Source organism: Panthera leo, chromosome A3 (assembly GCF_018350215.1).
Source record: "Panthera leo isolate Ple1 chromosome A3, P.leo_Ple1_pat1.1, whole genome shotgun sequence".
Taxonomy (NCBI): Eukaryota; Metazoa; Chordata; class Mammalia; order Carnivora; family Felidae; genus Panthera; species Panthera leo.
Genome location: NC_056681.1, coordinates 12,166,703 through 12,303,879, shown reverse-complemented (window position 1 = coordinate 12,303,879; position 137,177 = coordinate 12,166,703). Strand labels below are relative to the sequence as shown.

The window sequence follows — 137,177 nt, the reverse complement described above, 5'->3', positions numbered from 1 at the left end:
AGTTAAGCGTCTGACTTTGGCTCAGGTCATGGTCTCGGGGCTCGTGGGTTCAAGCCCTGTGTCAGGCTCTGTGCTGACAGCTCAGAGCTTGGAGCCTGCTTGAGATTCTGTGTCTCTGTCTCTCTCTGCCCCTCCCCTGCTCGCACTCAGTCTGTCTGTCTCTCTCTCAAAAATAAATAAACATTAAATATTTTATTAAAATAGACTTCCATTTGTTAGAGAAGGTTTATATTCACAGTACAATTGAACAAAAAGCACAGAGTTCCCATGTAGCTCCTGCTCCCCACCCAGATTCCACCACTGTCAACATCCCCCACCAAAGTGGTACATTTGTTACAATCATGAACCTACATGGACACATCATTATCACCCAAGTCCATAGTTTACATTATGGTTCAGTCTTGGTATTAGCAGTAGATTCTATGGGTTTTGACAGTGAATAATGACTTGTATCCACTGTTATAGTATCATACAGAACAGAATAGTTTTACTGTCTAAAGATCTTTCATTGCTCCTTTTCCCCAACCCTGGAAACCATTGATATTTTTACTGTCTCCATGGTTTTGACTTTTCTAAATGTCATATAATTGAAATCATGCAGTATGTAGCCTTTTCAGATTGGCTTCTTTTACTCAGTAACATGCCTTTAAATTTCCTCTATGTCTTTTCATGGCTTGATAGCTCATTTCTTTTTAGTGCTGAATAATATTCCATTGTCTGGATGTACCACAGTTTATTTATCCATTCACCCACTGAAGGATATATTGGTTGCTTCCAAGTTCCAACAATTATGAATGAAGCTGCTATAAACATCCATGTGAAGATTTTTTTTTTTTTTTAATTTTTTTTTCAACGTTTTTTATTTATTTTTGGGACAGAGAGAGACAGAGCATGAACGGGGGAGGGGCAGAGAGAGAGGGAGACACAGAATCGGAAACAGGCTCCAGGCTCCGAGCCATCAGCCCAGAGCCTGACGCGGGGCTCGAACTCACGGACCGCAAGATCGTGACCTGGCTGAAGTCGGACGCTTAACCGACTGCGCCACCCAGGCGCCCCTTTGTGAAGATTTTTGAATGACATAAGCTTTCAACTCATTTGGGTAAATAACTCATTTGGGTCAATACCAAGGAGTGCAATTTACTGGATCGTATGCTAAGACTATATTTAATTTTCTAAGAAACCACTAAACTGTCTTCCAAAGTGGCTGTGCCATTTTGCATTCCTACCCGTGGTAATGAGAGTTCCTGTGGCTCCACATCCTCGTCAGCATTTGGTGTGGTCAGTGTTTTGAATTTTAGCCACCCTAATAGGTATATAGTGGTATCTCATTGTTGTTTTAATTTGCAATTTCCTAATGACACATGATGTTGAGTATCTTTTCATATACTTACTTGCAATCCATATATCTTCTGTGGGGTGTCTGTTTAGATCTTTTGCCCATTTTTATTTTTATTTTTTTATTTAATTTTTTTAAATGTTTATTTATTTCGAGAGAGAGTGAGCGAGTGAACAGGGGAGGGGCAGAGAGAGAGGGAGACACAGAATCTGAAACAGCCTCCAGGCTCTGAGCTGTCAGCACAGAGACAGACAGGACCCGAGATCTCGACCTGAGCCGAAGTGGGACGCTTACCAGACTGAGCCACCCAGGCGCCCCTACCTTTTCTTTAAAAAAAAGAAATGATAAACATTTTAAATGTTTGCACCCTTTTTTACATTTTATTTTTTAGTTTAATTAAAAAAATTTTTTGAGAGACAGTGTGAGCATAGGAGGGGCAGAGGGAGAGGCAGAGGGAGAGAATCTTAAGCAGGCTCCATGGCCAAGGTGGAGCCCAATACAGGGCTGGATCTCATGCCTATGAGACCATGACCTGAGCGGAAATCAAGAGTCCAAGGCTTAACTGACTGAGCTATCCAGGCACCCCCAGATAATTCTTCTTTATCAGATGTGTCTTTTGCAAATTTTTTTCTTCCAGTCTACAGCTTGTCTTCTCATCCTCTTGAGTGATATGGTTTTGTTAAAAAAACAAAACAAAACAAAACAACAACTATTTTAAGTTTTAAAAGTGAGTCTATTCAAAGAAAAATATTGGTAGGGATATAGCAAAAAATAAAGGTACATCCAAGGGACCCAGGTTTGGACAATCCTGACGACACTCCTAAAGTACGGTAACCAGCTTGGCTCCCAGGCTGCTTTCCTGGCAATTACTATGCCTACTACTATTTTTAATACTATTGACAGCTATTGTTGGCGTTATTGGTAATATAATTATGATTAGTGGCTATCATCTATTATAACACACTGCTTTGACGAGCCTCTACGTCCTCTATCTCCCTGGAAACTGGGGGCCGTGGGGCCCCCTTGCCAAGTTGTTGAGGTTATTACCTTTATCTTGGCTCCACTAGCTGTGCAAAGTTTGGATCGGACCAATGGGCGACGGGCATCAGCTCCTTGACAGGTAGGAGGTGGGTCTGGGGACGGGTCGGGTCCGGGGCGGGCCAGGTGGGGTCGGTCCCCGCCGGCGTCCGTTTTCGGTCCCCAGCCTGAGCCCGGCCACGGCCTTGCGCAGCGCGACGCGGGTCCTGCCCCTGGCGCTCGCCCTGACGGTGGTGGCCCGGGTGTCCTGGGCCCGGGGGCCGTCGGGCGCGCTCTGGCCCGGGCAGGGCCGCGCCGCGCTGGGCCGCTGCTGTCCCGGCCGCGATCCGACCTGCGTCGCCCGCGGGCCCCCGCGCTGCTTCTGCGACCAGGCGTGCGGTGCGGTGCGGGACTGCCGCGCGGACTGCGCGCGGGTCCGCCCAGGTGCGCCAGGAGGAGCCCGCGGGGCCATGGGCGCGGAGGGGAGCGGGATTAAGGGGGTGCGGCGGCGGCAGGAAGGAAGCCGCCCACGGAGGGGCCCTGGGCGCAGAGAAGCGCGCGAGCAAGGCGCGAGGGGGGCTCCGGCGCGCAGGACACAGCAGGGAAGAGCGGGCTGTGCGGCTGCGGGCGGACCGAGATGCGTGCGGCGTGGACAGGGTTGCGCGAGTCTCGGGGGCCGAATGGAGAAGGACGCGTGGAGAGTTAAGGGCTGTTTGGGAGGTGGGGGCGCAAGGACCGCGCGCGGGTCCAGGGGGGCGGCACGAGGGTGGGGTGCCTCGCGGAAGAGGGGCGCTCGCCAGGCACGGGTGGGGGCGTAGAGCACCGAACGGAAATGGGCGGGTCGGGGCACACAGGGCTTCGAGAGAGGAGGGGGCGCGTGAGGTCAGAGGGGCTCGGGAAGCATCGAGGGGTGCGAGGGAGGAAAGGGCGCTTGGATTGGGGTAGGGTGGCCAGATCTGGAAAATTCAAATACAGGATGCCCATTTAGACTCAAATTTTAGATAAAAAATCGTTTTCAGTCTAAGTGTATCCTAAATATTGCATGGGCCATATTGATGTTAAAAAGAGATTGTTTTTCTGAAATTCGAATCTAACTGGGCGTCCCGGATTTTATCTGGCAACGCTGGATGGGGCAAGGATAGAGGGTCACGGATGGCGTGCGGCCGGGGAGCAGGCAGGGAGTTCACAAGGCACAGGGAGAAGGTGATGAGAACCGAGGGGGGCGCTGAAACCTGGAGGGAGCTTGGAGTGGAGGGACCCGGGGCTGGGTGGTCTGGGAAGGGCGGAGGAACTGCGGGTGTGGGGTGTGGCGGGGAGCAGGTTAAGATTTGGGTAGGCCAGCGGAGGCAGAGGGACCTGATCCATAAGTAGGTAACACAGGCCTGTGGCCGCCAGACCAAGATCCCAACACGCCCTCTAATAAAGACCCTGCCAGAGTGGTATATCCACTAGGCTTGGAAATTAGGGGCTGCCTTTTTATTTTATTTTGTTTTTTAAAGTAGGCTCTAAGCCCAAAGTGGGACTTGAACTCATGACCTGGAGATCAAGAATCCCATGCTTCACTGACTGAACCAGCCACGTGCCCCAGGGTCTGCTTCTGAGATAGTAATGGGAGGACTCTGCCTTTTTCATATTCTGGAAGGAAATTTTTCACAGCCACTGGAGACAAAAATCTAAATTGTGGCACCCTGTAAAGTGATGCGATCCAACTTTCCTTTGTCAGGGAGAAAAGCTGGTGGACTCTTCCACCCTGAGACATCAGTGGGGCTTCTTTCAGGAAATTTACATTTAAAAGAGGGGACGATTTTTAAAAATTCAAAATTGAAGGGACCTGACTTTTATCATCACCTACGTACTCTGTGCCCATGGGCTGCCCTGGGTGTCTCATCAAATCTGATTACTTTCTGCCAGCACTCTGGGGTTCTGGCCTACAATAATGTGCCTGTTCAGTGGGGGGGGGGGGGGGGGGGGGGGGAAGCTTAGCTTGGGGGAGAGGGTTTTGGCCAGCCAAGGCCATCCGGCGGGATTTGGGTCTGGATCCAATCCTATGTCTTCTAGCTCTTAGTGCTAGCTTCCCACAAGTTTGAGTGGCTAATGGTGGACATTCGGGCAACAGTGAGAGGGAAAAGTAATTTGGGGAATGGTAAATTCCTAAATCATAGCAAATGAGCCTCCCCCCCAGATTAAATTTGCTGAAGGACTGTGTTGGGACAACTTTTGTACTCCTTTGCTTTCCGTGCAGAGAGAGCAGGCAGCCATGGGGTCATTTAGAGTGTGGGGCTGACGTCTCTCCTTTCCCTGTAGCCACAGGGGCTCCCCTGCCACAGCCCAGGAATGGGGGCCTCAGGAAGAGGACCAGGCAGAGGGATCAGTGGCACTTTCCCACGGTCTGACCCACACCTACAGAATCACAGGATTTTATCAGCTCTCTAGTGTATTCCTTTGCATAAAGAGCTAGGGCTCATGGGCCCAGGAGCCTCAAAGCTTTGCCGTCCTCTTTGTTTTGTTCTTTTGGGAAGGCAGCAAAAAAGCAGCAGGCCTAGGATCTGCCCCTGTGTCTGGGCTGGGCGGAGCCGAGGGCTTGAATGGAACAGGGATAGGTTCACTTCCCCCCCCCCCCCCCCCCCCCCCCCCCCGGGGGAGCAGGGCAGGAGGGGATGCGGGGGCCAGTAGGGAGGCAAGAGATGGGGAGGAGAGAAGAGTGTGTTTTTTCATGAGATATATAGGAGTTCGAATTTACTGACTTCAGTAATCGATGGTAGTGGGCAGTGATGTTGAGGATGATTAAACCCCCCCTAACGTTTACTGAGTACATACCGAGTGCCAGGGAGGTACTGTTTTAAGTGCTTTAAATAAATTGTCTCCTTTAAGCCTCATAACGGCCTTACAGAATAGATGGGGTTGTTGTGTCCGTTTTACAGATGAAGCACCGAGAGGTGGTGCCCTGCTCCAAGTTGCACAGGCATTAAGCAGCAGACACGGGATTTGGACCCCAGCAGGCTGGCTGCAGACCACAGCATTATATGGTTGCTCGAGGGAGGGGGCGTCGGAGGCATGTCGGCGAGGGAGGCTTGACCCTCCAGGTGAAAGAGCAGCCCTTGACATTTCCCGCTTCTTGTGCGGTACAGTAGGTGGTCATCTGCTGTGTGCCCAGGCCAGCGAGAAACAGTCGGGCCTAGGAAGATGAGGCTGTGCTTCGCCTCAGGCTTACAGTCCATATTTGGGTAGCTACGAAAGAAATAAACACTTTCAGTCAGAGCAAGATGCAGCTTAGCAATGGTTGGCGAGGGTGGAGTGGAGAGGGTGGGGCTGGAGCCATTAGTTAGAAACCAGTTTCACATTTTTCAAGTTCTTTACCGAACGTTTTCACGTATTTTATACTCTTTTTTTCCAATGTTTATTTATTTATTTTTTTTGAGGGACAGAGACAGAGCATGAGTGGGGGAGGGGCAGAGAGAGAGGGAGACACAGAATCCGAAGAGGCTCCAGGCTCTGAGCTGTCAGCACAGAGCACGTCGCGGGGCTCGAACCCATGAACCGTGAGATCATGACCTGAGCGGAAGTCGGACGCTTAACCGACTGAGCCACCCGGGCGCCCTATATTCTCTTTAATTCCCACTTCAAGGGGCGCCCGGGTGGCTCAGTGGGTTGAGCGTCCGACTTCCGCTCAGGTCATGATCTCACAGTCTGTAAGTTCGAGCCCCCTGTCGGGCTCTGTGCCGACAGCTCAGAGCCTGAAGTCTGTTTTGGATTCTGTGTCTCCCTCTGTCTCCACGCCTCCCCTGCTCATGCTCTGTCTCTGTCTCAAAAATAAAAAACATTAAATAAATAAAAACATTAAAAAAAATAATAATTCCCACTTCAACCCTGTGAGGATCAATGTCCTCACTTATGCACTTGAGCCCTCATTGTACTAACCAATGCTCTTAGGGTTGTGGCATAATTCCTGTTATGCAAATGAACAAGGGAATTTATTGGCCCAGGTAACTGAAAACCAATCCACGGATTTTGGCTCCAGGCATGGCTGGATCCCAGGACTCCGCGGATGTCGTCACGATTCTTTCCACCACTCAGCTCTGCTTGTGTTAGCTCATTTTCAGGCATACTGTCACCAGGTGGTGGCAGAGGTAGTACCCAACAGCTCCAGACTGTGTCCCTCGTGAAATGAGAGCATCCTTTTCCCAGCTGTTCCAATCAAAATCCTAGGGATGGTTCTGTTAGGCCCCACTGGGTCACAGGCTCATTCCAGATCCAGTCAATTGCTGAGCTTAGGGAGAAGAAATATGCAGTTGGCCCTGTCTGGGTCACATACTCCATCCTAGGAATGAGAGCGTGAGGTCAACTCTGTTCAAACCGTGTGGGTGGAGAGTGGGGAGGGTTGGTTCCCCAAAAGAAAACTTGAGGTGGTGTTACCGGAAGATGAGGGTAAGGAGGCTGGGAGGGCAGAAATGACAGCTGCCCAAAGTTGAGCTGTGGGAGACCATGCATTTCAGGAAACTCAAAGTGAAAACCGTGCTGAGATATTAAATGGGAGGAGTGAGTGAGTGACTGCGGTGTGTTGTAGGAACACTTATGAGTTTTAGTCACTAGGCTTGGGGGTCTCTATGATCCACCATCAAAAAAGAGCTTCGGCGAACACTGCAATGAATAGGAGACAGGAAACACAAAGGATTTCAGGTAACAGTCTAGAGCTAGAACTACATTCCGGAAAAATCCTTTTGGTAAGCAGTGAGGAGGATGGACAGTCAGGGGGCTGGGCAACGGGTTCAGAGAAGAAGGTGGGGTTTTGATTATTCAGAAAGGATTTCCCCAGGAGCTTGGGCCTGTTGGAGTAGGGGCAGGGGTCCAAAGGGACTGTGGGAAGTTTGGTCTGGCTCCAGCAGGCTCAGATGGCACGATGTTACCGGAGTCTCCAGGGTTGGGTGAGCAACCTTAAACCACCCCCCAACCCCTCTTTTTTTGCTAGAATTTCTCCTTCGCTCAGAAAAAAGGGGCATGGCCTTTTTTGAGAAACACTGCCATCTGGTGGTGTCTTTTTGCAACGCCAACTTGTGGTCCTGTTTCTTTTGCTGTTGCTAAGGCGAGATTTGCTCGTTTGTTATTCACGGACTCAGTACTTACTGGGTCCCTGTGTGCCAGGAACTGTGCTTGGCACTGGGATTCAGCAGGGAACAGGGGCCCTGCTTCCGGGGAGCTGACATGCTAGTGGAGGAGGCTGATGACATAGGATTAATCACATGAATGTATTGAGGTCACGACCCCAGGCCCAGGTGAGACGTGATGACCGTTCCCTGGGAGTGTCACATGTGTATCCTCCTTGCTGACTTCACAGATGCCAGCAACATGCAAAGGAATCTGCAGAGTGGTGCTTGCCTAATTTTCTGCAAAATCTCTCACCTGCTTGGTAGGCAGGGTAGGGGATCACGGTGGGACTTTGCCAAGCCAGTGCCTGACTGTGATGTGCAGTCTGCCTGCCAGGTTGTCCAGCCACTCTGTGAGCACTTCCAGTGACGTAGCACTCCTTTCTTCTAGAAGCTTCTTCTACTGTAGATTATCCGTTCTTGTCTGGACAACAGCAGTGGCAGTCTTCCCGGTCTCCCTCTTTCTGTTCTCACCCGCATGCAGCAGCCAGAGACATCCTGTTAAAACCTGAAATGTGGGGGCGGCTGGGTGGCTCAGTCAGTTAAGCGTCCAACTCTTGATTTTGGCTCAGGTCATGATCTCACGGTTTGCGAGTTTGAGCCCCGCGTCGGGCTTGCGCTGACCCTGTGGAGCCTGCTTGGGATTCTCTGTCTTTCCCTCTCTCTCTGCCCCTCCCCTGCTCATGCTCTCTCTCTCTCTCTCTCTTCCTTCTCTCTCTCTCTCTCTCCAAAAATAGATAAATAAACATTAAAAAAAACCAAACCCTGAAATGTGATCATGTCACTCCTCTGCTCAGAATTTGGCAATGGCTCTTTTTCATGCTTAGAATAAAATCCAAACTCCCTACAGTAGTCATCAGAGCCCTGGATGCTATCACTATTTCTCCCTCTCTGACCTCACTTCCTATCACTTTCCTTCTGCTTATTCTGCTCCAGCCACTCTGTCCCTCCAGCATCCAACCTTGACCCTGCCTCAGGGCCTTTGCACCGCCTGATCCCTCTGCCTGGAACACTCCCCCCACCCCCCCCAGATGCTTACACAGCCCCCTCCCTCACCTCCTCAGACATCCTTTGTCACAGGAGCCTTCTGTGACTCCTCCATCTGAAACAGTGTCTTATCACCCACCGCTGCCCCTCTTATTCTGCTTTGTTCATTGCCAGAGCATCAGTCACTGAACTTGGATAATGTGCTGTTTACTGTCTGTTTCCCGGATGGGATGTCAGCTGCTCGAGGGCACGGCTTTTTCTGCTTTGCTCGTCTGTGTTCCCAGAACCCAGACCAGTGCTTAGCACACAGTAGGCCCTAAATGCATCAAGACCCCTGTCGTATTGAGCATTTACAGTCTGCACAGTGCTTCTCATTTGTCATTGCGCCGATCCTGTGAGGCTGCAGTTTGAATCCAACTTCGACGCCAACGCCTTGCCTCGGCTCAGATATTCCACCCCCTTAAGCCCTACTTGCCTCCCCTGCGAGATGGATTTGACAACAGTGCAAATACATTTGGAGCCGGGGTCCTGGCAGGCGACAGATGGTACACCCAGAACAGTTGAATGGAAGAGAATCTGATGAGGGCTCTATTCACAAAGGTGAGGGCAGGGGTGCAGGAGGAAATGGTGTTCTGGGAGCCTGGTGAGAGCGAGATCCGTGGCTGAGGCTCCCCCCACCCAGGAGGGAGGGCTGGGCTCTCTTCCCTGCTGGTTCCTGCCCTCCCCACCCCCTCCCCCAAGTCACCTGGCAGCCAGCTGCCCAGGGAGCCTCTGTGATGCACAGGCTTCCTGAGGGCACAGGACAAAGAAGGATCCAGGAGAGCACAACATCCTAAGATTGTTGGCAGGATTACATGAGGTCAGTATGTGACTTGCCTGGTCCAGCACCAGCGACATAATCAGTGTCGTTATTAGGTGGATGGTGAAAGCAGTCAATGATTTTGAGGTGGTCATACCTCATCCATGTTGCTGAAGTGGGACATGTCTCATAGCTGATGAGTGCTTTGCATGAGGACAGACTTCATCTTCCTTGTTCACCCCTGGACAGTGCCTGGCTCATAGCAGACTCTTGGTAAATATTTGTGGAATGAGTGAATGAATTCTGACAGTTGTAGCTGCCTTGTGTGTGTGTGTGCGTGTGTGTATGTGAGTGTGCTGACACATCTGTAGAAATTCTCTTCCCGGTGAAGTCCTCAGATCCTGTGTTTTGGCTTGATTCCCTTCTCTGTCTCGTTTGGTCCCGTTCTGATCCGGGACTATGGAATTGGACAAAGATGTTGAAGGTCCCAGGGGCTCCATCATGAGCAAATACCTACCCAACACAGCCCCCAACCGTGGTAGGCACACAGAGCATCTCAAGGACCCAGACACCCAGCGCCTTCCCTCTTTCATTGTGATGAGCCATTTCAGACACACTCCATTACAACAAACCATCATGCGAAGCTAAGAAACAAGTCCTGAGGAATGCCACTGTAGCGCTTCTGAGTTCCCCTCCCCTGCCCCCCCACCCAGTGGCTCTCCTTCCTTCTCTCCTCAGAGGTAACTGCTATGCTGCATTTGGTATTTACAGTTCCCCTGCGTATGTACGCCTGTGTTTACATACACAAATATATGCAATGAATACATATGTATGGTCTGTTCTCATGATTCACAGTAGTTATGTTCCATGAAATCACAGCAAACACTGACTTAATGAATGCCCCACCGTTGCTCCTAGGGAAATAAGCCCACCTATATCTCACAGAGACTATGATCTTAGATCCTAAAGCCACTCATTCTGGTAGATTCTATTTCCTTTGGTTTCCAAAACAGGAAGCTGAGGTTCCCTACCGGGTGCCGGAGCTGGGATTCAGACCGGGTAGACCTGGCCCCACCCAAGAAGGCACCTCGGCCTGTTTGACCTCAGCCGGGAACGTGTGACTCAGAATTTTTACTGCTCTGCCCGTGTCGGTGAACGGCCGCCGAAGCACCTTAAAGTATTGATTTGGGGGTTACAAATAAATTTTAGCAGAAGGTGAATTGGCAAATACAGAATCTGGGAATAATGAGGATTGACCATATATATTCTCATGTATATGAGTCCTGTATGAATTAATTTTTTTGAGTTTTATGATTTGTCTGTTTAGAGAGAGAGTGCGAGCCAGGGGAGGGGCAGGGAGAGAGGGAGAGGGAGAGAATCCCAAGCAGGCGCCACACCAGCAGGACGGAGCCCGATGCAGGGTTCGAACCCACGAACCGTGACATCAGGATCTGAGCCGAAACCCAGAGTCAGACACTCACTGAATGAGCCACCCAGGTGCCCCTACCTGTATGAATTCTTAAACACCGTAGAGCACCGTCTTGCAGGTTCTAAAACTGTAAATACTATGACACCAGAACTGGCTTCTGCAAGGGGTTTCCTTCCACCCCATGATGTTGCTAGTGCAGCTGTGGTTCGTTTCACTGCTGCAACAGAAAAGCTAGTGTTTATTGAGTACTTGCTATGTGCCAGGAGCAAGCACTTTATGTTCACATCTGACTGAATCCTCAAGGCCACCCTATCACATGAATATTGCTATTATTTCTGTTTGACAAAGGAAGAAACTGAGGGATGGGGAGGTGAAATCAGTTGCCCTTAAGAGCTTAGGAAACATTTAATTGTTTAAAAAAATGTTTCTTTTATTTTTGAGAGAGAGAGAGAGAGAGAGAGAGAGATCGTGCGAGCAGGAGGGGGAGGGGCAGAAAGAGGGGGAGAGAGGATTCAAAGCAGGCTCTGTGCTGACAGCAGAGAGCCCGATGTGGGGCTCGAATTCACAAACGCTGAGATCATGTCCTGAGCCGAAGTCAGATGCTTAACCGACTGAACCGCCCAGGCACCCCAGGAAAACACTGATTGAAAGAATGAGTGATGGAGACACAGCCCAATGGTCACCGGCAGGATGATGGGTAAATAAAACATGAAATTCCAAGTTTCCTTGGACCTATAAACAGTGGTCATAGCGGAACTTTCAAGGAAGGCAGGGACTCAGGTTTGCACGAGTTCTAGGGGCCATGTGGTGTTTTGGGGGGTTTGTGTGGGGAAGGTGAAGACCTGGCCGCTGGCCAGCCACATTCTGCACAAGTTACCCTTGGAGACCCCGCCTTCTCTTCCAGGGGTCTCCTGTGTCGTGGCCGAGTGGAGTGGCTGGGGTTGCTGTCTCAAGCCCTACCAGATCTCCCATCGCGTCCGCCAGAGGCATGTCCTGCGGGAGTCAAGGAACGGGGGTGCCCCTGCCCCTGCTGGAAGAGCGGGCCGGCTGTGTGGATGACCAGAGCTGCCAGGGAGCAGAGTGCCAGCAGTCTCTAAGTAAGTTGGAGCAGCTCTGGGGTGGTGGTGTGGGCAGCTGTCGGGGGGAACCACCTGGCTGGACGTGAGGGCCTTCCACGAGTTCCTGGGTGGGGTCTGAGTTTAGGACTTTTGTCTTCCCTTACCCTGATTTGCCCTCCTCACCTTGTGAATGAGGTGAGGAGCTCTGGCTTCCTCTGGGCATCTCGGTGCCAAGCACTTTGCCACACTATTGACTCTATGAGGCCAGTGTTACTGTTCCCATTTTACCGAAGGGAAACCGAGACTCAGAGAGGCGCAAAACTTGCCCAGGGTGCACGGCTCATTCTGTAACATCTTATTCAGCTCTCACCGTAACTCTATGAATAGGTACTAATATCATCCCCATTTTGCTGACGAGGAGATTGAGGCTCAGAGAGGAGTAGGAACTTGACCAACATCACTCAGCTGTAAGAGGGAGAGCTTCTCTGGACTCTCCTCAGGGCTGTAGGTTACACCAAAAAAGGCACTATGGATGTTGGAAGAGAGGAGGAAAGGCCAATTGTTATTACATATGTTATGGCAAAGACCAAACCCAGTCCTAATGGCAGCAGCAAGGAGAGAGGCCTGGGATGCCCTGGTGCGGCCCTCGTCTAGGTCACAAGCATCATTTAGTTCAACGCCGAATCATTCAGGGAATGGGGCAAGGTAGGGAATGTCCTTTGGCTTTTTAATTTTCCTGAGGAATCTCCACTCTCTTATGGACCAACTCTCTGTTCACCTCCTCTTTGCTCTCTGTCTGCTCTAGGAAGAAAGAAACCTGGCAGTTGGCTCAACAAAATATTTTTATTGGTTCATTTATCCATTCCCCTGTACCTCCTTTCTTCCATCCTTCCATCTTCCTATCCTCTCATTCGTCTGCTCATCCGTCTACCTTTCCGTCTATCGATTTCTTTTCTTCGTTCATCTGTCCATCCACCTGTCATCTCTCCATCCATCCTTCTTTCCATTCATCAGCTCTCCTACCAATCATGTATCCTCCCACCTTCCCATTTATTTATCCGTCAGCCATCCATTCTTCCTTTCTTTCTTCCATCATTTCAGCTAGCCAGCCATCCATTCACTCCGCTAGGAGGTTTTATCTACTCTGTTTTACTCATTCATTCACGAAAATCATTCATTTGAAACCCTTTTATTGAGACCCACTCCGCAGCCCACTGTGCTAGGCCTTGAGACACAGAGATCAATCTGACCCTGCCCCCAGCGTTGCTAAATGGTACAAGTGGGGCTCACCTACCCAGTTACCAGATCCCACGTTCTCCTTTGGGTTGCCATAGAAATAGCTCAAACACCAGCAGTATCTGACCCTGCTTCCTGTGGTGTCATAGTCTGGGGGGGGGGGGGGGTGGGTGCTGGGCTACCTAACTCTGTTTTCTCCTTGGCCCACAGTCCCTGCTCTGATAGCCACAGATAGCTATGGGAAAGAGCGGAAAAAGCAAGGTGTCCCCAAGGAGCAGGAGACACTAGGGTAAGTGAATGCAAATAAACCCAAAGTCAAGGTAAAATTTGTGAACACTTTTCCTTGGATTAAATTTCCATCCTGTCCCTTTCTCTTACTTTGATAGCATCAACATCTCCCCATTTCTTGTCCTGGTTCATTTGTAAGCTCATTAACATGGATTTTGAAGTCCTTAATAATGGGTCTCCATTCAACTTCGTTCGTTTGTTCATTCATTCACTCGGTGTTTATTAAACGCCCGTTATATGACAGGTACTTGGGGCTACAGCAAGGAACAAAAAAGGACAGAACTACTTGCAGGGTACTCACAGGATGAGGGCAAGAATCCTCCAAATAAACCGCCAAAAGGGGAAGAGAAAGTGTACTGGGAAGACAAACGTTCCAATTTCCACAGGCTTTTGGTAAGAGACAGATTCTGGAGGGTTCTGGGGCAGCACAGAATGGAAGGGGCTGTGGACAGCTCTGGCTTGTCCTGGAAAACAGTCTATTCCTCAGGCCTCCCAGAGGCTGCAGCCACCAGGGGGCAGCAGCCCCACACAGAGTCTCCCCCAAGTCCTCCACAGGCTGTGTCTCTTCCCAAAGGACCGGGGCGGTGGGGGGTGGGGGGGGGGTGGGGGGGGGTGTCATTTCCTGCCAATTGGAGAAGAAGTTGGGTAGAAGTAAAATTGTAATTCGCTCATTATTTCAGATACTCCAGAATGGGGAACTGCCCTTTTAAATAATTCTCCCGATACATCTTTTCTATAGAATAGGATTTTTTTGCAAACTGCGGTGGCACCCTCAAGAGTGTCAGCTTGGGCTTTTTTGGGTTTAGGTGGTTCCATTTTAGGCACTGCCACTTAGTTGCTGTGTGACTCTAGGCACGTTATCTCTCTGATGCTCAGTTTCCTAATCTGTAAAGTGGGGCAACACTTAAATGATTCATTCAGCAAATTTTTATGGAGCTGGATACTATTCTAGGAGCTGGACACAACTGTGACCAGAATAAACAGGAGTTGTGCCCTTGCGGCACTGGCATTATCGTGGGGACGCAGGTGAGAAATAAGCCACATAATCTTTTGGATGTGATGCTTGAAGAGGCTTGATACACAGAAATCCTCAGTGATGTTAGTTTTTTTTTTAATGTTTATTCATTTTTGAAAGACAGAGCACAAGCAGGGGTGGGACGGAGAGAGAGGGGGACACAGAATCTGAAGGAGGCTCCAGGCTCTGAGCTGTCAGCACCAGAGCCCGACATGGGGCTCGAACTCACGAACCGTGAGATCATGACCTGAGCCGAAGTCTGACGCTCAACCGACTGAGCCACCCGGGCACCCCCTCAGTGAGGTTAGTTTTAAAGAGCCAGTTTAAAGAGCCAGTCTTTTGTTTTATGCAACCATATTCAATTGATGAATATTGGGCTGCCGGGAAGGTTTCTATTCTCAGGGAGAGACTGTACCAACGTGGGTCTACATAAGGCTAGGTACCCAGCAGGTGCTCCATAAATGCTCACGGGTGTTTGGGGGTGGTGTCTCCCTGTGTGGCTGCAGGTACTGTGTTCGGTTCCAGCTGGGGCCCATTCCAGGGAGCTGCCGGCAGGTGAGGGCACTGCATGCCCGGTGGACGAGGTACCTGACCCGAGGCCACACGGTTTGTGTGAGATGTGAGTGGCCTGCCCAGGGCGCCAGGAGCCGGCGCTGCTATGGGGATGGCGGTGGGACCGGAGGGTAAGCAGCGGAACTTGGGCTTGGGGAAGTATGATTGTAGAGCCTGCTGCCTGGGAGACAGAGGTGCTGTAGGAGTGAGATGCTGATTCCTGGCTGGGGTGGGGCCCGTGAGGATCCTGGCCCCAGTGTCCTAGAAGGAGCAGCTCCTGCTTCTTCCAGCTGCGTGACCTTGGGCAATCTCATAACCTCTCTGAACTCCAGTTTCTTCATCTGAAAATGCAGCTAATAAGAGGGCCTCCTCATGGGACAATGGTAAGGGTTAAACGAAATTTTGCAAATTGAAGAGAGAGCATAGTTGCTGGCATCCAGAAAGCACTCAAGGAAAGGGAGCTGGTATTATTATTGAATCCTCACAATTCCCTTAAAAGCCAGCTTTGGCTACCCTCATTTTATAGATGGGGAAACCAAGGCTCAGAGAGGCAGTGTGACTTAGTCAAGATCACACAGCAGGATTTGACCCAGATTTGGCTTTTGTCAGCCTCTTACACTGCCTCCTAGAAAGATAGATGTCTCAGAAAACACTTAGTATATTAATTATAATAGTAGCTAACACTTACTGAGTGCTTACTATGTGCTGAGCATTATTCTAAGGTCTTTTTTTTTTATTCATTCATTCATTCATTCAGTAAATATTTGTTGAGCACTTACTATTGAGCATGTGCCAGGCAATGTTTTGGGCACTGGGGAGACGCAATGAACAAAGCAGATGTGGTCCCTTCTCTTATGGAAACAACATTCTGCTGTGTGGAGACAGACATTAGGCAAGTAAATCTGTAATTTGTCAGATGCGAGATACGCGTTAGGGAAAGAAAGCAAAATCGGGCGAAATTTTGTTATTTTTCACGGAAAGCGATACTAAGGAGGTGACGTTTGAACAGAAATCTGAAGGGAATGAGGACATGGCCATGTGGCTATCTGGGGAAAGGGCATTCCGGGCAGCCGGAACAGCAAGTGCAAAGGCCCTGAGGTGGGAGTGTGCCACCATTGTGACCAGAGTGGAGTGAAAACATGGGGGAGTGTGGAAGGAAGTGGGGACACATTAACACATATGATGCCATTGAAACATTCCAAGAACTCAGAGTGGACACTTTTAGGACTCTCTCTTTCCATCTGGGGAGATGGAGGTGTAGAGAGGTGCCTAGGGTCACACACCGAGCAAGCGGCAGAAACGGGATTTGAACCCGAACTGATCCGACCCCCGAGCTCTAGAGACTACACTGTTTCTCGCTGACAGTGCTTTCCTAATTCGGGGACTATTATATGAGAGCCTCTCTTCTGGGGTCTGACCGGGCAGTTATTCTCACACTTGCAAGGGTATTAATTTCCTTCTTTTCCAAATTGAGCAGCCCTGGAGCAGGGAATGCCAATGCCAGATGGCGCATCAGGGACGGATGTATCTGAACAAGAGGCATTGTCACTGCACAGATCTGGGTTCCAAACGCTGCCTTTGGCCCTTCCTAGCCGCGTGGCTCTGAGCGAGCCTTCCTCCTGACCCTGACGGTCTCCACCTCTCAGACCGGTAGAAGGATCCTGAGGCCTTTGCACAGCACCTGGCCCCTCGGAGATGCTTAGTCGTGGAAGCTGCTATCATCACATCTAACCTATAAAAATAGGCATAATAATATGTACTTTGTGAAAACGAGATGGAGTGGGCGTGGTGACCCTGGTGCGCAGTAGGTAGCCAGTAAACAAGTGGCAGCATTATGATCACCCTCCAGGGAGGCCCTGTCTGCCCACCTGCCTCCAGCTTCTCTCCCACTTACCTGTCTTAGACTGGAGGCTTTGCCATTACAGATTTGTTCTTTGGGTTAGATGCTCGTTGCTTAGAGCCTCGGTCTTTCCGTGCATTTTTGGAGAAGCCTTTCTAGCCCCCAAACTCTGATTAGGCTTCAGTTTCTCTTTTGGATGCAAACGCTCCAGGATGAGGAATGTGGCACTTGGGTGAGGCTGAGATGGGGGTCACAGGAAGCCCTGCTCCCACTGGGGATGGGCAGCATGGAAAGCAGAGTCTGGGCCGTGCGGGGGACACATCTCTTCCCGCCCCGCCCTACCGGGGCCAGGCTCCCAGAACAGGTGATGGAAGGTCTGATTGGGACATGAGCTCACCAGGCAGGACTGGGCGGGAGGGGGATCAAAGCGGGGACGGAGACAAGCTGTCAGCCGGATTCTTTCCGCGGGCAGCTGGCGAGGGCGGGCCTGCAAAGGGCATGGGCCTGGGGAAGGATTAGCCTGTCGGTTGGGGATTTCAGGAGGGTTTATTTAGTCCGAGAAGTGTCTGTGAGTTGGGGACAGGCGGGAGGAACACCTGCCGTAGCCATGCACCTACTGTGTGCCGTGTGCCAAGTAGGTGCTTTACATGTGAGTGCTCATTCAGAGCTCACAAGCCCTTTTGAGACAAGGGGCATGAACTCCATTTATGTAATGACGATGGCAAAAATAATGGTGCTTCATTCGTGACGTCCCTGTTATGTGCCAAGCTTAGGCCGGTGCCTGACATCTAATAGGCACCCAATCAGTGTTGGCTGTCATTGTGAGTTCTTATTTTGCATTTTTTAAAGATTTGAATTATACCTACAGAGAATTGGTGGAAACATATACAAACAGCTTAACACATGTTTGGAGGCACCTGGGTGGCTCAGTGGGTTGAGCGACCGACTTCGGCTCAAGTCATGATCTCACGGTTTGTGAGTTTGAGCCCCGCGTCGGGCTCTGGGCTGACGGCTCGGAGCCTGGAGCCTGCTTCCGATTCTGTGTCTCCCTCTCTATCTGCCCCTACCCCGTTCATGCTCTGTCTCTGTCTCTCTCTCTCAAGAATAAATAAATATTTTTTAAAAATGTTTTTAAACGCTAATGTTTGGAAAGGAGACACACATGGATAGTTACCACCCAGGCAAGAAACAGAACCTGGGCAGCCCCCCCCCCCCCCGCCCCTGCTAACCACAACCCTTCCCTTCCCCATAAGGGACACTGCCATCCTGACTTTTATGGTAATCCATTATATAGATTTCTTTTCTTTTTTTAAGTTTATTTATTTATCTTTGAGAGAGAAAGAAAGCGTGCGTGCAAGCGAGGGAGGGGCAGAGAGACAGGGAGACAGAGAATCCCAAGCAGGCTCAGCATAGTGCCTGTATCGGGGCTCAAACTCACAAACCCATGGGCTCATGACCTGAGCCGATATCAAGAGTCAGATGCTTAACTGACTGAGCCACCCAGGTGGCCCCCCCCCTTTAAAGTTTATTATAGCTTTCTTCTTTTTTTTAATTTTTTAATGTTTATCTTTGAGAGACAGAGAACAAGCAGGGGAGGGGCAGAGAGAGAGAGGGAGACACAGAATCGGAAGCAGGTTCCAGGCTCTGAGCTGTCAGCACAGAGCCTGACGCGGGGCTCGAACTCACAACCGTGAGATCATGACCTGAGCCGAAGTCGGATGCTCAACCCACTGAGCCACCCAGGCGCCCCTACAGCGTTCATTCCTGTTGCCGAGATGGTTAGCTGATGTGTCCTGATCGCTTTTATTTCCTCTGCACAAGGCATCTCTCAGAACCCCGCCAGTGCTTCAGAGGAAGGAAGGTTATGGACAGGCGTGGGCACTTCCAGGAGCTGGGTCGCGCACACCGTTGATTCCAGAGCCTGTGTTCTTCGTCGCTGCACTGTGTTGCCTTCCAGCAGGAGGGGGAGGGGAAACAGGGAAGTTAAGCAACTTGCCCAGTTTGCCCAGCAAGGATGTGACCGTGTCACCTGACCAGACCCTCCGAGCTGAGTCTGGATTGCTCCCTTGTGGCCTCTGGGGTCAGTGCTGTGCCGTCAGCTGGGGACTAACTTCTCTATCAGGCCGCAGCGCCCGCATGCTTTTAGGGCCCACGAAAATGCTTTGATTTTAACTTCTTTTAAAATCAGAAGAGAAAAGATGAATAATAATAATGAAGATCTAACTGTAAGTCCAGCTTGGATTATATTTGTCTTTACACCATACAGCCGCACACTATGAATGTAAAACATTTTCTCGGGCCGAAGGGGCTCACAAAGGCAAGCATCCCTGGAGCCCAGGAGAGTCCTAAGGCCACTGAGTCAGTCCCATGTCTTGTAGGAACCAGCTGTTACAGTGGCAAGCAGCCGGCCACCCCCGGTGCCGAGGGACCTGGGAGAGAGGCTCGGGCAGCTCCGGGACTGTTCCTGCCCCGAGGTCCACGGCCTCGTCTTCATCTAGCGCCCGGGGCCCCCTCACTGCCTAGAGCCCCTAAGTCCCGAGCCTCCCTGGCTGGCAGGGAGATCCCCCAGGGCTTGGGCTCCCAAGGAGAAGGCAGTGGGGAGAAGTGTGCCAATGTGGGACTGGAGAAGCTGCCCTGTCCTTCTGTTGACACTGAAAATAGCTTCGTGCTTCCCTCCGTGCTGGCTGAGTCACAGCCTTGCTGACATCTCCTGCCAGTTCAGGGCGGCCCGAATTTCATCTCTGAAAAACACACTCGCCTGACTTTTACCCTATTCTCCTCGCCTGTAGACTTACCTTTTCATGTTTTGACTCTCCCCCCCTACGTTTTTTTTTAAGATTTTATTTTGAGGCAATCTCTACATCCAACATGGGGCTCAAACTCACAACCCCGAGGCCAAGAACCACATGCGCCTCTGAATGAGCCAGCCAGGTGCCCTCACCCCTACCTTTTTTTTTTTTTTTTTTTTTTTTACTTAAATAGATTTGTTTTAAAAGGAAGCTTACACTAAAATGCAGGTGTTTGAAGACGGAGTGTTTTGTCCTTAGAAATAAGAACAAACAACGGTAGCCAACTATTTTCAAGTACTTACAGTGTGTCAAACACTGTCCTGACCCTTGAAACCTGTTGCCTCGCTGGATCCCGAGTGAGGTGCAATTATTATCCCCACTTTACATGTAAGGATCTTGAGGCACAGAGAGGTGAAGCCACTAGTCTGAGGTCACACAGGTAGTGGCAGAGTGAGGGATCTGAACCCAAGAGCAACATCTCCTGCTGAGATTCCCTGCTTTACTAATGCATCAGCTCCTGAGGGCAAGGTTTTTGTCTTGTTCCCTGCTGTGTCCCCTGTGTTTAGAACATGCAGTAATGCTCAGGACATATGTGTTGAATAAATAAATGAACGAGTGAGTAGATGAATGGTCAGTTGCCATACCTCGAAGGCAATCAGAAAAACAAATACAGTGGGAACCAAACAAACCTGCCCAAGGAGTTGAGCATGGAGTCTGCTCTCTTCTCCTTCAAACAGGAAATTAGCATGAGTCTAACGGAGACTTGTTCTTTGACAAATGGAAAGAATTACATAAGGGACTTGAAAGAGGGACTGATTTCTCCCTTTTGGGAGTCAACTGTTGTCAATATACTTTTAAACACCTTTACTGAGACAAAATTCACATACTATACCATTCACTCATTTGAAGCGGACCATTCTGTCCATTCGTAAGGTATAAACATCCCATGGTCTAATTTTAGAACACTTTTTAAACTCTCCCCCGCCCCCCGCAAGAAGTCTCCTATCAAGAGTCCTTACCCCCGACTCATCAGATCCCTCCAGTCCTTAGCAACCACTAATCTACTTTACGTTTCAAAGAATTTGCCTGTTCTGGACATGTCGTATGAATAGAATCATACAAATGGTCTTTTGTGTCTGGTTTCTTTCACCTAGCATCATGGTTTCAAGGTTCACCCATCTTGGAGCAGGTAGCTGTCCAAGAATCAGTTCTTTTATGCCCCATGCTGGGTTTGTGTAAAATCATCTCAACAACCACTTTGGGAGGCATCGCTGCAACGGAGAGCTGTGGCTTGCTCCCTGCTCAGAGTGGTGCTGGCCCAGCTTTCCCTGCCTTTGGACCCAGGAGCTCCAAGGATGGAGCTGGGGGAGGAGTGTATCTTTCAGCTGTCCTTGGGGCTGGGCAGGAACTGGCCCACAGGTTGCTTCTACCTAGCTCTCCTTCCTCAATCAGGACTCTGGGCACTCCTGGGAATCACTGTCTGTTCCCCTCTCTGGGAGTGCGAATGAGTCACTGGGCAAACCTTTGAGAAACACCTGTGTGTGCCAGTCTGGGGCAGGAGCTGGGGCAGTGGAGGGGAGAGAGGCGCACACGGGCCAGGAGGCGAGGGAGGGCACGACTTGACTCACATCCAGGCCGGGCTTTCCCTGCCTTTGACCCCTACACTTGTTTTGACTACAGGAGGCCTGTTTGTGTGTGTGTGTGTGTGTGTGTGTGTGTGTGTAGATCCTTTTGTGTGCGTTTAGCTGCTGTCTTCCCAAGCCAACCATAAGTGCCTGAATTGCCCAAGCTCTGAAGTATGTACTTTTTGGAGCCCCTCATAGCTACCACTCTTACAGCCCCCAAGGAGTGATGCCTGTTCTAATCCCCTCAAGGACCCCGTAAGTTAGGTGATTTTTTCCCCATTTTCGGAAGAGGAAACTGAGGCTGAGGAAAGTCAGGTGACAAGGTCTCATCAGAACAAGGTCTCATGATTAGGAAATGCTGGAGCTGGGATTCAAACTGGACTCCAAAGCCTGTGCTCTTGACCGAACAGGAAGGCAGAGGCTGCTGGGTAATGGGTGCCCAGAAGGCAGAGCCATCTCTTGGGTATCCCGAAATGGGGCATTTACCTTGGGTACCCCCTCTGGAGAATGCTGCTGGAGCTTGTGCAGAGTTGGGGAATCTGCTGGGGAGGGGGAGGTATCTCCATGCAGCCAATACTTAAAAAGATCAGAAATGTGTTGAAGATGGAGATGGGGAGTGAGCAGTGTGGTGTTCCTGGAACCTTGCCCCACACTACGGACTTCAAGTCAAGGGCCTTTGGGGATGAGTGACCGAACTCAACCAACTTTAGCAAAAATGGAAGACCACTGACTCCACACTACGGACTTCAAGTCAAAGGCCTTTGGGGATGAGTGACCGAACTCAACCAACTTTAGCAAAAATGGAAGACCACTGACTCCACACTACGGACTTCAGGTCAAAGGCCTTTGGGGATGAGTGACCGAACTCAACCAACTTTAGCAAAAATGGAAGACCACTGACTCATTCAACTAAAATATCCAGAATAGGTCTGCCTTCAGGTTTGGCTGGATCTAGCGTTTTAAAGTTTGAAGCTCATTGTATCCTTTTCCTTTGGCCATGCTCTCCTCTGTGTTGGCTCTATTCTTAGGTAGACATCTTGTGGTGGCATCGATGGCTGCCGGGAGCTGTAGACTTTCTTCCTCCCAGTCCAGCATCTCATTCCCAAAAGCCTTATCCTTAGCTAAAGTGCTGGGGTTGCTACTTGCTTGTCTGGCTCATCTCACTTGCTTATCCCTGAGCCAGTCAGGCAGTAAGTAGGGAATGGACTGCTCTGATTGACTGGGACTGCACCAAGCATGCGTCCCTGGAGATAGGGGACGGGTCACTTCTTCTTGAACCATTTAGGCCAAGAATGGGGAAGGGGTAGTACCCTCAAGGAAAATGCAAGGTGCTGGTAGCAGCAACAGCAGCAATGAGAGCTGGGCAGGTCCCAAGACCACAGATGTCTTCCTCCTGGCAAGTGGAGGGGCTGTTATCCAGCTGTTTGGCTTTGCCACCAACTTGCCGTGTGGCCTCGAGCAAGCCCTTTCATCTCCCCGAGCCTCAGTTTCCCCGTCTGTATAGTGATCATCTCCACGGATTCATCCAGCTCTGTGCTTCTGAGGCCAATAGGCTTCACTTAGCCAATGGCCCTGCCTCCTAGCTTAACAAATGCAAGCTGCGGTTTAGGAATGCATGGCCTTCACAAACCCTGAGGTTGAACTTGGGACGGGACACCCAGCCTCCTGTTCTGCCCATCCCAGCAGGGTACAGCCTGTGATGGTGGGAGGGTAGGGCTCCAAGGAGGTTTCTTTGCACATCTCCAGTGTTCTCCATCTATAATTGGCTCCGAATGAAATGATCTCATCCCTGAACACTGAGGAAGAAGGGCGGCTTGGCGGGGGGGGGGGGGGACAGCTCACTGGCAGCATCTGACATAATTTGTGACTAACCCATTTCTCTCCGGAAAGAGAGATGGTCTGCTCGCTCGAAGAAGACGTAAAAGTCTGAAAGAATGCCTTGGTAATCCATTGAGAAGCCTCCAGCTTTTTGGGCTTTTGAGAGGCCCGAGGTGTTTCTCCTCTCCGTCCAAACCAGGTATCTTCTGACCGTTGCTCCCAAGTCAACTTGACCGCCTGTCACGTCAGCCGCTGGCCAGGGAGGGGGGGAGCGTGGCCAGTCCATCAAGCAATTTATCTCGTATGGATTCTTGATGGGCTTTTGTGGCCAGCTGAAACTCGTTTAAATGCCCATACATTAATTTTGAAAGATGGGCTCCTAATCAACTTTGAAAAAGCTTGTCACAGCACCATCTGTTTGGCGTTTGTCACTATTGCATTACATAAGAGGAAAGACATTTTTAAAGAATGCGGCTGCATTTAGTAATTGGATCGCCGGAGAGGAGCCAAGCCGGGGCGGATGGCACCGTGATTCAGAAATGCCACAGGCCCTTCTCCCGGGTGCGGTGGCCTCCCCAGATTCCACTCAGTTTTGTCAGAGACCAGCTTTGGGGGGGGGGGGGTTGACAGGCCCGAGATGGCTTCTTTTCTTCTTATCTTTCTCTTCCTCTCTTATTCTCCCCTTCCTCCCATTTGTTCTCCCTCACCTGCCACCTCAGATCAGTTCCAGCAAATATTAGCAACAGCCAAATGACTTCACTTCCCTAAGCCCCGATTTCCTCATCTGGAAAATGGGAATAATAATATAGTGTTGCTGTGCAGGTTAAATGCATTAATATATCCAGGTTCACACTTTGGGCCTACCCTCGTAGAGTTATAAACATCATTTTGAAGGAAAGAGCTTCTGTTCCTTAAATAGGCCAAGTCACCCCTGCCTCAGGGCCTTTGCACATGCTGCTCTTTCTTCCTGACATACTCTTTCCCTATATCTTTGCATGGCTGTCTTCTTATTTTGGTCTAGCTCAGGTGTCATCTTCTCAGAGAGGCCTCCCCCAACCACCTTTAGTAAAGTAGTCACACACATTCACCTATGTTATTTTCTTCCCAGAACTTGTTTTCCGTCTCCCAGAGGACCTGGTCTGTCTTAGTCACTGCTGTATCCTCAGCACCTAGACTGTTGCTTGGCACATGGTAGGTGCTCAATAATTATTTGTTGAATGAATGGCTGAACTCATTAACTCTTCATGACTGTCCTGTAAAGCAGGGGCAGGAGGGGAAGTGACTACTCAGGGTCACATACCCAGGGAAGGGGCAGGAAGGGAGATGGGGATCTAGGTGCCCTGCTTCCAAGCTTCCTGTGGCCCCCAGGTGGGAACAGCATAGACATGTGGACCTTTGGGCCCACCCTGCCTCCCTGGAGGGTTCAAGCGAGGAGTAAGGCCCAGGGAGCAGCCTCTGAGAGTGGTAAGAGTGAGCCAGCCAGGCAGCCAGGAGGCAAGACTATTTACAGGAGCTGGGGCCATCTCCATGACAACTGGACAACCTACAGCTTCCTGCATCCCTAGGGAGGAGGTCTACTCTTGGCTGGGATGCAGTCGGGACAATGGGGACCCTAAACGCCCAGTATGGGGGAAGGAGGTCTTGTTTCTGAGAGTTGCCTGAAGGCTGGAAGGGCCTAATGAGGCTACGTAAGTCTGTGTGTGTGTGCATGTGTGTGTGTGTGTGCATGTGTGTGTACGCGTGTGTGTAGGGGAGAGTCTGGGCTGTGTGCAGCCAAGATGCCTGATTTGAATCCTGGCTTTGCCACTTCTGCACCGTGACACCTTGTGCAAGTGAATTATCCTTCTGGTGCCTAAATTCCCTTCAATGTAAAGACAGCATAAACAGTAGTGTCTTACAGGGTCATTGGGATGATTAAATGACAGGGTACTCTTACAGCCCTTAGAATGTGCCCGGCATTGTTACTGAGTTCTGGAAATCAGCTTACATCTGACTTCAGGTTGCCTTCCTGCAGCGGTAGTGGGGAATGGGTTCTCCGTCATTCTCTGGGATCTCCACTTCCCTGGCTTTTTGCATTCATTTAACAAATATTTATTGAGCAGCCACTATGTGCCAGGCAATGTTCTAGAAGCTGGGAACACAGCAGGGAACAAAGCAGACAAAAATCTCTGCTTGCGTAGAGCTGACGTTTTTGCAGGATAGATAGACATTAAATATGAGAAAAAGGAAACATGCTATGTCAGATGATTTTAAGTGTTAAGAAGAAAAATAAAACAAGGTTGGGGGATGTGGACTGTGAAGCAGGGGTTACAGTTTCAGACAGTGGCAGGATGTGAGGGTGCCAGAGTTTCAATAAGTTTCAGACAGTGGCAGGATGTGAGGGTGCCAGAGTTTCAATAAGAAAGGGACCTTTGGGCACGAGTTAAAGGAGGTGAAAGAGGGAGCTGTGTGGCTAACTGGGGCAAGAGCATCCTAGGCAAAGGGAACCGCAAGTGCAAAGGCCCTGGGGCAGAAAAGTGAGCATGTATGGCATTGTATAGTGTAGTTCTATCTCTTGGCATGTCTGCATGTGATGTTAGGTGACACACATTTAGTGGTATGTGGGTGGTTCTGGATGGAGATGTTTGTACATGTTTGTTCATGCACAGGCCTGCTGTGTCCAGCCGGAGGCTGTGCCTGAACAATTCAGGGGATGCCATCCATGTAGATTACAATGGAATGCGACATCCTAGAGGTGGCCCCATGCATATTTGTGAGTAAATATTATAAAAACATGTCTGTAAAAATGTCTATAAGTGCATGTGTCTGGACATTTGGATATAAATGATACATAAATGTGTGTATATGGATATATCTTTATTTAAAATGTTAATATTTTGCTTATCATGCATTTTTGCATTCATGTTGATTTTTAAAAATAGGATTTATCTCAATTACTGAGTTTTTTTGGTGCCCTCTTACATTTTATGCCATGGCGAGTGCCTTACTCTCCTCACCTTAGTCCTGGCCCTACTCTGGCCCAGGGACGGAAAATGAATGTGGGGGAGGCCTGGCTGAGGCAAGGGAAGCCTTTCCTTCCAGTTTCTTCCAGCGTCTGTGCTCAACCAGAATCCAAACCCAGTCTGAGCACTTCCTGTTCCTTGAAGATAAGATCTACTGAGTGCTGACTACATACCAGGGACTTGCATACATTATTTCGTTTTATTCTTACAACCAGCTTCTGGTGTAGATATTTGTTCATTTGATTGAACATATATTTATTTAGGGCCTACTATGTGCCAGGAGTACCATTTGGTATTCCTGCTCATCCAGCATCTATGCCTTATTTTTCTGGTAACAGCACCCCAGTTTTTCTTTAGGGAACCTAGTCTCTTCCCCTCACAGTCCAAGTGGTTCAACCTGGGCTTTCTGTACCCCTCCCCCAGCTCCACAGGTAGGCATGCAACTTGGGCAGCCCAATCAGCATAGTCTATCCCTCCGGCTATAGAGATGGAGAGATTGATTATGGGATGAGCATATGACCCACATTGTTCCAGAGTGAATTCTGGCTCTTTTTGCTGCCTTTCTGGGAAAAAAGAGCTCTCTTTCAACTAAGATTTGTAGCAATATGAATGGTATAACCCTGGAGCTCCTAGTGAAGGTCCGGTACACGGAGAGGGGTAAAAATCTGAGCCCTTATAACATTTTTAGAGCCCCTAGATCCAGCCATACCTGAAGCCATTACCCTAAGACTTTTCAGTTCTAAGACTTTACTTAAAAAACTTTTTTTAATTAAGCCAGTTTGAGAGGGCATCTGAAATCCTGTGCTTGGCATCTTTATACATTATCTCCTTGAATTCAGAGATGAACTCTGTGAAAGGGGCTAGGATTACAAAGAAACTGAGCCTCAGGGGGGTAAGTGGCCTGTCCAGGGTCACACAGCAGGTCAGTAGCTGGAGCTTGGACTTGAACCCAGGTCGTTCTGACTCCTGAGACTTTCTTCCATTCCACATTGTCCGAGCTCCGGACAAGAGGGTCTGTGGGGGTAATAGACAAAAGAACTGAGTCTCAAATTAGCCACCATTTTGCTGTGTGACCTTGATCAAGTAATTTCTTCAACATGAGCCTCAGTCTCCCCATTTGTGAAGTGAGGAAAGTGGTGGTGGCTATCCCACTAGGTGGTCGTGAGGGTTAAATGTGATAAGCAATGTAAGTAAAGTGCTTAGAACGGGGCTGGGCTTGAAGCAGTGAGCATGAGCTGTTGTTACCATGGCTCTTTTTCTGAGGGAAGGAAGTGGGTCTGGGGGCTTCACCCCTTGCCCACAGCCAATGTGCTCCCTGCCTCCCTGCTGGTCACAGGCTCCCAGCAGCCCTCAGGTGGTGCCCTCGCCCATCTCCTGCCAGATGCGCAGACCTGGCTCATTGACCCGGGAAGTGGGCACTTAAGAGCCACTTCCCCAGTTTCTCTTTTAATTTTCGTTACATAAATTTCACATTTCCTGGAATAGAGATCTTGAACGGCTGGACTCATTTGGAAATCGAGTCTGCAAAGGACCTCATTTATATTAATGGGGCCTCGAGTCTGGCTTGTAGGGAGACTGAGACGAGGATGGATGGTAGGGACTCCCGGGCTGAGCTGCTCCAGGCCGAGCCCAGACGCTGCCTTGGGTAAGCAGATGCCTATAGATTTAGGCTGGGACCATTCCTATTATGTGGGAGGCTCCTGGATGCAAGGACTGTGTTGCTATCTGGCTTACCTCCCCCAGTGGCTGCCCACTGCTCAAAGTAACCCTGCTTGACAAGGTGCTGTGTGATGGGCCCCAGCTGACCTCTCCCATGTCCTACCTACCCCTCTTCTCATACATCCCTCTCCAGCCAAGATGGCCTCCTGAGAGTATTCCTGCCTCAGGGCCTTTGCACTTGCTGTGCCCTCTGCCTAAAATGCCATTCTGCCAGCTCTTGGTGTGGATGGCTCTTTTCTGCCAATCAGATCTCGTCTTATGATCACCACCTCTTGGGAGGCCTTCCCTGATTGCCCACCTAGAGTCCTCGGTCACCCTGTATCTTACAGCTTACAATCTGGTGCAGAGAGGGACAAGCCACAGTAACAAACACACATTACTGAGTATGACAAGGACTTTACAAGACAGAACACAATCAGCCCTCACCAAAGCCCTTGGAACTAGCTGTTTCTAGTACTAGTTCAGGTAGCACAGAGAGGTGAAATAACTTGCCCAGGTTTACACAGCCAGAAACTAGAGGAGCCAGGATTCGAACGCAGGCCATCTTGCTCCCACATTTGCTGGGTTAACCAGCTCACTGAAATCACAGGAAGTTAGAGCCTCCTGCTATAAGGGCTGCACTGGTGTAAGCTCAGGAGGCCGTGGGAGGCCAGGAGAAAAACCGCCTGATCCTGCCTTTGAAGGACCAACAAAACTCCCTAAGAGATGTGGTGCCTTAGCTGTGCCTGGAATTTATTTATTTTTAAGTTTACATTACAGCTTAAGAATTTTTAACATCTCCACACTGTCCACAGCTAAATTTTTAAGTAATGCATATTATTCCAGGGAGAGACAGTGCTATTCATCATTCTGGGCAGGTGTGTGCTTGCAATTTTGATGTTCTCCCAAATGCTCCAAGGATCGACTCCCTAAGCTTAGTGAGGCAGTGGAGGCCTTAAAAGCTTGGGCTCCAGACCTGGTTTCAAATCCCAGCTCCTCCCCTTGGCTCCAGGGGCGTCTCCAAAGTCACTAAGGTGGTTCAATCATCGATAACCAGAAGACCCTGCCCCCTGCCCCTCCACGGTCTATGCTGTGGTGCCAGGTGAGAGCCAGGCTCCCCAGACCCAGGAGAGGCTGAGTTGACCTCCTCTCCTGCTTGGCAGGTCCTCGGAAATTAGGTTGGTTTAAGAAATAAAGAAATGTGGCATTTCAATGAGAACTCATAAGAGTAGTTGGTTCTGCAGAGGGAAACTGGGTGGTGAGTGAACGGGGTGTGAGGGAGATTCCCCTTGCGTACCCTTTCATACCTTTCCAATTGGCGTCTCTTGAAATTATTACCTGGTAAATAAGTAAACATTAAAAAAAAACTTGAAGGGAATGTATTATTTTCACATACCTCTGTGGATTAAGCTTCATTTAGTGTGTTCATTTTCTTTACTCACCTCAACAGCCTGGGAAGTAATTATTGCCCCTGCCTGACAGCTGAGGGAATTGAGGCCTGGAGGGGGGAGGCAGGGCCTTGCCTAGGGTCACATGGTAAGTGAATTAGTGCCTGACTTGACACTCCAACCCAGGCCTCCTGACCTTCTCTCCAGGCTGCCTCTACCCCACCAGGGACCATTTCCTTCATCAGTGGAAGCCACGTTGAGGTGTAGATTGAGGGGTGCTAATACCATAGAATGGGTATACTTCAACTCATCGTGATCTGGGTTCAAATCCAGGGTCTGTCACTCGCCTGTTGTGGGACCTTAGGTAAATCACCAAACCCCTGGGGACTCAGTTCTGCAGTGGCCAGCCTGCAAGATGGCTTCCCGTCTCCTCCTATTCACTCCTTTGGGTCATCTCCTTCCACAGTGAATAGGGCTGACCTGTGTGGCCTATAGGATATTGCAGAAGGGGCAGTGTGTGTGTGACTTCCAAGTCTGGATAATAAAAAGACAAGACAGTGGAGTATTATTGAGCCTTAAAAAGGAAGGGAATTTTGACACAGGTTACAACATGGATGAACCTTGAGGACATGATGGTGAGTGAAACAAGCCAGGCACAAAAGGACCCATACTGCGTGATTCCATTTATGTGAAGTACTGAGAGCTGTCAAAGTCATAGAGATGGAAAGTAGAGGTGTGTTGGGGCGCCTGGGTGGCTCAGTCGGTTAAGCATCGGAATCTTGATTTCAGCTCAGGTCATGATCTCACGGTTCGTGGGCTTGAGTCCTGTCAGTGGGGAGCCTGCTTGAGATTCTCTCTCCCTCTCTCCCTGCCCCTTCCCTGCTTGCTTACTCTCTCTCTCTCAAAAATAAATAAATAAACTTAAAAAAAAAAAAAGAAAGTCAAGGCATGGTTTCCAGGGGCTGCATGGGGTGGGGGGAGAGTGGGGAGTTATTGTTTAATGGGGACAGAGTTTCAGTTTTGCAAGATGAAAAACTCTGGTGGGGATGGTTGCACAACAGTGTGGGTATAATTAATGCCACTAAACTGCACATTTAAAAATGGTGGGGAGGGCTCCTGGCTGACTCAGCCGGTGGAGCATGTGACTCTTGGTCTTAGGGTTGTGAATTTGAGTCCCATGGTGGGTGTAGAGAGGGCTTAAAAATAATCTTTGGGGAAAGAATGGCTGGGAATGGTAAAGTTTATATGATGTGTATTTTGTCACAAAACAATAATTGGGAGGAAACACATTGTAGCTTCTGTGTTTCTCTTGGATCATTCACTCTGGGGAAGCCCCCACTGGTACATAAGGACGCTCAAGGAACCCTGTGGACAAATTCACCTGGTGAAGCACAGAGGCTTCCTGCCATCACCTCTACATCTCAGCCTGATAACCATGTGGAGACGCCATCTTAGAAGTCCGCCCTCCACCCGTCAAGCCTTCAGATCTGGCTGACATCTTCATTGTAACCTCATAAGTTCCAGAGTCACGCAGCTAAGCCACTCCCAAATTCCTGAGCCACAGACACTGTGTGAGATAATAAATACTTATTGTTGTTTTGAGCCACTAAGTGTTGGGATAATTTGTTACTCAGCAGTAGATAACTGACATGTTTCCTCATCTGTAAAATAAGGATGATGTTCAGTTCACAGGGCTGTTGGCAATGATAATCTTATGATGATACCCACGATGATAATTTCACAGGTTGTATTTCATAGAGTTGTTGCTAAGAATCAGCAAACGCATGTAAAGTGCTTGGAACAGTGCCTGACATGCAGTAAACCTTCTGTAAATATTAACTGGTATGGTTTCATGTGCTCCGTGATTTCTGGCATTGGTAGGAGCTCAGCCTAGACAATAGATCTCTATGAAAGAATGGATCTAGGCTTTATGTTGTAGTGGCAATAAAAATTGTGGTAGCTATGAGAGCTACAGCTCTATTCCAAGACTTGGGCTAAGCAATTTACGTCTTTTCATTGAAGCCCCCCAGCAGCCCCTTGAAGTGGATGCTATTATTTTCCTATTTTACAGACTAGAAAACCAAGGTCCAGAGAGGGAAAATGACTTGCCCTAGGTCACACAGCAAGGAAGTGCCATAGCCAGAATTTGAACTCAGATGCTTCGGACCCCAAGTTTTCTCTTCGGCACCACTAGCCCAAGCTGCAGATTGACGTACCCCCCCTCCCACCCCAAAGCCCATTGTTCTCCCTCAGCCATTTCCTGTTCATCAGCACAGGGGTAAAATTGCCAACACATCTGACCAGCAAATCATTTGTTCCTGCGTCTCCCTTCTGCAAGTGTCAAGCTCCCTTTCCCTCCGGAGACCAGAGAGCGGGTCCCTTAGAAATTTTCTTCTTCTGATTCCAGTGTCCTCTCCCAGACCCACTCCTTCCATATCCAGGGTTGGGAACAAGAAGAACACACACATCCAGAAAAGCACAAAACTGCCTGCTCAGCCCTAGTTCCCTGTGGTGTCTCCTCAGAGGCAGCTTAATTAGCCCCAAACCTTTGCAGCCAGGCACTTCCAGACACGCCGCCAGCTGGCTCCTCACAAAAGCTCTCCTAATATTTGCTGTGGGGACATGTGGCCATCAGGAGGGGCATGTCCCCAGACAGGCGATGAGCTCAGGACATGGGCATCGCCACACCTGCTCCTCTCCCCGAGGAGGGGGGGGAACAGTTGGGTAACCCCTGATAACACAGCCTTTTCTGAGTCTGTGTGTGCACTTGTGTATGGGCAGGAGGGCAAATGGGGCCTCGAGGGAGGGACAAGGGTGCTTGCACCTGCAGTGTGCTAGTGGCTGTCCTGGGTCTGCTTTCTCCCATGTCTCTGCTTCTCAGCTATTTCTGAATTGCAGGAAGAAGTACATTTTGTCGCCACGACCTGTAACACACACAATTGAAAGGGAAGCTTCATGAATCTGTACCCACATTATGAGCAATGCATGTTCTGTTCTATTCTGTTCTGTTCTATTCTGTTCTATTCTATTCTATTCTATTCTGTTCTATTCTATTCTGTTCTAGTCTGTTTCACCATGACCTGTAACACACACAATTAAAAGGGAAGCTTCATGAATCTGTACCCACATTATGAGCAATGCATGTTCTGTTCTATTCTGTTCTGTTCTATTCTGTTCTATTCTATTCTATTCTGTTCTATTCTATTCTGTTCTAGTCTGCTTCACCATGACCTGTAACACACACAATTAAAAGGGAAGCTTCATGAATCTGTACCCACATTATGAGCAATGCATGTTCTGTTCTATTCTGTTCTGTTCTATTCTGTTCTATTCTATTCTATTCTATTCTGTTCTAGTCTGTTTCACCATGACCTGTAACACACACAATTAAAAGGGAAGCTTCATGAATCTGTACCCACATTATGAGCAATGCATGTTCTGTTCTATTCTGTTCTATTCTATTCTATTCTATTCCAGCCTATACTATTCTTTCATTTAAAAAGTACTAGTCATGGGGCACCTGGGTGGCTCAGTTGGTTACGTGTCCAACCCTTGATTTCGGTCCAGGTCATGATCTCACAGTTGGTGGGTTCGAGCCCTACATTGGGCTCTGCACTGACCATGGGGAGCCTGCTTGGGATTCTCTCCCTACTCTCTCTCTCTCTCTGTTCCTCCTCTGTTCTCTCTCTCTCTCTCAAAATAAATAAATAAACTTAAAAAAAAAGTATAGTCGTGACCCATGAAATAAATTTCAAAGTTCCCTAATACCAGGTCTGTAACGTGGGTCTGTGAACTTGAATGGGACAAAATTCTGTATCTTTATCTTCACTGACCTCTGGCTGAAATGTAACACTTCCTTCAGTTATGAATATGGGCAGCAAATCATAGTAGTATTAACAGTACTTGCAACATTGTCACTAATAGAAATCGTAGATTTTTCTGTATTACATTATGGCTGTTGCAGATGACTCAAAGCAGCATTTACGCTCTGCATGACCTCAATGTTTTGGTAATTACTAGACCCACTGCTAGATCTTGTTATTTGTTAATAAGGAAGCACATGTATTACTATATCACAGTGTTAAAATATTTCAATAGGCTTCTTTTGTAAACCCGTGTATTTTATTTCATGCATTTAAAATTATTTTTCTGAGGGGCGCCTGGGTGGCGCAGTCGGTTAAGCGTCCGACTTCAGCCAGGTCACGATCTCGCGGTCCGTGAGTTCGAGCCCCGCGTCGGGCTCTGGGCTGATGGCTCGGAGCCTGGAGCCTGTTTCCGATTCTGTGTCTCCCTCTCTCTCTGCCCCTCCCCCGTTCATGCTCTGTCTCTCTCTGTCCCAAAAATAAATTAAAAAAAATAAATAAATAAAATAAAATTATTTTTCTGAGAAGGTGACCATGGGGTTCATCAGACTGCATGGGGGGACAGGGCACACAAAGTTGAAGAGCCCCTGCATGAGTGGGCCCCAGCTCATGGTTTATGAAACACTGTCCTAAGCTGTAAGCGTCAGGGGAACAGTGCCCTGGGGTGTCTAACCCGTGTGTGGTCCCTGAGCCAGCACTGAAACCACATTAATGGCCAACGTTCGTGCAACGCGTGTGTGTCTATACAAGGTACTTAATGCAGATCATATAGTTTAATCTTTACACCAACCTTATAAGGTAGGTGCTATTTTGTTGCCCCATTTCTCTCTTTACCCAATTTTATCTTTTCTTCTTTGCAGCCTCCCTCTCTAGGACCTGTTATTCTTTTCACATTTCTTGCAAGGCAGGTCTCCTGGCAACAAATTCCTTCAATTTTTGTCTAAGAAAGTCATTATTTCTCTTGCACGTTTGAAGGGTAATTTTGCAGGGTATAGAATTCTAGGTTGGTGGGTCCCCCTCCCCGCCTCCCCCACCCCCCCCCCCTCCCCCGCCAACACTTGAAATCTTCAATTCCACTCACTTCCTGTTGCATGGTTTCTGAGAAGTAAGATGTGATGCTTATCTTGGGTCCTTTATAGGGTGTGGTGTTTTTTCCTTTGGATTCTTTCAGGATTTTTTCTTATCTTTGATTTTTCTGTAGTTTGAAAATGACATGCCTACTGTAGCTATTTTGGGAAAGTAATGCTTCTTGGTGCTTCCTGGATCTGTGGTTCCGTGTCTGATTTTAACTTTTGGAAATTCTCAGTCATTATCATTTCAAATATTTCTTCTGTTTCCCTCTTTCTTTCTTCTCTTTCTGGTATTCCCATTATGCAGATGTTATTCCTTTGGTAACTGTCCCACAGTCCTTGGATCTTCTGTTTCTTTTAGTCTTTATCCTCTTTGATTTTTAGTTTTTGAATTTATGCTCTACTGAAGGGAGGGATTTATGATCTATTGGAGGGAAGTGACAATATAGTGTGTCAGAGATAGTGTTATGGAGAAACAACAAATGCATTAGGGGACAGAGGTGACAGGTGCATGTGTGTGTGCGGGGGGGGGGGAGGTTGCCATTATACCTAGGATTTTCAGATAAAGGCGATGCTGAGAAGGTGAACCTGAAGCTGGTGAGGGAATGAACGATGTGGCTAGCTTGGAAAAGATGTTCTAGGTAGAGGGGACAGCCAGTGCAAAGGCCTTGGGGTGGAAGTGTGCTTGGCGTATTCGAAAATTGAATGGTGGCCACTGTGCCTGAAGGGGAGTGAGGGAAGGGAAGAGTAATAAGCTAGGGGATCAAAGAGGATTGAGGAGTCTGGGAGGGAGGCTGGAAAGGGACAGCGTCACTGGGTGAGTCCACACTGGGCATGTCTGAGGAACAGTGAGGAGACCAGCGACAATGGAGCCCAGCACCCTCAGGGGACAGCAGGGGGAAGTGAAATCAAAGAGACAGGTGGGACCAGGGGATGTAAGGCCTTGCAGATAGTGCCAAGGACTTTGGAGTTTATTCAAAATGTGATGAGAAGCCTTTGGAACATTTTGATGACGAAGTGACATGATCAGACTGACAGTTTGACAGGATCCCTCTGGCCACTGTGCTGAGAAGAGCCTGAAAGGGATCGAGGGTGGAACCGGGGAATGTGGTCTGGAGGCTGCTGTAATCATTAGGCAATAGACAATGACGGTGTGGCCCAGAGCTGTGGCAGTGCAGGGCCGAGGAGCACAGATTCCAAATCTATTTTGGAGGCAGAGCCCACAGGAACCGCTGACAGGCCATTCATTTTAGCACTGTTTGTTATCACAAAAGTTTGGAAGCAACCTTAATGGTCAGCTGTAGGAGACTAGCCATTACTGTGCATAACAGCACACAGCACAGGCTTCCCAGGAGAATGAGGAAGCTCTTCGTGCACTAATACAGAAATACAGAATGATTTTCAAGATATATTAAATGACAAAAGCAATATGCAGAACAGTTTATGGTATGTTACTATTTGTGTGGGGCAAAAAAAGAAAAAAAAAAGCAAAACACACAGATACACATGTGGTCCTTGGATGTTCTGTTTTGTTTTTGTTGTTGCTGTTTTGTTTTTTTAGTCTTTATTCTCTCTGCTTTCCAGTTTTGGAATCTGTGTTCTCTCAGAGGGAGGGATTTACGTTCTATTGAAGGGAGGTAAACAATAAACAAAATACATAAATAAGATATAGTGTGTCAGAGGTGGTGTTATGGAGAACAATGAAGCAGAGAAGGGGACAGATTGTAAAAGTTGTGTGTGTGTGTGTGTGTGTGTGTGTGTGTGTGTGTCCCCAAGGCCCCATGAGACACTTTGATGAGAGAGTGGTAGTAAGGCCGAGAATACCCAGGTACAGCTGACACGAGAGCCAAATAACCAGAATTTGGACTTTGGTCCATGAACATAGCATGGGGTGGGTTACCGCTGCTTGCCTACTGGGGTGACAAGCCAGTTACATTTTCGTACCCTCTTTCAGGTGAAGGCAATCAGTGCTGCCCCTCCACGTCCCCCAATTCAGCCTCTTGTGCAGATCTTCACCTGCCCCCCATCTCCCTGTGCCCTCCAGAAAATAAAACAAACTCCACCAAGCTTGTTTTCTCCACACCTTTTTATTGTACTGTGCATACTTCATTAAAGGACCATTTGCTTAGAAATTCTTAAACATTTGGACATATTTTACAAGACAGGACAGCAGCTGGAGGTCACAATTTCATCCCATCACATGCATAAAAAGACACGGGTTTTTTTGTTGTTTGGTTTCTTTGTGTGTGTGTGTGTGTGTGTGTGTGTGTGTGTGTGTGCCTGAGCATGCACACACAATGCTCATTGTCACCTTTACAGGAAGGACTAGAGACATCAACTGACCAGAGATGAACAGGACCCACAAATGCGACCCCGAGAGAAGAGCGGCTAAGGACATTGGTCACTTATGGCTAATGTGATTGGCTTGGCCCCCATCATGGGTGGGGTAATCAGAATGGCTTTGCTGGCAGAAAAGCCTCAACCTCACACCATAGTTCCTGGGCGAGACAGAGGGTCTTAGCTAATGGAGTTGGGGCACATGCTACCAAGGGAGACACTGGGGCTCAGAAAATAGGAAAACCCGTTGGCTCTCAAAGTTGGAGGGCAGGCTGGCCCTCTTTTCCAGCTGGACTCCCATGGCTCAGGGATTGCAATCCAGTTTCCAGATGTCAGCTCCCAAATTCCTGCCCCAGCAAGTCCCAGACCAGGAGAAATCCCTTCTTTGTGAGCTAAACTAGAACATGAGGCTGAAAATGCAGGATAGGAGAGTAGGAAGGAGGCTGGGGCTGCCCCATGGGGCCCCTGGAAGTGTTGCTCTGAGAAGACCAGGGCCCTGAGGGCAGACAAGTGTCAAATTTGGACATCACCTTGGCCCCTTATTGAATCAAAGGCTAGATGGCATTGGTGGAACTTACAGGTTTTAATGAGAGCCCCCTCTCCCTGCCCCCCCATTTCTCTTTCCTTCCCAGTTAGCTAACTAATGAACTCCTGTATTCACTCACACATTCGCTCATTCAGAAGTCAATCATTTACACATTCATTCACTCAAAGGAACACGGGTTGGGTGAGCACTATGTGCCAAGGGCATACACTGGGGGATAACCCTGAGTTCCTGGTGCAGAAAATGGTGTTTCCAGCTCTTGCCTTTGGATCAAAGCCAGGAGGTCTGGAGAGCAAAGAGACCAACTTGCCCCCAGCTCAGCAGCTGCTGATTTTCCTTTTCTCCACCCATCAGGCACCCGGAGCTTAGATGTCAAGCCTACCAAAGACAGAGCCCGAAACCCTAGTGAAGCCTTAGGGGGCCATGATCCAAAGCCATAGAGAAGTCTGAATCTCTTGGGCATCTTCTCTTGTGCTTCCTTCCTTGTTGCGCAAACCTGGATTAGCTCAGGAGGCAAGAAGCATGGGACGATCCACATATGATCCTCGAGAGCATCTTAATGGAACAGAATTGGGAGCCTCCCTTCGTTTTCTAGAACCGACATGCCTTTGGAGCCGTTAACGTGAGCTATTTCTGCAGGACAGAGCCTCAAAGGGGGATCTTGGGAACTGGGTTTTTGTTTCACTTTGTTTTGAAGGAAAGTAGCTGATCAGGCTATCCATGCAAACCTATTGTCCTGCCTCACTTCATAATAAAACCACCTATCACTGCCTGGACTTGGGGTCATCCTGAGGAGGAAGGCCCACCTCCTCCAAACTCACCAGACACAGTTGTGGGGGGGGGGGGGTACTTTAAAACTTCTTCTGTCAAATGGTCTCCTTGGAGAATGCAGTATCCAGACCCACTTGGGAAGGGGCTAGAGATGTGGGCGACCGGGCAGCTGAAGCCTAGTTTTGCTGTAAAAATGGATTACATCTGCTTCTCTCTTTTGGTCCTTCTGGATTTACTTCATTGGGTGGGGGTTTTCAAACATCTTAAATGGGATTTTCTGTTTTACTTGCCGTTTGTGGGGGGGGGGGAGCCCTTTTGGAATGGTGCCATTTGCTGTTGCCTAGGCAGTTAGGCGGCTGGCTAATGGATAAAAGATCATTGCATCTCTTGTACAGAAAGCCTCAGGCCCATGAGGGCACAGGGTCTGGGCAGAAGAGCAGCACCGTGACATGGTCAGCCAGAGAGGGACTGTTCCTTGGCTGGTCTGGTGAGGGCAGCATAAGCCTCATCCCAGCCAGTGTGGCTCCTGTTAGGGCACTGGGGATAGGTTGGATGAGTGACCAGCAGGGTCATTAAAATTACCCAAGATAGGAAGCAGAGGGGAAGCAGGGTATCTTGCTGCCACTTCCTTCCCTGGCACCCCTGCAGAAAACTCCAAATCCTAGAATTTGAATTCCTGCTAACTGTATTGCTTTTGCCTCAAGGCTTTGAGCCTGTGCCTAGATGTCCAAAACACACACACACACACACACACACACACACACCCCAGAGAGAAGGAGAATTGCCCTGGTTGTTCAGTCCACTTGCCATGCAAATTGAGGGTCTCTCTGAAACATCCATCTTGTGCATGATCTATAGCCTCTTTTCACCAGCTCATCCCCCAACACGGCACCGACTTCCATGGTGAGGCAGCCCCACCTGCGGGAAGCACTTTCTTAACTTGAGCTGAAACTGACCACCTTGTTCCTCTCACTCAAGAGAGAGGCTTCACTCAGAGGCTCGCTCGCAGCCATCCTGCAGGCAGATGACGTCTTCTTCAGGAGAACGGCCCCCCTCCCTCCCCATCCTGGCCAGCCCTTAGAAGATCTTTTCGGAATCTCCGCAGAGAAGAATGGAGAGTTAGAATCGGAGGGAAAAAAAAGATGAGGGACCACTGGATTCACCAGAGCCCCTTCCAAATCCATTTCGTCAGGTTGGCATTTGGGGAAGTTCAGGAGAAATTCCAGGTTAAGACAAAACCAGGGGCAGTGGAGGGAAGCCCAAATGACACAATCTCTCTCTAGATGAAAACAGCCACAGGCTAGAGTGTTTGCTTATCTGGGCATCAAACCTAGCAAACTACTAGGAGACAATTTTGTTTTGTTCTTGTGCAAAAGTTTTTAAAAATCTCGTCTGTTTTATTTGGCTCTGGTCCAAACCAGATTACCAGGAACTTTTGGGGGTAGCAAAACTCCGATTAGGGTCATAGTCCAGAATAACACATTTGTCCTTCAATTGGTTTCCTCTTGGGGTTTATCCAAAGGGATGGTTCACTGCCATGGGGGTCCAGATACGGCTCAAATCTCTGATCTGGCCAGAGGCCAGAGTCCTGAAGCCAACAGTGAGGCAGGTGGGGGTATGAACACCTAAATGAATGGAAGCTGAAGATTATCTGGGTTTTCTTCAATTTCCTGTAGGAGTTGAAGAGTGGAGAATCACTTTCTGCTGAAGATCCTGCTTCCTGAGATGTCCTCTGCCCACCTGAGGCTGGAAGCTGCTTGGGGGGGATTAATCAGGACACTCCAGAAACTCCCCGGGGCCTGGATGGGTGGGAACTGGAGAAACACCACTGCCCTTGCCACACGTCTCTGGTGCTAGGGAGCCAGGCAGCTGGGAAGGGGAGGGCAGATGCGCTGGCAGATTCTGGGGGACACGTCTTCTCAGGGTTCGGCTGCAGGCTTGTCTATTGCTTTTTGGTGAGGCTGTTGGAAATGGATTAAAATGAGGACCTGGTAACAAGTTGATGAGATCTGAGGCCCCAGCATGTTCTCCGAGGTTTGCAAGAACCTGAAAATGCTCTGGCCTTCGGATCCAACTGATGTTACAAGGGAGCAGGGGTGTTGCAACAGGCCAGCTGAGAGGGGCTTAGGTGTATCCTGGACCCCAGCAGGAAGTTTGCTTGCAAGAGATTTTTGGTTCCAAGATCTCTGGGGATGAGAAAATTCAGTCTCTTCCAAGTGCCAGCAGGGTGGGGGAGAATGAGCTGAACCAGCCCACATTCTATCCCGATCTTGAGGGCCATCCACGGCCCTGCTTCTCCTGGTCTCACTCCTGCATCCATGCCCAGGATTGTTAAGAACAGAAGAAACACACAGAACGAGGGAAGTAACAGTGTCCGCAGACTCTAGGCCAAGTGTCAGGAAACGCCTGCGTGAGCAGGTCAGAACCCCAAGTCTTTCCCTATCCCCAGAAAGTCAGAATCAAAAGGAAGAAAAGAAAGTAAGCCCAAGGGGCAATGGGAGGAAATGAAAAAGACCAGAGAGTATCAGCTATGGTGATGACCCAACAATAAAACTAAGACGTTATTCTAGATTACAAAAGTAGCCATGAGACGAAGCGGCCCTATTACAAATTGGCTAAAAACACCTATGTATCTATATACTTTTTATCTGAACAGAACAAGAGGCTACTCGGAGACACATGGATATCCTACGATGTAGACCCGCGTCAGACACTTCTAGAGCCAGAAAAACAGCAACAGAAAATGCAGAGGTAACTTTTTTATTTCTGGGCGTAGCCAGGCTGGTCTGGGTCCCCCTGGCTGAGCGAAAGCATTTGGATGCGGTCATGTGTGTGGTGAGAAACGGGCAACTGTAACTCAGGGCTGGAGGTTCTCCACTGTCCAGTTGGGGGTGGCGGAGGTGACCTCTTCTTCCTCTCGCCACAGGAAGAGCCATTTCCCAAAAAAGGATCATGCCCCAGAGGCGGTTTGCCTGGCTCTCGTCGGATTCAAAGTTACCTAACTGGAGGCTGAAGCCTGGGGTTATGTTACTTGGGGCTACTTAGCAGAGAACTAAGAAGCGAGGGGGGGCGGGGAGGAGAGAGACGGGGGGAGAGAGAGAGACCTGGCTCCAGCGACCCTTCTCCGCGATGAAGTTTGAGTTTCCCCTTGTCCACGGACTAGACACTCCAGCCATGACTTGGACAGAACCGTACGATAGTTACAAACATGAATACGTCAGAGTTTTACAGAAGAGAATACTGTTTCTTTTTCTCCTCAGAAAAGGGGATCTTACTAGGAGAGAGGGCAGGGCTGAAGCTAGTCACCAAGAGGCGGTGGAGGAGAGCTGGGAATCGGTTTGGCCAAGTTTGTGGTCGCCAGCACTTTGGGGGCGGGGGTGGGGGGGTGGGGTGGGGGTCAAGCCGGGTGAGTTGAAAGGAAGTGGTCTCCTCAGGATTTTGCCGTTCTCCGTCTTCTTCTTTCTTCTTGATCCCCAGTGCTTTTAGAGAAAGGGCCTTCACGGGAACAAATGTCCTCTCCTCTTCTTTCTTTCCCCGTCAAGTGTGCTTAAGATAAAATTCCTAAAGAAGGCACTGAGAAATCTGCACCAAAGCCCTGTTTTTTTCTTTTTTTTTTTTTTTTACCCAAAGATAAAAAAAAAAAAAAAAAAAAAGGTGAAAAAACCGACTCCTCCAGAGCTGGCCCTCCTCTCTCTGCAGGTCGCAGACTCCCCTGCGTGATCGGGACACACAGCCGCCTGGTCCCTAGCCCTTACTGATAATGGCGGAAGTTGGAAGCCAAGTTCGGCTGGGTTCTCGGCAAATTTCACTGAGTTCGCCAAAGGGACCAGGCATCCACCCGCGCGAGCCCCTAGCTTGGTTTCTTTGGGTTGACTTGTTTTTTTTCCTCCCCCCCCCCCCCCCCCCCCCGTTTTTGTTGGTTCAGGAATGGGTGCGATATGGATCACCAAGGTAAAGTGGTATTTGCCTCCAGACCATGCCTTCCTCTCTTCCGTGAGGACCTGTCTGTCAAGGTCAGCTTCTCAGTGGAGACTCTTAGGTAGATTTCCCAGTGCATATACACAGGTACAGGTAGGGTGTACACGTATTAAAAATCGGGGTATGCTCCTTTTTGGCAGATGGGGCCTGGGAAAACTTACAATACTCTATTTTGAATTGGGCACAGGGGAAAAGCTATATTCCCACAATACATACACAAGTAAAAGGAAAAAAAAAAAAAAAAACCAAAACATAATGCAATACTTTCTAAGCATAGTATATGCTGAGTTTCAATTATTCTGTTTCTATAAGAACTCTATAGGACTCTGGCTAGTAAGCCTGAAAAGGTAGGTTCTTAATGATACTTCTGAATTCGTCCTTCAAAAGTGACTCCATAAAATGCTACTTTAAGGTCAGACAAACTACACAGGGAAGGAAGGGCCAGGTCCTGTGTGACCACACAAGGCAGAAAGGGCCTTTGGTTACAAGGAGAGTTGCACCAATTGGTTATTAGTTAAAAAAAATAAAAGAAAAAGAAAGAAAAAAAAATCATATCCAATCTGTACACTTCTCATCGGCTTCAACCAACAAATGAAATGCCTTGATTTGAAGAAGGGGTGGTAAGTTCCTTCTCGCTGTATATGGCTATATTTAAACATGTTCACTTTCCTGATATGTAAAATAGACTATATTACTATTGTTACTAATTTTTACAGATAGCATCAGCTCTAAAAATATCGGAATCGGAAATCACAACTATTTACTTTTATCAAAAAGCATTTGTTTTCCCTGAATTTTCACGTTTGTGCTGATGGCCGACGTAAATGGTCACGAAAACAAAGAAGAGGCAGGTGAGATGAGATGGGCCGGGGAGGACTGTCGTCGGCCGCTCCTCAGTAGGCCCCCAGCCCGCGCGCTGTGTGCCCGGCAAAGCGCTTGGGGGCGTGGCTGCTTCCTCTCTCTCTGGTGCTACCAGCACAGGATGACCTCACACTTTCCCTGCCCCTTAAGTCCCTTTGCGGTGGCTGCGAGGATGCTCTGAAGATACCTCAGAGTGGCAAGATACTTCGGCATCGGCATCGTAGCCTTTGTTAACACAGCAAAGAACAGGACTGCACCCTCTTGGAAGGATCCACAGTCCCCGGAGACACTGAGAAGCAGTATGAACCAGGTACATATTCAGCAGAGCACAGGTGTTTTTAAGGGCGGTGGGATGACTCCTGTGGACACCTGTGACAGGTGGTCCAACCGCATGCCATTGTGCAGAGGGCAGGCAGAATGACTCTGATTATTTGTGTACTGACAGGTGGCTCATGCCATCACACTCACAGGCAGACCAATGACATATTGTAGGAGGAACAGGAGACCCACGCCGTGTTTGTTCCATCAGGAAGACGTGTGCCTGTCACCGTGTTGTGGGCGGCAGATCTACGCTCCTGTACTTGGGACATTGTCCATCCGCGTTGTATTCAGGGAACGACATCGGTCCGCTGTACCAAAGACAGGCAGATACGTCTTCTTGACTGACAGATGGGCCAACAGCAGGGCATCATGCTAACCGGTGGCTCAACCCAATGTGTCTGAACTGAGGAACGGCCAACACCACCGTCCTTCCTGGACCCAAATCAGGCAGGCCAACGCCAGGTCGTCGAACTAGGACAGGAAGACCCACACCAAGAAATACACCGGAACCACTCACAACGCACACAAATACTTATTGCTTTTGTCCGTACTAGCTGCATTGATGGCTGCAGAAAGGAGGGCTGAGTTTTAGTACAGACAGTGACACTGAAAACATACCAACAGCTGGTTGACGAGAAAGAGAACAGAGTAAACACCCAGTGCCCACCACCTACTGTATTCTTCCGAGACGCGCGTGTCTCCTGCACACGGGACTCTGTGAGAGGCCCCACTCCAGGGCTCAAGTACCCTTCCTCGCAAGGGGGCCAACAGGAAGCTTCAGAGGGACAGGGAAGGAGCCCACAGACTTCAACGTGGCAGACAGCAATACCCGCACAACATCACCCACCGTGGCCCGACACAGGCATGTAGTTAACAGCCCAACTGTAGTCCCAAAAAGTGGCCCACGGGAAATAGTGCTTGTTTTAAAGTGCAAGATGTTGACACTGTCCCTGGTAGAACCTATTTTTGAAAAACATAAAGTGCTTTTTATTTTAACTTTTTTTTTTTTAACTTGAATACCACAGGAAACAAAAAAGAATTTCTATCATAGTAGATGCTTTCCCTGCTGCCACAGGAAGTATTCAAAAGTCTGAACTGGGCATTTCAATTGGGGATTTTTTTTTTTTTCCATTTTTGCAGGTAAAAAAAAAAATCAGATTTTATTCTGTTCTTCGGTAACATACAGTCTCTTTGAATAAGCTACTTCTTTTGCATATTTGACACTTCCATATCTTTTGAGGCTATGCTAGTGATGTACAGAGAGGGTTTTCCTTATACAACCCTAAAGCAATGTTCACAGTTCACACTGTTGGCTGAGTGCCTGCCGTCTGAACCCTTCCCACGTTGCCAGGGGGCAATCAGAATCAGGAACAAGTGGTGCAACTCACCCTGATGATATCTCAAAGTTAAATCTCAGGTACTACGGAACACTGAAGTCGATGACGACATTTGAGGAAGGGTTTTGCGCTGGGACCGTGCTTTATGGCGCAGAAATTTCCCCACGACACAAGCATCCTCTGCAGCCTTCTGACAGTGGGATCCATCCAGGAGGCGATGGACAGGAGTTCCTAGAGGTGGCTGGGCAATGCCCAAAACGAAATCGGTCAACCCGGCCACTTGTTGTCCGGCGTCCGTCTCCAGCCGAAGCCCAAGGGATGGAGATGTTGCCCCCTGAGGCTGCGATGGAGAGCCGTGACAGAAAAGTGGGGACTAGGTGGGCTTGGTGAGGTCTAGCATGTGGTAGTGGTGGCTATGAGTTCTGCCCACGTCATCTCCCAAAGAGGGCAGCAGAGTTGTCACAAGGAGACGCCATAGCCTGTGGCTTGGCCCACTTCATCCTGCTGTACCTGTCACGGCTCTCCAGGCCCTAGGGAGCCTCCTCTGGAGTCTCTCTTCTGCCTGGGGGCTCTGCAGAGCCTGTCTGTCTGAGTTCGTGTGGAAAAGCTCTGCGGCAGGTAAGCTGAACGGCACGCCTCTTAGGTCTTGCCACAGGTCTCTGCTGCAGGTAGGGTAGCTCAGAGGCTCTGATCCCGTGTGCTCCCGTGGGCTCCTCCCCCTGGCAACACGCGGACGTCGGGGGAGATGTGGTTCTCGAGTTTGCACTTTTCCTGACCACTGGGGCCTTTTCCAGTCAATGCTTCTGTAGAGTAAATACAGTTCTGCCTTAAGAACTTAGGGGACGTGGGTAAGGGGGAGCTTTCAAAGTGGTTCTTCTCTGATCTTGTCCCGACGCTGAACTTGGGACTGGTGCTCACATGCACGCTCTTGGGAGGGCTGGAATCTACACTGTAGAGAACCTGCCCCTCATCGTCTGTGTCCGCATCGATGTACTGGTGGATACCTGCTTCGAAGTTGAATGCTATTGCTGTGTGTTTCTCAGGCGACCGGGGGGGTGTCCTAGCACTTGCTGTGGTATAGATGGAGGACTCTGGGCTCAGTACAGGCCTGTCCAAGAGTGTGGCACACTCTAGCCCAGCGACAGCAGCTGCACCCCCCCGGTTCCTAAGAGGGTCATGGTACATCCCCAGAACGGGGACTAGTGGACTGGGGTCACCCTCCATGAAATTGACTTTAAGTGCTCGTAGCTTCAGGGGGTTATTCGTCTTCATAGAACTCTTGGGGCTCTCAATGAAGAAAGAAGAGCATTGGCTGGCATCAGGGGTGGGGTTGGCCTCCACAAATCTCCCACCACTGGCACCCAGAGCTCCCCGCCAGCCCACCTCTGGGGCCATGCTACCCCCAGTCTTGCTGGGGAGTGAGGCCAAAGGGCTGTGGGAGAATCTGGTGGCTTCGGGGAAGTCTGTGGCACAGCTAATGAAGCTATCGATGCTCGACATGCTTCGCATGTCGATGACCCCTTCTGTACGAGTGGGCAGAGGGGCTACAGGGCTGGGGATACTCTCCATTTCAAGTTCTTCCTTTGGTTTGCTCTGTGTTGTTGACTCCTTGGTATTGAGGATGGGTTGAGATTGGGTCTTGGCCATCTTATTGTACATGTCTTCCAACTGCTGGACGTTCAGGTGCTGAGGACTGGAAGATGATCTGGCCTTCTCAGGGGATCCCTGCTCCTTGGTTTCAAAGGACTTACTTGAGCTAGTTTCAGATAGTGTCCTCTTTGTCCATTTCCATTTGTTGGGAGACAAGTGATTATCTTGTACTTTGTCCTTCTTACTCATATTTTCTCCATTTTTCTCTACCACAATGTCCATCATCTCGATGCTCCGGGCGAAAGCATCTTTCATGTTCATGGAGACAATGCTGCCATTCCTCTTGGCTCTCTCCAGAGCCTCTCTCCGCTTGATTGCTTTCTCCTGCCTCTTCTGCTCCTTGTAGAACTCAGAGAAGTTATTGACAATGATCGGGATGGGAAGAGCAATCACCAGGACACCTGCAATGCAGCAGAGTCCTCCGACAATCTTCCCCAGGAGAGTCTTGGGGTAGATGTCTCCATACCCAACCGTCGTCATGGTGATGGTGGCCCACCAGAAAGAGGCTGGGATGCTTTTGAACTTGGTGTCATCCTCGTCCTTCTCAGCAAAGAAGACGAGGCTGGAGAAGATCATGATGCCCATGGCGAGGAAAAGGATGAGCAAGCCCAGCTCATTGTAGCTCCTTCGCAGGGTGAAGCCCAAGGACTGGAGGCCGGTGGAGTGCCGTGCGAGCTTGAGGATGCGGAGGATACGCATGATGCGGAAGATCTGGACCACGCGGCGGACATTCTGGAACTGCAGCACACTCTTGTTGGATTCGGTGAGGAAGATGGTGACATAGTAGGGCAAGATGGCCAACAAGTCGATGGCATTGAGTGGGCCCTTGAAGAACTTCCACTTCTTGGGTGAGGAGAGGAACCGCAGCAGGTACTCCATGGTGAACCATGCGATGCACACGGCCTCCACGTGAGCCAGCTGGGGGTTGTCTGTGGTCTGGCCGAACTCGTCAAGGCTCTGCAGCTCGGGCAGCGTGTTGAGCGACAGGGCAATGGTGGAGAGGACAATGAACATGATGGAAATGATGGCAAGGATCTGCAAGGAGAAGAGAGCGGGATTTAGTTACCGACCTCCAGTAGGATGATCATCCTAACACCCTGACTCTGCGGGGTGCCCCTCAACAGTTCAAGGGCACTGTCACATCTCACTTGTCACTTAATGACTGGTTGTTGGAGCTAAAAAGATCATTTATTCAAGTCCATTTTTGTTTTTTTGAATCCATTCAAAACCAGAGCCCGGAGACTGCAATGATTTCAAGCTAACTGTTCTAACCCGAGGGGTCAGCAGTGAGGACACAGCAGGTTTGAAAGACAGCGTGAGGAGCAGCAATTTAAGAGCTTGGACTCTGGTGTCAGGTTGTTTTGGGTTTAAATCCCAGCTCGGCCACTTCCTTACCTGGAGCCAGGTGTTTATCCTAAGCCTCAGTTTCTTCATCTGCAAAATGGGAGGGCAAATACAGTGTCTATTTCAGAGAGCTGCTATGAAAAGTCAATGCGTTAACGTGTGCAAAGTGCTTAGGACATTTTCCAGCGGCACATGGTGAGTGTCTGATAAACACCCGCTATCTTCGTGGGGGCGACCTCTCAGCCCTCACCCCACAACATGCCGTCAGCTGAGACCACCCAGGCTCTGCGTGGCTCAGCTGGCCTTTGTTTCCTGCCCTGTCCCCAAATGTCCTGTTGTGTCCTGTGAGCAAATGCATGTGAGAGTTTTCCGTCCTTTGCAATCAGTCCTCACGCACAACACAGGGTGGTCAAGCCTACGTTTTTACTTCGACCCCTCTCTTGGGGTCTCTCCTGCCATGGGTTCCCAAACGTCACACTTCTCTGGCCACACGCCATTTTTGGCCGATCCCACATGTCTGTGTCCCTTCTTCTCCATTCAGTGAACTCCGATCCATCTTTAAAAACCCAGCCCACGTGACCCCTCTCTGTAGAGGTCATTCCTGGTGGGACTGGCCGCTCCGTCCTTCGGGGTCCCTCACCACTTCGCCTTCCCTTGCGTGCTTTCACAACGCATCCCATTACAGAGGCGCGTGTGTTCATCACTGCCCAGAATCCGCGAGCTTCCGGGGGACGAGGGATGGGTTCAGAGCTTTGTCTCTGCGCCCCTCACACTCCCAGCACCTAGTCCAGGGCAGGGGCTAGTCCAGGTTCACAGAGTGACAAGCGGAAGGAACAGGACCAGAATCCAGTGGTCCATCTGGCTACTATTCATTGATCATGTACAACATGCGAAGCACTTTGCTAGGCACTGGGGGCACCATGAGCAGCAAGAAAGCCCTTTCTCCACCAGCCCAGATGCCGAAAGGATGTGTTATACGTTTCTCCAACCCCAGGTGCTCTATCAGCTTCCTGGTTTTTTTTTTTTTTTTTTTTTTTTTTTTTTTTTTTGCTGTACTCATGTTCAACGTATTCTGTGTCTTTTATTTTTTATTTTATTTATTTTTACTGTTTTTTTTTTTAAATCTTTGAGAGAGAGAGAGAGAGAGAGAGAGAGAGAGAGAGTATGAGCATGGGACGGGCAGAAAGAGGAGACAGAGGATCCAAAGCAGGCTCTATGCTGACAGCAGACAACCCCATGCGGGGCATGAACTCATGAACTGTGAGATCATGACCTGAGCCGAAGTCGGACACTTAACCGACCGAGCCACGCCAGGTGTCCCCCCCAAGTACCCTGTGTCTTTTAAACAAAACTTTTGAGTGTTAATACCTTGATTTGCACTCACCGGAAAAGTAAAATTCTGTAATCACTTTATAAAAAGAAATATCCGATACACAAAAGTAGGTCAAGTTTATATATATTTCTGAACCATAATCAAAAGAACACCCACGAACCCACCACCCAGGCAAAGAAACAGGGTACACAACAGAAATGTTGACACTTCTCACAGGTCCTTCCCCACCCTGTGGGTAACCAGAAATTTTTCTCCTCCCTTGTCTTTTCTGTAGAGTTTTTTTTTTTAAGTTTATGTTTGAGAGAGAGAGAGAGAGAGAGAGAACTCGAGCAGGGGAGGAGCAGAGGGAGAGGTAGAAAGAGAATTCCAAGCAGGCTCCACAGTGACATTGCAGAACCGATGTGGGGCTCAAACCCACGAACCGTGAGATCACAACCTGAGCCGAAACCAAGAGTCGGATGCTTCAGCAACCAAGCCATGCAGGTGCCCCATCTGTAGTGTTTAATGCAGAGGTAGATGGCCCTCACAAATTGGTACTGTGTCTTGCTCAGGACTGACATCCTACTGTATGTGTCCTTTTGCTGCCTGTACTCTTTACTCAGTAGTAAAACAACAACAACAACCACAAACACGGCTCACCTTCTCTGTTCTATTTTAGTCTCGTCCTGAGAAATGACATTTGCAAAGATGCTGAGTTTGGGTGCCAGGGAAAGGTATGTTAAATATTCATTAACATAAATATGTGCTTATTGGAATAAAGCATTTGGGCAGCATACTCTGGCAACTCCTGCACTGAGTTAGGAGTGTGGGTCCTAGAGGTAGAGCCCAGCTGGGTGGCCTTGGCATTGAAACTTTGCCTGCCTCACTTTTCAAGTGCGTAAAATAGGGATATTCTAGTCATTCATGACTGGGGATGATTTTGACCCCCCCCCCCAGGGGATATTTGGCAAATTCCACAGAAATTTTTGGTTGTCGCAACTTGGGGGAGGAAGATGCGATACTGGCAGCCTGTGAGCGGAGGCCAGGGACGCTACCGAACATCCTACTTTGCACGGGACAGCCTCACAATGAAGAATCACCTGGCTCGAAATGTTGATAGTACCAAGGTTGAGAAACCCTGGGGAATACTGGTAGCCAGCCCCTTATAAATTGTAGAGTGGGGGACAAGGAGATTATGCACGTAGAGTACCAGCACAGGTGGGCCTAACTTTGTGGGGGCGGCCAGCCAGGGTCTTGGGCCGAGCCTGGCAGGCTGCGGTTCTGGGCACTGACCCCCCAGCCAGGAGGGAGCCTGCAGGAAAGGAGCTGATTCCCGATTCCCGGGGAGCCTGTTCCTTTAACAGCTGGGAGGTCCCATTTCCCCCAGAGGCTGGCAAGGGAAGCCCGAGCCAGTTTCTAACCCCTAGACAACTCCAGGGAAGGCCCACATAATTGCTGTTCTGCTGACAGACGCATGAATTATGCACCCGGCATATTATGTACAGTCCTTAGGGCTTGTTATTTTAAGGCGGGCACCACCTTTGTACCTGAGAATGGGCCCTCCCCGTCCCTCCTCTCAGCCTCAGGATGCCTAGAAAAGAAGAAAAGGGGGCGGAGGCCTCCCTGGGTCCTGGGGGAGGGCTGCCTGCTGCTCAGGGCTGTGTTGGGAAGGTCAGAGCACCTCAAGCCTCCTTCCCCGAAGGCAGCATGCAGGGTCTTTCTCTGCACCCTCTCCTGGCCCTGCCCACGAGATAGTTTTCTTTCCTGAACCCACTGAAGCCTTTAGAGTCAGGGCCACACTTCCCCAGCCAGGAAGTGGCTGGGGAACTTCCAAATGGGTGTTGAACCTTCTGTGCCTCAGTTTCCTTATCTGTAAGACTGAGGGGTGGGGGAGGAGGTGTCCAGGGCAAGGCTGCAACGAGAATTCAATGAATTCTCAGCTTTTATTGCTATTATCCCCAGCCTTACACTTATTTATGAGCTGGTTTTGAGTCCTGCCACTATCATCCCAAGCTGTGTGGCTTTGGACAAATCATTGCCCCTCTCTGAACCTCCATTTCCTTCTGTCTAGAATGCAGATGAAAGCAATTGAGCACGTACCACATAACAGCCACTTAATACACATTATGTTACTAAGTTATTACCTGGGTAGTTTATCATCACCCCCACCCCCAGCCCCTGGACTGGTTGCTTAGGTCTGTGGACCCCAGTGCCTGGCTAAGGCAGCAGACATCCTACAAGCTTGGGCTCTGTTCTCAAACCCAAACAGTTTTGACCCAGTCTCCGGATGGACCCCAGGGATGGGGGGGCCGGCCAACATCCAGAGCCCTCCCAGGTTTTGCTCAAAACTCTGTCTGGGCCTCTGCATCCCCAGCCCTGTTTGCCTGGGATCTGAGCCCAATCAGGTTTGGGCAGGACTCCAGGAACCCGGGGAGCAAAGGCAAAAGCCGGGACAAGGGACTTGGAGGCAGTCCTCAAATTCCCTCCCTGTGAGGAGATTCTGGATCCTGGAACCCACCTGTCTGCACCAAAATGGGGGAGGAGGCTCGGGCTCTCTCGGGGGAAGAGAGCAGCAGCGGGAGTCCTCAGGGTGGGACCCAGGGGGTGCTGGAGCCAAGCCCTCCTCCTGATTGTCGGCTCTGGTGGCTGATCACGGGGATGCCCACCTTTGGCTCAGCAGCTATAAATACAAACTGTTTATCATTTCCTGCACACATTCCCCTGCTCTTCCAGGAATGTGAACAAGGCACAGAATATCTGTGCATAAAAGGGCACAGGCTCCTGTCTGAAAGATGGGGAGACTCAAGCAGAGAGGGAAGGGACCCTTTCATGGTCACACAGCCCACTGGGGTCAAATCCATACAGTGACCAGAGGCTCTGCAAGCTGAGAGCTGTTCAGGGCTTGGAAGCTGCCCCACCCTTTTTAAAAAAACAAACGTCATAAACAATTCTTCTAATTTTAACTCCAGTATAGCTAACATACAACAGTTCTCTTAGTTTCAGTGTATGATACAGCGATTCAACGATTCGATACGTTAATACATGACTCGGTGCTCATTGTGGTAAGCGCGCTCTTATGCGGAAACTTCTTCATGCACAAGCACGTTCGTAGCAACATTATCCGTAAATTAAAAAGTGGAGTGAACCCAATGTCCATCACCTGATGACTGGATAAGCCGTGGTCTATCCACACAGTGGAATAGTATTTATCCAGAAAAAGGGACGAGGTGCTGACGCCTGCTACAAGGCAGATGAACCTTGACAACATGATGCTACGTGAAAGAAGCTAGGCACAAAAGGCCACATACTGATTGGTTCCATTTAAATAAATTATCCAGGGGCACCTGGGTGGCTCAGTCGGTTAAGCGTCCGACTTCGGCTCAGGTCATGGTCTCACGGTCCGTGAGTTTGAGCCCCGCGTCGGGCTCTGGGCTGACAGCTCGGAGCCTGGAGCCTGCTTCGGACTCTGTGTCTCCCTCTCTCTGCCCCTCCCCTGCTCATGCTCTCTCTCTCAGAAATACACATTAAAAACAATTTAAATAAAGTGTCCAGAGAAGGCAAATCTACAGGGATACAAAGCAAATTAGTGGCTGCCAGGGTGGGACTATGGATTAACCGTAGTCAATGGGCATGAGGGATCTCACTGGGTGATAAAAGTGTCGTAACACTGAGGTAAGGGTGATGGCTGCACAACTTGGCAAATTCACTAAAAAAAAAAAAAAAAAAAAAATCACTGAGCTGCACACCAGAAGTGGGGGAATCGTATGATATGTAAAATAAGCCTTGGTAAAGTTATAAAATTTTTGCTTTCCATAAGGAGTATCCCATTGCCTTTTTTATTTTAAAAATTTTTTTACATTTATTTATTTTTCAGAGACAGAGCACAAGTGGGGGAGGGGCAGAGAGAGAGAGAGGGAGACACAGAACCCGAAGCAGGTTCCAGGCTCCGAGCTGACAGCACACAGCCCGACGCGGGGCTCGAACTCACAAACCGTGAGATCATGACCCGAGCCGAAGTCGGACGCTTAACCAACTGAGCCACCAAGGCACCCCTGTTTTTGTTTTTGTTTTTTTTTAAGTAGGCTTCACATCCAGTGTGGAGCCCAATGTGGGGCTCGAACTCATAACCCTGAGATCAAGACCTGAGCTAAGATCAAGAGTTGGATGCTCGGGGCGCCTGGGTGGCTCAGTCGGTTAAGCATCTAACTTTGGCTCAGGTCATGATCTCACAGTTTGTGAGTCTGAGCCCCATTTTGGGTGAGCTTGAGCCCCACATCAGGTGGGCTCAAGCCCCATATCGGGTGAGCCCCGCTTCTCTCTCTCTCCCTCTCTCTTTGCCCCTTGCTAACTTGTACCTTCTCTCTCTCAAAAAAAAAAAAAAGTCGGATGCTCCACTGAGCCACCCTATCCCGCTGATTTGTGATGTTCACAGTCATACCGATAGATCATAGGAGAGAAGCAAAACTCCAAGCAAGCCATAGCCCTGCCGTAAACCCTGCAATGGCTCTCCAAGCTCTCGGATAATGTTCTAATTCTCTGCATATAGTTGGCATGTGTTTACTGAGCACTTACCAAATGCTATGCTAGTTGCTGGGGATGCAGCATGGATAAGAAAGACCATTTCCTGTGGCCTCAAGGGGCCGCTAGGGAGAAGTGGACAAAATAACCCGTAGGCCCAGAAAGAACAAGATGATGTCAGATAGTGTTACGTACTACACGTTACTGAGAAAAACAAACCAGGGGGAATCAGTGGAGAGGCAAGGAGGGCTGTCCACGTGAGGTTGGGTAGTCAGGGCAGACCTATTTTGGGAGGTATCCTGGTTGCTTAGACTTGAGGATGATCAGTGCGTCGTTCAAAGATCTGAGCATGCCAGGCAGAAGGCAGAGCATGTGCAAAGGCCCTGAGGTGGGAATGAGTTTGGCCTGATCAAGCCATAGAAAGAAGCTCAGTGTAGGTGGGACTGAGTGAGTGGGAGGGAGAGTTGGAGGAGATGAGGTTGGAGAGGCAGGAGAACTGATGAAGAATGATAAAGAGATTTGGATTTTTATATTGACTACCTCTCTTCTCTGTCTCCAGATTTTTCTGAATTTCCCACTGCATGTTCCATACCGAATCCTGCCGTACCACCATGGTTGCTCATACGTTGATATTCTCACCATGCTGTTCCCTCTGCTTTCAGTGCTCTTCCTCCCCCACTTCTCCTGGCTGCTTCCTACTGCCCCATGAGGCCCCAACTCAGGGGCCATTGCTCTAGTGAGCCTGCTCTGACCCCCAGGTCTAGGTTGGGTGTGTCCATCCTCCAAAGCCCCACATAGCACTGATGTTGCTGAGGTGGAATTTTCTCCTCTGTGCCCTGCAAAGAATGTCAGCTCCTGAGGACCCAGGCTGAGTCTGTCTTCCACTGCTGTGGCCTTCGTTCCTGAAACAGTGCCTGGCACAGCGTATGTGCTCCCTAAATAGTTGACGAATGAATGAACAAGCAGATGAATGAAATGGAGGCCCAGAAAATGAAGTGACTTTTCCAGGGCCACACAACACATGAGAGGTAGATCTGGTCCGTGGGTGTCCTGAAGAGGTTTTCAAGGACACAGGAGGAGGCAGCTTCCGGACCATCAAACCTTTCGCTCCTTTTATGGCCCTTCCGCTTCCGCAGCTTTAAAGGGGGATTACAGCCGGGGAGTTTTAATTAGAAGGGTCACTGGTGCAGATCCGATTAAAGGGATTGGGAGCAGGCTGATGGTCTGTCCCCCCTCCCCGGCTGGTGGGGGCCGGCAGTGGGGGATAGGTAAGAAGTTGGAATCAGAAGCCTGCTGGTGGCGCTCCTGGGCACAAAGGGACGGGAATCCAGGGATCGTGTGCTTGGACCACAAAAGAGGAAGGCAGAGGCCTTGGGGTGAGCCAAGCAACAGCGGCCTTCGCCATCAGAGGGCAACCGAGTCACAAAGGTGGAAAAGGCAAGGTACAGTGGCATGGCTGGGGGCATCCTAAGCATTATAAACCAGAAGCCTTGGGATAAGAAATTTATTTTTACTTATTTGCCTAAGTTTCAAAATGGCAAGATTTCACATAAAAATCTAGATTTTCACATTCCCTTGGAAAATCAGATGTACCTACACTCACCCTGCATTCCCGACAGCAACCACTGCCAGGAGCTAAGGAGCAGCTGCCCCTTTAGACAGGGCATGGGCTCCCCAGTTTCCCTAGAGGCCCCTTGACTCCTTTTGTTATCTGTCAGGTCACGGTACGGGTTGGGCTTGCAGTTCTAGACCCACTGACACAATATCGAAGATCGTAACCACTTAATGACTTGCTATTGTATATGAAGAACTTTCCAGACAAGATTTGCATCTAATTGCACAAGAAAGGAACCTAGGGGGTCACCCTTGTCCCCATATCCAATCCCCCACCAGGTTGTGTCCATTCTGGCTCACAAACATCTTTGGGTCTGTTCCATTCCCTCTGTGAGCCACCACCCTGCCCCAAGCCACCATCACCTCCCACTGGACCACTGCAAACAGACATCTTCCTGGTTTCCCCAAAGACACTCTGGCTCACTGTGGCAAAGACCACTAGATGTCCTCAATCTCTGTTCTTCCTTCTTCCATTGTAATAAAGTTTTAGCTAGACACGAGCTACCCAGAATGAAGACTACATTTCCCAGCTTCCCTTGCAGTGCAGTGTGGTCATGTGACTAAGTCTGGCCAATGGAACACGAGCAGAAATGAAGCTTGTCTTTGTTTCCTCTTTCTTGCTGGCTGGGAGGCAGATGTGATGGGCTGAGTTGAAGCAACTATCTTGGATCTGAGACGGAAGCTAATCCCAGCCCTAGCCTGGCCCTTTAGTGAAAAAGTTTGCCAACTCCTGGTCTACCTTATAGTATCTATCTTGTTTAGGCCACTGTATTTTGAGGTCTCACTGTTACAATCACTTAGCCTATACTCTGCTGAACTCTCCAGCCTCATCTTGTACCACGCTCCCCTTTGCTCTTTCACTCCAGGTGCATGGGTCTTCCTTTGGTCCCTCACGGTTCTCATGATCCTTCTTGCCACAGGGCCTTTGCCCATGCTGTTTCTTCTGTCTGGAATGCTTTTACCTCCGCTCTGTCTGGTCAGCAGCTAGTCATCCTGCTTAGCGCAGGCATCACCTCCTCCAGGAAGCCAACCCTGACCCTGATTTGATCAGATCAAATCCCTAATTACAGGCTTTCTGAGTACATGTCCTTCTATTCATAATGCTGTCCAAGTTGCAATTTTACAATAATGTCCACCTCTATAGAATGTAAACCATTTAAGGGCAGGGGTTTTGTCTGATTTTTCTGAATCTTGAATCCGCAGAGCACACCATAGATTCCTGATACGTATTTACGGAATGAAGAAGCATTCCATCCCAAAACCCACCTGCAGGTTGTGCTGTGCCCTTGCCACCGTTTTATAATTGGGGAAACTGAGGCTTGGGAAGACAACATCCAAAGTGACAACGAGGGAAGTGGCTGAGGCAGCGTTTCATACCGTATGTACTAGTCTCTAAAGCCCTTCTTTGTTTTAACACACGAGGACCTTTCTTACCCTAGAATCCTGGGGTTCAGGTTATAGTTTTTAACGTGTCCTCACTTGAACCATCTCCCCCAGGTGACCCGACTCTTCTCTGGGTTGGGCATCCTTCGCCTAACCGGTCAGTTAAGCTCCCGTGAGCCCTGTCAAAGCAGGGATTCTGGGAGCTGGTGACGTAACAACCTCCTGCCCATCTAAGGACAATGTCTCTGGTGGTGGTGGTGGCGGTGGAGACCTGACTCTGGTCCCTGCAGAGGAAGGGGGTGATAGTGAGAAGCGTGATCAGAGCAGTGTCCTTCCTGCCTGAGGGATCGCCAATTCCCTGTATCGGCTGAAGGCGTGCGGAACTGAGGAAGGGACCGTCGGTCTCAACAGTGATGAATGGTATCGGTCCATCCATGCTGCAGAGAGCAGTGTATTGAATAAAAAAGGAAGAGAACAGGAAATGTTAGGTAAGGATAGTGTCCACGGGTCCTGCTGAGCCACAAAGCTGTCCCCTTGCCCCCTGAATCTGGCAGGATGGGGAGCGGGGCGGGTAATGTTTGAGAGCCTGGCCGGGGCAGCTGGGGGTGTTAAGGGAAGCTAAATACATTAGTCTGGATGCTGGGATTGGACACCACTCTGGCTAATGTCAGAATGATGGTTCCATGAGTGTTCATTCTCAAAAATAGCCAGATTTTCTGGTTAATGTCCAATTTACATTTAGAAGGAGACAGTGGGGTGGCGTAACAAGAGATCTTTCTCATGTAGCATTTTTTTTAATGTTTAGTTTTGAGACAGAGAGAGAGAGAGAGAGAGAGAGAGAGAGAGAAACAGAGGATCAGAAGCGGGCTCCATGCTGACAGCAGAGAGAGCTCACGTGCTCACAAGCCGTGAGATCACGACCTGAGCGCAGTTGGACACATAACTGACTGAGCCACCAGGTGCTTCTTTCATGTAGTATCTTAGTCTCACTAGAGACTCACGCTGAGGTTAAATGGATGCGTACCTATTCTGGCGGGGCATCCTGAGGCAAGTGTCTTCACATCTCTGGTCTTTCTCACCGAACAGCCACTGAGAGTCTGCTGGGTCTCCAGCATAGCTCCTTTCCAAGCGGTGACTCGGGGAACCGGTGGCTCTGTCCTCTCGATCTGTGGCCTCCATTCTTGCCAAGGCAGGGGAAGGGATAGCCTGGAGAAGTCACACTTGCCCGTGACCAGAAATGATACAGGTCATTCCCTCCCCTGACAGTGAGGTCTGAGATCTACACCCTGCCTCCCTCATGGGGAGGAAGGAAGCGCTCTGAGACCTATAGAATGCTTCACGAAGGCTAAGGAGATGGCCTCCAATGCAGGTGTGTGCAACGTGATGCCCTGGGGAGGTGCAGGATGAAGTGGCTGGCACCTGGCGAGGAAGTCCTAGACGCCTGCCAGCCAGCATTGCACCCAGAGTCAACAACACTGCAAGGCACACCAACAAGAGGGTAGATGTCGCACTGAGTGTTCTCATAATAAAAACAACTGGGACAGATTTAATGAGAAATGATAACATTAGAGGCAGATTTAAAAAAAGAGAGAAAATACCGGCATTTCTACTTTTCAATGTAAAGAAAATAAGGGGGCGCCTGGGTGGCTCAGTCGGTTGAGCTTTCGACTTCAGCTCGGGTCATGATCTTGCGGTAAACGAGTTCAAGCCCCACGTCGGGCTCTGTGCTGACAGCTCAGAGCCTGGAGCCTGCTTCGGATTCTGTGTGTGTGTGTGTGTGTGTGTGTGTGTGTGTGTGTGTGTGTCACTCTCTCTCTCTGCTCCTCCCCTGCTCACGCTCTCTCTCTCAAAAATAGATAAACCATTAAAAAATTTAAAAAAAAAGAAAGAAAATAAGAAATCCAGTTTTACTGACATTGAGTCCACGTATCAACTCTGGCATCCTGTTCACTCTGTACATGAGACAGCAGTAGGGGAAACAGAAGTGCCCTGAAGGAGGCGAGGGAGACCTTGGCTCAGCGGGTTGGCAAAGAAACCCTCATATCTTTGCAGCAATGCAGTGTATATATGCCTGGGGTGGAAGAACCTTCTAGCACTCACTCCTGTCTGGCTCTTGTCTTCTTCCCGGGCACGTTGGAAGGCTCTGTTTTCTCTGTGCAGAAGGTGTGGCAGGCTGTGGCCCATGGGCCGTGTGCAGAGATGATGTAAGTCGCTTCTGGGCTGAGCGTGAGTGAATGTGGTTGTCTTCCTGTCCTCAGCAAGAATGGAGGTCTTGGGCACCTGGATGGCTCAGTTAGTCGAGTGTCTGACTCTTGATTTTGGCTCAGGTCATGATTCCAGGGGCATGGATGGAGCCCCACATTGGGCTCTATGCTGAGTGTGGAACCTGCTTAAGATTCCCTCTCTTGTTTTGTCTCTATCTCGCCCCCCCCTTCTGCTCCTCTCCCCCCCCCCACCCCATTCCTTTCCCCTGCTTGTGCATGCACGCTCTAAAATTAAAAAAAAGAATGGAGGTCTCATGTTGAGATGACAGCTATCGGATCCTGAGTCACCACTTGGAAGAGAGCTGTGCTGCATGGTTCCCGGGTCCTTAGTGGCAATCACACAAGTGAGAAACAAAACTTCAATGTGTCAAGTCATGAGATGGTGTGTTTCTTCATCACTGCAGCATAATCTAGCGTATTCTGGCTAATTCATCTAGTTGAGTTGGAGTGCAGATTCTGTTCTCCATTTTTAAGCAAACTAGTCCTTGCAGGCAAAGACAAATGGCTTACAAAGATCCTTGTAAAGAAACAACAGCTTGGAGCAGGTATTAGAGATGTGAGCCCAGGTAAGCATCAAGATAAGAGCTAAACTGATACCCGTCCTGGTATGAGCCCATTGGGGACTGACAACAAGAGGTTAAAGACAATGATGGTCTCATCAGATCAGACAAAAAGTTAACTAAAAGGGTCAAAATTACCAGGAAGACTCTGTAATCTGAATTTCTGAATTTCATCCTGTCTTTTACAGTGAACCCTGTCTTCATTCATCTATCGAACACAGAAAGAAGGCATGATAAATGAATAGAAAAATGAATGAATAAACTAAGTCCAGCAGGAGGGAGGCACTAGAATGTATCGGTTAAGAACTTGGACCTGCATTTTAATCCCAGCTTCCCAATTTTCCAGCTGTGCAACCTTGGGAAAGTTACTTAACCTCTCTGAGCCTCAATTTCTTCATCTGTGCAATGGAGATCACCATAGTTCCTACTTCATTAAGGATTCAATGAGATGATGCATGCATGTGGTGCCTGGCATGTAGTAAGGGCCCAGGGAATGTTTGCTGCTTACTTATTTTAAACTGGAAGAAAGACGCGAGCTCAATGTAAGACCATTCTAATGCAGGCACTGTTACAATAAGCTATTATTACTATTCATTGGCAGGGCTACTGAAGAAAAGGGTGGAGTTGGTGAGGTCTGGGTTCAAGTCCTGCCCCTGGACAATCAATGTTCCCCATGGGCCCCTTACACAGCTGTATTAAGTTTACACAAGAAACTTCACCTCTCTGAGCTTCCATTCCCTCATCTATAAAAAGGGAATAATAATATGTACAAGGTCAGATTTTCATAAGGATTAAACTCGCTTGTTCATTGGTCCGTCCATCCATCCATCCATCCATCCATCCATCCATCCATTCGTTCAATGATGTGCCAGGTACCACCTGAGGTTCCGGATACAGCAGCGAACAAAGCAGGCAGAAATCCTAGCTTGTGTGGAGCTGACCATCTTATAAAGGGAAAGGATACACAGTGAACAATAAAAGATCAACAGGATAATTCTGGGTGATGCCAACTGCTTCGAAAAAATTAAGCAGGTTGGTAGGAAGGGAAATGACTAGGAGATGTGTTTACTTTACCTGAGGTGGTCAGGTAGGGCCTCTCGGTGGAGGTGACATTTGAGCGGAGACTCGAATAAGGAGGAGCTGCGCATGTGACCATCACCAGGAAAAGCATTCTAGGCGGAGGGAACAGCAAATGCAAAGGCCCTGAGGTGGGAACAGGCTGGGCCAGCGTGGTTCGAGTAGGGCAAGTGAAGAGAAGATGCATGAGGCAGGAGAGGGAACGGGGGCAGAACTTCAAGGGTCTTCAGGCCTCCCACGCACAGTGCAGAACACCGTATGGTTCTCATTAATATAGTTAGGAGTAGTCTTCCTCTGACTCCTTCTTAATGCCCCACTAAGGGCCCGCTTTGGAAAATAAGGACAATCATTCTTGTGTCCAAGAAGAGTCCCTCAGATGTTCAGATACTCAGCCAGAATCCCCCCCTCCCCCATTTTTAAAAAACTTTATTTTGAAAGAGTGTGAACAGGGGAGGGGCAGAGAGAGAGGATAAGACAGAAGCCCAAGCAGACTCCATGCTGTCAGCCTGGAGCCTGATGTGGGGCTTGATCCCATGACATGACCTGAGCCAAACTCCAGGGTCAGATGCTTAACTGACTGAGCCACCCAGGCGCCCCCAGGGTCCCCCTTAATGTGCTGTTTTCTCTTAGTGATTTTCCAACCACTGAAGTCACCCTGCTCCTTGGCTGTAAATTCCCACTGGCCTGTGCTGTACTGGGAGTCGAATCCAACCTCTCTCCCCGCGGTAAGATCCCATCGCGGTGGTCCCTATACGGCGCGCAACGTCCTGGATAAAGTCCGCCTTACCGTCTAGAACAAGTGTCATTAAATACCTTTTCTTTAACACCTTTCTTCTCTGGATCCTCTGTAGCCTCTCATTTTCCTGTTATAAAAGAGAAGTCAGCAGAGCCCTCAGCATGATTCCTTTGCTGTCCCTTGGGCCTGGAGAGCCCCTTTCCCGTCCCTTCTTGCACACACAGTTGGCTTTGTCTTTCTTTCAGGACTTGGCAGAAATGTCATCTCAGAGAAGCCTTTCCAACTTTTCCCCAGACTGAATTACATCCCCTTCTAATGTGTCACTCAACCCTTTCATTGTCCTTGTCATAGCAGTCTTTAAGGGAGGAACTAGGTCTTGTCACTCTCTTTCTTAAAACCCTCCAGTGGCTTCCTCCTGCACTCAAAACAAGGTCCAAACTCTTACAGGGCTTACAAAGCCCTGCCTGATCTGGCCCCCATGTTGACCTCTTAGATTTGCTCTTTCCCACTCTCCTCCAGCCACACTAGCCATCAATCTGCCCCTCAACATGCCAAGATCATCTCTGCCTCAGGACCTTTGCACTTGCTATCTTCTCTGCCTGTGATGCCCTCTTTCCAGATTTCTCTAAGGCTGGCTCCTTCGTATCCCTCATATTCCCTCCTTACAGGGGCTGTCCCTGACAACCTGATTCAAAATAAATACCCCCCGGGGGCTCTTGTCTGTCTTAGGTGGGGGAGCAAGCGACTCAGGGTTATAGGTTCGAACCCCATGTTGGATGTACAGATTACTTAAAAATAAAGTCTTAAAAAAAATAAACTCTTCCCATTACTCATTCTTCCTACATTATTTTACCTCCTTGGTGATTTGTCACAATTTACAGTCATTGTGTTTAGTTATTTGTTCACTCATTTATTTTCTGCTTTCCCACCGACCCAGATTAGCACTGTGACGGCAGGGACTGTATCTGTCTTGCAAAGCTGGATCCCCACGGGCCGGCACAGAGGTCTGGTACGGTGTTGGCACTCAACGAACATGGATGGGTAGATCAACGGATGGTTGGAAGGATGGGTTTAGAAGGCATGGCCCAAGTTGGACCGCTCAAGATGCAATGTTTATCGAGTCCTCACCCTGTACGAGGCACTATGATGAAATACGAGCTTCAATCAGCAGCTCAATGTCTAATAACAATGACATAATAATAACAGCCAAAGTGTATTGGTTCCTCCCCATGGCAGACACTGTGTCCACTACTCTACATAGCTCGTCTCATTTACTTCCTTTTTTAAAAAAATGTTTATTTATTTTTGAGAGAGAGACAGAGACAGAGCACGAGCGGAGGAGAGGCAGAGAGAGAAGGAGACACAGAATCCAAAAGAGGCCGCAGGCTCTGAGCTGTCAGCACAGAGCCCGACGCGGGGCTCGAACTCCTGAATGGTGAGATCACGACCCACGCAGAAGTCTGATGCCCAACCGACTGAGCCACCCCAGGCGCCCCTTGTCTCATTTCTTCTGATGTCAACCCTAAGAGGCAGATACTCTCAGAATCCCAGGCTCACAGAAGTGAGGCTTCATGGAGGAGGAATCATTTGGGCTGGGCTTTGAAGGATGGATTCCAGCAGGCGGGATGGGAGGAGGACGAGTTTAGGTAGAGGTAACCGCGGGTGCAGAGGCTTGGGAGTGGGGAATGACAGTCAACGCAGTATGGCTGGGACAGGTGTGCACAGAGAGAGAAGGCTGGTAAAAGTGGAAGCCACCACTTAGTGAGTGCCTACGGCATGCCACGTCCCAAGGCATTTGCTCATAACCATCCCAGGAGGCAGGGCCTCTTTTCATTTCCATTTTTCAGAGGGGCAATCTGAGGCCTAGAGCAACTAAATAACTTGCCCAGAGTCACGCATCAGAATTAGGATTGAACTCAAGGCCGCCCAACTCTGGGGTCGACACGCTGGGTCAGAGAGGTATTCACGGGTCCAAGAGGGAGAAGACAAAGGCAACCTTTTAGCTGAGCACGTACTAAGAACCAAGCACAACATATTATCTTGTTCAATCCTTACAAGTACCCAGGAGGCATTACTGCAGCGGATATGATTTTGGGCTGCTTAGCGTCATTTTTTGAGCATCACCCCACGTCCACTCTCATGTACTGAGACAAGTTGCCTTTACTCCCCAGTCCCAGTGGGTAAGAGTGAGACCCAAGTTTACCATTTAGGATAATCCATACCCCTAAACCACAGTTCAGTAGTGTGGACATGACTCACACTGGCCAATCAAGTTTCATCCTGGGTTTTTTTTTTTTAATTTTTAATGTTTATTTTATTTTTGAGAGAGAGAGCACACGCGCGAGAGAGTGAGTGAGCGAGAGAGCGCATGAGCAGGGGAGGGGCAGAGAGAGAAGGAGACACAGGATCAGAAGCAGGCTCCAGGCTCTGGCTGTCAGCACAGAGCCCGATGCGGGTCTTAAACTCACAAACCGAGAGATCATGACCTGAGCCGAAGGTAGTGTTTAAATTACTGAGCCACCCAGGTGCCCCTCATCCTGGGATTTTTCTCCTGGAATTATTGTGGAAGAAGTGCTCCCTTTCGTCACGGGCTACTGACTTATCAGGATGTCAACCTGCAGAGGCCAGCGTCCTCATTGGCCCTCTGGAAAGAATCTTCCAAAGAATATAGCCAATGCTGAGGGACTTTGTGCCAAGGGACAAAGGCAGGTTGCTGATGACCCTATTTAAGCACCTGGATACAGCCATTCCTGAAGCCAGTCTCCCTGGATTTTTCCAATGACATGAACTGATCAACACCCTATTTTGATTAGGCCAGTTTGGGTTGGGTTTTTGACCCTTGCAAATAAAAAGTGACCTGGCCAACAAAATTGTCATCTTCATTTAGCAGGTGAGATAATATATTCATAGAAGTAAAGTGACTTGCCTAAGATCCCACAGCCAGGAAGTGGTTGAATCACACTGAGATATCACAAAGAAGGTAGCTGGCATCTAATAGGTCCTCCACAAATACCATGTTCTTTTCTTCCACTGACCAAGAAACGGTGGAGCAAAGGACTGGAAAACATATACCATGTGGAACCCTGGAGCTCCAAGCTGTTGGGCAGATTCTGGGTTCCTTCTGGAATCCTCTACACTGCACTGGGGTCTGGCAGGAGCAGGAGTTGGCAAGTAAAGTGAACTAGCTGCCAGGATGTCTGCATGTGAACAAAATTCCTGAGGTCCCCACTCCTCCAAAAAAGGCCCTCTGAGGGTCCTGGCTGTAACCCAGGGTTTCCAGGGAAAGACCTGAGGTCTTAGCACTTACTTACTTACTTATTGATTTAAAGTACAGTTGATCTTCCTTCTTTTTTTTCCCCTTTTAATTGACCTAGCACTTCTTAGAGACTTACACTTGGTAGGAGCTCGCACAGATAACAGACTCAGGACTGCCGAAGACTCTGTGGTCATTCGAATTTTTCAAAGCTCCTTCACACTGGAGCTGACCAGCAAGTAAGGGGTTAGCCTGCACAGTCTGATGCCGGACTTGGAATTGGCTCGTGGCAATCCTGGCTCGTGTGAGCTTGGTGACCTCCGATATGTTACTTAACCTCTCTGAGACTTGGTTTCCCCTTGAAATGGGGAAGGGGCAGATTAGGAAGAAAGAGTAAGACAAAGCACACAGACGCTCTTAGGACAGACACTGGGACCTCTTCCGCTTTTGGGCCACGCTCATGGGTAACGAAGTCGACTCTCTGAGCCTGAGTTTTCTCATTTGTGAAATGGGTGCTTGTGAGGCAGCAGTGAAAATCGTGGGTGGAAAATGCACCCAGGGCATGCCTCTTGGTGCCAGGGAAGGGTGAGTGGCCACGCCACGTGTGAATCGAGGCCGCCCTGCCAGCTGGAGGGCTCCACCTACCTGTGGGCAGGTTGTTTGGGCCCACACACTGGATTATTTGCCAACACTTATTTCCCCTACGAATCCAGATTTCCAGCTTCTCAAAAAAAGAAAAAAACAAAGCTGTAGCTCTGGCTACTCTGGACGTGTCTTCCTCGGTGGCAACCGGGCAGGATCTGAGCGCCAGCTAATCCGGGCCTGTGCTTTTAAAGTCTTACACACGGCCCGCAGGAGTTGTTTATGAGGCCTGCTTGGCGTCTGCGAGGGATCTCGGTTTGTGAGCCTGGGAATAAATCATTACAAGTGTGGCCAGCGATGAGGGAAAGGATTGAACAGTGCCAGGGAAACAGTCACAGCTTCCTCAGAATGCTGGGCCTGCAGCTGGGTGCACGGTGTGCTCCGAATCAGGCAAGTGGGGACGGGAGCCCCTCACCCATCTGTACTGTGGCCTGCTTGTCCTGGTCTGCTGGGAAGCCAGTTGCCGCTTCCTTGGAGTCCTTGGCTGCGTGTTCTCCCCTGTCTCTCCTGTTTCCAGACTTCTTGAAGCCCCTTCCCATTCTCCACCACCTGCTCTGCTGGTAAAACAAAGTTATGACATAACAAACAATAGAGTGCCCCAGGAGGGCCTCTCTGAGGAGGTGACATTGGAGTGGGGATCTGACTGACTGAACCACCCAGCTGCCCCTCATCCTGGGATTTGATCTGAGGACAGGGTGTTCCAGGAAGAGGTAGCAGCAAGTGCAAAGGCCCTGAGGCAGAGAAGAGACTGACATATAAGAACAGAAAGGAGAACAGTGTACCAGGGACATGGCCAAATGTGGGTTTATAGAGCTTCCAGCTGTGTTTGGTAACAGACTGTAGGTGGGTTGGAACAGATGCAGGAATCTAAGTGAGGAGGACTGGCAGGTGTCCAGGTGAGGGACTGTGGCTGTTGAGAATAGAGAGGACAGATTCAAGGCATATTTTGGAGGTGGAACTAACCAATTTGCTGATGGCCCAGATGTGTGGGGTGAGGCAAAGAAAAGTCAAGGAAGAGTCCTGGGTGTTGTTGAGAGTGGCATTTCCCGAGATAGAAGGACGGGGCGGAACATCCTGAAGAGGCTGGAGGGGTACCTGGGGTCAAATCAGGACAGGTGGTGAGCACAGGCTGAGGGGTCTGGATGAGACCCTGTAGGTAACGGGGAGCTATGGAAGGCTTCCTGATATGTTCCCTTTGATACTTCAGTTTCCCATTGTTGATGGTTTAGGAATACCTAAAAGGGTTCACTGTTAATAAAACAGTGTTACAAGAAAAAAAGAAAGAAAGGAAAATGGCAGAATATTCATTCAGTCTTTTAACACACGTTTATGGAGACAGTGGTCCACTTTTGCTCTCTCACAGACAGCAAAGCTCCCCAACCAGCTATGGGTTTGGGAGTACAAACCACCTTCCTGGAACCAGGGTGTGGATCAAGGGATCTCACCTGCTGACCCATGGATTCCCTCCCTTTCCTTCTCCATCTCCTGATTAAGGAGCCAAAGTGCCTTCAGAAAATCTTTATTGAATTACCGACTGCCTGTCTTCCCCTCTAAAAGCTCCGTGAAGGTAGGGACCATCTTCAAGATTTCTGTGTCCCCCGTTGCCTGGACCTGTACCTGGCACACAGTTGGTGCTTGATAACCATTTACTGAGGAACTGAATTCAGAAGAAAAAGCCCCCGTCTGCCATCTGTAAGGACCAACTGAGATACTATGACGTGCCGGGCTCGGGGCCGGGTATCCGTTAGGCATTCAAGAAATGGAAATAAGAGTGCACAGAAAATAGTCACACTGTCTGCAGCCCTGGGCCAGTCTCTGGTGGGTCTGGAGGCTTCCCCAGGGGAGGACGGGCCTGAGGGGTGGGAGGAAGAGGCGGCCTGTGACCCATACCCCTGTCTTGGGCCTGGACAGGATAGGCGTGGTGTGTGGACTAATCCCGGCTAAGCAGCCGGATGTGTAAAGATGTGTAATCCAAGGCCTCAGCGTCCTGTCCAGCCGGCTTTAGCCTGACCTTGGCTGAGGATGACCCAAGTTAAGGTGGGTGCCCTGGCCTCCCAAGGCTCCCCAGAGTTGAGACCCTTTATATAGCCAAGGACAGAGACCAAAGGGAGGCCTTTTTGGAGCGCAGAAGGCGGCAGGCTCCCCCAGGGTTCCCCCACCCCCCACCCCTGCAAGTCTGGAAAGTGCATCTCTGCACTCCTCCCCTGTTCTTGTATCTCTGTCCTACAGCCCTGTTGGGGGAAATGCTGTACAAAGACTTTGTGTCGGGGAAGAAGAGAGGAATCCGTTCATTCATTTAGCAAACATTTACGAAGCCCAAACTATGTGCCAGACCCTGGTCTAGATTCTCAGGATACAGCAGTGACCAAAGCAGATCTTGTCTTCAGGGAACTGACATTTGGGTGGGGGCGAGCAGATATGAAATGAGGAAACATGAATTAGCAAGGTCACTTTGGACACTACAAAGACAAGCAAATGGGCTACTGGGATAGAGAGTGAGTGGGTGTAGCGGGGGCATCATTAGCTATGGTGGTCAGGGAGGGCTTCTTTGAAGAGGTGACATCTGAGCTAAGACCTGAAGGGGAAAGATCCAGCTCTGTGAAGATCCAGGAGAGGAGCATCCGGGCAGAGGAAAGAGATTTCAATCCTCACAAATCATGTTTGACATTATTACCTCCATTTACTGAGCACTTACTATGTGCCAGGCTCTCTTCTAAGAACTTTACACGCAATACATTGTTCAATACTCCCCAAATCCATGACTGTCATCCAATTTTACAGATGAGGAAACTGACTCACAGAGAAGTTAAGTACTTTGTTCAAGGCCACACCGTTAGCAAGTAGCAGAGCTGGGATTTGAACCCAGGTCTGCTCTATCTTCCAGCTTATATAGGTTGTTCCCTATCCTCAGAGCATAGGGAGGAGAAAAATCAATTGTTGAGCACCTACCAAGCACCAGGCTCTTTGACTTCTATCATCTTTACCTGCTCTTACCTCCGAAGACTATCCATGGTCCCCTGCCACGCACCCTTGCCACGTACGTCTCTTTCCTCCTCTCTGTCGTCACCTGTATCTACTTCCAACTCCAACAGTGGCCATGCAACCCATTCTGGCCCAACCCCCATAGTTCAACCCTTCTAGTCATAGTGATTGGCTGAAGGATGGGCATGTGACCAAGATGGGCCAATGAGAGCAAATCCTGGGACTTTGGCTGAACTGCCAGGGAGGACGAGTTCTTGTTTGAGGGGCACAGTCTAGCTGGGAGGCTGGAAGTGTGGAAAACCAGAGAGCTTGCCTGAGAGTGAAGCTGGCCCAGGGGAAGGCAGAGACAAAAGACAGGGAGAAACTGAGTTGCAATGACAAGTCCTGACAACATCGCTCGAGGGGCTGTGTGTGTGGAGCTAGAAGCCAGAGCTCCTTCTGGACTTGCCAGTTGCTGGAGCCAATAACTCACCCTTCTCTTTCTTTTCTAGCTTAAGCCAACTTGAATTGGATTTCTGTCACTTGCAACTGAAATACGAACATTTTTTTTTTCTCCTGGAATGTGCTCCCTTCTCTTCTCCCCTGCCACCAAGTATTCTTCTTCCTACCATCAGGAAATAACCAGCACTGCCGTCACCTGTGTACCTTTACAACTTTCATTCATACCTGTGTTACCACCGCCAGCAATAACACCATCACTGTCACCATGAACCCAATTACCCCTGGGGCCATGATCGCTCCTACGACTGATGCCGGCACCTCTGCAAATGTCACATTCTCCCTCTGTAAATCTGTCCCCAGCATACAGGACATTTGCACAACCCAAGCCGGGTTCCACTGAGGTCCCATTGGAGGAGCAAGAAAACTGAAGTTTGCAAAGAGGATGGAATCTGCCTACAGCCACAGGCGCGGCTGCTCAGATTTTCACTCATTCATTCACTCATCTCCTCATTCGTTTCTTAAAGAAATGTCACCGACTGCCTTCTGCGTGGAGATGGGCTCCCCTAGATGCTCGAATGCCTGGGTGAACACAGACCTGGTTCCTGCCCTCACTGAGCTGGGTCAGGTGGGCTCTAGGACATTCCAAGGAGACCCCCTTGCAGGCTGCACAGGAAGCCCGGCCAGGATCCTTCTCTCCTCCTTGGGGTTCTGAGACTATGATGGAAGAGCCCAGCTTGTAAGCAGAATTGAAGGGCTGCTGTGATTTTTTTTTTTTTTTTTTTTTTTTACCTCGTACCTGAGCTGCCTTGCGCAATGGACAGCCTCTGATTCTTGCTTTCCAGCCAGCCAGAGTTCCTTGTGTAGGTGTGTTGGGGTGAGTAGGGATCCTTTACTGAGTTGACTTCTCTGTCTCTGCACAGTGCCAAGCTTGGGGCTGCGCACACAGTAAGCGCTCAGTAAATGCTTACTAATGGATTGTTTTTCTCAGAGACAGAACTAGGGCTCCTTCCTTCCATGCACCCACGCACCTACCTCTCCACCTGCCCATCCTTTCTTCCCCTTCCCTTCGCTCCTCTCCCTGCCTTCATTCTGTCCTGTGTCTACTCATTCTCCATTTTTTTTTTTATTTTTTATTATTTTTTAAAAAAAAATTTTTTTAACGTTTTTTTTTTATTTTTGAGACAGAGAGAGACAGAGCATGAATGGGGGAGGGGCAGAGAGAGAGGGAGACACAGAATCTGAAACAGGCTCCAGGCTCTGAGCCATCAGCCCAGAGCCCGACGCGGGGCTCGAACTCACGGACCGCGAGATCGTGACCTGAGCTGAAGTCGGAGGCTTAACCGACTGAGCCACCCAGGCGCCCCTCATTCTCCATTTTTAAATTCACCCATCTTCCACCTACTTCACCAGCATCCAACATCCTTTAGTTTTCTATCATCTATTTATTCACCCCTTCCTCTCTGTGTTCCCTTCCTGGATTTGTCTTTTAAACAACCCATTATTTAAATCAATTCTTTATTCATCCCTCCAACCTGTCAGGTCTTGCGTCAGCTGCTACAGGCAAAGTGACCCACCATCACTTGATCCCCTCCTGGGGTGGGGAGTGTTGGGGGGTGGGGAGGGGAAGCATACTTGAACGTCACCCCGTCCCTACAGTCTGTCTCCTGAGCTCTGAGGGACCCCAGCTCTCATCCAGGCACACGAAACTCTTCAGCCATTTTCCTTTCCTGCCTGTGTTTGGAATCCTCCCTAGAGTTGCAGCCTGCAGACCAGGCAGAGGCTATAAACACAACCACTCTCTTTGGCTGTTCGGGGAGCCGTTCTTAACCCCTGCCTTCAGAGAACACAGCCCTGGGCGGGGCCCAACTGCTGCATAACTCTGTGCAGCTGCATACAAAAACAATACAGTACTGCTTAAGCGCCTACTGTGTACTGGCATCACGGGGAGTGTAATGAGGACAACCTTAAAAATTTCTGAGCCTAAAGGCCTCTTCCCAGATCAACCCTACCCTTTTCTTTCACCCATTCCCCCGGAAGAGGCCCAGAGAGGGGATGACTAACCGGGCCGGTCTGTGGCAGAACGTGGACTGGAGTCGGGGGCTCCCGACTTGGTGCTCTGTCCCCCACCTCACTGCCTCCCAGCCCCTACCCAGTCTCATTGGGTGATGAAGGATGATTCCAGCCTCCAGGTTTTCGTTCCTGCTACGCCTCTTCCCAGCCTCCTTTCCTAGATTGTTAGCGTTTTCCCAGCTCTAAGCAATTTGCCAGGAGCAAGCAAGATTGAATAAACAAACAAAAACCCTGATTCTCTGAGCCACTTTCTGAAGCACTCTGAATTCCTACAGGACTTCTTATCTTTCCTGACAACCCAGCCCCAATCCCGTGCTTCCTTTTAAAAACCTTCCTTCCGGTTTCCTGAGTGGTGTTCTTCTCCCCCCCACCACCCCCAAGCCCTTGCAGGCAGCCTGGGGTCCAACACGCAGCCTTCAACAGGGGCCAGGCAGGAAGTGCGAACAACCAACGTCGGCTGGGTGTAAAATGCCAGGAAGGGTGAGGGATGTTCAGGCCACCTCTGGCCAGCTCCAGGAGGGAACAGAGATGGCTCAAAGGTGGCCTCATTTTCCAGCTTCTCAAGAGAAACAAAAAAATCGAGTTCTTCCTGCTGAAATCTTCCAAATTGTTAACGCTGGCAACTAATTAAAATACGCAAATGCAGTTCAGTTCAAACAATACACATTAAATGGCTAGATCTGCGCCTTTCCCCTTGACAAGTCGTCTGTGAGCCGCTCCCTCCTCCCCCACAAATTGCCACCAAAGAGCCTCTGCTCCAAGAAGAGTTTATCGCGTTGAATACAAACGACTTAATAACAACAGTAGCAGCTACCGCGACTTGGATATCCAAAGACTTCAATCCTTCCTAGCAGATACTTTTATTGCCATTTTACCCATGAGGGAAACAGGAGGCTCAGGGGGGTTAAAGAACCTGCCCAAGGTCACATAGGTAAGTGACAACTTGGATTTGAGCCCAGGTCTGCGTGACTCCAAGACTGAGATCTAGCTCAGCGGGTGGTGGCACTGACCCCTGGGAGGCACTTGAGAAAAGTGAGGGTGGGCAGGCATTTCTGAAGGTCACGGTGATGGGGTGGGGGGTGCTGGGTGGGAACCAGGGACGGAAGACGCCCTGTGATGTGCAAACAGCCCTGCATCCTGAGCTTCCATCCTGATCCCGTCCCCATGCCAGTAGGGCCCCCAGCTCTCGCTCTCCCTGGACAACGGCAGCCATTATTGAGTGCCAGCTGTATGCCAGAGATTTGAGATCCAGTAGCCTGGACGTAGATAGTATTAGCATCCCACCTTCAAAGAAAGACAAACTGCAGTTTGGGGCTGGGGTGACTGAACAAAGGTTACACGAAGTGGCCCACGGCCAAGACCAGGGTGAAGCAGTTTAAGGGAGTCCCCCAAACTCAGGAATCCAGATAAGTAAGCCCTTAATGCACTATTTTAGAAAGTCAAAAAAGCTCAAGATGAACACAATATCTCAATCTTACGTAAAGGTAGCCTCTGCCATGTCGAGCCATCCCGGAGTCTGAGAGAAAAGGCAAATCAATCACGCGGACCCTGGGTTTTTGTGCCTGGGGTAAGTGCCTCACCTACCTCCCCCTAGTCCTGACCCTGAGCAAGAACCAGGGTTTGAACCCAAGGCCTTAGGTACTAATGGTACACCCTGGGCCTCTCTAGCACTAGCCTCAATAACCCGGGGAGCGGGGCAACCAGTCCTCCCCCCTCAACTTGCCAGGCCTTGATTGTAGCTGGTTAAATTACAGGCCCCTGAAAGCCATGATTTGTAAACCAGAAGACAGACAGGCCTTTAATTAGAGCCAGGCGGGTGGGTGGCTGGTTAATACTAAGTTCCGTAATAAGTGCTGTATTTTTGAATTTGTTGGCTCGATCACGCACATTCTGGAGGCCTCTTTGGAAACCTGTTCACAGAAAATAGGGTAAACAGCTATTTCCACCCTGAGAGAAGGAAAGTGACTTTGCAGCAGGGTGAGCGGCACGAGAATGGGCGCTGGGGGCAGCGGATCTGGGACAAATCCCAGCCCTGTCGGGACAAGCCCTCTCCGAGCTCCTGTTTCCTCGTCTGCACCATGGGAACGGGGAGACCCTGCAGGTGGTGAGGAAGATGGGAAATAACACCCAGGACATGCCCGTCTCCCAGGGGTTTGCCCCAAGGGTGTCGTTTAGGAGAACATTCTTCATTTACTCTTGAAAATCCCTTTCAATTGTGACAACCCCAAACTCGCAAGTCCAAAAGGCGAGACATAATGAACTTTATTTCACATGCGGCAGGATGTAAATGTCTGATGGGGTGGGGAGCGGTTAGGGAAAGAGGAAGAAATACAGGCGAGGGTAAAAAAATCTTTAGCGAGAGAGCGAGAGCAAGGAGAGAGGGAGGAGAGCGAGCGGGGGAGGGGCAGAGAGAGGGAGACAGAATCCAAAGCAGGTTCCAGGCTCCGAGCTGTCAGCACAGAGCCCGACGTGGGGCTCGAACTCACACGCTGTGAGATCATGACCTGAGCCGAAGTCAGATGCTTAACTGACTGAAACACCAAGGTGCTCCTCTCTTCCCAGCTCAAATGCTGGGATAAGAAAACCTGTTCCAGCTAAAAGTCTGGCCTGTACAAAAAGCTCATTACGGTTCCAGATCTAGGAAACAATAGGCAGGGGTTCCAGACCCCACGAGCTCCCTGTTTGTGGCTAGAATCACAAGTGGGAGCTGGCTAATGTCCACAGTGTTCGTCTGGAGTGGCTGAGAGTCCTTAGTGGATCCAGCCAGGAGCTGCTGACTTCCACTGGCATCTCCAGCAGGGATGAGTAGCGAGGCTGCTTCGGACCAGTCAGGAGATAATGTGTGCTGTTTTTGCCTCCTTGACTTCCAAGGGCAGTTACCAAGGCTGTGCACAAATTGGACAAAAAGACAAGCCCCTCACAGCGTGCAAAAACTCTAAGGCAGTGTAAATAAATAAACCGCTAGGTTGAGAACGGACAGAACGACAGATAACAAACACGGCCCTCTACTCAGAGACTGGCTGGCTGGTAGCTGGAGGTTGGATCCAGGGATTCTCAGTGGGGCGGTCCTGCTCAGCGAGCGCTGGTTCTGGAAATCCATGAGGATGTCCTGAGGATGGGAGAGGACGCCTCAGGCACTGAGTGGGTGGAGGCTGGCATGCCAGGTGACCTTGAATACCCAAGCCGGTGCTGCTTAGGGCTTCCTGAACCTAGACTCTGACTCCGCTTTACATATAAACACAACGAATATCTTCTTTTTTTTTTTAATGTTTATTTTTGAGACAGAGAGAGACAGAGCATGAATGGGGGGTGGGGGGTGGGGGGGGAGGGCCAGAGAGAGGGAGACACAGAATCGGAAGCAGGCTCCAGGCTCTGAGCTGTCAGCACAGAGCCCGACGCGGGGCTCGAACTCACGGACCGCGAGATCATCACCTGAGCCCAAGTCGGCCGCTTAACCGACCGAGCCACCCAGGCGCCCCCACACCGAATATCTTCTGCCAAGGTTTTAATATACCCCGAATTTTCCAGAAATGCAACCACTAGGTAAAGCAGAAGGACTGTACTTTTTTCTGTTCGGAACTTTCTCAAGAGTTAGTCACCCCATCGGAAAAATCACGTGGCCGGCTGACGGCAATGCCGCTTGTCTCTGTTTCTGTCACTGTCACACTCACAGTGCTTCTGTGTATAGTGGAAGCACCTGACACTTTCATGGTCTTCTGGTGTCTCTGTCGTGATCAGGCATCTGCACACTGAACTGCATACTAGTCTAGTATAAATTACTTCCCTCGTCATTCTCCTTTCTGCTACAGGCAGCGTGTCCCCTGGAGAAGGGTTGTCACGCTGGGCTTGGAGTGGGGTGGGCGTGAGTGATGCCTAGTGGCATCTAGAGGGCAGAGGTCAGGGAGGCTGCTAAACCCCCTACAGTGCACAGGACAGCCCCACAGCAAAGAATTTTCCTGCCCCCAACATCAGCGGTACTGAGGTGAAGATGTCCGCATAAAAATCAAGTCCTGCTTCTGGGCCACATCGGCTCCTGGGAAGGTCCCGTCGGATCTCACCGTCTTTCTACTTGGTGACTAATCACCAGCCTTTCTACCGCAGTCTGGAGCTGGTCTGGAGAAACCATGCTTCCTCCCCACACGCCCGGGGATCTCCACTAGCCCCCAGCTCTGCAGCTCACACTTTGATTTCTCTGGTTCAAACTTCAAAGCGCCCTGGACATAGGTGCCTGGATGTTAAGACCCCTCTTTTGCACACAGGCAGAGAGAAACAGAGAGAGAGTCACCAGCTTGACCAAAGTCACACAGAGAAGTGCGGGGGGGGGGGGGGGGGGGGGTGGGGCTGGGATTTGAACTCAGGCACTGTGACCCCCAGCACATTCTCTGAAGTCGCGTTTTGAGAAGTGACCCCCTCGGGGGTTCAGGTTTCTTGTGACCTCTCTGCTCACCACTTTCCATGCCCTTCTGGTTAGAAATGAGCCCTTAAGTTACAGTGGAAACAGAAGCAGAAGCTGGTTTTGAACCCTCCCCCTCGGCGATAGGCTGAGGCTCTGAGGTCGATCTTGGAAGGTCTTCCTAATGACGGCACGTTACGTACAGTGAAATGGAGGAGTGTGCCGTGAGCAGCACAACACAGGGGCTGAGGAAACGGACTCTGGCTCCAAACTGGGGTCTAGTGTCTGGCTTCCAGCCCAGACCCTGGAGAAATTCCTTCAGCTTCCTGAATCTCAGTCTCCCCATCTGGGAAATGGAGCAGTGATACTTCGTCAGTCACTGAGTTGTGAGGTTTTGATGAGACTGTTCATGTGGAAGGCTGGCCCAGGGCTTGTTCAATGAGGCGAGCTGGGGTGGCTGTTAGCTCCAGGGTCTGTGGAGGCAGGGGGATGCTCTGGAGAATTCTAGAAGGTGGCAGTGCGTCCTCACCTCCAGAGAGTCGAGGAAGGAAAAGGAAAACGATGGTCTTGTTTTCTCTTTTAAGAATTCTCTCCAGCACCCCTCTTTGCCTATGTTCATGCCACAAAGTCATCATGCCGAACCCTTAACCAGCAGCCCCCCCCCGCCGGGCACTGAGTGTTTAACCAAGAGGGGACCCCAGAAGCTTGGCTCGGCCCTTCTCTGGCTCGGGCATGTTTTGTATTTTATGTTCATTCAGTCACCGTATACTGAGTGCTTTCTGTGTGCCAGGCACTCTGCTAGGCTCCGGGGGCAGAACAGGAATGAGGCAGCAGTCACTGTCCTAAGCAAGAGAAGGAGTCAACAAACACACGCATGGACAAACAGCAGAGAGGGAGTTCATGGGTGATGGGGAGAAGTGTCTGTGGGAGGTAGGCAGCTGGTCAGGAAAGGGCCCCCTGAGGACACCTGCTAAGCTGAGGTCTGAGGATGAGCATAGAGTAAGATAGCCGGAACAGCAAGTGCAAAGACCCTGAGGCAGGAACAAGGTGTGTTTAAGGGCCAGAAAGAAGGCCAGTGTGGAAGAAGCAAGGGAAAGGGGGCTCAGAGATGATGACGGAGAGGTAGGCAGGAGCCAGATCACGCAGGGCTTTGAAGGCCAGAGTGGGGGGAAGGGGGAGCTTCCAGTTTATTCTAAGAACCCAGAGGAAGAGAAGGCTCTGGCCCTGAATGGAAGAGCTGCCTTATCTCTTGGGAGCACCAGGGCTCACAGGAGAACCTGTCACCCCTCCCCTGGAAATCTGGCTGGTTTGTGTATAGCCGGCCCCTGGGTACGATACCTCACTGCACATGCTGGCCTCACTCCTGCCTTCCCACCTTTTCTCAGGCAGGTTCCTCTGTCTGGAATGCCCTTTCCTTTCCCCTAACTGGTCCAACTTCTCCTCAGCCCACCCTTCCTGAGGAGGCCCTCTCTGACAGCTACAGCCCATGGCGACTTCTTCCTCTCCTGAGCACCTCTCTGATATTGAAATCATTTTGCTGGCAATGTAGATTCCTGGTTCTCCCCAGAGAGACTGATTCAGGAGACTGCGGTAGGGCCCAGAAATCTGCATTTTAGACAAACTCTTTAAGGGGACTCCATTACACGGCCTTGGAGAGACCCAGGTGCTGACGTTTTCCCAGAGCCAGCTCAGGCAGTAGGGTGTGAGGGGTGTGTATGGAGACAGAGGGGAGGGGAGGGGAGGGGAGGGGAGGGGAGGGGAGGGGGGCTAGTCAGTGGAACCAAAAGACTGCAGGCTCAAACCTCAGCTTTGCGCCTTATAACCAGCTGGGTGCCCTTTGGCAAGTGCCGTCACCTCTCTGAGCCTCAGTTTCTTCATCTATAAAATGGGGACAGTCACACCTAACTCGAAGTGTTGTGGAGATGACAAATAGATGCCGCTCCCCCAGGGGGTGGCCGGCTGGCTTAATAAACACAGTGTGGTCCCCACCCCACAGCTGCTTCCCAAGGAGCTGAATACAAAGAGCTATAGCACGGGGCGCCTGGGTGGCTCAGTCGGCTGAGCGTCCGACTTCGGCTCAGGTCACGATCTCGCGGTCCGTGAGTTCGAGCCCCGCGTCGGGCTCTGTGCTGACATCTTGGAGCCTGGAGCTGCTTCAGATTCTGTGTCTCCCTCTCTCTCTCTGCCCCTCCCCTGTTCATGCTCTGTCTCTCTCTGTCTCAAAAATAAATAAATGTTAAAAAAAATTAAAAAAAAACAAAGAGCTATAGCACACTGAGGCTTGCTCTGTACAGGCAATGCTCTCTAGCCCAGGGGTCAGCACACTTTGCCTGTAAAGGGTCAGATGATGAGTATCTCAGGCCGCCGGCCATGTGCCTGTCACGACGACTGCACTTTGCACGGCAGCACAAAGGCAGCCAGAGACAACCCGAAACAAACTGGCATGGCTGCATTCCGAGGCACCTTTAGGGACGGACACTGAAATTTCAATTTCGTATCATTTTCACTTGTCATGAATGGAACTCTTCTTTTTTTTTTTTTTTTTTTTTTTTTTTTAATTTTTTTTTTTTTCAACGTTTTTTATTTATTTTTGGGACAGAGAGAGACAGAGCATGAACGGGGGAGGGGCAGAGAGAGAGGGAGACACAGAATCGGAAACAGGCTCCAGGCTCCGAGCCATCAGCCCAGAGCCTGACGCGGGGCTCGAACTCACGGACCGCGAGATCGTGACCTGGCTGAAGTCGGACGCCCAACCGACTGCGCCACCCAGGCGCCCCGGAACTCTTCTTTTGATACTTCTCAGTGTCTTGGGAGTGTAAAAGCCACGGTTAGCTTGACACAAAAACAGGGCGTGGGCTCAATTTGGCTTGTGGGCCCAGGTTTGCTGACCCTGTTCCACACGCTTTGCAGGGATTCGTGCCTGGGACCCTTACGAGATGAGCGTGTGGTCACAACCTTGGTTTCAGATGGGGGAAACAGGCTCGGAGAGGCTGAGATGCGCGTGCTAGGTCCATTCGGTCTCTGTTGAAAGCAGCAGTGGTAGGGTCTGCAGTCGTAGGAGACAGATTCAGGGCCCATGCTGGTCACCACTGTGCTCTCCTACCTCGCTGGGGCCACACCAGCCTCAGATGCAGACGCTGTATTTCAAGAACTGGTGACCTCTCTTTACTGAGAAAGAACTCTGATATTGTTCAAGTCACTGCTACTCGAGTCTCTATCGCAAGAGCCAATCTGTATCCTAAGTGATTCTGAAAATGCCCGGGAGTCATACTAAGTGGGGTGGCCAATAATGGCCTTTCTGAGACGAGATGCTTGAGCTAAGAGCTAACTGCGTGAAGGGGCTGCTTATGAGAAGCACCTGAGGCAGAGAACCCCAGGCAGAGACCGGTAAGTGCAAATGCCCTAGGGTGGGAGGACCCCCTTCCCCTGGGCTTCTGTAGCTGCCAGGGCACCTCCCACCAACAGGCTGTGTTATGATCATCCATGGGGTTCTAACTTCTGTGGCAGGTGGCTTGATTTCGTTGAGCCTTAGTGTTCTCAGCTAAGAAATGGGATAAACGGTACTCTTTTCATAGGGCTTTTGTGAGGATTGATTGAATTAATGCACATAAGGTTCTTAGGAAAGTGTCTGGTGTATAATAGGTGCTCAGTAAACGATGGGTTCCCTTCCCTGCCTTCTCTGAAAAGAGATGGTGTCCTAACTACATGCTTCCCAAGGTGAGAGGGGAGCCCGATGACTTAATGTGCAAGAACAGCTTTCTCAGATGGAAATTCTCTGTCACACCTCTCTTATTTCTTTTTCTACTTCATCCATCCATCCATCCATCCATCCATCCGGGAAGCATTTATGGAGAACCTGTGCTAGATTCTGGAGATGCAGAAACTAAATAAATTCAATCTATGCTCTTGAGGAGCCCAAAGGCCCTTATGCAGGATAAGTACCTAAGTTGCCTTATAGAACATGACAGAGTGTTGGGTTTGCCACTTCTCTCAAATGGCCTCGAAGTAGTGATTTCACCTGTCATCTCTAACTTCTTACCAGTAAACCAGAGGTGATAATCCCTACCCACAAAGATTAGATGAGATCAGAAAGTTAAATTACTTTCTACAGAGCTTGGCACATACATAGTAGGCATTCAAAATATGGTTCCTGTTATGCTAGTGGATACCCCAAAAGGTTTCTTGGAGGCTTCCAGGCTCGCATAACAGGATGGAAAGAATTTGGGTATGCGAGAGTGGCAGAGGGGAAGGGGAATCCAGGCAGAGGGCACAGCAAGAGCAAAGGCAAAGAGGAAGAGAAATTCAGGGTTCAGAGAGGGGCCAGAGGAAGAGGAATGTTCTGGTTTCCCTCTTTCAGTGTTCTCAGGGCAGCAGGGTTCCCAGAACTGAAAAAGGCGGCTGGGGTAGGATGGGCTCCGAGGGGTGAGGTCTTGCAGTCCGGGTGACCCAGATAGCCGGAGGCAGACAAAAATGGGTCATGGAATTCATCACTGCCACAGGGCGGGCTCCCCTCCACCCACCGTCTGGGCTGGTGGGGCCTGGCTGGGGAGGAGGAGATGTGTTTGGACACCTGGATGTCCCATGGGCTTGTCACACTTCACCAGGTCGAGTGGAGGGGGTGCCTGGGCTGGCTCAGTCGGTAGAGCATGCGACTCTTGATTCTGGGGTCATGAGTTCGAGCCCCACATTGGGTGTGAGCCTACTCAAAAAAAAAACGAAAACTGAAAACAGGGTCAGTGAAGTTCTTGATAACCTACCAACTGCTCCTTGCTGGGTTCTTCCTGCTTTGGCAAACGGCAGCTCCCTCCTCCCAGATCCTTAGGCCACAAACCCAAGAGGCCTCCTCGACTGTTCTCTGTCTACCAGCAAGCTGTGTGGGCTCCACCCTCAAAACAGACCCAGAGTCTGACCACTTCTCACCTCACCATCACCTGGTCCAGGCCACGGACATGTCCCACGAGGACTATTCCACCTGCCTCCTCACTGGTGTCCTTGCGTCCTCCCCCACCCCTACCACCCATTCTCTACAGTTCGTTTTGAGAGAGAGAGAGAGAGAGAGAGCGAGCGAGCCAGAGAGAACACAAGCGAGAACAGGGGAGGGGCGGAGAGGGAGGGAGGGAGAGACTCCCAGGCAGACTCCACACGGTCAGCACGGAGCCCGCTTCAGATCCTCTGTCCGCCCCCCCCGCCCCTCCCCCACTTGCGCTCTCCCAAAAATAAACATTAAAAAAGAAACCACTTGGGGGCACAGGGCTGGACCCGGCTGGCAACACCCTCTTCCTGAGCTACTGACTAAAAGGACAGAGCAGGGGTTGGCACCCGCGGAAAAGCAGGCGGCTAACCCTCCTGAGCTCTCTGTGCCAGGCCTCGTTCAGGACGCGTTGCGTGCTTTACCTGCTACGTTTTGCTCCAGCCCCAAAAGGCAGGTGCTGTTCACCCCATGAGCCCCTTCACCACCTTCACCCCTACGAGCAGTGAAGCGGGCTGCCCACAGCTTACCAGGGGCAGAACTGAGTTCCCTTGGGGCAGACCGGCTTTGGCCTCAGACCAGGCTTCTTGGCGGGGTGGGCAGGTGGGTAAGGGTGAAGAGGGGCCTGAGAAGGGGATCTTTGAGCTAAGACAGACAGGGGCTGACCACCAAATGATGGAACAAAGAGTGTTGTAGGGTGGCTAGAGGGGTGTATATGCCCAGCCCTACTGCAGTCCCCCCCCCCCCCCCCCCCGGTTCCCATCCTTCCTAAAATGTGCTTGGCCCAGGCCAGTGTGGGCACTGGGATGGGCCAGAGGCAAATCTGCAGAGCTGTGGCAAGGCACTGGGCTCTTTCCTTTCTGGGGGTGACCTTGGGGAATGCTCTAAGAGGGGAGGGACCACCAGTCTCTCCAGGAACCAGAGGTCAGGAGAGGGCCATGTCGGTCTCTTGCAACATAATGTCTTTTCGGTTGTCATAGATGTGGCTTCATTTACTCACTTAATTCCACCTCACCATGGCCCCCCACGGCCTCTTTAACCTCATCTTGTGCTACTCACCCCCTCACATGCTCCAGCCACAATGGCTTTCTCGGTGTTCTCCTACTGTGTTGAGCTCATTTCTGCCCCAGGGCCTTTGCACTGAAGTCCCCTCTGTTGGGAACGTTCTTCCCCCATTTTGTGACGTTATCCTCAAACCTCAGCTTCCAGGAAAGGGTTGGGAGTGTGCAAAAGGGAGGCCATTCCTCCCAGACCTCACAACCCCTAAAGGGCTTAAACAAGAATTTTCATGATAGAGACTTAAGATTACTCACTGCACCATAGCTTATTAGATCAGAAAGTTTGGAAACAACCTCAGTGTCCATCAACAGGGGAAAAGTTAAATCAACAGTGGGCCATCCACACAATGAAATACGACGCAGCTATAAAAGAATGAGGTGGCCCAATATGCATACATAGGAAACAATTCCTATTAGCAACAAACAAAGCAAGATGAGAACATCATGTACAACCAGCTCCCATTTCAATAAAGCAAAGAAAAAAGAAGGTACACATATGGATTTGGATTTACTTATATATGGATACACTATTTCTGGAACGGATCAGAAGAAATTGGTAACAGTGGCTGCCTCTGGTGGGGGAGTGGGCAGCGGGACTGGGGACAGGGGCAGAGGGAAGGACTTTTCACCGTGTGCCCTTTTGAACACGTTGACTTTTATACTGAGAAAATATATTACCTATCCACAGAACTGGCATTCCAACATTTTTAGGATTTTGACCTTATCTCTAAATGGGTTACGCACACAAACAGAGACAGAGAGGGGATGAGCAAAGGCTAGGTTCATTGAGCCACGTCACCCTTACATTCTGTCACCAGCTCACTCGGAGAAAACACCGTGAATTTCAGATATAAATGTATAGATAAAGAAAACAAATCCCGCGGTTATCTTGTGAGCCTCACACTTCTATGTTGCATGGTAATTTCATGCACGTGGGTCAAAAGCATGAGTTTGGTCAATTGAATATTTTAAGTGAACCGTAACTTTAGGGATGTCTTCTTTTGTTTTGTTTTGTTTTGTTTTGTTTTGAGATAAATTAATATTCTGGGAGTCTCAAAAAATAGAAGTCTTAGAAGTCTCCCAGGCTTCTGTTGGCCCGAGGGGACCCTGTCCCAGTTCTCTTCAGGGAGAGACCGGGGAGGCTCGGAGGACAGGAACAGTAAATCCACAGTTCCACATTTAGCTGCCCCTGGGGGACAATGACCAGAAGCAGGGCCAGCCCTGCCACTGGGAATGTGGCTCCTGATAAATGTGGGCACAAGCGAAACCCCAGCTTAGAAGGCCGGTCCTGCTGTAAACTGGGGGGACTACCTGTTGTTTTTTAGCTGCCTCTTCTGGAAACAGCCCCTCACAGTATGGAGCTAGAACTCTCCTCAGTTCTGTCCAAATCCAGGGCCTTTTAGCCACTACGTCAAAGTGAAGGATGCTGATTTAGCCGTGGCTGTGGCCTGACCTGAGCCAAGGTCAAAGTTTCCTGAAATGCTCAAACAGCCCTACTAAGGATATCTGAGACTTTGACCCGTTCGTGAGTGTCGTCCTTTGCTGCCTCCGAAGCTCATGTCCAACCTGCATCTCACTGGATTGTCACGACTCCTCTAGGAGGTAGCCGGGCTGGCTTCGTAGCTCCCATTGTACAGACAGGAAAGCTGAGATTCAGAGGGGGAAGGGACTCGTCTAAGGTCACACGGCTGGGGAATGTCACACACGGTTAGGTTTTCCAGTCCAGAGCTCTCTCTGAGACACTACCTGGAGGAAACCAGGGGAGGTCTAGCTCGGTGCCTGGGTCCCAGGGCATGGATGTGCGAGGCCCCTTCTCGCCAGGCGGGCAGAGGCCAGGTGGGTCCAGCCACCTGTCCTGCTGAGCCTGGTAATGAGGGACTCCCGTGGAGCCACCCACAGGGCATCATAGAATATCTACAGGCTCAGCAAGCTCTGCCAGATCTGCCTCCAGAAGGTATCTGCCAGACACGTGCCCACCTCTCACCTCGGACGGCCCCTGGGCCAGGTCACCATCCTTTTCTTCCTGGAGGAATGCAGTCACCTCCTGTCTTCCTTCTGTCCCCCACAGTAAAAACACACTCCGTTTTGCACTTTCCTGTATTGGGGTCCTGCGAGAACCTAACCCACATCTCATAATTATTCTTTGTTCAAAACACCCGCATGTCTTCCAATGCACTCAGAGCAAAAGCCAAAGTCCTAACAATGGCCCGCAAGGCTCTGTATGGCCTGGCTACTCCTTACCTCTGACCCACCTCTTTCCACTCCTTTCTCTCACTGCATCCTAGCCACCCCGGCCTTCTGGCTGCTCCTGAAACGTACCCAGCACTCTCCTGTCTCAGGGCCTTTGCACTTGCTACTCTCGCACCCACGTGGACGTTGGTCTCCTTTCTTTACCTCTTTTATGTTTCTGCTCAAGTGTCACATCCCCAGAAAGGCTTTCCCTGACCTCTGTATTTCAAATGGCACCCACCCCAGTTAATACTTGCACCCTTACTTCTGACATATTACATCTTTGGATAGATATATTTAATTGTATCTTATTGTTTATTGTTCTTCTCTCCCTTCTGGAATAAACTGTGGGGTCTTGGTCCTTTTCTTGACTGCTGGAACCTCAGGGCCTGGCAAGGGGCTGGTATACGGTAGATAACAAGGATTTGTCGGAAGGACAAACGTGAGAATTCTAGGTCCCCGGATGAACTTCACTGGGCTCTGACTGAGCCTTCCCACTGAGGCTGGGCAGTTTACCCGCTGGCCACATGTCTGAGACCACAGTGACAGCACCCAGTGAGTACGTTTTTCTGATTGGAGACAAAACACACTCTGTTTCCTCAAGGTAGTCAAACAAACACAATGAGAACTTTCTGGAGCTCAAGGTAAAATGTATACAGTGACATCTAGTTCCAAATGTGTGGCTTACGAGGGACCAAAGAGGACCCAGGGATTATTTCTTTGAAAATAGCAAATGAGATCTTATGTCAAGTTGGCTCCCCTTGGGGTGGCTCCCATTTCCAAAAACCTCATTATTATGCAGAAAATAATCATTCATGATAGTTACCATTAACTGAGCAGCTATTATGGGGTGAGGCACTGTGGACTGCTTTGGGTATACTGTCTACCCAATCCTCAAGATACCTTTGAATAGTATCCCTGCCTGAGAGAAAAAGGAAACCAAGGCCCAGGGAAGTGAAATGCTTTGCGGGCTGTCCTACAGCCACGAAGAGAAGTCAGCACTCAAACCCTGGTCTTCTCACCCTGAATCCTAGAAAAGGTCCATAAAGGACCCTGGCCCTGGCGATCTGCTGCTAAGACAGCCCATGCAGATGAGCATAGGCCTGCTGACCAGGGCCTGAAAAAAAAAAATTCTAGGTCGTCCAAACAACAAAGCCAGTCAGTCATGCAGCACTGGGTTTGGGCTGGGGTTATGACTCACTGTGTGTTCCTAGAAGGTATCCAGAGAGCTCTGGCCATTTTCTCCTAAAAGCTTTGGTGAAAGGTGAGGGAAATTGTGTTTGGGAAGCCTTCTTTGGATTCCACTAAAGCAGGTGCTAGGGGCCTAGAGCAGCAACAGGTGCTTTGTCCCCACCAAATCACCTGTGGGTCTTTCTAGTTCTCAGGCTGGGCAAGAAAGCCTGGATTTTCAAGGACACAGTCCCTTGGGGGTGGGGGTGGGGTAGGGGCACTGCCCTGGGGGCATAGAACAGACAGGGTGGGGACTTGCTTCAGGCTTGCCCCATAAGGCAAAATGGAATTTGGCCCAAACCAACTTTGGCCAACATGAAGTGGTAAGGAATGTCTTATTCTGAGACGGGCCCACATGGTTTAACAGTCCTGTGGAGCATTTTCCTCCCAAACCTCTCGACCTACTGACATCACTTTCCAGCCACGTGGGTCTTCAAACATCACCCCCACTTTGCCTGCCACTCCTCTATCAAAAGGCAAGGGTTATGCCCCTTCCTCTTGAATTTGGGCTCTGCAATAGCTTATTCAGCGGACTGTGGCAGAAATACGTGGAACCCAAACCTTGAGAAACTGGCATCTTTCCCTTCCTGTTTTTGGGTCTGATCACTCTTGGAACCCAGTCGCCCTGCTGTGGGGAAGCTCAAGCTACTCCACGGAGAGAAGATGCTAGCCAGGAACAACCCCATGTCGTGGGCGAGCCCCAGGTAAGCCACCCCCGCGGACACCATGTGTGGGGCAGAAGTGAACCGGCCCCACACAGCCCTGCACCTGCTGCAGACCCATAACAAGTGACTGATTCTGTTCCAAGCCACTAAATTTTGGGGGTGGCTGTATGTTACACCCCAACAGGTAACCAGAACACCTTCCCAAATTAGAAGGAATTCCTGGGTCTCGCAGCACCCCCAAATCCAGATGGAGGACTTTAATAATAACAGAGAGGTCTGGTCGTTTGAAGGAAGGCTAGCAAATCAGGTCGGAAAACTTCATCTCATCGGTTGGAATAGCTAAGAATAGTCTTGGGCTCTTCCCTATTGCAGATAGAATCCTCGGTCAACCAAACACACCCCTAGATGCTCTGTGGTCGGGGGTTAGGGTGACAAAGGCAGATTTCCCTTAATTCAGGATTTTAGACATTTTTCACGGAATTAGCTGGTAGTTACCATCCTATTTGGAATATCAAAGGAAACGAGGCCACTGTATAGGAAAGCACCAGAAACCTTTCCTTCTGCTCTTTTAATGATTGTGTGGGGCTGCCATGGAGATGAAACCGGGAAGAGGTGGAGGAAGGCAGCCTATAAAATCACTGTGCATGCCTCTTTTTCTGGGGCTTGGCCCGGCTCCATGGAACTGGGCTTGTCATGTGATTCAAAAAGGCTCCAAAACTCTGTCTGCCAAACTGTCCCTCTCTCTTAAGTTAGCTAGAACTCCTAAAAGGACCATGACGACGGGACAATGCCCAGGAAGCACAAAGACAGGGATCTGAGGGCTAGCAGTCAGTGCCTGCTCCCTAACGGACAGAGCCCCCAAAAGCTTCCATCAACAGCATGCTGGAAAAGATAGTGAAGCCAAGGTGACTGGATAGAAACCGTGGTCCATCCGAACGTAAGACTACTCAGCACTAAAAAGGAAGGAGATACTGCCGAGTGCTGTGTGATGGACAAGTCTCCAAAACACGACGCAGAGCGAAAGAAGCCAGACCCAAAGTGCCACATGTCGTAGGATTCCATTTCCACGGAATGCCCAGAAGCGGCAAATCCACAGAGACAGAGCACAGATCGGTGGCGGCCTGGGGCGTGGGAACGGGGAGGGAGCGCACGGAGGCATACGGTGTCTTTTGGAAATGTTCTGAGATTGGATCATAGCGATGGCTGCACAACGCTGTAGGTTTGCTAAAGAATATGCTGAATTATACCCTTAAAATGAATGAATTTCATGGTCTATAAATCAGTCCTCAATAAAGCGGTTTAAAAACGAGAAGCCAGGGAAGTCAGAGGGAGGAGACGGAGGTGAACGCTGGGGGTTTTTAAGGCATCGCGGAACATAGGCGATAAGTGGTTACATACTATTCAGAAGGGATAGAAACTATGATTGTCTCGTCAGTAGCTGGGGAAATCACAGAGCAGAAGACCTCTGACTTCCTACTAGTCAGGAAGAGGTTATACCACGAGCAGGATAAATGCTGAGAATTATAATGATAACGGCTAACACTTACTAAAGTTCTGATTCTATGCCAGGTTGTGTAAAGCATTTTATACGCATGGACTCTTTTGTTCCCCCCACCAGCCCTACACAGAGATGTTGGGAGACGATTCTCCACGGGCCTCTCAAAGTCTGCATGTTTTCTGAGCAAGAGACACAGAGAGCTTTGCCCTGGACTATCTTCTCAAGATTGTCGTATAGCAAACAGCCTTGGAAGAGAAAAACTGTATCTCCCTCTGGGGTAGAGGGCAGAGGGCAGAGTCGTTTCCTAACCAGTATAATAAAGAACATCTCTCTCCAGGGCAAAGGCTGGGCAGGTCTGCCAGGAGCCCCCCTTATAAGACTGGGGATTTCCTAAGCTTTAGGATCCCCAGTTGTGGCAAATGCAGGTGGTGTGGGGTCTATGTGGGGTGCTTTGCAATGCTCCCGTGGAACTTAGGGGCAAAGAGAACTGATGTGAATGTGAACTCATTCCACCTGCTGGACTTTGAGTAATAAAGCCCTTTGTCTCTGACCCAAGAGTCTCGTGTTTTCTGCCAGCACTTATGAAACCGGCAGGCTCACCTGTTAGCTTATAAACAAAGTAAAATCTCAGGCCCTCTGCATTTCTTTTTCTTTCTTTTTTTAAAGTAGGCTTCACCTCCAGTGCAGAGCCCAACGCGGGGCTGGAAGTCACGACTCTGAGCTCAAACCCTGAACCGAGATCCAGAGTCGGATGCTTAACCGACTGAGCTACCCAGATGCCCCTGAGACCCTCTGTGTTTGTTGACAGTCAGCACTCACATCACCCCCATTCTACAGATGAGGACTCTGAGGCCCAGAGAACTGAATGCTCTTGCTCAAGGTCACACAGTTAGCAAGTGACGGAGCTGGGACTGAAACCCAGACAGACTGGGAAAGGCAGGAGACCTGAGGAGGGGGTTTGGTGAAGGCACCAGCTGATACTGATGAGAGCTGAAAGCTCCAAAGATACACAGAAGGTCGTACCTCTCAGCCTCCTCACCCCGCACACCCCCAGATGCTGCCTGTCCCCACATCCGGCTGCTGGGGCTGAGCAGCCAATTCGGGACGGCCGCGATATATTTAACGGTGAGTCACGCTCTCCCCCAGCAGTCAGCAGTGGCAGGCTTGGGAGGATGCAGGGAGCATCTCTGGGAATCCATGCTTGAGGGTTGCCATGGCAACCCACCCGACCCGCTTGCCAGCAGCTGGGATGCCAGCGCCTGAATCGAAGCAGAAAACAGTCTCACGGCCGAGTGTGGCCAAGGACAGTAGCAGGCCCGCCACACGCCATCAGCAGTGGGGTCACCAGGGGTCGCTGTGGGGGTCGTGGGGACTGGTGCGAAGGAGGTCTTGTAGGCATGCGTGTGAGCTCAGAGCCAGCCCATGAAGGCCCAGCGTCCCTGGCTGGCTGGGATGAGGGTACTTGACCGAGGGTTATTTTGCTGAGTGCCACCTCTTTTTGCCTCGGTTTCCCTTGGTTTCTCTCTCTCATACACACCCACCCTGACAAAGACCCCTCTCCATCTGAGCCTTCTAACCAAGCACAATTACAACAGCTAAAGACTGATGGCAGCTTGGAGTGTTGACCACAGATCCAACTTCCAGGGTCCTTCTGAAGACTTGAGAACGTATGACCCATCGGCCACCCCCACACTGGTATGAATATTCCAGTGAAAGCAGTTTGGAATCCATCCATCCATCCATCCATCCATCCTCTTAATTGTTCCTTCTGAATTATATTCAGGGTCCTAAGGGCCCTACATAGAGCTGGGTTTGGTTATCTCTCTCTCTCTATCTCCTTCCACTCTCCCCTCCCCCCCCCCCTTACTCCTCTCTAGCTCACTACCTTTGCTGCTGTTCCTTGAACACACCAGCACTTCCTGCCTCAGGGCTTTTGCCCTTGTCCTACCTGTCTGAACCATTCTGCCCTCAGATAGCCACAGCCTGACTGCCTTACCCCCTTTAAGTCTCTGCACAAATCTCAGAGAGATACCATTAAGTCCACCCTAGGAGAAAGCACCCAATCTGGCCCCAGGGAGAAGGCCAAATATACACACAATAGAACACAAATTATGACTTGGTTTCCTCTGTTTATGGTAAGGAGAGGGAAGTGGAAAGTTAGTGACTTACGGATTGAATATGGTCCACAGATAGGTTTCGTTTTGTCTGAATGGTGTTTTAAAAAAGTTGAATTAGTCGCTGACATTTATAGAATGTGGGAGATTTCGTTTTTAAATCCCACTTTTCAACTTCTCTTGAAAAACCGGAGGATCAAGGTGCACATTCGTGCGTTTGTAACGGCAACTGGCTGGGGCTGAGTGGAGGTCACCCCTTTGGACAAGGCGTGAGCACTCCGGTCTGCCAGGGGCCCCACTTGGCCCTCATCATTCATTTATGTGGCCGCAGACACCTCTGTCACTCTGTGCTTACAACCTGGGCCTCCAGTCGGAGCTCTCTAAGGGTCTTTGGTTTGGGATGGAAGGAGTAGACAGCATGGCAATCATTTTGCTTCCAACAGAAGAACTGAGGTTCTGGACTCATCCAGGCATCCCAGGTGAAGGCACTGGGTAAACCAAAGCTCAGAGGTGTGAGAATGTAGGGCAACCAGAAGGACGGCCAATAAGTAGTCTGGTGTGGGAAGAAGCCAGCAAAGTCATTTGGGACCAGAACCTTGAAGGGCCTTGAGTATCTTGATAAATCACTTCAATTTCTGAGGATAATGGGGAGCCACTGAAGATTCTGGAGCACGAAGAGAGACACGATCAGAGTTAGCAGTAAGATGGGGAGGGGGAATGAGAATCACCCTTGATATCAAGTCTGGCTCAGGGTTCTCTTGGGGCCAAACCCCAGTGTGGAGCGCATACAGGGGTGAGAGGGCTGTGTCTCCCACCTCCACGCGCGGCCCCCCGGCTCCCTCCTGGCTGTCTTATAATAACAGTGTTTTCAATCTGGACATTCTGGGTCCCCTGCGGCGGATCTCTCAGACATCCTTCTAGAGAGAAAACAAAAAACACTGTTTTTCCGTGTCTATTTTAGGCTGCTGCCTACATCTTTGTTCTTCGTGAGGAACACGCACTCCTGGGGGGCCCCGTTCTCAGCTGTGGCCCGGCAGCCAGGTCTGGACCACCAGGCTGGGTTCCGTTATGGGCAAGAACCAGCAGATGTAATGGAATCATGCCAATTAGGCCGGGAGCGGCACGGGGACGATGGTAGTCACGAAGTCCCCGAGACGTGGAGGTGAGGGGAAGGCAGCTCGTTCTGGTGCACGTGCCCCTCCTAGACAGACGCCCTTTGACTGGACGAGTCCACTCTCCTCGTCCCCCGAAGATGCTGCCTGGAGCTCGGAAAGTCCGTATCGTGTCGTACACTCCTGCCCGTCTTACTGAGAGGAGAAGCAGAGATCCACCTGTACCTGGATGGATCCTGCTGACTCATTTTACAGATGGTAAACTGAGGCCTGAGAGAGAAGCACGGGCTGCTCAAGACTGTAGAGCAGTTGGCCGCAACTTGCGACTGAAGAGATCAGACTATGCAGTCTCACAGGGCCTGTACCTTGTCTGCCTTGGTCACAACTCCATCCCCGTAACACCTGGCAAATGGCAGGTGCTCGATAAACACGTGTTGGAAGAATACATCACATCTCTGCAGCTGCTCTCAGCCTTTACGAATAAGTCTCTCCCACATTCCCATGATTATCTTTGCAGCCAGGAATGACATTTCTCCTCATTTTGCAGGTTCAGAGAGGTTTGGCTGCCTACCTGAGATCACACAGCCTGGAAGTGGCAGGGGCAGGATCTGCATCCACAGCATCTTCCTGTAAAGCTGGTCATCCCTTGAATCTCCAAGTAGAGGAAGAGACCCTGGAGCCCCCAGCTGTGAGGTCAAAAGCCTGATCTCTGAGGACAGCTCTGGTCTGAATTCCACTAGACAATCTCCGGGGGGAAGAGGGAGACTGAGAGAGCGGTTTCCCAAAATGCTAAACAGAGTCGCCCTCTGACCCACTCCTGGGTAGCGACCCAAGATAGCCACACAAAATTGTCTACCCACACAAAACCTTGTACATGAATGTTCACGACAGCATCGCTCATAATAGCCGGAAAGTGGAAACCATCCAAATGTCCGTCAGCCGACGAAGAGCGAACACAATGTGGTCTATCCGTACGATGGGACAGGATTGCGCCACGAAGAGGGAGGGAGTACTGACACCTGCTACAACACGGATGAGATGTGAAAACACGAAGCTGAGTCAGAGAAGCCAGACACAAAAGGCCACAGAGCGTATGATTCCATTGATATGAAATGTCCAGAAAAGGCAAATCTCCGGAGACGGGAAGTGGGCTGGTGGTTGCCAGGGGCTGAGGGAACGTGGGATCGGGGAGCGACTGTTAACGGGCACAGGGCTTCTTTTTGGGGTGGTCAAAATGTCCTCAAATTAGGTTGTGGTGACGGCTGCACAACCCTGTGACTGCACTAAAAACTACTGAATTATACATTTAAATTGCCATGTGAATTATGTCCCGACCAAACCATTTTTTAAGGAGACCCAGAGACGCATTTCCATGACAAGGGAGTTTTAGAAGGGGGAACACACAAATGAGACAATGTTCCCAGCATGGGCAGTCCCGTCCTGTCTTCCTGGGTGTCTCAGGAAGGATTTCGACCCCAGGCCCCGAGGACTCGCCTGAGGGCTTGTTCCTAGAGAATTGAGCATGTGCAGTGCACCTCTTCCAGGCAGCCCTCCCAGATATCCCACTCAGGGTCAAGAAAAGGAACCCAGTATGATGACTGGGCATTGCTTGGGGTCCAGGGGCTCTATTGGTGATATGTCATGGAAGCCATGCGACAGACAGCCCTGCTGTGTGCAAGGCAGCATCATCACCCCATTATCCAGGCAAAGAAACAGAGGCTCAGAAAGAGGAAATGACTTGCCCAAGGTCACATGTGCTGTGACCTTCACCGTCCGGGTAGAGGCTTCATTCGGTCAGAGCATCCCCATCTGCCACTGATATAATGGTGCTCCACATTTCATCAGATTCCATTTAAACAAAGCCAAACATCTTTCCCAGGGCCCCACCTGCCACAGATTCTAGGCTTGATTGTGCTGTTTTTCTCGACTCTATCCTGCTAATGTCTGGCACGCTGCTGTGGGCCGTGGACTCTGTCACCACGTCTCAAATAACCCTGATGTGGGGTTCAAGGAAGGAGACAGAGTTGCTGCCTTGTGAAGCATTTGCATGATGCAATTTTTATGTGTTCTCTCCTCTCAGCACTAAATGAAAATGAAGGGCTCTCCCTTCTTCTGATGCTTTAGGTGCAGCTCTGGAGTTTAGAGGTCTGAGAGCTGGCCACCAAAGTGCACACACAGAGCTGGAAACACATACCCTTTCAGGTCTCCATCCATCCATCCATCCGTCCGTCCATCTGTCTGTCCATCCGTCTATCCATCCACCCATCCATTTCCCCATTTACTTCATTCCTTCATTAATTCAACATTTATTGAGGGCCTACTATGTGCCCGGCACTGGGTTAGTCGCTGGGTACAGTAAAAGGAAAGATAATACAAGCTTTGTCCTCATGGAGCTCACAGTCTAGTGGAGGAAAACAAGCCTCAGTAGACACACAAAATGTTAACATACATTGAGATGAATGTCACTGAAGAAAAGTTCAGAATAATAAGGGGGACCTAATTTCATTTGTGGAATAGGAGAGGACTCTCTGAGGAAGTTGATAATGTGGGATAAGTAGGATTTATGACTTATCAGTGAGCAGTGTGCTTGCTTTAAAGAAGTAGAAAATGTTGGCTAACAGGGGTTGAAGGAACCAGGAGATTTATCATCCCACATATTCAAAAAGTCCTGAAACAAGGATCCAAGTTCTCTACCACCTGCTCTCCTGTCCTCTAAGGACTGGTTCCATTCCCAGGCTGGCTCACCTCGTGGACCCAATGTGGCTGCCATTGCTCTAATCATCACATGAAGACATGACCACACCCAAGAGTGGGGAAAAAAGATCCTCTCATTCTCCTATTATTTCCCGAGATAGAGGAAAACCTTCTCAGAAACTTCCCGGCAGACTTGGTGGGTGGCCACCCATCACATATCCGTCTGTAAACCATCACTGGTAAAAGGAATGGGGTCACCATGATTGTCTCAAACAAGCAGTTCTTATCCAGTGGTAATTTTTTCCTCCAGGGAATATTAGGAGACATTTTGGGTTGTAATAGTTATCATGCATGTGTGTATGTGTGTGGGGTGGTTGCTATTGATATCTAATAGGTAGAGGCCAGGGATGCTGCTAAATATCTTACAGTACCCAAGACAGCTCCCACAACACAGAATGTTCCAGATGTTAATGGTGCCAAGGTTGAGAAACCCTGCCTTGGGCCAATCAGAATCAAATCCTGAGTCACGGGGGCACCAAGTGGAAGCAGGTGGGAGAATTGGTTGGGAAAGGTTTCCTAGAGGGTATAATAGCTCAGCAGAGTCTAGAAAGATGGACTTTGGCTAAAGCGATCCAGGTAACGAGTCAAGCCTCCCACCTGGCCACGTGGATGAGCAGAAACGCAGATGACCTCCTCCGTCTTTGCTGCCTCTTCCAGTGGGATGTGAGTCCACATGGGCAGGGAGTCTCCTGTCCCGCCCGCTTGTTTATCCCCATTCCCAGTTCAGGACCCGCCACAGTAGTTGTTCAACATACTGTTGTTAAAGAATAAGCAAATCAGACGGAGGAGACCCGCTCTTGACCGAGAAACCTCAGCTCAGGAAGCTCCTGGGAGTCACCCAGAGTGGATGCTGTGGACACATTCCGGAACAAGCAGAGGCACCAGCAAGACCCCATCATTGTACAGATGGGGCGACAAGCCGGAGGAGAGGAGACCGTAGTCTGAGGTTACTCAGCAAGCTGCGGACAGAGGCAGGCCGGGATCTATGTGCCCTTTCCTAAACCTGGATCAACACCAATTGGTTGCTCAGAGACACACGATCTGGCCGATCAGTTTCTGGTTGATAAATCTAAGTCTCTTTGGGGTCCCATCTCCTTACAAGGCTGTCTTTCTAGATTCCCTTCCCTCATGACCCCAAAAGCACGCTGAGTGGATGGCGATTTTGTCAGTGAGATGCTCTGCTCAGTTGCAAAATGGCAGCGAAAATGGCTGGCCCATGAACCCACTCAGTTCAAAAAATTGTATTGTTTGCCTTCTTTGCCAACAACATAAATAACTGGGACGGTGTGCCTATAATCCAAATTTCCCACTTCTCTCGGACAATCAGAAGGTTTGGCAACACTGTACCCATTTTTCTGCATGGCAGCCATTTCTTGGAGGTGGATGGTGGGCGCCACTTCAGTAGGGATACCAACGCTCCGTTGCACCCCAGGGCCCCCCTAGCCCTCGCCCATGTACAGGCCTGCCTAGTCCCAGGGGTATCCTGAGATGGCAACCCAGCCTCAGCTGATGGGTCCAACGTGAGGGGCCAAGGCCACGAAGGGACCCCAGGCAGGACACTCTCCCCCCCTCTCAGAAGGAAGCCCTCGGTGGCCATGGCAACACATTGCCATTGGTAAACACACCTTCCACCTGAATGCACAGATGACGAGTACATCTCCCTTCTCAGCTCCTGGCACCCCAAAAATCTAAGGCAAGAAGGGGGAGGAGTGTGATCTGCCTTCTCCAATCTGGCCCCCAAATGCAGATGCCCCAAACACCCCCACGTGTTCAACCAAACGAGAGACGGGGCGTTGGGGGAAGGGGGTTGTTTGAGATTCCATCTTATGTAAAACAACCAGAAAATGTTTGATTAGAGACAGAGGAAGGCGTGGGTGTCTGAGCCGGGGCTCTGATTCTGGGCAAACGTACACATTCCCCGTCGACGCCCTCCCCTTCACTTCCTCTGGGCAAAAGGAGGCTCTCCTTGCAGCTCACGGCAGCCAGCTTCCCCTTAGCCGTGACCCAGCCCTTTGCGGCATCCTGGAGTCCCCAGCGCATCGGGATGTTTCTAGGCTGCTTACACAATCAGGAGGAAATAAGGGAATGACATGAGAATCCGTCCGAAATAAGGAAATGCCCCACGCAATAGTTCCCTGTGAAACGGAGAGGCTGAGACCCAGCACAGCAGCAGAAACTGGAAGCCTCATTGAGAAAAGGCGCACAGAGAGGAGTGCCAATTAGCACCCAGGTCCCCTTCTGAGAGTGTCAACCATAAATATTAATGGCCATAATCATCTGGTATTAGTCATAATGCCGTGTAAATTAAGGTCATTTTACTGGGGGTAAATAGCCGCATTAATGGCAGCACAAGGGAACGGTGCCGCTGGCCGCTAGCCAGGTGTGGCCCTCCGAGGCAATGGCATAAATCAGAAGTGGGACAACGGCATCTAGGGCAGGCGGGGTGAGGGGGCAGGAGGCGTGGTGGACCCTCTCTGTGTCTGCTGCCTCCAAGCGGGGCCCTGGGGCAGATCTGATCTGCGAGGCTGAAGCTTCAGGCGAATGATGTCTGGAGATTCGAGAGGAGGAGCTTCCAGGGAGGGGTGAGGCCTGGTGGGCAGCGAGAGGGGTTCTCAAGGGAGCCAGCCCCAAGGAAGCAAAGGCTTGGGCTAAGGACAGAGGGAGGGAGTTCAAGTTGCTGCCCGTCACTTTTCATTTTGCAGCTCCTTGCTCCTCTCCCTTCTTCCCTCCTCCTCATTGTCCCTCCCCGCCTCTCCCCTGCCAGGGCCCAAGTCTCCATTAGGCACAGGAGATACAGAGCCTAGAACTCACAGACACCCGAGGCCCCTCCCCAATGTTTTCATTTCTTTTATAATTAGAAGGGGGAAAATGAACTTTTAGACTGCAGAAAATATTTTGATTTGTAGTATTAATACATTTACCTTTATACCAATGCAGCTATAAAATATAAGCTTTTATGGAGAAAAGGCACAAGGGCCCCAGGGCCCGGGAAACTCATCACATGGTCCTGCTTTCTGCTGTCCCCTCCTCTCCCATGCCTCCGTTCCTTCTCTCCTTCTCTATCTCCTCCCCCTCCTCCCCTAACCATGGGATCTTAGGCAATCAGCCTTGCTTTATGGAGTCTCCGTTTCATCCTGTGCAAAACAGGCTAATAATAATAATTAATAACAGTGACGACTGAGTGAAATAACATCAGTGGAAGCTTTTGACACAAAGTGGTATTCAGAGGAGTTACTTCCTTTCCTTTCCAGAAGGTTCTGGGATCCTGGGAGTCAGAAGCATGATTTATTTGAAAATCTCAGGGGAGACAGAGTCTCCAGTAACGTGGTCCCTCACCTCCCCCTGCTAAGTGCACCATCAGGGCCTCTCCCCTCTCTCTCCCTACCCTCCTTTCCTCTAAAGGGTAAATGCTTTCCTTGACCTTCTGAGAAAACTCACAAGGCACTTGATTAGGCTAGATACATCAAATAATGCCCCTAAATTCCATCAGAAAGAGAGCACCCATTCTGGCCGGCTCAGGCAAGGGAGGGGGGCTGCCCAGCTTCTGTCAGCCAGGACTGTATTGTGACCCATACAAAATGAACCACTGCCGATCGCAAACATCACAGACCAGGAGCAAAAATAAGATGGAAGCATAACAGTCAAAATAATAGAACCCCAAATTTCTCAAGCACTCGATATATCCTGGCCTATTTGAATGCTTACACCAACCTTCTGAGGTGGGTCCCAGGATTATCTCCTTTGGACAGAGGAAGAGACTGAGGCCTAGAGAGGTAAAGTCACCTGCTTAAGGCCACACAGTCAGGAGGCAGCAGAGCGGGGCTTTAATGAAGGCTGATGTTGGACCAGAGCAGGGAAGGGAAAGGGGGGTCCTGTTCCTTCCTTTGAGGCAGGGACCCACAGACCCGTAGGGGATGCTACGTCCTGGGAATGGACTAGAGAGCGTGGGTGACAGAAGTGAAGTGTATGGCCCCTGATTGAGTGCTAAGGCTGAGTCCTGAGGCCTATTGTAAGCCCTATGTTAAAACCTGGGTTCTACCAGTACATCGACCTGGAAGGTCATGCACCCTGATCTGTGCCTCCTCCCGACTTTGCTGACTTCACCTCCTGCACCCTCCCTTCCCTCACTCCATGCCAACACACTGGCCTCCCTAGTGTTCCCAGAATCTACCAAAGGCATTCCCACCTCAGGACCTTTGCACTTTCTGCTTCCACTTCCAGAGCGCCGTCATGCACCTATTTGCAAGGCTACTTGTTTTTCTGGTTTAAATTCAAGGGCCACAAAGCATGTGTGTGTTGGGAGAGCGTGATAGGTCTTCTCTGACTGCCTCACCTGGTAATATATGTAAAGTGCTTCCACAGCACCCAACACTCAGTAAACACCACAGAAGTGACCGGAACTGTTACTATCATCTAAATTTGCAGCCCCTCTACCTGTCACTCAGTTCCCCTTTCCTTCTCTGTTTTTCTTCATTGCATTCACCCCTTCCTGAAATTATCTTACATGCTTGTCTACTTTGTGCCACCTGTCTCTCCCACTAGAGGGTGGGCTCCATTGGGCTGGCACTTTGTCGCAGTCACTTTGGACCCCCAGAGTCAGCACAGGGCTCTGGTGTGCTGGGGCAGGAAATCAGCTCCCTGAGCCTTGCGTTCTTCACCTGTACAAAGGAGGTACGGCAGCCCCCACAAAAGCTGAGGAGCAGAAGGAAGGGGGGAAGGCCCTGGCAGGGTCCTGTGATGCCGGTGAGGGAGCCACAGCGATATCCCTGTTCCTAGAGCTTAGCTCTGAAAAGCTGGCCATAAGTGCCGGTCAGTGGCCCAGACTCGCCCAGGATGTCAGGACTCGCTGCCCACCAAGCCTCTTCCCACCCAGCTGGCCATCGGCTGCCTGAGTCAGCACGGAGGGCCGGCCTGGCCTGACCCGGGAGGCTGTCCAGCCTCGAACAACATCCTGGGGGTCACCCGGGCTCCAGGCTTCAGCCCTGCCGTGGCCCAGAGGGCAGCTGAGGGGGCTGGGCCACGCAGACCCCGGTATGGACCCTCACCTCACAGCACGTCATTTGATGCACAGGGAAACGCAAGTCAAACAAAAACACTAGGAACAGGGGCACCTGGGTGGCTCAGTCAGTTAAGTGTCCAACTTCGGCTCAGGCCATGATCTCACAGTTTGTAAGTTTGAGCCCCGAATCGGGCTCTGTGCTGACAGCTCAGAGCCTGGAGCCTGCTTCGGATTCTGTGTGTGTGTGTCTCCCCCCGCTCTCTCTCGCTCTCTCTCTCTCTCTCTCTCTCTGCCCCTCCCCCACTCGTGCGCGCGCGCGCTCTCTCTCTCTCTCTCTCTGAAAAATAAATATTAAAAAATTTTTGAAAAAAGGCTATGTCTACACAAAAACTTATATACAAATGTTTGCAGAAACATTATTTATAATAACCAAAAGTGGAAACAATCCAAATATCTGTCAATGATGAAGGATAATCCAAAAGTGTGATATGCATACAATGGACTATTATTCAGCTATAAAAAATAGCAAAGTACCGATCTATGCTACATGGATGAACCTTGCAAACATCATGCAAAGTGAAAGAAGCCAGACATCAAAGGCTGCATATTACATGACCCATTTATATGAAATGTCCAGAAGAGGCAAATCGAAGAGACAGACAACAGATTAGTGGTTGCCTAGTCCTGGGATGGTGGTGGGGAAATGGGGAGTAATTAGTAATAGGCATGGGGTTCCTTTTGGGGGTGGTCAAAATCTAAAGTCGATTATGGTGATGGGCACACAAGTCTCTATATACTAAAAAGCATTGAATTGTATACTTCAGATGGTTGAATTATATGTCCCCGCCCAGTAATATCTCAACAAAGCTGTTGTATATATGTAGAGAGATAATATGTTTATGAAGTGTCTACTGAGTCAAGTGAGCCAAACAGAAGAAAATCCCTGCCTTGTCAGGAAGTTAACAAGGAGGAGACAAGAGTACATTTAAAAGTGTAATTTGACTCATGATAAGAATGAAGCAGGAAGGGAATCGTGTAATGAATGGGGCTGGAGCTACTTTAGATGGTGGAGGAGAGGAATCAAGGTCTAGGAAGGCCACTCTGTGGAGGGGACACGTGAACAGAGATCTGAGTAAAGAGATACCTAGTGAAAGAGCACCAGTAGATGCAGCAAGTGCAAAGGCCCTGAGGTGGGAGCAATAGGCCAGTGGGAAGGTGGTAGGAGATGAGATCAGACAATTGTCAGGGGCTGGATCATGGAAGGTCTCATAGGAACCCTTATTTTATTCTGTAGGAGCCACAGGAGGTTTTAAGCAGAAGAGGGATGTGTTCTCACTGAAGTGTTCACGGAATCCCTCTGGCTGCAAATGGAGAATGGACAGGGGGGAGGAGGTGGGCAGGATGGAAGGCGGGAGACCAGCGAGGAGGCCACAACAGACCAGGTGAGAGACGATGGGGGCTCGGCCCGGGGGGTGGAGGCAGAGAGGAAAGCGTGGAGAAGTGGTCGGCAGACAAGCCCGTCTGTGGCCTCGCCCAACCGCCCCACAGCCCCGATGTCTGCAGGCGACACTGGTTGCCATTTAAGATGAGACCAGCGGTCAGCTGGGAGCAGGGCTTCCTTTAACAGTCCGAACTCCTCCCACTCTCCAAGGTCCATCCCACATCCACAGCCCCTGCTCAGAACTCTGAAAAATCCCACAGATCCGTAGACTCCAGGTCCTTGCTGCTTCAGCCCCTGCATCCAAGTGTCCTGACCCCATCCGGGCCCTGGTTCAGCCCCCCACTATCGATTTCCATGAGACACTTAACCCCACCCGACTCTTGATCATTCTGGCAACGAAAGACTCAGCTTCTAGATCTATAAAATGGGGAGAATAATAGTAGATGCCTCCGGTGACTGTTGCCAGGGTTAAGTGAATGAATGTACATCAAAGCACTTACAACAGTGCCTGGCCCTCAATAAACGTTGGCTGTTATTATTATTGTGTGGCTGTATTCCCATCAGTGGCGAGGGGTATTTGGAAGGTGGCCAGGCGAGGGGGATCATGTTGTCAAGGACGCCCGCCCGACGATCTCACCCCCTTTCCGGGCAGCACTGGCCCCACCCATCCACACCCCAGAGGGGCTCACTCATTTCAGGAGGTCTTGAGATGCCATCCAGAGCAGCACTGGGCCCCTGGGAGGAATTCTCCTGCCAGCCGCGAAAAGGATAGATCTATCTGTATCTTGTTCACGGAGACGGAAGCACAGAAAGAGGGGGGAACAGGCCCAAAGTCACCAAACTTAGATTGGACAGCGCTGGGAATGTAATCCGCAGCTGATGCTAAGTGACCAAAGACGGAAAGCTGCTTTTGTTGAAAGCTTATTATGTTCCAGCTGCCTCTTTAAAGACTGTAATTTTACACAAGTTTTTTTTTTTTTTTGAAAAGGTGCATACAGTTGGAAAAATCAAAAAGGTAGAAAGGAATATACAGTTAAAAGGGTGTGTCTCTTCTGTCCCCAACCTTTGCCATTCAGCTTCCCTCCCCCCCACCGCAGGCAACGACTCTTCCCATTTTCTTATGGATCCTCGCAGTGATGGACTACCCGATGTCCTACCCAATATCCATCCTCCGCCCAAGAGAACCCCGATTTTGTTCAGGCGACAATGTGTCCAAATTAAAAATACTCAGGTTCCTAGACTCCCTTGCCACTAGGAGCAGCCATGTGACCCAGCTCTGTGCCATAAAATGTAGGTGACAGTCCCTAGGCAGGGCATTCCTTTCTACCCCCCTCTCCCCTCCCCATAAGACAAGGCAACTGAAAGAGAAGACTTTTGTCTTTTTCTTTTTCCTTTTGCCCTTCCTTTTTCTTCCTGCCTGGAATGTGGACATGATGCCTGGAGCCAGAGCAGCCACTTGGAGGACATGAAGACCAAAGTCTCATGCTCAGAATGGTGGAGTGGGAAAGAGGAGGACGCCCCAGTCCTTGAGCAGCTGTGCCAGCACCGGTCCACCCGGCTCTGGACTTCTTGTGTTTGTTCAGGCCATCACTTGTGGAATTTTCTGTTCCTCGTGGCTGCATGCTTTCCTAACGTGTGCTTGCCTGTGTGCATGCCTTCCCCGTGTGCTGTGCATGCATAACCATTTATATTTATCTACATTCTTTCTTCCCCACAAAAACGGTAGCATACCCTATGCTCACCCTTCGGGATCTTATTTCTTCACTTAACGACGTCTGTTAGAGTTTGTTACAAATCGGTAGGCACAGAGCTGCCCAAGCTTTTTAATTAATGTGTCAAAGGCTTTGTACAGATGCCCCAGAGAGCCTTCAACCAGTCCGCTCTTGGGCCACATTTGGATTGTTCTCAAATTCGCAAAGATTATCCAGGTACATATTTCATTCCCCACGTGCAAGGGTTTATCTAAAGGAGTAGAACTGCTGAATGAAAGAGGTTTGGCCGACTTGCATTCCACCGGCTACGTGTTAGCCTACCTACACACGGTGTCTAACCCCTTCAGCAACAAAATAGAATAACGCTTGGGGAATTGTCCGTGGCCTTCCCAAGGGCATTGCAGGTAACAGGTGGAACTTGTGCTTAGAAACACTTGCACGACATTGCTTTCCACGTAGGGTGGATTTCAGGGCTTCTCAGCAAAGCGGGAAGAGTGAATATGACCGGGTCCCGGTCTTAACCTGGGAAGGACCATTAGAGTGGAGCCGTGGCAAGATCCACGTGTGTCCTAGGCTGGCTTCCAGCTCAGGTGTGCCACTGCCTTGCCGTGTGAGCAAGTCCTGCCTCCTCACTAGGCCACAGTCTCCCCATCTTGGAGACCACTCGGAGCTGTTGATCTCTAAGACCCTTTAGTGCTCAGCTTCTGGAAAATCCCCACGTCTGAGGGTCTCCCGGGAGCTGCTTTTCAGCCCCGAAAATGGAAACAGTCTTCTGAGCAATTTTTCCTCCATTCCTGACCGATCAGAGGTCAAGCGCATCCAGGGGGTTCTATTTCTATCTGTGGACTGTGGCCACAATCCCTGGGGGAGGCCACGCTGCGGGAGCAGGGAACAGCCTGGCCGCCCTGTTTTCTCCATGGATCACATCTTCCTCCAGCTCTCTGACACCCAGACTCTCAGGGCAACGATTCCAATTATGGTTTCATATACCGAGAGTTCGCGTTGGTCAGGCCCTTGCCAAAATTCTTTACAAACATAATCTATACAAACCTGGAGGAGAGGGACCGTTCTTATCCCCATTTTACAGATAAGGCCAAAGAGGCACAGAGAGGTTAAACAAGTTGCCTAAGCTCACTCAGTCAGCAAGTGGCAGGCCGGGGTTTGGACCCCAGAAAGTCCGGTGCCCTTAACACAGGATTTCTTCACCGTGGCACTGGTGACGTTTGGGGCTGGGTCCTTCTTCGTTGTGGGGAGCAGGATGTCTAGCAGCACTCCCGGCCTCCACCCACTAGATGCCAGTAATACCCATTCTCCTGGCATGACGACCAAAAATGTCCCCGACACTGCGAAGTCTCCCCCGGGGGGGTCCAAATCACCCTTGGCAGAGAACCTCTATCGCAACCACAGCTCTGGAGGAACGGATTCTGTGTCCTTTTGGGGACTCCCAGCCTCCTGAGCCCAGCTTTGGCTCTTGGGAGGCACGGCCAAAGGCTGAGAGGACCTTGCCCGAGGACCACGCCCTGCCAGGCCACGCAAGTGTCACAGGGCAGCCTCCTCTGAGACGAATGAGGGGAAAACTCAGTGAGGGGCACCTGCGTGCAGGTGGTAGGGTGGGTTTTGGAGGTCAGCTGTGTGACCCACATGAGTGTCTTAACCTCGGAGCTACAGTCTTCTCAGCCGAAATCAGAGATAACTGCTCGCAGAGTTGAAACGTGAAAAGCTGAAGTAACGTGTCATCATTACGGGTGAGGAAAAACGAAAGCCAGAAACTGCCTCCATGCAGGGTCTAGTTACATAAATTACGGTACATCTATAACACGGAAGACTGTGTAGCCATCAAAACAAATGAGACTAATGTGTTTTTGCTGATGTGGAAAGATCTCTAAGATTTATTAGCTTATGTGTAGTTACAAAGCAAGGTACGGAGCAGTGTCTATGAGACAATCCCATTGGTATTAGGAAAAAACCCCCTGAACTTCCAACATACCCTGATCGGAAACGTACTCCTGGCCACACACTGTTCTAAGCAGTGGGAACACAGCATGGACAGAACAGACACAAATCCCTATTTCCACGGAGCTGGTAGACTGCGGCTATAAAAACACAACACATGAAGATGTTATAAGGGCGCACAAGCGAGGCTCCTCTTTGAACCTGTTGAAGCGGGGGTGACATTTCTCTCTCTCCCTGGCAGACCCCTGGGTATTGTTTAAGCCAGTCTTCACTACTTGTATGCACCCACGGTAATTTTCAGTTTTTAAAAGACTGCATCAGAACATAATTAGAGGGAGGGCCCAGTGCAGCCCCTGGTCCATTGGAAATGGTTGCTTTTAGTACGATCACACATTCCGTAACTGTTCCTTGAGCACCTTCCACGTGCAGGTACTGTGCTGGGTGCTGAGGACACGGCAGGAAGCAAGGAAGATAAGCAAACCGCCCTCAGGGAGTGGACAGTCTAGTTGGTGGGGGAACACGGCCATTAGGGAAGTAACTTACAAGAACCAGTACTCTCACAACGGAGGGGATTAGGGAGGCATCAGAACCTCACAGAGGGGTGGCCTACAGATCTGGGGAGGAGGAGCTTGGGCCCCCTCTCGCCGATGTGACTTCTACCCTGCACTGTTCACAGGGTGTGGCCCGTATGTCTGTGGAGCTAATGAGAAGAGCTAAAACTGATGGACAAATGCTAATCAACCAGGCACCTTGCACGTATTAGCTTATTTAATCTTTACTAGACCCCCAGGAAGTAAACACTACTTCTGTCCCCATTCTGCAGATAAGAAAGCTAAGGCACAGGAGGGATGAGTAACTTGCTCAGGGTCACACAGCTAGTAAGTGGCAGACCAGAACTGAAACTGGGTTGTGTGCTTCACACTGTAACTACTTCTTTCCTGACTCTCTTCGACTTTTCCTTCTCTTCCCTGCTCATCAGGAGCAGTCCCCTGCCTCCACACCTTCCCCCAGACATGAGGCTGGCCTTCTGGTCTCACCTCGGCAGAACACGCAAGAATTGGAGAACAACCGTCCACACCCTCACCTGCCCCAGGGGCTCACGAGGCATCTTAGTGGTGTCGTCAGAGCCCAGGTGGCGGAGGGAGTAAGGATGAACAGGAACCACAGGAGCATATTGGCCCCTCTTCCCACCTGTCCTTTAGGGTTAAGGTATCTCGGTTGACTCTTACAGCCAAGGATCCAGACTGAATGTAACTCCAGCCCCTGAATGAGTCCTGACCGGAGATTCACTCTGGTCATACTGAATCTGGACTCTAGCCACAGATTCCTTCATGACTCTGGTCCTAGCCTAAACCCCGACCCTGGCCAAAACAGAGCCCTGACTTTGGTCACAGACCTGATCCTAGGCTGAGTCATGACCCAGGTTACACATTAATCCCGACCCTTCTCGTTGGTTGAGACCTGACTCTGGTCACACATTGAGTTTACTTTGACCTCAGATACACAGCCGTCTCCAAATGCTGCTGTCCACTGTGCAGGGGTCTGGAGAACTCCCAGAATGCCCCCTTCCCACCTCCCCCAGAACTTGGACCAGTCATCCCCTCTACCTGTGCAAGGACTGTCCAGCCTGCTGTCTCCAAGGGCCAATCTGGGGGGCCTGGGGAGCCAGCCCTAAAGGAAGGCATGATTTAAACAGAGCTAAGTTTTTGGGAGGTCCCTTTTTCTGTCCACAGGCTCTCACACTCCAATTTCTCCCTGCCCATCTCCTGCCACGTCCATGCTTGTATTTATCCCAAAATAAAATTCATCAGCGGAGTTCTGTCTTTAAGGAAGTGGGGGTCAGACGGCAACCCGCCCAGCAGCTGGGCAGGATCCTATCATCAGGAGGCAGTGTCACCAGCAGGAAGAGACTGTGCCTTCTCCCTCCCAGCAAAGCATTACTCACTCTGCCCTGGTTCATTCTGAGGGACTGTGGAGTTCCTGGTGCTGGAGGTGTGCTGACCCAGGGAGCCTGTCCTCCCGGCATGGCTGTCTGCCCCCCCACCCCCGTCCTGGGAATCAGCCCCAGTGTCTGAACAAGTGTGTCGAGATTTGTGCTTCCAAGGATGACGTCGGGAAAATGTCCTTGTGGCATCTTGGAGGAGTGAAGTTGCCTCCAGGCCCCAGGTGTTCTTAAAATGGGGCTGGGGAATGGGGTGGGGAACACACATTCATCGTGCCTTCCTTACCCACACAGAGTGCAGGCATTTGAAATCGAGGAAACTGAGCAGGTGCTCAACTTTCTGCCCCGTTCCCCTCTCGTCTCTGGAAGGGAAAAGACTTTAGCTCCTCTGGGTTGAGAGTGGGGAGAGCCACGGAAGGAAGGAGAGAAGCGTGGGGGTGTTTCAGATGTGCATCATCCAAGCCCTACCACTACCTAGGACAGCCCCTCGGTAGTGTCCTCCTTGGGGAGTCAGAGTCATACATAGCCAGTGAGCCAGTCAGGTGCACAGAGAGGTGGAAAAACAGCCGGTCAGCCGGTCAGCCATCTTGCCAGTCAGATACAGAGAGAGGTGACGGTCAATCACTCATCCATTTGACCAGACAAATGGTCAGTCAGTCAGTCAGCCAGACAAGGAGATGGACAGACTTTCTGTCCTCATCTGTTAGATACAACAGACACCTAGCAGACAGACAGACAGACAATCAGGCTGTCTGCAGGCATCCTGTCAGTCAGACACGGAGACAGCCAGCAGGCAGGCCAGGAGATGGAGAGATAGGCTCAGGTCATTCACCTAAGTACAGACAGCCAAACAGACTGTCAGCAAGTTGGACAGACATGGAGACAGGCAGATCATCTGTCAGCCGCTCAGTCACTGGGTCAGACACTCAGAGGCAGACAGATACATGGCCAATTAGACATTAAGAAAGGCATTTAAACGAGGAAATGGGCAGAGAGGAGATTTGTTATGCATCTAATTAGATACAACAGCCAGTCAGACAGGCAGACGGACGGTCCACCAGCCATCCATTCGGTCAGAGCTCTGACAACACAGTCAGACAGGGAGACAAACAGCCAATCACCCATTCAGGTGGACACATGGCAGTCAGCCAGACACCTATGTGGACAGAAAGACAGTCAGACAGCCACCCATCCAGTAAACCATCCGGCCAACCAAACACCCAGGAAGGGGGCCAGACAGACTGACAGTGATCTAGGCATATAATCAGCTTGTTAGTTGGACAGATCATCAGGCAGGCGGACAGCCAGTCATTCAGATACTCTGTCTGTCAGCCAGTGGTGTGGTGGACAAATCAGATGTCAGACACTGTCAAACAGACCCAGCCTGCCCCGTGGCCAGTCACCCAGCTGGTTATTACGAGGACATTCAGGCTGAGCAGAGTTGTAGCTGGACCCTGTGAGGGATGTTGGGAAATATGACAGGTGGTCCCGAGCTCACAGAATGACTGGGGTCAGAACACGCTTCTCAAGACTCTGACATAGCCCTGGAAGCAGTCAAGGAAGGCTTCCTGGAAGAGGAGGTAGGAGGACCAGGGTCAGCCGGCAAGAACAAAGCATTCTGGGTAGGCTAGCTGCCTGTTCCCTGGCCAGGATTTGAGGCATTTTTCCTGTTTGTACCCTCCTTTCCTTAACCGCAGTGTTTTTTTAGCCAAGGGGATGGGGTCCACACACATCCCCCCACCTCTTTATCCACAGCATGCCCCCCCCCCCCCATCCCCAGCAGCCACCGCTTCTCCCTCTGAACCACAGGAACACATTGCCAGGGCCTAGGAACACCCCAAAGGCTTACTATTTTTACAGGCCACAGGACTGGAGAAGGGGCTGCAGTGAGTGAGTGTGTGTGTGTGTGTGTGTGTGTGTGTGTGTGTGTGTGTCTGTGTCCGTTGGGGGGTGTGTAGAGTCTTGTTGGGCCCCCTCCTTTCTCCCAGCTCTGCCAAGTTCTCGCTTCCTCCCTCCTCCACTGGAGCTGGGGGTGGGGAGGCCCTCCCAGGCCTCTTCCCATTTTGGGAATTGGGCTGAGAACTATGCAAGGAGACAGAAATAATTCCTTTTTCGAGCCTGGCCAGGGCCATAGCAGCCCAAACACTGGCACAAAACCAGTGCGGGCGGGGGTGGGGGGGGTAGGGGGTGCTTTCCAGGAGGGGGAGGGGTTCAGCCCCAGGCCCCAGGAGACAAAGGCCCCGGTGTCTGCAGAAAAACTTCCTCACCCAGCCCCAGGGCTGGATACCAGGAACCTGGAAAGCTCAGCAGCTCCCAATGGGGAGCTCAGCTGCCAGGGCTGAAAAAGGTTGGAGGGGTGGGGAGCTGGAGACGGAAAGAAAGAGCAGAAAAGGAGTCACAAGCCCCAGGAGGGGCAAAGACAACTTGAAAAATAGACCATTTCTGGGAACCAAGAAGGGATCTCTGATTATCTCCTGAGAACACGGGGGCATCTGCAAAATGGGGCAGACCCACTGACTACTCAAGGAAAAAGATGGTCGGGGGTCGGGGAGCGGGGAGCACGGAGCACAGAGTAGATGCACACTTAAAGCAAGTGTCCTGATCAGAAATCGAACACAGCCAGCTTCGCGCCCCTGCTGCGTTGCCTCCCGGTCTGTGACCCTGCGTAAGCCACTTTCGCCTGCTTGGTCTCCTGTCTCAAGTCTGTAAACCCGGAACAAGGACAGAAGCTGCTCTCCAGGGTGGCTACAGGTTTAAGTCACATGAAGATGTGGGAAACCTAGCACGGGGGTAAGGTGTGCAATGCATTCTAGTCTTTCCTTCTTCCTCCTCCTTCTCACAGCGTTGTTACTATTTCAGTGGGGTCTTACGGCAACTCAGCCGGAGGCAGATCTCCGTCTACGTTTTCCACCTGGAACCAGCCTCTTCTCTCTGAGCCTCAGTTTCCTCCTCGCACTAAATGACCGTGAAGGACAAGAGGAGACATGGTGAAGACATCCCTCCCCCAGCTGGATCAAACCTCACCGGGCCTTTTCAGTTATTCCATCCAATAAATGCCCTTTATTGTTTATGTCCGCTTGATTTGACTTTCTGTTTCTTGCATCCAAATTCACCCTTGCAGACATATTTCCTTTATCAAAGTTGTTTTTCCCCCAGTGTTAACCCTCATCATCACCCTTCTGAAAAGATGTTATTGTTCTTCTCAGCTGAGAGACGAGGAAGCTGAGGCTTGGAGAAGTGAAGTGACTTGCCCCAAATTTGAACCTGGAAATGTCTTATGCTCCTTTCAAGACCTCCCATTTCTCATCTACCTCTGAGCAAGAGAGAGGGAGAAACACACCAACAGACACTACCAAACTTCAGTGATAAGTGTCCCAAGGAAGATAAATGCCATAATGTTGAAGCCTGGAAGAAGCTTAGAGATCCTCAATGTTCCCATTTCAGAGATGAGGAGACTGAGGCCCATAGAGGGGAAGTGTTACAGGGAGCAGGAGGCAGACTGGAAGCCACGGCCTGTGAGGGCAGAGGGGTCCTCAGCTGTGTCACGCCTGTCGGGGGGCTTCCTTGTGGTAAAAAAATTCCTCTCAAGCTTTTGGGAAACCATCCCTCCACTCTGGAGCGACATGCCCCTCCTGAGGCTAACCCCGGGCTCTAGCTCCAGGCCTGGCCAATCAGAACTGCACATTCCCCCAGTGATGCCAATTGGCTGGGTCTGGGCACTGACTCAAGCCAATCAGAGTGAGTCTGCCTGCCAGCCTAACCAAGCTCTGTTCTTAGCACAGAAAATGGGCTCTGGGTTCAGAACCTGTGGCAGGCCACGGGGGCCAGTTACAGCTTGACGATCTAGTTCATTTTCACGGTATTCATTTTTTAAAAATGTTTATTTATTTATTTTTGAGAGAGAGAGAGAGAGAGAGAGAGAGAGAGCGCACAAGCCAGGGAGGGGCAGAGAGAGAGAGAGAGAGAGAGAAAGGGAGACACAGAATCCATAGCAGGCTCCAGGCTCTGAGCTGTCAGGACAGAGCCCTACTCGGGCCTCAAGCTCACAAACTATGAGATCATGACCTGAGCCGAAATCTGACACTTAACCGACTGAGCCACCCAGGCACCCATCGTAGTATTTATTTTTAAACGTCTTCCATTTAGGTTGACCTACTCAACCTGGCTTGCCAGGATTTTAAAACCCTGATTTTTAAATGGAAAAGTTCCATGTCCCGAGAACCGCCTCAGTTTCCAGGCAAGTGGGGGCCGGGACAGGTGGTCACTCTACTTCAATGTATGGGTAACAGATCCCAGCTCTCCATTAATGGCAGGTTCCTTTTACAATAAACTTACTTAAATTTAAAAACAGAGCTGGCTAAGGGAAAAAATACTAACAAAATAGTATACCTTTAGTGAAAGGAAATGGCAGAAAAATCACGAAAGCTGCTCGTGGGTGTGAACTGTCGTTGGGAGAGACTCAATGCCTGCAAGGCTGGAAACCCACGCTCAGTCCCTGGGTCAGTGGCCTACTGGCTGTTTGACCCTGGATAACTTGCTCATCCCCTCTGAGCCTTCGGGTCCTCCCCAGAGGCAGGGAGGGTGTGGGCAGGAAGGCTCTGTTAACTCGCTAAGCATATAGGCTCTTCTCAGGGCAAGACCTGTAGCCAACAGCAGCTCACAAATCCTTGGGAGGCCTGTCACCTCCCTACTGTGCTTGCCTGATGGAGCCACGTCTGCCTGAAACAGTGCCTGGCATGTGGTTAGTCAGCTCTCAATGAATGAGATCTCATATGCATCATTTTTCCCCCAATACCCTCTTATTAAGGTATCATTTACACATCAGAAAATGTCCAAGTTTTAAGCGTTCAGCGCTTAACCATTGATAAGTGGTTACACCTGTGTAACCACCACCCCAACTAAGTGTAGAACATTTCCACCACCCAGAAAGTTCCCTCGGGCCCCCTTCCAGTCAATATCCCCAAAGGCAACCACGGGTCTGATTTCTCGCACCATAGCTTAGTCTTGCCTACTCTTGGAGTCCACATAAATGGAATCATACTGTATGTTCTTCTTGATGATAACTATTACGCATGCTCAAATGTGGGCACGCGAGTGCACACAGACACATACACCTGCACATGTGTGCCCGGGAACTCACGGACGCACCCACGCACACAGTATTTCCAAGCTGTAAATCTCTCGGCTTCAGTCTGCAGCTCGGCTTGGCCCCACCAGGCTTTCTGGTGGCTCAGGGAGGTAATGGGGCTCCCATCCCTGGGTCCATACCTTGGGAAGTCTCCTCCGACATCTCCTTCAGCAACTTCTTACTGGATGACCTCAGGCAAACACTTAAAATCTGTTTTCTCCTTTGTAAAATGAGATGATTAACACCCACTTCATCATAAATAACTTCCCCGGACTGACCACTTACTATCCTGCCAGGCATTGTTTTAAGGGATGCACCAGTCCTAACCCAAGTGCATCCTTCCAGCAACCTTAGGGTCTAGATATAGTTATGTATGACCCCTCTCTTATAGGTAAAGAACCCGAGGCACAAAGAGGCCCAGCAGCTTGTCCGAGGTCACACGGCAGAGGAAATGGCAGAGTTGCGTATGAACTCAGTCTGGCTCTGGATTCTCCCCTTGCCACCATTTCAGTATCACGGCTCACGGGGAGACTATGAGGGTATTATCGTCTTTGTCTGTGGCCCGGCACATGGCAGGCACTTAATCAATGTCTGATGTGGCTACCACCAAGAACAATGCCTCAGAACAACCCCATTTTGCAGATGAGGAAACTGAGGTTCAAAGAAGTCAATTGCAAAAATTCCAGATCTTCTAATTCTGAATCCCACATTCTTGCTATTTTCCCCACTGGTGGTGATGTTCTCCCCACCAGGGAGGGATTTTGCCTGTTTTGTTTACTGCTATGTTCCTGGCACCTATAAGAGTGCCTGGCATATACCCAGTACTCAATAAATGTTCTTCCAATGGATGCGTACAGCAGGGAGCCCAGTGCCCTTCTGTACAGCAGGAGGACCTAAGACCTGGGGAGGGGTGTGACTTGTCCAAGGTCATACCGTGCCTTAGCGCCCCTGAATCTATCATTTTCTCCCTGCCTGGCTCACCCTCTCTACTTCCTGACCTGAGCAGGCCAAAAGATTTGGGAGCCCCCGACGCACTCGCAAAGGCCCACATTAATGGGAAGCTGGCACGGAGCCTCCCCAACCTCATTACACCATCCAGGGTCGGTGCAGAAGCCTGCCAGGCTAACGCTCAGGAAATGCCGGTCAAAGGGAAACAAGGCCCGGGCTTGCCAGAGCTTCTCCACTGGAGAGGGGGAGCATTCCTGGCAGAGAGGGTGGGGAGGGAGGGCCAGGCCAACCTTTAAAAGCACTCTGCAAACACATGCTTGGACTGCAGCCCACTCTGGCCATGGTCCCCACCAAGTCAGCAGAAGAAGCAAAACTCTTGGGCCCTGCAGGACACTGCACGGGGTGCGGCCTGGGGGGGACTGTGTTCGTGAGGACTGAGCCAATAAGAGCCCACCCTGAAGATCGAGGGGAGACGGCGATGCTGGGGGAGGGGACAGACTGCCCTAGGCGGAGGGTCAGTCTTAATTCAATCCCCAGCACTTGCACATGGATGGAAGTTTTAAACACACTGACCACTTCCTCTCAGGATTCAGGTGAGTGCTTCCAGACGCGGAGCCTGAGGCGAGGATTGTTAGGGAGCAGATGCATTGAGGAAGTACCTTTGGGAGAAGGGAGAGAGAGGGAAGCCGGACTTGCCAGGGCAGGACCTGCATTGGAAAGTGGTCTCAGCAGGCAGCTCGCTCAGCTTGAGCCCACGGGGAGCTCAGGAGTGTGGACAGCACCCGGAGTTGGTCTCACCTTAAAGTAAGAAGGCCTCCGCACCCTTGATTCGGTGAGTCACTGGCTGCAGGCCGCCCGCAGCGGGGTGGGAGCTATTGTGGGTTGCAGACCCCCAGGCAGGCCACTCCCACTGGCCGAGGGTACTATGAGCTATTCACAGTCGGTGGGCCGCACCAGCCTGGAAAGGCGATGTGGGTGAGGCCCCACTGTGTCCACCACTCATTGCAATGACTGCCCCTCTCATTGCATTAATTCATCGGTACCTACACCTCCCCGCCTTAGGGCCAACCCTCACGAGAAAGGAGGAAAAAACTGAAAAGATATGATGTTTTCTTCTACCCCCCTCCATTGCAGGCCATTGCATCTGGTGTTTGAAGAACAACAACAAAAATCAAACCAAAATAAAGAAATAAAAGCACTTCACATGTCCAGGCTAACAGGATTCCAGAGTCTGCAAGGCACCGAGGGTAGCACATTGGAAGCGTGGCCTCCAGGCTCTCTGAGCGGATATGCCCGCTGCAGAGGCCTGACCCAGGACAGGATGGGGCCCGGCTCCAGGACCAGGCAGGGCAGATGAAGTTACAAGGTCAAGAAAGACAAAGCGGCCTGGCTGGGCCTCAGGGGAGGCTCCGGGACCGTCCAAGGCGGGGAGAGGGGTGGGGGTGGGGTGGCAGACCCAACCCTGTGGGGAGGTGGCATGATGGAGTAGGAGCCAGGGGGCAGAGGGTCCCTGGGAAGGTGACAGCCTAGCCTGCAGCCCCCATCCCAGCTGTGAGCCCTGAGCAGCCCTGAGCAGGGCCTAGGGCAGGGCCACTCCTCACCTTTACCTCTGCCAAGTTGAACCCTCCCTCCCCTGGGCACAGCGCTCTACAGTGAGCAAAACACCTGCAGCTCAGCGAGCCAAGGGCTCAATGCTACACATGGGGAAACTGAGGCTTAGAGAGGTGCACAGTGACCCCCTTGGTTAACAAATGTTGATTAAGCACCTACTGTGTACCAGGCACTCTTTCCGGTGTGGGGGAGACTGTAGTGAACAGAAACCCCGTTCGCGTGGAGCATATATGCAAGGGGTTCAGGGGTGTGGAGAGCAAGACGGTAACAGTTGCTCTGGAAAAGTAACAATAAAGCGGGGAAGGGAGAAAGAGTGCCGCCGGTAGAGGTGGCCGTTTAACAATGGACGGTGAGACACGGGAGAACACCAGCTCTCGAGTTTGGCAGGTTCAGTGTTGAGATCCCAGCCCTGGCAGAGTCTTGGGCAAATGACTGGGTCTCTCTGAGCCTCCGTTTCCTCACCTGCAAAAAGGAGGCTGTTGTGAGGAGGACGGGGCTCGTATGGGCTGCACCTCTGGATAAGGGGCTCTCGTGATGAACCCTAAGGCACAGGCAATACGCTTTTAAAGCACACTTTGAGGGCCGCTTCGGTCAGCAGCAACGGAGATCCTTGTGAGAATGTATTTCCACTAGAGACCTCCATTCTGTGATCTGGGGGGAGAGACCTGGGAGTCTGAATTCTGCTCGGGTTTGGGAACCCCTGACCTCTCAGGCTTGGGTGTGGGGTTGGCCCATGGCTGCCTCCCTGATGGAAACTCACAGGTGCCCAAAGGGGAAAGGCACTTAAGGATCACAGGGCTCAGCCGTGCGCTCCCATGATGCAGATGGGGAACCTGAAGGAAGACCAGAGAAGCTGGGTGACTTGTTCGAGGCCACACAGCTAACGAGCAGCAGAGCTGGGTCTGAGGCGGTTGACACATGGATGGAGAGAGTTCCCAGCTGGTTCAGGCACCGAGCAGTGGGTCCCAGATAGTGGGGGTGGGATCAGTGTGAGAGCTGAGCTTCACCCCAGGAACCTGCACTTCCTTCCCATTTGAGAGTGTGAAATGGCCCTCACCGGACTCCTACTCAGTTCATTCCCTGGAGAAACCGGATCCTACTCTCCGTCGCACTCTGACCGGCCCAGGGCAGCCCAGTCTCCCAGTGAGCCCCTTCCTGCAGCCCGGTGGACCCTGCCCATGCCAAAGTGGGGCACATGCCAGCAGCACTAGAGGCACTGAGATCTGGATTTCTCAGCCTCGCCGTTAGTGGAATCACCTTGGGGGCTTTGAAAAATACCAGACCGTGGGGCCCGCCCTAGAGATTCTGATTTAATTGGTCTGGGGTGGGGGGGATGGTGGTGACTTGGCATTGGGACTTTCACAGGTCCTCAGATGGTTCTCATGTGCAGCCGAGACTGGTTTAGCCACACGGGGACAAGACATCAACTCACACTGATCCAGAGTGAGCAGTGCTAGCTTTTCCGATTCTCCTTCAAACCTTTGGACTCCCTTAAGGGGAAAGTCCACTTTTAAGCTAACGGGATTTTAACACCTCTCTAACACGTGTACATCTCCCCTTTTAACCCGAAGAAAGCAGGTGTCAGCCTCCAGCATCGGGCTAGAATTTCACAACATGATTTATAACTAATGGTACCAACTCTTCATGATACCAAACTTCCCCGCAAAACAACTTGATTTCAGTAAAATAAGTGAATTAATTTAAAGAAGAATATTAAGCAAATTCTATTTCGGGTATTTCCCTTGGACCCAGTAGTCTATGACTCAAACTGGTCTCACTTACGTTCTGCTCTGGCCACAAGAATTGTTTCAGAGGTGAGCACGTGACTAAAATGTACCCAGTCAGAGCCAATTCTGGAACTTTTGCTGGAATAGCTGGGAAAAAAGGCCTCTCTTTCTGCTGGCCTTGGTGCCTGTAGGATGGAGTCTGGAGAAAATGTCACTTCAGAGAGGGGAGTGACCTTCTAAGGCCACAGGCACTAGGGCTGGAACTGAGATTGGAACCATGTCCCCAAAGGTAGTATAACTTCCAAATAAACCACATTTCTGGGGGAATTCACTGGGATCCCTCAGAACTTCTGTTACCTGGGTTTAGAGTCTTTTATATGCAGCATTTGTTTAAGAAAAATTCAATAGCACCCAAGCAGGTACCTTTAAAAGCTGATAAAAGACACTGTCATTATCTTCAGCACATCCTGAGCACCAGAGAAGATTTGGCTATGTGTAAAGATTTTGGCACCCTTGTTCCTTTCAGGGTTGGATGGTAAGAAACTTCTGGTTGGAGTCTCAGCTAGACATTTCAGACTATCTCACCCACACCCTCCTGAAAGGAGTGTGATGTCTGCTTTCTGCCTACTGTGATAACCTCTGAATCCATCCATCCATCCATCCATCCATCCCTCCGTTTTTCTGTCTGTCCATCCATCTATCCAACACAATTTTACAGCATACTCCTAAGGAGGGAAGCACCATGCCAGGTGCAGAAGAGACAGGTGAATACACAAACAAGTCAAGCCATCAGGGAGCCCACAGTCCACTCCGAGTGGGGGAGGGCAGGCAGTAATCAGATAATTGCATGCATGAATGTGACATTACAGTGGGAACAAGGCCAAACCAAGGGAGACGGGTAGAACTTTGAAAACCATAACTGGGGATTTGGCCTATTCAGAGATCAGAGAGGGCTTCCTGGATGAAGAAGGCACATTCGATCTGAAAGCTTCAGGATGAGCAGGCAATAACTGGGTGAAGTAGAGAGGAAAAGCATTTCAGGCAGAGGGAACAGAATATGCAAAGGCCCTTAGTAAGTATGTGATCAGTGTGGCTGCACACAGGAAGCCAGGAGATGAAGTCGGGGGTGAGTGGCTGGTCACATGGAGCCTTTTGGACCCCTGGGAGAAGATGTGCCCCCTTTCCTCGCCCCATTTTCCTTCCAGTCAAATGGAAAACTCCCACCTTTCCCCTCCTCCCTCCCTTACATGATAAAGATGTGAAGAAACCAAACACAACGCTGCCCTTATGATTTCTGGGCTTGAGTAGTACAGCAAAGCATACACACAACGAGAGGAGTTTGGGCTGCTTGCGGAGAAAAGGGAGAAGAGAAGAAAGAGAAAGACAAGCAGTCTAGGAGTAAAACGAAGAAAGGAGGGAAGCTCCAGGGGGAGCGGAGGGCGTCAGTGGCTCAGTGCCCGGGCTCAAATCTGCACCTTTTAGCTGCATTCTCGCATGTGTCACTCGACCTCCCTGGGCTCAGTTTCCTCATCTGTAAAATGGGGGATAATAACAGTCCTTTCCTCATAGGGTGCAGTGAGGGCTGGATGAATTAACGAGTTCACCAGTCTGTCCGTCAAGAGGGACGTAGGAGTGATACGTGGGTGTTATACGGGTCTTGTCAGAACCCAGTCTGTCTCTAAACTCCTCAGAGTCTCCAGGACAGCTGGAGGGGGAGAAGTAGCTGAGGGGACAGAGGGCCCGTGGTGATGAGCTGTATGGGACAAGCTTTGGAAGGCAGCTAAGAAATCTCCCGGGGAGACCAGAACTCCTCCCTTGAGTGAGAGCATCTCATATCTGGGGGAAGGGCCAGGTTCTACAGTTTTCTGAGTAAAAAGGAAGGGGCTCTTGCCACCTCCCTCATAAGAAACCTCTAGTTCAGGGAAGATTATCCCCCACTGTTGAACTTTGGAATCCAAAAGCACTGACTGAGGGGGCTAATGGCAAATTCTTAGAAAAAAATGCCAGGGCCCATCATGAGGGAAATGACATTCAGTTTGGGAAGTCAGGAGGAAGCTATTTAAGTAGAGTCATAAACGATGAGTTAAGGAGACCAAGGGGGCCAGGGTGGGGGGGCTGCAAGATTGTTCTAGTTAGCACAGCATGTGCAAAGGTCCTGAGGTAAGACCCAGAATGGAGTCCTGAGGATCCGAGAAAAGAGATAGGAAGTCATTTAAAGTGTATAATATGAAGGCAGGGGTAGTTCTTATAAGCCCTTAGTGGTCAAATAAGGGCTTTGGAAATTATCCTGAGAGCAATGAGAAATCATGGAGGGGTGAATGCCCCTCCCTCTTGCCACTTCCCCTCATCCCCATCCAAAACCTCTGTACAGACAGAGTGGATGAGACAGGAGGCAGACTCCGCATGAAATAATACGAGGCTTGAAAAACTCTCTTAAGTATCTGAAGTGGCAACGTTCATTCGGTCAGTCAACAAATATTTATTTAGTGGCTACTATATGCTAGGCACAGTTTTAACACCAAGAAGACGAGAAGACACAAGCAGAACCTGACCAACTCTCTCTCTGATGGAGCTTATAATGTAGCGAGATGAGTCAGATAAACCTAGAATATAGCAGGTGGTGAGAGGGGCTTGAAAAAAACTAAGGGATGATAAAGGAATGGAGTGTGAAGGTCGGGGAGGGAGGAGGCGGAGGTCAGAGAGCAGGGCGCGTGAAGGTCGGGGAGGGGTTGTCTAGCATTTACTACGGGATGAGACCTAGCGAGCGACCTGTCCCTGCCAAGCGCCACTGAGTGCCCATCGTGTGCACATGCGCACGTGAGTAGTCTGTAAAGACGATTCCCTAGCACCTGTCCACTCCACCGCCAATGAAGCTCCCCGCCCAGCTGGCACTCACAGTGCATTTGTGGGGACCACAGTGACCAGCACACTATTCCACTTCCCCACAGGCTGCCGCCAGCCACGCCTCTCACGAGCCAGGAAGCCGCACGCCCCTGGCATCCTTTCGGACCCTTGCCTGACACCGTTTGCCTTTCTCTGGATAATGGGACCCAGGTGAGATCATCCGGGTTGCCCACTGCCCCCCACCCCCCACTCCCTTGGGGTTGGTAGGGCTGCTCCCCTGGGCCCGCTCCAGGTCAACCGGCAAGAAAAAGAAGATTAAATGGGGTTGACAACAGGTCAAGGGTCTCTGGCTGGGGAGTCAGTGTGCAGCCGCTTTCCTGAGGATCGTGTCACTTCTCACAGCGCCGCCTGAGGGGATGGGCATCAGAAACAGCAAGAGAAAGAGGCGAGATGGAGGTTTGGGGACTTCCTGTGGTTTGCATTTCCTCAGGAACTGCTCCCTGGAGGGTGGATGATGAAGCATTAATGACACACGTAAGGGATGAAACCCACAAAATAACGAGTCAGGAACAAGAGTTCTGACTCCAAACATCAATGTTCTCAGTGCGCCTGCCAGAACGCCACTGAGGTGACCTGACCTCGACCTTCAAAGTTCAGGCTCTGAACATCAGTTCCAACCTGGAACATCAGCGTTCCGACCTTGCCCGCTAGAGTTTCGATCACGAGTGGCGATACCCTGGCCGTGTACCCCTTGGGTCCAATTACGGATTGAGGATTCTGACAATGGATGGCAGCCTTCCCACTTTGAATCCCAGAACCGCGACCCTGAATAGCGGTGTTCCAACAATGAACATCACTGCTGTGATCTTGAACGTCAGAATTCCAACCCTGGGCACCCCGTCTCTACCAAGAACTCCCGAATGTTCAAGCTTCCCAGCCTGAATTTGTAAAGCTGACATTACTTTGCAAGGATGTAAGGTTTAATTCTACACAATAAATGCTTCCATGGGCCCACAGTCCCTAGAAATAAGCCAAATGCTTGCATAAGGAAGAAAGATGAAAATAACAGTAAAAAATAGCACCAGCTCATATTGGTTGCACATCAGGCACTTTGCTGAGCACTTTCCATGCTTTTTCTCATTCAGTTCTCTAGACAACCCCATTTTACTGATGAGGAAACTGAGGCTCAGATCCAATCCAGTTTGCTGACTTAATATCCAGTGCCTTTTACAGCAACTGCAGTAGCCTTTTCTTCCTGCTCTGGTTGGAGGTTGGGTAGGGGGATGTTGGATCTTATTAGCTAATTAGTTAACGATTCACCTGTGAATTTCCCTGACTTGTGTTAACATCCACTGGGGGTGACTTGAGTTTTGAAGCCAAGTCCCAGCTGGGTGGGACAGTCATTCATTCAACAAACACTTGCCACCCTGTCTTGTGCTTGACAGCAGAGAGTAAGAAAAGGGGAGGGGGACCCGTTGCTTCTGTCCCCCAAGCCCCACCCTCACCTCTCCCTTCTAGGCGGGAGGGCCTCAGAGGCGAGAAATGATTCCTCCTTCTCCTTGTAGCCATCAGAAGGCTCTCTGCTTCAAGGATCAAACGTGGAGCCCTAATGGCTGAAAGTGGTCCACAAGACCACTCTGTCTGGCCCACTGAAATGGTTTAATTTTTAAAAAACTACTTGCCAACATTAGTAACTTGGGAGGTCTCAAATGAAAAATAAAATCGCTGGGTGGGCCCAGAACCCAGCCCGGAGCTGAACAGCAGCTGCCTCTCTTGATGGGCGCATATGCCCCAGTCCCCACCACTCCCTGCTGCCTCCTTGACACTGAGGCTGAGTGTTAACTGTCTTGCTCATTGAACTTGCCTTATTACAGTTCTTCCATCCACCTGCTTCACTTGTTATCACTACCTACCTGGCCCCTGTGGCCATCTGAGTCCGAGGTCCCAGCTCTGGCCTCCGTGTCCCAAGGCAGGGAGCTTGGGGAGGTACTTTTTCCTTGATAGAGTCACCGGGACTGAAGGACTTTCCACACTCCTCACCCCCAGGACTTCTGAGTCTTCCTAGCAGGCAGGGCCGGCTTCACGGGGGTGGGGGGGTGCAGCCTGCATGGTCCCACGGGCCCCTGCGACCAGAAGGGCCCCGAGTTTGGCTGCGTGCTCTGCTGTCGCTGTCTTGAAATGCTTAGGGGTTTTCGCACAAGGGGGACTGCATTTCATCTTGCAGCGCACCCCTCCCGCCACCCTCAGATTCTGCAACCAGCCGGGTCAGCATATCACTCAGTCATTAGGGGCATCCGGTACGCGCGCGTGCACGCACACGTGCCCGCGCACGCACGCGCACTTCTCTAATCTGTCTGGAAAACCAGACAGATTAATTGGTCTGTTAATCACGAGGCCGGCAAGGGTCTCAGACTTTTATGTAGGGGTGGGGGGCATGGGGGCAGCAACCTGGACGGAGAGGGAGGGGGACTACGGGACTTGCCTTGGGTTGCATTTACACAGAGCTTTATGTAAGATAAAGCTGCCTACCCTCCAGCCACTCCCTGGCACAGGCGTCGTGCGAAGAATTCGGGCAGGCAAGGTGTCATCAGAGGCCTCGTTAGGGCAAGGTTTGGGGTCGACTATCTTTCTTCTCTCCCTCTTGAGAAAAGGAGGCAAAGATGAAAAACATCATGAACACAGCACGTGCGCTTGGCCCGGCTCAGTGCTGGCCAATCCGGCGCGCAGATCTTTCCTGCTTGACGATGCCATACCCATTTCCCAGCTGAGAAAGCTGAGGCCAGAGATGAAGGGTCTGTCTGCCCAGGTTTTCATAGCTCATATGTGGCAGTGTTGGGATTATGAACCCAGGCGTCCAGAGTTCTTTCCACTTATGCTACCAGGGAGGTGGCACAGGAGATGAGGGAAAACACCAGTGAGGAGAAGGGTATCCGCGCCCAGGTGGCCCTAACTTCAAAATAAAGCAGAGAGACATCTTATCGCGGGAAGAGTGTAAGTGCCATCAGATCCAAACTGGTCATTCAAGGTCAGGGAGGGCCTTTCTGAACAGGTGACATAGGAGCCGAGATCTGAAGGATGAGAAAAGGTAGCTGGTGTTGCAAGATCCGGAGTCAGAGGACCAGAGAGGTTAAGTAATTTGCTCAAGGTCACACAGGTAGCTTGTACCTTCATTCCCTCTGGCCATCCTCCAAAGCCCTCCTGACAAAGCCCCTACTCTGCATCAGGCCCCGAGGCGACTTTAGAATACAGGCCGGCAAACTTTTCCTGTAAATGCTATTGTAACTAAAAGCAGGTTCAGATAACAGGTAAGTGAATGTGGCAGGCGTTCCAGTAGAATTTTATTAATAAAACAAGCAACCCACCTACCCGGCTTTAGAACACAGAAATGAATACAAAACAGTCCTAGATTTTGAGAACTTCCTGCCTTACTCATGGAGATAAGACAAGGTCAGAAGAAAATAGAATAGAATCCAAGAGGAAGGATGCTAAATGGCGCAACAGAGAAAGAACTTGAAGAAAGATTGCTTCTGCAATTCGGGAAGGAAGGAGGTCAAGTACAGGTTCTCAGAAAGGACCATCTGCCCTGTGAGGCCCTCTCTGACCACACCCTCTTGTTCTCTGTCAAAATACCTTGCTTCAGGGGCACCTGGGCGGCTCAGTCGATTAAGTGTCTGACTCTTGGTTTCGGCTCAGGGCATGATCTCCCGGTTTGTGAGTTCGAGCCTCATGTTGGGCTCTGTGCTGACAGCTCAGAGCCTGGAGCCTGCTTTGGATTCTGTGCCTCCCTCTCTCTCTGCCCTTCCCCTGCTAGCGTGCATGCTCTCTCTCTCTCTCTCAAAATAAATAAACGTTAAAAAAATTAAAAAAAAAAACCCACCTTGCTTCTGTCCTTCACAGTTGTACACATTATGCTCTGTGATTATTTTCATTTACTTTTTTTTTAATGCATCTCTCTCTCCAGTAGGCTGTAAACTCCATGGCGGCTGTAGAGTTGCCAGCTTACGTTTATTTCCCGTCTTGGTAGCAGCACTTAATCTCTCCTTGGGGTGCCATCTCCTTTACTTCCATCTCTGGGTCCCCTCCCAGCTCTAAGATGTGATCCACACTTGGTGAAGTGATTGGCTTAGGGACAGGCCAACGAAAACAGCCCTGCGGTTTTGCTGGATCTATTTGGAAAGAAACTTGCTCCCCCCCCCCCCCCCCCCCCCCCCCCCCCCCCGCCCACCATGGAAGCCTGCAGTTGCTGGAGATTATCTTTCCAGCCATGTTACAGCCTGCTGAGAAGCCAGAGCTTAGAGATATCGGAGACTAAGTATTGATGGCATGTTTAAGCCCCTGGATCCAGCCCTGCCTGAGGCCATCCCTAACCCAGGACTTTTCAGTTACATTTTTTGCTTAGGTCCGTTTGAGCTGTATACTTGTTACTTGCAACCAAAAGAATCCTAACCAATAGATACACAAGTCCTTCCCAAGCACCCAGCATGGTGCCTAGCATATAGTAACAAGCCCGTGGATGTTTGTCACACAAACAACATTGTGGCATTGAAGCAGGACCTCAAAACAAGCACACGTATCCATATAAAGTTACAAGAACCAGAGGAGACCAGAATGGAAGCTAACTTTGAATCCAGGAATGGGAGAGGATGACTGAAATTGTGGTCACTATTTGAAACAATAATAAATGATGTGTACGCATATGCACGGCACGGGAGATGGAGGAAAGTCGACCCCTTCAAAGAGACGCTGGGAATTCCAGGCATGAAGAGAAGACGGAAGACAGGGCCAATATCATCATCCCCTCTCTACCTTCTTTTTGCTCCTCACGTGTCCCTGGCAGGGGAGTCGTGGGCTGCCTCACTGGGGCCCTTGGGTCCACGAGGACTCTACGAGGCAGAGCTGGCCAAGGTGAAGGGCCCCGTGGATCACACAGGCCTTGAACGACTCCAGGATGGGCCCTGGGTAGCAATAAGTGAAATATGATGACCTATTTTTAGAAGCTGTTTGATTCCAGGTCCATTACCTGGTGGATGTGAGTGATGGTGTGGAATTGGCAAACGTAACATTATTCTCGTAGACGGCGTCTGCCTGCCAGGCCACAGTGGGCAATTGTGGTGGAGACCAGCCTTGTTGCAGAGCAAAAATGGAACAGTCAGGGCATGAGGCAAACACCTCAAGTGTCTAATTTAATTGTGTCTCCTTGTTGTGAATGAAGGCCAGAGGCCACTTCTTCCTGGCCCAGGAAACATGGGCCTGAGAGTGGGCAGGTAGAGACCAGGAAGGTGGAAGGATATGGAGGAGGTACACCTGAGAGACCCTTGTTTGTAGGGGAGATCCCTCTGACCAATCATCACACGATCATGCAAGTTTGCACACTCATTCACTCAACAAACATTTACTAACACTTAACTTAAGCAAAAATAATAACAACAATAGTTAACTTGTACTGAACACTTGCTGAGTGCCCACGACTGCTCTGAGTGCTTCAGATAGAGCTGTCAGGGTGCCTGGGGGGCTCAGTTGGTTAAGCATCCGACAGGCTCAGATCATGATCTTAGGGTTCATGGGTTCGAGCCCCGCGTCGGACTCTGTGCTGACAGCTCAGAGCCTAGAGCCTGCTTCAGATTCTGTGTCTCCCTCTCTCTCTCTCTGTCCCTCTCCCACTCATGCTCGGTCTCTCAAAAATAAATAAACATTAAATTTTTTTTTTTTTTAGATAGAACTGTCACCCTGGCTGTTGTGAGACTCCTCAAATTATGGATCAGGAAGTCAAAGCCCAGAAAAGTTAAGTCATCCTCCCAAGGACACACAGCTTGAATCGTCACTGAGCTGGGATTTGAGTCCGGCCAGTCAGGCTGCAGAGCCTGCTTTTTTAAGCATTCCTGTCTCTCTGTGGGCCAGGCCTGGCATCACATAACAACCCAGAAGCTACACTTAACAGTGTTTTGTGCGAGGAAGGTATGAACATCAGGTTTTTGGAGCACAGAGGAGGGAGCAGCCAGTGCTGCCTGAAGAGGATGTGGGTGGTGAAGGAAGAGAAGCTGTGGGTAGATGAGAGGAAGAAAGGGGACAAGGCAGAAGAATCAGTCTGGCCAAAAGTATGGAGCAGGACTTTTGCGTTCTGGGAATGCAAAAAGCTGAGTGTGGTATGAGTAGAGGGGTCGTGGACAGCGTATGGGCAGAAGCGAATATGGGGTGGTTGGCTGGAGCCTTGAAGGTCAGGCTAAGGAATTTGGGCTTTATCCTGGGAGTAGTGAGACCCATGGAGGGGTTTTTGGAAGGGGGGATGTGAGCAGATTATATATGAGAAAGATGCCTCTTGGTTCTCTGCAGAGGATGAACTGGAGGAGGAAGGCTGGAGACAGGAAGGCCAGTGTGGAAGTTCAGTGGAAAGGTCAAGTTCCAACAGTGACAGGTCACCCCTCTGATCTTATCTCCCCACCTCCCGGGATGGCTCACTCTGCTTCAGCCACACTGGCCACCTGGCTGTTCCTTGACTGACCCAGACATGCTCCCGCCCCAGGGCCTTAGCACATGCTGTTTTCTCCATCAGGAACACTCTTTCCCCAAAAGTCCACATACCTCCTCCTCTCCTCTTCTGATAGTCTTTATTTAGTTGGCATCTTCTTGGTAAGCCCTTTCCTATAAACTGCCCCCCCCACCCCGGTCAAATACACTCTCTCCTTCCTGCTGACCTTTCTTCATGGCATTTGTTATCAACCAAAATACTACATTATTTGATCTTGTAATCTCATCCAAAATACTCCAGTTTGTATCTCTAAAAGATGAATATTTAAAATTTTTTTAATGTTTACTTATTTTTGAGAGACAGAGAAAGATTCAGAGCACAAGCAGGGGAGGCACGGGGAGAGAGGGAGGCACAGAATCTGAAGCAGCTCCAGGCTCTGAGCTGTCAGCACAGAACATGATGCGGGGCTCGAACCCACTGACTGTGAGATCATGACCTGAACTGAAGTCAGACGCTTAAGTGACTGAACCACCCAGGCGCCCCTAAAAGATGAGTATTTTAAAACACAACCACAATAACATGATCATACCTAAAAAATGGCATTAATTCCTCAATAGCACCAAATATCCAGCCAGTGTTCATCTTTCCCGGTCATTTCATGACTCCTTTTTCACAGTTGCTTTGCTCTGGTCAGTTTCCGTATTTGTTAATGCTTTGAACGGTTTCACTCTCTCCCCTACTAGAATATTAGTGCCATTAGAGCTGGGATCTTTATTTTGTTCTCTGCTGTGTCCCCAGTACCTGGCACAGGGCCCAGCACACAGTAGGTGTTCAACAAATCTTGCTGAATGAACACAGCCAATCATAATTGTACAGCTGATACTGATCTTGTGGGCATTACATGTTTCTTATCGTTATTTACCATATTACCTTATCTAATCCTCATAAGGTCTTTGTGCAGCAGGGGCTATGATTGGACCCATTTTACAGAAGGGGAAACTGAGCCATGTGGCTCAAGGACTCACAGCTAGAAAATGGCCAGGGCATAAGACCTGAGACACAGACTGGGCGTCCGTGGATGCTGATGGAGGCTGAGGGTTTATGGCTGCCCAGAAACTGCCCCCACATCCCACATAGTCTTCACAGATTCCTCTGCCCCCACCCTCCCCCACCCAGGCCGCCATCTTCTCTTGCTTGGAACATTGCAACATCCTCCTGGCAGTTGGTCATCCTTTATTTCTGTAAAATGCCCATTTCCAGGCAACATCCAGGGGGTGGATGTCCACAATGCACAGGACAGCCCCTCACAACAAAGGATTATCCATCTTCAAATGTCCAAAGTGCTGAGGTTGAGAAACCACGTCCAGAAGTATCCTGCATCCAGAGCTTAGCTGAAGTCCATGCGAGTCAGACTTCCAAAAATGTGTTAGTGACAGCAATGAAAGTCCCAAAGTTGGTACGCCAAATTGCTTTTTTCATCAATTAGTGCGTATTATCAGTTATCTTTAGGATAACACTTTTCATTTGACAAACATTTACTGAGTGCCTGCTCTATGGCAGGCACTGTTCTAGGCACTGGGGACACAACAGTGAACAAAACAGACAAAAGCTCTGCCCTTTGAAGCTGGTATCCAAGTGGGGAACAGAAAAAGTAATTGCATAATTAAGTAATTATATGCTAGGTCAGGTGGAGAAACATAAAGCAGGAGAGGGGGATGAAGAGTGTTGGGGATACTGTTTTATAGGGTGGTTGGGAATGCCTCGCTAAGATGACATTCGAACTGAGATCTGAAGAGTGTGGGCAGTGAGTCTTATGGCTATCTGCAGGAAGACTACCAGGCAGAAGAAACAGCAAATGCAAAGGCCCTGAGGTGGGAGATTGGTATGCCTGAGGAATAGCAAAGAGGCCACTGTGGGTAGACTGCAGTGATGGAGAGAGGGAGGGTGGTAGAGAAGGGGGCCGGAAGGATGTTGGAGGAGAGAGGAAAGATGCCAGACAAGGGCCCTGGATGATAGGACTTGAGCTTTTTCTCCGAGGGAGATGGGAGCCATGGGAGGATTCTGAGCAGGGCGGGTGAGCAGATCTGACTCAGAAGTTCCTCTGGCTCCATGTGGAGGATAGACTGCGGGGGTGTGGGGAGGTGGGAGCACAGACAGGAAGAGGCTCCTGCAGTGGTTCAGATAAGAGAGGAGGGGGACCTGAGTCAGGAACGCAGCAGTGGGGCAGTGAGAAGTGGCCACATTCTGGACAGGGGTCACCCACGTGTGTGTGTGTGTGTGTGTGTGTGTGTGTGTGTGTGTGTGTGTGAGAGAGAGAGAGAGAGAGAGAGAGAGAGAGAGAGAGAGAGAGAGAGTGGCATTCCACAAAGCTTTCTTCAGTGGAAAAGGAGAATGGGGGGGCCATGCTGGATGTGTCAGGGACTGTCCCTTATCTCTGTCAACAATTACCCAGACGGCACCTCTCTACATCCCCAGCACGGTGTACAGAACTCTACATCTGTCAGGACCTCTGACTCTCCTTACCCCAGGGCTCTTCCCAGGAGTCAAAGGCATCTGGAGCCACAAATGGTGCTGGGAAAACTGGACGCTCACGTGCAAAAGGATAAAGTCGGTCCCTTACCTTACACCACACACAAAAATTAACTCAAAGTGTTTCAAAGACCTAAACGTAAGACCTAAAAGTATAAAACTCTTAGAAGAAAAGATAGATGGAGGACATTGGATTAGGCAAGGACTTCTTCGCTTCGACACCAAAAGCACAGACAACCAGAGAAAAAAATAGACACATAGGACTTCATCAAAATTAAAAACTTAGGTGCATTAAAGGACACAATCACTCAAGGGAAAAGGCCTACAGAATGGTAAAAAATATTTGCAGATCACATATCTGATAAGGGGTGTTATAATACCCAGAATATATGAAGAACTCTACAACTCGACCACCGAACATGAACCACTTGATTAGAAAATAAGGAAATTACTTGAATAGACATCTCTCCAAAGAACGTGTGCAATGGCCAGCAAAGCACACGAAAAGATGCTCCACATCACTCATCATTAGTGAAATGCAAATCAAAACCACAACGAGATACTACGTCACACCCAAAAGAGTGGCTGTTATCAAAAGAACAGAAAATACCAAGGGTTGGCGAGGACTGGAGAAATTGGAACCCTTGTGCACTGTTGGCGGAAATGCACCATGGTGCAACAATATGGCGGTTCCATGGTGGTAATCGAATTACCACACGATCCAGAAATTTCACTACCGGCTATGTACCCAAAAGAATTAAAAGCAGGGTCTTGAGGAGGTATTTGTACCCCCATGGTCATGGCGGCATTGTTCACGGTAGCCGAAAGGTGGAAGCAAGCCAACCATCCATGGATGGATGAAGGGCTAAACAAAGGATGGCCCGCACATACAATGGAGTATTACTCAGCCCTAAAGAGGAAGGAAATCCTGACACAGGCTATAACATGGATGAACTGTGAAGACGCTGACCTAAGTGAAATGAACCAGTCATAAAAAGACAAATACGGTATGATTCCATTTATATGAAGTACTTAGAGCAATCACCTTCATAGAGACGGGATGATGATTGCCAGGGGCTGAGGGGTAGGGAATGAATTTAACAGATACAGAGCTTCAGTTTTGCAAGATGAAAAGGCTCTGGAGACTGGCTGCACAGCAATGTGAATACAGTCAACTCTACTCAACTACACACCTAAAAATGGTTAAGAGGGTGAATTTTATGTTATATGTATTTTGCCATAAATAAAGCAAGAAATCATCTGGGGGTTATATTCCTACTGTGGGGCCCAGGCAGAAGTGTTTCTCAAAGCTCAAGGGATGTGAACTTTATCGGTGAAATTACCTATGAAAATAATGCTTAATGCTAACCCTGTGTCTCCAGTGGTCCCATCCAGAAGCCTTTGGGGGCAAGGTCCTTATGGACCAGGAGCCAGGAACACCCCCAAGTCAGGTGGGAGACAGCAAATACATCTCTCCCCTCACACCATTCTCCCTACGGTGAGAAGGCAAAGCTGGGGGTGGCATCCCTGGGCTCGCTTCTTACTTCCGGAAGGCTATCCACACAGCACAGAGGCCAGACCACGGGCTCCCGGTCAGGGAGTCCTCCTATTCCCTGTGTGACCGTGGGCCGGCCACTTTGCCTCCCGGGGTCTCAGTTTCCATGGCGGCAAGACGAGGGTAATTTTCCCTCCCTCACTGGGTGATGTGGGAATCAGATCTGGTGGGCATGTAATGTTCCTTGCACTGTGCTTGGCTCTCCTCACTGGAAGCCGTGAGTGGTAGCTACGGCTGCCATTGTTTCTCATTTTATCGGGGAGGGATGGGGAAGGGGCCGACGCAGCCCGCCGGCCCTGGGTTTTCTTCTTTTAAGACCGTCTCCGGTGGGGGTGTTGTAAGAGGCCTTTCTGGCCCGCAAGACAATATTTCCCACAGATCTTTGGCTCGCTCCCCCAGGACCAGAATCGAAGTCAGGGATCCAAGCACAAGCAGCTGATGTGGGAAGGGATCCCAGAAAACCCTGGTAGGGGAGAGGGGACGTGAGACGGGGAGGGAAAGAAGCAAACTGGGTGTATTGTCAAGCAAGGAACTACTTACTGTAGGCGCCTGGAGCTTAATTCTTCTCAGGAACTCTGGGGCCCAGGGTAGACCATCCGGCACTGAGTTATAACCCCCTCCAGGGTGAGGGAACTGGAGTGTTTGCCACCTTCCCCCATCAGGCAGCAGTTGAGGGCTGCTCTGGGTGGGGCATTAGGTCCCTGTCTTTACTGGACTCCACTGGCCAGAGGGAGCCTCTAAGGCAAAGAACAGCAGGTGCAGGTGGCTGGGGGTTGGGCTAGTGGCCCCGAAATGGAAAGAGCTAAAAGGATCTGGGTAAGACCCGCATGTCCTCCCTCTATCAGGGCCGAGTCCCGACGGCCCCTCTTGCTGTTGAGCAAGTTATAGAACTTCACCTTACCATGAGCATGTACCATTTTAAAAGAAGAACAACTCTTTGAAAAGGAGCTTATTGATCTGGCAGGATCATCAGGAGGATTAAATGAGACAATGACAATTAAAAGCAAAACAAAACAAAACCCCCCGACAGTTACTGAATGCTTTCTCTGTGCCAGACCCTATTCGAAGTGCTTTGCGTGCATTAACCCATTTAATTTGGTAGCAATTCAAGGAGACAGGCACTGTTACTGCCCTCATTTTATGAGCGAAGGACCCAGGGCACAGAGAAGCACAGCGTTTCGTCCCAAGTCACACGGTTAGTGAGTAAAGGAACCCAACTTTGAACCTGGGCGACCCAGCTCTAAAATCAGGGCTCCCGTCCATGATACTATTAAGTCTAGGAAGTACACAAAGTCCTGGGTATGGAGTTGGTGTTTATTATTCTCTTTCAGTTAATGAAGCTTTGGCCAAACGTTCATTTGGCCAACACTTTCCTTCCTAAGCATTTTCACATTTTCACATCTTGTAGCCTTTCAAAACCCCCGGGAGACCCACTGCCAAGGTGCGATCCTGATCGATTCCAAAGGAATGGAAAGATCTTTGAGCCTTGATGAGGGTACCAGTGAGGTCAGAAAGGCCTGGAAACGGTCCCTGACCTTTCACCAGCTCGATGCAGGACCCAGGCTAGTTGAAGCATCCTCCGTGTTTCCTTGTATCAAAAGGGGGTACGGCATTTCTGAAGCCCGACTTCAATGCCTTACATCCCCTATCTTACTCAATCCCTCGGGCAACCCCATGAGGTGGGTTTTCTTATCATCCTCATCTACAGATTAGAAAACGGAAGCTACAGCTGCTGGGATTCCAACCCAGGACTGTGTGACCCCACAGCCAGGATTCCGGATCTCTGCAATTTCGTCTCCAAGGAATAAATACAGACATCTAGGATGACTGACCTGGGGCTGGCAAGAACCTCAGCCGGACGACTTAATGATAATACATGAAGCCCCCTGGCTCAGGTCAAGGAAGCAGAAGCATCATCACATTAGAGGCATGAAGTCCCAAAGGGGCAGGCAGTGACCCGGCAATTAACAACACTGTAATAGGAAAGGCTGCCAACCAAGGGTGTAGCTAGTATAGAGGAATTCCATGATAACGTTAATAATCACTGTTGTCATTTATCGAATGCTGACCACGTGCCAGGCACTTTATGCAGCTTATCTCCTCATGGCCCTCTGAGGTGGGCTCCCTTATAATTCCCATTTCCTAGATGAGGAAACTGAGTCACAGAAGGAAAGGAACTTCCAAGGTCATATTACTGGCAAGCCATGGAGTTGAGACAGAATCACATCTGCTGGACCCCAGAGATGATTCTTTTTCTTCTTTTTTTTTAGATTTTGTTTTTATGTAATCTCTACACCCGAAGTGGGGCTCGAACCTACAACCCTGAGATCAAGAGCTGCACACTCCCCAGACAGAGCCAGCCAGGTCCCGCCCCCACCCTTTCACCTGAGATGATTCTTAAGCAAATCTGTGGTGGGCAAAATACTGATCGCTGCCATTACATAAAGACCATTCCTGCTTTTGAATATAATAATATATAATGATGATTATTCACACATATAAAGTACTTTCCACTTGCAAATTATATTCACATCTGAAATCTCACTGAGTCATCAAAACAGCCCAAGAGGTGGGCATGGCTATAACTACCATTTGGCCGATGAGCTTACTGAAGCTCTGACAGCTTGAAAGGTCTACCCAAGATTCCAGGATTAAGAAACGCAGGCTGGGAGCCAGACCAAGCTGGCTTCAAACCCTGGTCCAAACCCCATTTTCATTCCTTCAAAAAATATTCGCTGAGCATTTGCTTATGTGAGTTCTAGCAAGTGACTTCACCTCTCAGAGCCTCCATTTACTCTCTGTGAAAGAATCCGTTTAAAAAAATTTTTTTTAATATTTATTTTTGAGAGAGAGAGAGCGTGAGTGGGAGAAGGGCAGAGAGAGCCAGAGACACAGAATTCAAAGCAGGCTCCAGGCTGTGAGCTGTCAGCACAGAGCCCAACACGGGGCTCGAACTTACAGACCGCAAGAAAATGATCTGAGCTGAAGTCAGACACCCAACTGACTGAGCCAGCCAGGTGCCCCTGAGTCTTAATACCCCTCATCAAAGCCATTCTTTCCCGCATCTGAAAATGCCACACTTGCTTCCCCCAGGCTTCCTTGCAGTGAGAACAGGAGCATGTGACCAGATTGTGGCCAATAGGATGTGAAAAGAAGTCTCATAGAGCCTCCTGGGAAAGGTTTGCCTCTCAGAGAAAAGGTGGTACACAGGAGGAAATATCCCTCTTCCCTGGGTGGATCTCATGGGCCTACATTAGCCCTCTTGTGACATGAGGCATCCAGCCTGAGGACCAAGCCAGCTGGAGGACTCTAGATTCTAGAATCCTGATGGCATCATGGAGCCATTAACCAGAAACCAGCTACCCTGGAGCTTTCTGTTATGTGAGAATCTTCCCTCTTGCAGAGGCCACTTTGAGTCTTCTAGTTCATTACTTGCAGTCCAAATTGGCAGATTATCTGACAGGATTGTTGAAGGGATTTCAATGAGACAGGACATATAAAGTACCTCTAATCAGTGCCTAGCACCATAAACAGTAGCCAATCTGGAAATCAGGAAATTATCTCAGACTGAGATATATGCCGTGAGACTATTCCAGGGAGGGCAGACACTCCTGGCCTCGCAAATTATTTCCCTCTTGCTCTCCCGCTGAGAAAAGCCTGTAGAGTTTTCCGAGAAAGCAGAAACCCGGGGGTGGCCCAGGACCACAGCCCTGTCGCTCCAACGGGGCTGACCCCAGCTTCCCAACAAGAATCAATCACGTTGCCTTTTGCCTAATGGATTTTGATTTCCACGCCCCTGACGGTGAAGGCTAGGGCCTGTGCTTTGGCTTGCCTCCCGTTGCCGAACATCCCATCAATTATTAACAGCGTCAGCTCTGTCTTCCAGTACTGCTATCAGAAGGAAATAGTTTGTCGCAACTCAGCCCACCTGGTCATAGAGAAGGGCCTGCGCTCATTATTCATAGCAAGAAAGCCCCACCTACTCCTACGCGCACTGTGCTATAAATCTTGACAAACATGATTTCTTGATGACCCTGCAAGGTGGGCCTCTTAGCTCCAATTTATAGGTGGAAGGCTAGGGTTTACGGAGGCGAAGAACCTACGTGAGGCCCGAAACTGGGGAGGTGATGCGGCTGGGCCCAGACCCCTGGTCTGTCCTTGCTCTAAACACATGAGGTACGGTTGTTTCTGTATCTCACAACCACCTGGGAATGATCCTTCATTTGACCATCTCCTTCTGTGGTCTCCAAGAAACTTCCACAGGCTTTACTGTTCTGACAAGCAAGACAACCAAGTGGGGGGATGGACGGGGTGGGATGGGCAAAGCGCAGGCAACTGAAGGAGGCCAGAGGCCCGGGAAGCTGGGCTGCAGGCAGGCAGTGAGGAAGGAGAGACAGAGCCCCCAAACCTGAGACACCCTGACTGACGGATTGCTTGATCCATTCATTCATTCATTCCACATGTAGTCATTTGGAGCTCCTCTGCACCAGGTACCTTGATGGGTGCCGGGAACAGAGCAGCAAATGGAACTCGTGGCACTCACACTCTTGAGGGGGAGAAAGGAAAGGAAGCAAATGCAATTTCAGATGGTGCTTAAAGCCTATGCAGGAAAGACCCCGAGTGAGGTCACAGAGAGTAAGGAGAAGGAGGCTGTTTTGGACTGGAGTTAGGAAAAGTCTCTCTGCGGAGGGGTTATTTGGACAGGGACCTGCTCAAATGAGGAATGAGGAGAAGCAGCTGGCCACGGGACAAGTTGGGGAAGAGCATTGTAGGCAGCAGGAATAGCAAATGCAAAAGTCCCGAGGAAGGCTAAAGCCTGCCCGGTTTCAGGAATAGCAAGGAAGCCAGTGGGTCTGGAGCCCAGTGAATGACAGGAGATTGAACGGGTGAATTCAGAGAGGACGTGGGGACGGATTCAGTGGCGATTCAGGTACGCCATGGTGGAGGGTGTGGATTTTATTCAGAGTGTTGTGGGAAATCTCTGGAGGATTTTAAGCAGATGAATAATGTGATCCAATTTATATTTTGAAAAGCTCACTCTGGCTGCTGTGTGGGCAATGGATCGTACGGGGCAAAAGTGGAAGCGGGGAGACTAGGGAGGAGTCTGTGGCATTAAATCATTATGGAAAGAACAAGGTCTTCAAAATGACACTTGGGTTTGAACTTCTGGCTACGCCTGTTTGCTTGCTGTGTGACCTTAGGCAAGTTATTCAACCTCTCTGAACCTATTTGTGAAAGGTGGGATAACAACAGAGAGCTGGTGTAAGGATTAATTGTGTTGTTACATTTCGTGCACAGTAAAATATTTGATCAATGGTGGTCAGGATTTCTGCTGAGGATCAATGAGCCTGCCTGCCTCCCCATCTCAGTTCTGCCTGAAGAATATCCTAGACTGTCCATCTGCCAGGAATGTGAGCTGACAGCCTGAGCCTGGGATCACGGAGAGGTCATGAAGCTCGTCCCTGCGAGCGGATTAACCCGAGGGCAAGATGAGGCTGTTTATTGCCAGACGGCGTCTTTTGCAAGCCTGAGCTCCCCTATCTCGCTGCCAGACTCCAACCCAAACACGGTCCTTTGCCTGCTTCTTCTGTGGGAGGGCGACTCGACCCCCGTGGCCCCTCAGTCTCATGTCTTCGGGACAGGACAGGGAGGGGGAAGAGTCATGTTTGGACCTAAATAGGGTGTGTGTAGGAAGAACCCATGTCAGGCCTGGAAATAGCAAAGTAAGTCTGCTGATCCTAAGCCGGTTAAGGGTGAGTGACTGTCTTAAGAGGGAGGTTTTTTGGACACGAAACCTAGGGCAGGATTATGGTCAGAGGCAGCCCACAGAAGAAGAAACCAGGCCTAGAAGTCTCTCCTTAGGGTTGCCAGGGAAGAGAGAAAACCTTCAGGCCTCCCTCCACCGTCCTACCAGCCACCTCCTCTTGCATTCATTCTCAGAGGCCTCTTCCTGGGCAGCCCGATCTAGTGAAAGGACCCAGCCTTGCAGGTGGATCTTCAGTAATGGGCTACCTGAGCCAGGGGAATCCCACAAGGAGAGGCCAGGCCGGGCGGGAGGCAACCTGAGCAGATACATGATGCTGATATATATGTTTCCTCCTGCCTTTTTCTTTTTGCCACGAATACATTTACCTACCTGCTCACTCCACCCCCACCCTCCTCTTGGCCCCACTCTTCGAAAGTGAGTTATGTTCGGGGCGCCTGGGTGGCGCAGTCGGTTAAGCGTCCGACTTCAGCCAGGTCACGATCTCGCGGTCCGTGAGTTCGAGCCCTGCATCAGGCTCTGGGCTGATGGCTCGGAGCCTGGAGCCTGTTTCCGATTCTGTGTCTCCCTCTCTCTCTGACCCTCCCCCGTTCATGCTCTGTCTCTCTCTGTCCCCAAAAAAATAAATAAATAAATAAATAAACGTTGAAAAAAAAATTAAAAAAAAAAAAAAAGAAAGTGAGTTATGTCCAACATATCTTTCCCAAAGTGGTCTTCCTGGATTTCAACATCAACACTTCTCTTTTCTGGCTCCCTCCGGGCCTCCCACAACCTCTTTTAGAGTGCTGAGCACACTGTGTTGTCATTTATTCCCGACACCCTGCCTGTTGGCCACCTGAAGACAGGCCCCATCTCGCTGAGGCCTTCCCAGAAGCCAGCTCAACACAAAGAAGCCGCTCATCAACCAGTGACCCCCTTCCCTGGCCTGTCCCCCCACCCCAAGTCTTCCTCAGTCTGTTACAGCCTCTGCCTTTACCCAACAGCACACTGGTCCACTCAGTGTGACTGAAGCCTTTCTGTCTCCTTCTGCTTCATTTTCCACATTGCCTCATTTTTGTCTCTTATTTCAAAATTTACATCCTCTTCGACAGCCAAAGCATCTTTACAAGCTGCACCAAATCATTCTTGGAATAAACTCACCAAACAAATAAAGAAAGAACAAACCAGGGGTGACCCTTCGCCCACAAGCATCCACAGCCAGCTGCATTCGTCATGCATGCACACACCCACCCCTGAGACTCTTTGCCTCATTTTCCTTACTTATGTTAAAACTGCCTGACAGTATTTCAGTGTCCTCCAAGCATGTCTGTAAGCTGCTTTCATTCCTTCCTTGGGGCAAAGTGGGGTGATGAATACAGGGATAAGTATTAGAATCGCAGGTGACCACCCCCCCTCCAGTCTGGGTCTAGGACTCCACAAGGGAGCACTGTGTATACAGACCACACTCTACTCCATCCCAGCAAGGCTTTCACGTCGCTCTGTGCTTTCTTATTTACAGCGCCCACCCCTTTGCTGTGGATTTTTTATGCCTCCACAAATCCTTGTCTCCCACAAAGTCGAGGTATTGAATAATGAAGGGATGAGGTCACCAATGCAAATAGGAACAGTCCAAAGGGGTTGGTCCTCATCTCTGAGGCCTGGGCCATAGCCCCTCCCCTTTCTGGTCTCATTTGGGAACTAAACCAGAGGACCCCCCCCCCCCCAACACACACACCAGGCCGCGGTCCTCCATCTGGAGACACAAGCAGAGCCACCGATACAATCTCCCGCAGATCCCAGACTCACCTTGGCAGCCACGGAAGAATTGGGCTTCTCCAGGAGGTCCCAGAGCTTTTTCCTCTTCTCTGCACAACACGTGTTATCGAACTCCTCCCCCTCTCGCTCCCTCAGGGTCTCTGCCTCCCGCTTGAGCTCCTCGTTCATCTGCTCCTTTTTCTGGTGGTAGCGGGCCTGGCAGCAGGACTCCAGGTAGATTTCGTCGATGCCCCAGTAGTCGAGTTCTTGGCTGAAGCTCAGCGCGCACATCTCCTCCATCATGTGCAGCCGCCCGGTGCGGTAGAAGTTCAGGATGGAGGTGAAGGCGCCTGGATGGCGGTCGAAGAAGTATTCGTTGTCGTCGAGGCTGTAGTCGTCGCACACCTCGAGCAGCGAGTCGTGCGTGTTGCAGTCGCGCAGCTTGCCCAGCCGCGTGCGGGGCAGGCGGTCCAGGGTGCGCCAGAGCACCTCGTGCGCCAGACCCCCGACGTTGAGGCGGACGCGCCTTGAGCACGCCTTGCTGCGCACGATCTCCATGGGCTCGGGCGGCAGCGAGCTGGTGGAGCGGGAGCCATGCTTCGTCATGCCCGCCGGCATCGCTGGTCCGGCTGCCCCCGCCCCCCCTGCCCCCCCAGGCCGCTGTCACTGGACGGCAAGGCCGGCCGCCGCGGGGGAGGGGGGCAGGGAGCGCTGTGGGCTGCTGGGGGTGCAGGGGGCCGCGCGGGCGCGCGTCACGGCCGTCTTCTCACCTCCATCCCGACCGCTGCAAGGCAGGAAGCGGACGCGGGTCAGCAAACAGAGAGCTGGGCGCGGCCCCTCCCCACCCCTCCACCGGGACCCCAAGCGGCCTTGACCTTCCCGGTGCTTAAGCGGCTCAGGGGGTGGGGGGTGGGGGTGCAGAAAGGCTTGGCGCTGTCCCTCCCGCCGGTGCTGAAGTCCGCCCCACCCCACGGGTGGAGGGAGGGGCCGCTCTTCGGGGCGGGGAGAGGGCCCCCAAGAGACGCACCGGGCACCCGGGAGGCCCCACCCCGGGGTTCTGCTGCCCAGGCCCGACCCAGCCGCCCGGGGCGCTGTCCTCCCCTTCGAGTGCTGAAACTCTCTTCTTTCTGGGTCTCCCCGTCGAGTCCCGAACCAGGCCCCGCAACGGGCAGAGAGGGGCGCTGCATGAAAAACTTTTTTTTTTTTTTTTTTTTTTTAGATTTCTCATCGATTCCTTCCCCCCGCTCCGAAATAATTAGAATTTGAGAGCTCTGGGGTGGGGGGTGGGGGGTGGCAGCGGGTTTGCTTTTTCTAAACCTTAAAAGCTTTGGGGGAATTTTTTGGTGGGGGTCCAGGTGCCCACCTGTCGGGGGTCACAACAGATGGGGTGGTCAAGACCGCGTCGCTGTTCCGGAGCGACCCCGCTCCCTAAACCACGGGAGCGTCTCTTGAGGTCGCTCTGGGGACCAACTGAGCTATGAAGATGCCCAACCGAGATCTGCAAAGGAGTCCCGCCCCTCCCTCTGTGCCCCCTACCCCCCCGCAGGAGGGGCACGCCGAGTCCTGCGGATCCACCTGCTTCATTCTTCCTTTCCTCCTTCCCCCCACCCCTCCTCCTCCTCCTCGCTCCTCTCCAGCGATGGCTTTTTATAACTCCGGGTTCTGCGCCTTTCCCGGGGCTTGGAAGGGAAGGGGTGGGGGAGGTGGGAGGCGGGGAAAGGAGCTGAATTTTCTGGCCTTTTCAAAACGTGCCCTCCTCCCGCCGCGCGCTAGTGATTTCGGGGGCAGTCCTGAGCCCCCCAGCCTATGAGCCTGACGCCCTCTCCCCTTGCGTCTACCCAGGCCCCAACCCTTGCCCGAGGACCCCCCCCCCCCGACACACACACACACACACACACACACACACACACACACACAACCCCCCTCCCCGGTCTGAAGCCGCGGAGCCCGGGTAGACCAACAGGCCGAGCCGCGGCAGGCGAGCCCCCTTTCGGTGTCCCCCCCCCCCCGTGTCCCCGAGCCTCAACACTCACCCCCAGGGCGGCCGCTTCCCGGGGCCAGGGACCGCGCATCGCCCCGGCCGCCCGGGCGCCCCCGCCCGCGGGCAGCGGCGGACCCGGGGCCGGGCCGGGCCCGGCCTACGCCGGCCGGGCAGGCAACGCGCTAGGGCTGCAGGCGCCGCGGGGCCGGGCGCCCTCTCCGAGGTTGGGGGCGCGGGCGAACGCTGGGTGCGCGGGTGGCAGGTCCGCGGTCGGGCGGCGCCTCCTGCTCCACCTCCTCCTGCTCCTGCTCCTGCTCCCGCGGCGGCGGCGGCGGCTGCTGCTTGAGCGAGATCAACAAGTCGGGGCTGAGCTTCGGCTCCGCGCTGGCTGCGATTCTGTCCCGCACTTCGGAGCGCCCGGAGTCTGGCACAGAGGCGGGACGGCGCCACCTGCGGGTCGGAAGCGTGAGCACCGCTTAACTCCTGCCTGCCCGGCCCAGCCTCCAGGTGAAGCTGGGGGCGGGCTGGGGCTTTGGGCGAAGGAGATGCACCTGGCGGTCCGGCCCTTCCCACCTGGGCTGCCTTCCCTGGCTGAGTCGCAATCCCTCCATCCTTTGTCAGGTCAACAACGTGGGGGTGCGTGCCTTCTATGTGCTAGGCACTAGGATAAACGTCTGAGAAACAGCTGTGAACCAAACACCAGTGTGCGGCCCTGGTAGAACTGGCTGGAGACAGATGAAAAACAAGAAAGTCAAGTAGAAATATGTCAGGCAGTGATAAGCGCTGAGAGGGTAAGGAAGAGGAGAGGGATAGAGGCAGGGGTGGGGTGGGGGCAGACTGCAATTTTAAATAGCCCTTGCTTTCATGAGCTTCCA

At 50.5% G+C, this 137,177-nt stretch overlaps 2 protein-coding genes and 1 long non-coding RNA gene across 3 annotated transcripts; 2 read left to right on the top strand and 1 right to left on the bottom strand.

The window, feature by feature from the left end:
- Positions 1-11,486: 11,486 nt before the first annotated feature.
- LOC122214823 (somatomedin-B and thrombospondin type-1 domain-containing protein-like) lies at positions 11,487-19,196 on the top strand. Its single transcript, XM_042930066.1, has 5 exons — positions 11,487-11,806; positions 13,214-13,292; positions 14,813-14,989; positions 16,505-16,508; positions 19,077-19,196. Exons 1-5 carry the CDS (start codon positions 11,698-11,700, stop codon positions 19,194-19,196), a joined length of 489 nt encoding a protein of 162 aa, XP_042786000.1. The 5' UTR covers positions 11,487-11,697.
- A 24,820-nt stretch (positions 19,197-44,016) lies between these two features.
- On the bottom strand, positions 44,017-134,939 carry KCNB1 (potassium voltage-gated channel subfamily B member 1). Its single transcript, XM_042930713.1, has 2 exons — positions 134,373-134,939; positions 44,017-46,785 (listed from the first exon to the last, which is right to left on the bottom strand). The coding sequence occupies exons 1-2, from the start codon at positions 134,937-134,939 to the stop codon at positions 44,779-44,781; spliced, it is 2,574 nt and encodes an 857-aa protein (XP_042786647.1). The 3' UTR covers positions 44,017-44,778.
- On the top strand, positions 98,266-100,149 carry LOC122215440. Its single transcript, XR_006200379.1, has 2 exons — positions 98,266-98,409; positions 99,852-100,149. It is a non-coding gene; the product is annotated as an uncharacterized LOC122215440 (long non-coding RNA).
- Positions 134,940-137,177: the final 2,238 nt, after the last annotated feature.

What these genes read in the sequence shown, in the direction of transcription:
- LOC122214823 (XM_042930066.1), top strand. Translation starts at nt 11,698, where the DNA reads ATGTCCTGCGGGAGTCAAGGAACGGGGGTGCCCCTGCCCCTGCTGGAA. An exon ending in AGAGTGCCAGCAGTCTCTAA is followed by an intron (nt 11,807 to 13,213) that starts GTAAGTTGGAGC and finishes CTTGGCCCACAG; the next exon opens with TCCCTGCTCTGATAGCCACA. An exon ending in AAGGAGCAGGAGACACTAGG is followed by an intron (nt 13,293 to 14,812) that starts GTAAGTGAATGC and finishes GTGTGGCTGCAG; the next exon opens with GTACTGTGTTCGGTTCCAGC.
- KCNB1 (XM_042930713.1), bottom strand. Translation starts at nt 134,939, where the DNA reads ATGCCGGCGGGCATGACGAAGCATGGCTCCCGCTCCACCAGCTCGCTG. An exon ending in ATTCTTCCGTGGCTGCCAAG is followed by an intron (nt 46,786 to 134,372) that starts GTGAGTCTGGGA and finishes TTCTCCTTGCAG; the next exon opens with ATCCTTGCCATCATTTCCAT.